The sequence below is a fragment of the Macaca fascicularis genome, chromosome 1 (genome assembly GCF_037993035.2).
Source record: "Macaca fascicularis isolate 582-1 chromosome 1, T2T-MFA8v1.1".
NCBI classification, from domain to species: domain Eukaryota; kingdom Metazoa; phylum Chordata; class Mammalia; order Primates; family Cercopithecidae; genus Macaca; species Macaca fascicularis.
In genome coordinates, this window is record NC_088375.1 from 228,350,944 (window position 1) to 228,480,297 (window position 129,354).

A 129,354-nucleotide genomic window follows, 5' to 3' on the forward strand; every position below is an offset into this window, starting at 1 on the left:
TCCCAAGTAGCTGGGACTACAGGCACCTGCCACCTCGCCCGGCTAATTTTTTCTATTTTCAGTTGAGACAAGGTGGGCGGATCACAAGGTCAGGAGATCAAGACCATCCTGGCTAACATGGTGAAATCCCATCTCTACTAAAAATACAAAAAATTAGCCAGGCGTGGTGGTGGGCACCTGTAGTCCCAGCTACTCAGGAGGCTGAGGCAGGAGAATGCCGTGAACCCAGAAGGTGGAGTTGGCAGTGAGCCAAGATCACGCTACTGCACTCCAGCCTGGGTGACAGAGCAAGACTCCATCTCAAAAAAAATTAAAAAGAGGCCGGGCGCGGTGGCTCACGCCTGTAATACCTGCACTTTGGGAGGCCAAGGCGGGTGGATCACGAGGTCAGGAGATCGAGACCATCCTGGCTAACAGTGAAACCCCGTCTCTACTAAAAATACAAAAATTAGCCGGGCGTGGTGGCAGCGCCTGTAGTCCCAGCTACTTGGGAGGCTGAGGCAGGAGAATGGCGTGAGCCTGGGAGGCGGAGCTTGCAGTGAGCCCAGATTGTGCCACTGAACTCCAGCCTGGGCGCAGAGTGAGACTCTGTCTCAAAAAAAGAAAAAAGAAAATCTGGAAAACCTCTTCTGGGGGCTCTTAAGTAGATTTGTCCAAATTGACTTCTGGTCTGAGGCCGGAGACAACCACAGGGCACAACTGGAGACTGGGCTGTTTGGAAGGAAGAAGGACTGGCAGACCAGCTCTTGGGAAAGCTCCATTTTTGCCTGTGGGAGGCTGGACCTGAACTTGCACCTATGAACAACCCTGTCATTTAGAGCTTTTTCGTTGGGGGTTTTCCTCGTGTTAGCCAGGATGGTCTCGATCTCCTGACCTCATGATCCACCTGCCTCGGCCTCCCAAAGTGCTGGGGTCATAGGCATGAGCCACCGTGCCCAGCCAATTTTTTTGTATTTTTAGTGGAGATGTGGTTTTACTATGTTGGCCAGGCTGGTCTTGAGCTCCTGACCTTGTGATCCGTCCGCCTCGGCCTCCCAAAGTGCTGGGATTACAGGCATGAGCCACCGTGCCTGGCCTAGGTCATTTGTTTTTAGATTTGGATGACAAGATCGTGGATAAGACAGCAGGCTTTGATTATAGAGTGCTGAGTTCAAATCCTGGCTCTGCCACTTGTCAGTGGTGTAACTTGGAGGAAGATACTTAGCCTGAGCCTGTTTTGTGTTTGAAGATGGGGTAATTGTCCTTCCCTCAGTGTTCCTTGGTGAGGAGTAAGTGAAGTCATGTCTATAAGAGATTTAGCACAGTCTCCGGCATGTAGAAAACGGTCAGTAACTCCTGGTGTGTGACTAGCCTCTGATTAGATGGTAAACTCAGGAGGCTGGCACCAGGACGGTGTTCCTCATGGTCATGCTGGAGGGACACGGAAACTGAGTTCGTAGCTACTTACTCATCTTTCCTCCGGCAGATTTACCTTAAAATTGTTGCTGCCAAGCTTCCTGTGGTCAGAGCCCTTGAGGAAGCAAGCTCCGTGGCCACCATAGATAACCCATTCCTGAAAGTTTTTCATAAACCCCCATTTGTTGCTTTTAAAATTTTATAAGCAGCTTACACATGTAGAAAGTGATCCTCCAGTCCACCATCACATAGGTAATCACTGACCTGTGAGGTGTCTCAGCTGGGGCTTGGCTGTGTGTGTGTGTGTATTTTACAAAATATGTATGGTTTCTGTTCAGCTCTTTTCAGTTAACAGATGAACTTTTGTATCATTAAATATTTTGAGAACATGAATTTAATTGTTGTATAATTTTTTGTAGATAGGTCATTTTATTCCAGGCAATCACTTTTCAATGCTTAGAAGAAACCATAGTGGGCTGGGCGCGGTGGCTCACGCCTGTAATCCCAGCACTTTGGGAGGCCGAGGCGGGCGGATCACGAGGTTAGGAGATCGAGACCATCCTGGCTAACACGGTGAAACCCTGTCTCTACTAAAAATACAAAATTTAGCTGGGCGTGGTGGCGGGCACCTGTGGTCCCAGCTACTCGGGAGGCTGAGGCAGGAGAATGGCGTGAACCTGGGAGGCGGAGCTTGCAGTGAGCCAAGATTGCGCCACTGCACTCCAGCCTGGGCGACAGAGCAAGACTCCTTCTCAAAAAAAAAAAAAAAAAAAAAAAGTGAAATGAGTCATGCGTAATGCCAGCACCTTGGAAGGCTGAGGCAGGAGGATCACTTGAGGCCAAAAGTTTGATATCAGCCTGGTCAACATAGTGAGACACCATCTACTTAAAAGAAAAAAACAAAACAAAACCTGAAACAAACCCCTACCTAGTGCTGCGCTGATAAAACTGCCTCTTGGCAGCAAGGACTCAGCCCTTGTCTTCCCGCACCTCATAGGGTTGGGCCTAGCAGAGAGACGGAGATTTGGCTGACAAGCCCAGCCTCAACAGTGGCTAAAATAAATACGGGGGCCATCTGCACAGTAAGGGGGGAAGACCACGTGATGTTCAGGGCCTCTTCAGAAAGACCTTGCTAAGTTAAGTATTCCCAAGGCTTTGCCAGGAAGAGCGGACTGTGGGTGGAAACCCCCCAAGTCAGGGGGCAGCAGGTCCAGTCTGCAGTGCCAGGAGCTGAGCAAGCAAAGTCTTGCGAATCAGCAGAGCTGAGCTGGGCAGACATGTGCTGGGCTGGGAAGCCAAGGGTAGCTATGGTAACTGGCCCTAAGGCGGCTGTGGTGCTCTGCAGACTGGCTTGGGTTTTTCTAATGTTTTGAGGCTCACTTGATCTCCTGCTGTGACCAGCCCCTCTCTGCCTGGCAGGGGAAAGCCACCGAACTCTCAGGCCTTCCTGGTAGCCGAGGAGCCCAGTGGAGGGGCTGCTGCTGGCTGCTGGGATTGCAGAGGCTGGGGTCTCTGTGGCATTGCTTTCCTGGAAAGGAGGGACGGCACCTCCGGGGCAGCCAGCATGTGGGAGCCCATTCCAGGGCATGAATGGGCATTCAGGAATGGAAAATCCAAGAGGGAACAAACCACCGACAAAGAAATGCAGTGTGAGCGGCAGCTGCGAAGTCTGTGCCTTCAAATATACAGCGCCCAGGGGACCCGTGGTAGAGGGGGAGCAAACTGGCAGGGCTGAGAGCGCCTTGGTTTTCTGTGCAGACAGGTCCAGCTGCAGAAATTAAGACTGGGGCTGAGTCGGGGAGAAGCATTCCACGTTGAGACGGCAACTGGGCAAAGCAGGACGGAGACCTGTGTGTCTGACTGGAGAGGCCTGCGGCATTGGCATGTGGCTGGAAGTCCAGGCAGGGTGCCACCACCACAGAGGTCAAGCATGAATTCAGTCCTGACAAAACATGGGTCTCCACCTCCAAGCTGGCTCAAACTTTGTTCGGGAACCGGTGAGTATGTTTTCTGTCTCTTTTGTCTAGAAAGGAGGTTTGAGGACACAGAGTGAAAGGAGGAACTTTGCAGGTCTTGGAGGGCTCCAAGGACTCGCACTCACTGAACTAGTCCAGACCGTCTAAGAGCCACTTGCGGGCTGGATCCATTTTGTCTCATTCATCCATTAATCAGTGAGTGAAGCCCTCCCAGCCCTGCAGTTTTAGCCATCAGCTCTGATTTGAGGGCAGAGGAGGGGGCTTTGCTGCTCAGCCATCCAGCTCCTGAAAGAAGAAAGACGAGACTCCACGCCGAAGGGTGGCTCTGGTGGCAGGATGGTTTTGCTGCTGTGACTCTCGTGTTAGAGGAAGGTTACCTGTTTCCCCCTCTGTGACATAGAAAGTGGGGTAAGAAAGATGGCCCAAGACCCTTCAAACTGTCCCATTTTGTGCATCCAAGTTGCATGCCCCCGGCGAGGATGATCTGGAACCATTCCCAACCTTGTCTTTGTAGCTTTCGGGAAGGGCCAGGAAATTCCTCCTGCACATCCATATTTTCAAGTTTACTTTTAATATCTGCCGTGACGCATTTTGGGAGTCGGGGGTCAGGAATAGTGTTCATGAAATCCAGTAACATTCTCCCACCGGACTTGGAGCCTGGTCTGGGAAACATCCCGGCCCCAGCAGGATAGCCTGGCCTGGCCTGGCCTTGGGGCATTTGGGCCACAGACCCCTCTGGTTGTGCTCAGATCTGAGCCCGTTCCAACCTTTATCTCTGTCTCCCCGATGGCTGGCCCAAAAGATTTATGAAGCTGACAGCGGGTCATGGAGAATTCCTCCCAAGGCCACGCAGGCCCCTCAGCCCAGGGCCATCCCCTCCCCAGCAAGGAATCTGAGCTGCTGACTTTTTCTTCCTTTGCTCACCCCCACAAGCTCATCCCCTGCTAGTATTCAGGGAATATAGAGTTGTGTGAACCACAGTGGCAGTGACAGCATGTGATATGTGAGCCCCCAGCACTCACATAGTAACATGGCCGTGTAATTCTTATTTCCTAAAGGGAGATTGTGTCCAGGTGTGGGTGACACTGGGGGTTACAGACCTTTAGGAGTGTCCGCTGTATCATACCTACCCCATGAACAGCAGAGAATGGTCACCTATTCTCAGCATATGCTTGATTGTATCTTTAAGCCCTTTAAATATAAATACACATGTGCACTTTGCTTTTTTTGAGACGGAGTCTCACTCTGTCGCCCAGGCTGGAGTGCAGTGGAACAATCTCTGCTCACTACAACCTCCACCTCCTGGGTTCAAACGATTCTCCTGCCTCAGCTCCCAAGTAGCTGGGACTACAGGCACGTACCATCATGCTCAGCTAATTTTTTGTATTTTTAGTAGAGACGGGGTTTCACCATGTTAGCCAGGATGGTCTCAAACTCCTGACTTCATGATCCATCCACCTCAGCCTCCCAAAGTACTGGGATTACAGGCGTGAGCCACCGTGCCCGGCCTTTCTTTTTTTGAGATGGACTTTTGTTCTTGTTGCCCAGGCTGGAGTGCAATGGCACGGTCTCGGCTCACTGGAACCTCCACCTCCTAGGTTCAAGCGATTCTCCTGCCTCAGCCTCTCTAGTAGCTGGGATTACAGGCGCCTGCCACCATAGCCAGCTAATTTTTTTTTTTTTTTTGGTATTTTTAGTGGAGACGGAGTTTCACCATGTTGGCCAGGCTGGTTTCAAACTCCTGACCTCAAGTGATCCACCTGCCTCAGCTTCCCAGAGTGCTGAGATTACAGGTGTGAGTCACCTTGCCTGCCCACATGTGCACTTTTGTTCTGCTTATAAAAGTAATACATTTGTGGCTGGGAAAGGTGGCTCACACCTGTAATCCCAGCACTCTGGGAAGCTGAGGCGGATGGATCACTTGAGGTTAGGAGTTTGAGGACAGCCTGGCCAACATGGTGAAACCCCATCTCTACTAAAAATACAAAAATTTAAACATAAATAAATAAAAATACAAAATTAGCCAGGTGTGGTGGCAGGGCACCTATAATCCCAATTACTCGGGAGTCTCAAACAGAAGAATTGCTTGAACCTGGGAGGCAGGGGTGGCAGTGAACAAGATCGTGCCACTGCACTCCAGCCTGGGCAACAGAGTGAGACTCTATCTCAAAAAAAAAAAAAAAAAAAAAAAAAAAATATATATATATATATATATATATATATATATATATATATATGCCAGTACAAAAAACTTGCCAACACATAAAAACATTCCTCATCTTTTATTTTATTTTTTTCTTTTTTTGAGACAGAGTCTCACTCTGTTGCCCAGGCGTGAGTGCAGTGGTGCAGTCTTGGCTCACTGCAACCCCCACCTCCTGGGTTCAAGCCATTCTCCTGCCTCAGCCTCCCCAGTAGCTGGGATTACAGATGCCCACCACCACGCCTGGCTAATTTTTGTATTTTTAGTAGAGATGGGGTTTCACCATGTTGGCCAGGCTGATCTGGAACTCCTGACCTCAGGTGATCCGCCCGCCTCGGCCTCCCAAAGTGCTGGGATTGCAGGCGTGAGTCACTGCGCCTGGCCTCCTCATCCTTTTTAATGGCTTCACGATATATATGGATATGCCTGAACTTTTAAACTATGCCTCTAATAGTGAACTTTTGGGTTGTTTCCAATTTTTCACTTTTTTTTTTTTCTTTTTATACAAGGTCTTGCTATATTGCTTAGGCTGGTCTCTGAAAGTCCTGGGCTTGAGCAATCCTCCTGCCTCAGCCTCCTGAGTAGCTGGGTGTGTGCCACGAAGCCCAGCCCAGTTTTTCATTCTTGCAAATGGTGCCATAGTGGACATTCTTGTGTCTGTGTCTCTGTGCACTTGTGAAAGAGCATCTGTAGAGGGAATTCCTAGGACAGTGGAATTGCTGTGTGGAAGGCTGTGAGCAATTACATTCTGACATTTCCAGATTGTCATCCAGACAGCCACTTATTCTCCCCCCAGCAAAGTAAGTGGTCACTGTCCTATGTGGGAATGTCCCTGAGATATGAGGGGCGTGGTAGACAGGTGTCCCCTTACATAGTCACCAGGCATTTCCCTCTTGTCCACTTGCATTGCTGAAATGCCATGGCTCTTGGCAGAGGAGCAGGGGCAGCGGTAGGGGACTCTGATGTCACGCCTCCAGAACTTCCGAGGGTGGTGTCCAGAGGGCACACTACATTAAATTTGCTTATCTTTCTGGTTAGATTTCCTACTTCTTTTTTTTTTTTTTTTTTTTGAGACAGAGTCTCGCTCTGCCGCCCAGGCTGGAGTGCAGTGGCGTGATCTCGGCTCACTGCAAGCTCCGCCTCCCGGGTTCACGCCATTCTCCTGCCTCAGCCTCCCGAGTAGCTGGGACTACAGGCGCCCGCCACCCCACCCGGCTAGTTTTTTTGTATTTTTTTAGTAGAGACGGGGTTTTTCACTGTGTCAGCCAGGATGGTCTCGATCTCCTGACCTCGTGATCCGCCCGTCTCGGCCTCCCAAAGTGCTGGGATTACAGGCTTGAGCCACCGCGCCCGGCCGAGATTTCCTACTTCTAAAGACCCTCTTATATAGTCCTTTTTTAAAATTTAATTTTTTGCTGAGACAGGGTCTTGCTCTGTTGTCCAGGCTGGTTTCAACTCCTGGCCTCAAATGATTCTTCCACCTCAGCCTTCCCAAGCGCTGGGATTACAGGTGTCAACAACCATGTCCGACCTCATACTTTTTTTTTTTTTTTTTGAGACAGTGTCTCACTCTGTTATCCAGGCTGGAGTGCAATGGCAAAATCTTGGCTCACTACAACCCCCACCTGCTGGGTTCGAGTGATTCTCCTGTCTCAGCCTCTCCAGTAGCTGGGACTACAGGTGCCCACCACCATGCCCAGCTAATTTTTGTATTTTTAATAGAGACGGGGTTTCACCATATTGGTCATGGCTGGTCTCAAACTCCACCCGCCTCTGCCTCCCAAAGTGCTGGGATTACAGGCGTGAGCCACTGCGCTGGGCCCTGGTTTGTTGTTTTTATAATTTAATACAAATGTTTTCAGGCTGGGCGGGGTGGCTCACGCCTGTAACCCCAGCACTTTGGGAGGCCGAGGTGGGCATATCACTTGAGGTCAGGAGTTCAAGACCAGCCTGGCCAATATGGTGAAACCCCATCTCTACTAAAAATACAAAAATTAGTCGGCTATGGTGGCACATGCCTATAATCCCAGCTACTTAGGAGGCTGAGGCAGGAGAATCGCTTGAACCTTCTAGGTGGAGGTTGCAGCGAGCCCAGATCACGCCACCACACTCCAGCGTGGGCAATAGAGCGAGACTGCCTCAAAAAAAAAAATTATTTTTTCATCCAACTTTTTTGGTTGTCACAAATGGGAAGGTGGGTCTCATTTATTGAATCCATCACTGTAGGAAGCAGAGTCCCTACTGAAGGCTGTAAATGTTCAAAGCATTTAGCACATCGTCTATTTGTAGCTGTTGTTATATCCAAAATTCGGTATGATTTTCTTTCTTCCTTTTTTTTTTCTTTTTTTTGGAAGGAGTCTTGCTCTCTTGCTAGGCTGGAGTACAGTGGCACCATCTCGGCTCACTGCAACCTCCACCTCCCGGGTTCAAGCAGTTCCCCTGTCTCAGCCTCCTGAATAACTGGGATTAATGCTTTCCTAATTTTTGTATTTTTAGTAGAGTTGGGGTTTCACCATGTTGGCCAGGCTGGTCTTGAACTCCTGACCTAAAGTGATCTTCCTGCCTCAGCCTTTCCAAGTGCTGGGATTGCAAGCTTGAGCCACTGCACCCAGCCAGTTTTCTTTCTTTCTTTTTTTTTTTTTCCCCAAGATGGAGTCTTGCTCTGTCACCCAGGCTGGAGTACAGTGGCGTGATCTCGGCTCACTGTAACCTCCACCTCCCGGGTTCAAGCAATTCTCCTGCCTCAGCCTCCCGAGTAGCTGGGATTACAGGCACCTGCCACTATGCCCAGCTCATTTTTGTATTTTTAGTAGAGACAAGGTTTCACCATGTTGGCCAGGCTGATCTCTAACTCCTGACCTCGTGATCTGCCTGCCTCAGCCTCCCAAAGTGCTGGGATTATAGGCATGAGCCACCATACCCAACCATTTTCTTTTCTTTTCTTTCTTTCTTTTTCTTTTTTTTTTTTTTTTTTTTTTTTTTGAGACAGTCTTGTTCTATCGCTAAGGCTGGAGTGCAGTGGCGCCTCACAACTCACACAGCCTTGACCTTCTGGGCTCAAGTCATCTCCTCCGTAGTCTCCTGAGTAGCTGGGACCACAGGTGCATACCACCATGCCCAGCTAATTTTTAAACTTTTTGTAGAGACAGGGTCTCACTATGTTGCCCAGCCTGCTCTCAACCTCCCAGGCTCCAGAGACCCACCCCAGCCTCCTGAGTACCTGGGACCACAGGTGGGCCACCATGCCTGGCTAATTTTTAATTTTTTTGTAGAGACAAGGTCTTGGCCATGTTGTCCAGGCTGGTCTTGAACTCCAGGGTCAAGGAGTCCTCCTGCCTCAGCTTCCCAAAGTGCTGGGACGGTAGACTTGGGCCTCCATACCTGTCCCTGCTTTACACTTCTCGAGATGTAAATGAACAGGATCCAGGCAGAACCCCTCCAGGCCCATATGGGAGGCTCTCAGGAAACAGCCTCCTCCGTAATGCCAAGATGGGTTGAGACCTCAGAGCTGCCCTGCACAGAAACTGCCTCTGGAGGTTGGGCCTGTGTCCTGGGCTTAGGGGGAAGGGCCCTTGGCTTGTGTGGGCCAACAGTCAGACAAGGCCCATCCGAGGCAGCCTGGGTCTCTGCTGGGCATGTCCACAGAGACAGTAGTGACAGTTTCCAACCAACAGGACCAGTGTTTCAACAATAGGGTAGATGGTTTGAAATCCTAGCTGTCCTGGAAGTCCAGCCTGTCTTTTCTGTGGTTGGGAGCCGGGCCCAGGAGCCTTTGTTCCTTGGACAGACTTGGCCCTCGAGAGGGCCCCAGTCTCTCAGTTTGTCTGGCCAGGTTTAAAAGTCTGCAGCGGCCAGCAGCCGGCAGCGAGGCTGGAATGTAGCTTTGCTGGCTTGGCCACAGACAGCCCTGAGGAACAGCCTTCATTTCCGCCTCTTCCCCTCACCTCGGGCTGAAAAATCCCCGGCAGGTGGCAGCTGCTGGGTCTTAGCCTGAGTCTCAGCTCCTCCAAGGGGACCAGCTTTGACCCCAGCGGGGGCGTCCAAGCATGTGGGCTGCCTTCTGGGCACGGTCCTCCTTGGATGCCAGGGAGCTCTGCCACCTTGACACACAGGGTGAGGCGGAGCCCAGCTGGACCAAGCCTTGAGGTATTTGGAAGTCAGCCCTGGTGAGAGACGGTTGATTGCAAATTGATTCTAGTTCAAATCAACAAGCATTTCCCTGGCACCTGCTCTGGGCCAGGCTGGGCCTGGGCCCTGCATCCCCCATAGAGTCTGGATTCTAAGGGCTCCCAGGCTAGATGGAGCGAGGGGAGCTCTGCAGTAGGATCCAGGCATCGGTGGGAGGAACTACCAATTCCACCAGGAACAGTGGGTGGGCGGAGCCCCGGGGTCTAAGTGGCCGTGCTAGGGGCAGGCTTTTAATCAAGGCAGTGACATTTGCAGACTTACATTCTGTGCTTCTGCTGTGATTGTTGGCCATTGTCCCCGAGTTTGGAGGGCACTCTCCTGGATTAATTCATTCACCCCCCATGGCCACCCTGGGAGGCCTATGCTGTATAAATGAGGAAACTGAGGCCCAACTTGTTTGAGATGGTACAGCCAGCTGGAGCTGGGATTTGAACCTGGGGAGCCCGGCTGGTTCTGGAGGCTGGCTTGGAGGGGGTAAGAGTGAGACAGGGAGGGGCTGAGGCAGGGCGGTGGTGGCCTGAGGCTGTGCCAGCGCAGGGCAGGGCTGATGGCACTGAAAGACATCCTGGAGGCAGAGCTTAGAATGGCGTGGGAGCTGGTTTGTGGTCAGCCTGCCCCAGGCTGCAGTTGTCCCCAGGCTGCGGCTGGTGGTTGGGTGGGTGATGATGGTCTGGTCAGATGCTGGGCAGTGACTGCGCCTCCCACCCCGCTGGCGAGCCGGGTGGGCCTGAGGGCCCTACTCTCTGGCTTTGCTACCCCCCACACACTCAGGGTGGCCCGGGGAGGGACCCATGCCAGTGGGCTCGAAGGCCAGGGAGGTTTGTCCAGGCCTGAAGCCTCCCAGGGTCCAAGTCAGGGGGCACATCTGGGGCTGGGAGAAGCCCACCTGAGCTCACGTGGCCTCAGGGCTTGCGGCACTGAACGGCGCTGAGCAGGAAGGGTCACTCGTCCAGCTTGGGATAACCCCAGAGCATGTGGAGCTCGAATATCTCGGCTGTGAAGGAGTAGCCAGTGGTGTGGAGGGTGGTGGAGAGACCCTGAGGCAGCGCCCAGTCCCTTCTGGGCGACACGGGCAGGTCTCCAGGCACCCCGGGCTTCCGCTTCCTCCTCTGTAAAATAGGGTCACGGTGATCCAATCACAGGGCCACTGGGCAGATTAAAGGAGATGTCACCTTGAAGGCTGTTAATCCAGAGTCCTGGTATAATACATGGGGCACCAGCAGATGCTAGCGTCTCTGCTGTAAGGACAGCCAGGGAAAGGGGGCTGAGAGGGTCCCTGGCCCAGCAGGAGTCTGTTTCTGAGCACAGGGAAGAGAGCAGCACGGGCTCCCCGGCGTCCGAGGGCCTGGCCTCTCCCCTGTCCAGCCCTGGGCTTCCTGCCAGCAGAACCCTCTCCTGCTCCCTCTGTCCAGGCCATGGTGGCAATCACACAGTCACTCTCTGGTGCTGGGGGCAGCCTGGCTTGGGGGAGCTGCAGTCGGGCAGCCTGCAGTGCTCACTCCACGGCTGGAGGTGAAGCCACTGCATGGCTCTGCTGGCCCGGTCCTCACTCTGTGAGCCCTGTCGTGGCCCTGCTGCCTCAGTCCTCCATCTCACATGCCTCTGTCCCAGCCCCTAGGGGCCCTGAGGGTTGGAGAAAAACCTGTCTGGGCAGCGCAGGACTGTGTGGGACCCCTCTCAGATCCCTCCTGTCCTGGGGGCAGTGGTCATTGGCAGCTGCTGGGTGACTGCCAGTCCCCTTCAGACGTTTCTCTCAGACTTTCCAGGCTCCAAGCGGGGTCCTTTCATACAGGCAGCCTCATTTAATCACCCTAGTCAAGGGTTTAGGATTGTCTCCATTTTACAGAGGAGGAAACCGAGGCTGGAGGAGTCAGTGACCGTCCTCAGTTGTGGCGCCTGTCCTCTTTGGTCCATCCCCCACCCCAGCAGCACCCAGGGCTGGCACAGGGCCCATCAGAGACCGTGGGGAGGGGAGGGGAGGGTATTGGGGGCTAAGGCTGAGGCCTGGTTGAAGCTCGAGGATGGGCTGGCCAGGGGCCAGGTGGTTGTGGCCCAGGTTTCTACCAGCATCTTCCAAACAAATGGACCGGCAGATGGGCTGGGGCACTGGACCCATGCATCTGGCCTTCAGAATTGTTTAACTTTTTTTTTTTTAAGACACAGTTTCACTCGGTCACCAAGGCTAGAGTGCAGTGGCACGATCTCGGCACACTACAACCTCCGCCTCCCGGGTTCAAGTGATTCTCCTGCCTCAGCCTCCTGAGTAGCTGGGATTGCAGGCACCTGCCACCACACTTAGCTAATTTTTGTATTTTTAGTAGAGATGGGGTGTCATCATGTTGGCCAGGCTAGTCTCGAACTCCTGACCTCAAGTGATCCCCGCCTGCGTTGTCCTCCCAAAGTGCTGGGATTGTAGGCATGAGCCACTGTGCCCAGCCCAGAATTGTTTAATTTGGAGGAAGGGTCTGTGCTGCCTGCACCAGGCCCTGTTCACCCCTCCCACTGGTGCTGACACTGGGCCCACTGCTTGCTGGCTGGTGGGTTGGCCTCCACCCCACCTGGCCCCCACCCCCAAGTCACCATCAGGTATTGGCCCTGGAGGGTCCTCAGCCCGTGCCTCCGGAGGGCAGGGCAGATTCTTTTTTCTTTCTTTCTTTTTTTTTTTTTTTTTGGAGACAGAGTCTCATCCTGTTGCCCAGGCTGGAGTACAGTGGTGCAATCTCAGCTCACTAAGCAATTCTCTGCCTCAGCCCCCCAAGTAGCTGGGATTACAGGCACCTGCCACCACTCCCAGCTAATTTTTGTATTTTTAGTAGAGACGGGGTTTCATCATCTTGGCCAGGCTGTTCCTGAACCCCTGACCTCGTGATCCACCTGCCTCGGCCTCCCAAAGTGCTGGGATTACAGGCATGAGCCACTGTGCCTGGCTGGGCAGAGGCAGATTTTTCTTTTTACTTGGCCTGGTGGAGCGTTTGGGGAGGGCCTGGCCAGAAGAACAGAGACAGGAGAGCCAGAGGGCACGGGGAGTGGCTAGTGCCCATTCTCTCCAGATTACATAAAGGGGCTCTGCAGCCCAGCCTGTACACACAGCATGGCTGCCTGGGTGCTTCTCACGAGAGCTGGGTAGCTAGCACTGGGCATAGCGGCCCCGCATGCACGCAGCTGGCTCTCCCCGGCTGCCCTGGGGGTCCAGACAGGCCTCCTCAGACACCGGGAGAGGAAGGGAGGAATGTGGTTACCTGCCCCTGGAGCCTTGGGTTCCACAAGGGGCCACAGTGGGCCTTGCCTGGGGACAGGGAGGAACAGGGCCTCTTGTTGGTTGCAGGGACCCCCCACCAAGTCTTTATCCCTTTGGGGTGAGCACTCACCCTGCGCCAGGCTCCCTGCGAAGCCCTGTGCGTGCAGGGTCTTGTGGAGATGACGCCCTGGGGGCTTCTCTCCTTAACCCATTTTACAGATGTGGAGTCCGGGGAAGTGTCATGGACGAGGCTGCCCAGCTTGGGAGGCAGAAGCCTAACCCTGAAACAAGCCCTCCCCTGCGGGGGGCTGCCCTCGGGAAAACCCTGCAGTGGGAAGGGGTCATCCAGGGTGGTTGAGGGGAGAAAGGATGTTCAGGGGCCCTTGGAGCCCCCAGCCTGTGAGCTTAGGCAGGAAAAGTGCCCCAGGGCCTACGTTTCCTGGGTGGCTGTGGCTTCCTGGCATGGGGGTCGATGGCTGGGTCCTGCCACCTGTTTCTCTTCCTCTTTTGGCCCCTTACTCAGCGAGACCTTGCAGGGGCAGCCCCTACTTGGGTCCTCCCTCACATGGCACTTCCGCTCTCAAGGAAACAGCTGTGGTTTGCAGAGAACTCGCCCCCTCCCCATGTCCAAGGCCATTGCCAGGAACCAGATGAAGCCGGCCCTTGTCTTTAGCCCCTGTCCCTCTGCCTGTCCTGGTTCCAGCCCCAGGCCAGGGGATGCTCACTGGAGCACAGAAGGAACAAGAGGTGGGATGAGAGGCAAACCTTGGGGTCTCCTTGCCCAGGGCCACAGCTCCCAGCCCCGGGGCGGCCCGTGTGAGGGCACACACCAATTGTCTCTGTTCCCCTGGGATCTTCCTGTCCAGAGGCCGTGAGGCTTCCAGGGGACCGAGTCCCTCGAGGTAGGTCTGGGGCTGTGGGAAAGCAGCCCTCCAGCTGAGGGCCCGCCTGCCTCTCTCGGGCCTCTAGCTCCCCATCTGTACCCAGCAGTGACTTCGAGAGGAGCTAGAGGTGGGTGAGGAGGGCCAGGTGTAGAGCGGCGAGGGCAGTGCGGCCAGCAGTATGAGTACCACTCTGGGGCTCAGCCCTGGCTCTCCCTCTTCCTAGCTCTGTGTGGCCCTGGGCAAGTTGCCTGTCCATGGCCTCAGCTTCTCCATCTCTGTGGTGGGGACAATAGCACCTGCTGTTGGGAATGAAATGCGGATTGGAGATGATGTATGAATAGTGCTTGCTCAGTATGGCATTGGGCCATGGTAAGTGGAGTGCCTGCCTGGGGCTGGGCACACAGCAGAATGCAAGACAGACAGCTGTTCCTGAAAGCACCAAGAGCGACCCCCGTGTTTGTCAGCAGCATCGCTAGTCAGTCTTGTTTCCCGGTTTCCCCCAGACCCTAGGAAAAGGCCCGGGTGTGTCTACCTGCCTTGGACAGCTGCAGCCTCAGAGAGAGGCTGGCGCTGCACCCTCGAGGACTGTGGGGGTCTGCTTCACTGACCTGGGGGGGCCTCCCCTGACCCACTGGGGCTGCCTCTGCCTTCCTGCATTGGGAGGCTGGGTGGGGGACCCTCTAGCCTTGTATGGAAGGAGTGTGGGAGACAGAGGAGGACAGCTGGGCAGCGGGACCAGCACAAGCGAAGGTGGGAGGTGGGAGGCAGGAGGCACATTTGGAGACAGAGGGAACACAGAGGATGATGCTCCCTGTGGTCAGGATGGAGGGTGGAGCCTGGCCTCCTCCTCTTGGCATCCAGGACTGCAGCCCCTCAGGAAGGTTCAGCCTCCGAGCCCCAAATGGATGCCTGGGAGTGGAGCCTCCCTAGGTGGCCGCTGCAGTGAAGGCATCCCCTTGTGCTCAGCCTACAGTTGAGGGTAGGAAGGAGTCTCTGCCGCGCCTGGGCGGGGATGCTCTGGGGTTGGCTGTCCTGAAATAATAACCAGGTGTGGCTCCCACCAAGCCCAGACAAAGAGGGGCCGGGGCTGGGTAAAGGCTCCAGGACCCACCCCACTGGCCCTGGCCTCTGCTGTGGTGGATCTGAGACAGAGATGGCTGGCCAGGCCATGGATGGTCCTATTCCCTAAGCCTCAGTCTGACACCCCCAGGCTGGCCACTTGCCACATGAACACAAGCCAGGGACACCCCCAGCTCCTGTGGCCTCAGGCCCAGGTCGTGTGGGTGCCAGCGATGAAGGCCAAGGGCCTGCGTTTGTCCTCCCTGGCCCCGTGCGGGTGGGGGAGGGGCCGGCCAGGCAGGCATACGGTTCGAATTATTCAAACCGCCTCTTGGCACCTTAGCCCTCAGCTGGGGGTGTGCAGGCTGCCTGGAAGGCCACCCCAGCACCCCCTGCCACAGCCCTGGGGTGACCCCTCCAACCCCCTGCCCTCCAGAAACAGAGCCTTCTTCTGCCAGCTCCCTCTGCCTGGGCCTTGGGTCTCTGTTGCCAGGCATCTGGTCTGGTAGGGAAGCCAGCTCCGCTCTGGCTCTGCCCACAGCTCTGCCTTGGCTCTGCTCCTTCAGACCTGGCAGGCTGTGGGGGGCACAGGTGGGGTAAGACAGAGGTGGCTCAGCAGAGCCTGGCTCAGGAGCCCAGTGCAAGCTGCCCTTGGCCCCGTTTAAGTCTGGATTTCCGAAGGACTGCCCCATGGCCCTCTGGTCGCCCCACCTTCTCCCCCAGCTGCTTGTTCAGGTCCCCACATTGGCTTTGAAGCTAGACAGTCTTGGGGTCAAATCCAAGTTCTATTCCTTGTGAGCTGAGCCTCGGCTTCCTCATCTGTGCCATGGAGGAAGTGCCCACCCACGCAGGGAAAGCCACAGTGACCCTGCTGGGGCACAGGTCACGTGGATACCATGGCAGAGGTCTCTCCACAGGAGGGCCGCCATAGGCTTTGAGTTGTTATTTGCTAGCTTGAACATTTTGCAATCTTCACAACACTCTGGAATCAACTGACAGTGGCTTTTCATTTCCCCGCCTGTCCGCCAGCTTTTCCTTCTTCTCATGGTTCTTTCTGTGAAAGGTCTGCAGCCCCAGCCCTCTGACTTCCTCCAACCCCACCCATCGCTTGGGAGCAACGAGGCTCCCCTAAGGATGCCAGAAGCTCAGCTGCCGAGGGCTCTATGCCTGGGCTGCCATTGGTGTAGGCGACATGATCTGAAGGAGGCAGCCTGGTGAAGTGTGGCCAGCCCCAAAAGGGAGCCCAGAGAGCAGAGCCTGGACCTCACAGGCAGGCTGAGGGTGAGGCCTGGCCCATAGCTCCTGCCCCTCTGGGGAGCCTCTGGGGGCGTCGGCTCAGTGGAGGTGGGGGACATGCCTTGAGCTTCCTGGGGAGGGTCCAGCCAGGAGCTGGAAACATCTCTAGGGGCAGCCCACGGCCTCCCTACAGGTGCTTCTATTCCTCACTGAGAAATCCTGCAGGGTCCTGCTGGGGCTGGGAGCGGGGTCATAGGTCAGGGGTGGGGAGCTGGAATTGCTCCCCGGGCAGCACATTTTTCTTCTCTGAAAACTTATCTTAGCAAAGAGACCACGAAACAATCGCACTCTTTTCCGGGCCTCTGTCGTCCCCAGACGGCCAGCCCGTCTCCTTGGCGGGGGCTCCGAGGGAGCCGGGAAGGCGAAATTTGTAAAATGTCTGTAGGAGGGGAAGAAAGGCGCTTTGTGTGGGGCCGGGTCCCTGGCCATTGGTCAGCTCCGAGGCCCCCAGCCGCTCCCAGAATGCTCCCCTTCCCGGGGAGGGCGCGCCTGCCAGCCGAGGCCAGCCCCAGTGGTCCCTGCAGCCCCCTGCGCCCCTGCACTCTCTGCGTCCCGTGTCCAGGCCACCCAGCCTCCGACGGCACAGGCCAGGCGGGGTGGCCTCCCCTGGCCTCAGCATGTTTCTCTACTGGAGGAAGCGGGGCACCTACGAGCTGGAGGCCCTGCCCAGCGACCTGGCCGAGCTGGAGCTGGGGACGGTGGAGCGTTTCTCGTGGAGCTCCACCCTGGACATCATCGAGGACCTCGGGGGTAGGTGCGAGCCCACCTCCCGGGAGGACTTTCAGCTCTGGCACTGGGCCTGCCCAGCCAGGGCCTGCGGCCCATTCACAGACATATGCTGCTGATGGTCACTCGCTCCACAGTGGTGTGGGGTCCAGAGCCACTCCCGAGAGCTGCTGCTGGTGCAGGAGAGGGGCCTGCAAATTGGGACCCTGGGGGCCAGAGGGCAGGCAAGCAGCCGAGGAGGCTGTCCTTCCTCCAGAGCTGGCCTGGCTGGGCTTCAGGCCTGGCCTCTGCCTCTGCTCTCCCCCCACCCCCAAGATCAGGCCATGACGTCTTCTCGGGGCTGGGTGGTGTAATGAGATGTTCTGGAACATTCATGTTCCAGGCCCCAGGACATGGGTCATTTCTCCTTTTGTCCCCATTTTACAGATGAGGAAACAGAGGTATAGGGAGATTAAACCCCTGAAGAGGCAGGACGAGCTCTCGGGGACGCTGAGCCCCGTGGCCGGTGTTTGAGGGGTGGGATGTTGGGCTGCTCCTGGGGGTGAGAGGCCAGGGAACTGTGAATGGGAATAATGATGCCTTGGGGGTCGTTGGGGGGCTGAGAGCACTAATGGGGATGACACACAGGGAGACTTCAAACAGTGGTGGCAGAGGCAGGGCACACCTCTGCTGGCTGTCGGGTGCCCATTCTGTCAGCTCAGCTCAGCTGCTCGGCACTGTGAGCTGGGGAACTGGCTCTGTCAGGGTGCTTCGGTGCAGTGACAGAAACTTGAGTCCTGTCTGCAGAAGCCACCAGAGTGCTGATCTCCAGCTCCCAGCACTGTGGAACTGTCTGGGGCCAGGGCCTGGGCCTGGGTTCTCTTCTCCATTAGCCTCATCCTCAGGCACAGGCGCTGGCCTCCCCCAGGCCACAAGCCCAAGGAGCAGGAGCCTGTCCTGGATGAGTCTCCCTAGCCTGGCATGGTCCTTCCCTGAGGCCAGAGGCAGGGAGAGTGACGGTTCAGTCTGGGGTTCACCTTGGGAGGCAGAAGGGAGCCCGCAGACCACACAGAGATGGGTTTTGAAAAGGAAGGTGCTTGGGAGGTGGAGGCAGGAGAATCCCTTGAACCAGGAAGTTGGAGGTTACAGTGAGCCGAGATTGCGCCATAGCACTCTAGCCTGGCGACAGAGCGAGACTCTGTCTCAAGAAAAAAAAAAAAAAAAGAGAGAGGTGCTGCTCCCAGGAGGGAGGATGACGCTGGGTGGGCATGAAGGCCAGGTGTCCCTACCTGTGACCAGCCCCCCACTGTGGAGGAGGAATGTGGCTGCTTGTCGGGAGAGACAGGTGCAGGGTCCCACAGGCCCCAGCAGCTCCAGGCACCATCGGGGTGTGCGCAGGAGGCAGGGAGGGCCTGAGGACGTGAGAGCAGCGGCCCAGCTGCCCAGCTAGTGGAGGCAGTGGGGATGCGGGAGGCAGCACGGGATGTGGGGGTGGGGTGGGGAGGAGCGTGGCAGCTGGTGTTGGGGTGCAAACTCCCCTCCACCCTCAGCTGGGCACTGTCCTGGAGTTGGAGGGTGGGATGGGGGGCAGGCTGCTCTATTTCTTCACCCGGCAGCTTCCTGCCTACCTGAGGCAGGTACGGAGCTACAGGACCCAACAGAGCCAGAGACTTGCCCCAGGTCGTGTAGTCACCCCAGCCCCAAGCCAGCAGGGCCAGCCAATGGGAGCTGTGTCCCACCCCTTGCCCCCACTCAGACTGCGCTCCCCTGGGCGGGGTGGAGCAAAGTGGGGCTGCTCGCTGTCTGCAGAGGCAGGCCCTCCCTGGGCTGTCTTAGTTGTTCTCTACATCTCAGTCATCCTGCTGGTCCCTCCCCCTGGGATGCCCTCACCGCTCAGATGCAGGAGTCACATCTGCAGCTGGGACTGCAGGCGCACACCACCCTGCCTTCCTAATTTTTAAACTTTTTTGTAGAAATGGGGTCTCTCTATGTTGCCCAGGCTGGTCTTGAAAATCTGGGCTCAAATGATCCTTCTGCCTTGACTTCCCAAAGTGTTGGGATTATGGATATGAGCCACCATGCCTGATCTCAAGAGCTCTTTAAACCTAGGCTCTTGGAATATCCATGCCTACTGTCTGAGTCAGGGCCATTCTTGGAATCCCCTTTATCCTAGTGAGGTGTGGCGAAGCCTTTGAGATCCCAAGTGGTGGCACCCAGATACACCATGCACACCCTCAGCCTGAGCACCAGAACTGAGACCTGCTCACCGACGTGTGCCTGCCCCAGCTCTCCTCGGAGCCGGCAGAGAGGCCCCAGGGAGCTGCACGCAGCGGCTGGCTCACAGCACGTGAACAGGTCTCATGCGTGAGCTGAGGCGGCTGGGTGGGTGAGCCTGGGCATGCGGCTGTCTGTGTGGGTTCTGTCCTCTGTGCCAGCCAGACCCTGGCTGGGGCCCATGCACAGTAGGCCGATGCCAGCCCAGCCTGTGATGGGGGTGGGACTGGTGCTTGGAGTGTGACTGTCGGGAATCGGGATCTCAGAGCCATTTCTGCAGCCCTGCTCCTGTTCTGCCCTTGGTCACTCTCAGTTCCTCTGAGGAACCTCTGGAGGAAGCCCACAGTGGGCAGATGGGCAGGCACCCACAGCAGCCTCAGCCAGAGGAAGTGGCCGGCTGGCCCCAGGCCTGTGTGCAGAGCTGTGTGGACAGTTTCTCGGGCCCCAGGAAGGAATCCTGAATGTGTCCTCCCACTTCTTCTTACTGAGCTCGAGCAGTGTGGGTGGCTGGGACGATGTTCAGCTCTCCGCTCCCTGGGGACTACGCCAGCAGCGGTTCTGGGCTGTAGGCAGAAGCAGTGTCCTGGCCATGGTCCATGCCCCTCCCTGCAGCTGAGTTGCCACTTCACTGTCCTGCCCCCAAGGTGCCCCATGTCGCTTTGGGAAGGGGATCAGAAACACATTTCCTTCCCAGACCTCCTGTGACGCTCCAATCAGTGTCCTGCATAGGGAGTGGCGGATGTCCTGGGACCAGCAGCCATTTACCCAGGACATGCCCCTCTGGCGTTTGGCCAGGTTGAGGACAAATCTTGCCCTTCCCCAGGTGCTGCGGACGAGAAGTGCAGCCCCAGCATGGCCTGCAGCAGCTGCCCAGGCATGGACGGGCGCCCAGGAGGGTGGGGCTCACGTGGGAGGGGACATTCAAGGCCACAGCTGCTTCCTGAGAGGGGCAGCCTTTGCGTGGCCAGGCCTGTGGTTGGGAGGTGGTGGGCAGGGAGGTCCTGTTTTCTTGAGACAGAAGTGTTCATTGGAGTGGAGGGTTCAAAGGTGAGGGGCTACCCTGGAGAAGATGAGAACGAGGTGGTTTTCTGTGCACTTGTGTCATCCTGGGGCCCGTGGGGAAAGGGGACACTCATGTCATGATGAGGGACCAATTCATGTTTTCCAGACAGCTGATTGTGTCAGGCTGCAGGAGAGCACTGTAACCTGGCGGTTAGGAATGCAGGCTTGGAGGCTTACACACTCACAGCCTCATTACTCTCATTACTTTTGTAACCTTGGGCTCTACCCTCCAAGCCTCAGTGTCCTCATCTGTGAAATGGGTACAACGATCATTCCTCTGCACAGAGTTAGATGGTGAAATGTCTATGTCTATGGACAGCAGAGTTCCCAGCAGGTGTTTGGCAAGTGAGAGCTGTGGTTACTGTGTGTCTTTCCTGAAGCCGTCTGATGGGGAAGACAGGTCAGTGTTGGTTCAAAGGCTCAAGACGGTGGGAGTCCAGCAGGGACACATTCACCTGGAACTGGATATCTGACAATAGGGAGGCCTTCCTGAAGGCAGCAGCCTTCAGCTTGGGCCTTCAAGAGTGGACAGGATGGCAGCAGATGGCGATGGGAGGATGCTGGGGGAGGGCAAAGGAATAGAACCAAGAAGGGCTGGGCTGGGATCAGATCAGTTGTGTCCGGCAAGTGGCGGAGTGAGGGGCCTGGGGTGAGGCGACAGGGAGTGGTGGGGACTGTGGAGGCTGGAAGCATTTGTGCTGATCTGAGGCAGACACAGCTTGGGAGCTGGAGCCGTCCAGAACATGGGTCCAGAGCTGCCAGGCTCTTCTGGTTTGTCAAGAGAAGCCAAAAATATGGATTTTTATGTGAAATCTCCGACTTTTCAAAGTTGGCAACCAATTTAAATTCTTTCGAAACCCTGTGCTCAGCCAAACAAAACATGTCTGCCGGCCGCTCTGCCCGCGTCCCGAGGCCCGGTTCTGGAAGAGATCAGGGTCAGGACAAAGCCAAAGTGGCCTCCTGTGACTGAGACAGGGTTGGGGGAGAATTGGCGAGTGGGCTCCTCTGCCTGGCTAAGGGTTCTGGCTCTCCCTGGGACAGTGCGTGGGGGAGCCAGGAGGGCAGCTGGGCTGTTGCAGACCTGGGGAGGCAGAGTCTGGCACACAGTGGCGGGAGTTCGGGGTTCCAGGTCTGCTTAGCGGAGGGGGGAGTCCAAGATTCCAGGTCTGCCTGGAGGGGAGGTTCACGGTTCCAGGTCTGCCTGGAGGGGAGGTTCACGGTTCCAGGTCTGCCTGGAGGGGAGGTTCATGGTTCCAGGTCTGCCTGGAGGGGAAGTTCATGGCTCCAGGTCTGCCTGGAGGGGAGGTTCAGGGTCCAGGTCTGCCTGGAGGGGAGGTTCAGGGTCCAGGTCTGCCTGGATGGGGAGGTTCAGGGTCCAGGTCTGCCTGGATGGGGAGGTTCAGGGTTCCAGGTCTGCCTGGATGGGGAGGTTCACGGTTCCAGGTCTGCCTGGATGGGGAGGTTCACGGTTCCAGGTCTGCCTGGATGGGGAGGTTCACGGTTCCAGGTCTGCCTGGATGGGGGAGGTTCAGGGTTCCAGGTCTGCCTGGATGGGGGAGGTTCAGGGTTCCAGGTCTGCCTGGATGGGGAGGTTCACGGTTCCAGGTTTGTCTAGGGGAGGGGGGAGTTCAGGGTTCCAGGTCTGCCTAGGGTCAGGCTGAGGTCGAGGAGCAGACACTGCTCAGGCTGTTCCACATAAGAGGGGTTGCTACAAAGAGGCAGAGCTCCCCAGGGAAGCCCAGGGCAGGCAGAGAAGGCTGCCCCCCCGGAGCTGCCCACTCTCACAAAGCTGCCTTCTCCTGCCCTGTCTGCTCTGGGGTGATCTCCACTGAGTGGCTGCTCCCCTTGTTCTAGCTCCCCAACGATATTGGGGCATCGTACCCATTTGGACTGACTCTCAATGGACTCAAGGCTCCAGGGCCCACTAGGAGTCCTACCTGTGAGTTCCTATCAGGAAGGGGATCGGAACCATGTTTCCTTCCCAGGCCTGCCTCAATTCATAGTCTCAGGAGAGCAAATCTGACTGGCTGAGCCAGGCTGTGTAGATGGCTCAACAACTCTAATCTCAGCACTTTAGGAGGCCAAGGCAGGAGGATCCCTTGAGGCCAGGAGTTCGAGACCAGCCTGGCAAACATAGTGAGACCTCCTTTGCTATAAAAAAATTAAAAAGTTAGCCAGGTATGGTGGTGTGCACCGGTCGTCCCAGCTACTCGGTTGGCTGATGTGGGAGGATCACTTGTGCCCAGGAGGTCGAGGCTGCAGTGAGCCATGATCACAACACTGCACTCTAGCCTAGGTAACTGAGCGAGACCCTGTCTCAAAAAATAAATTTTAAATTAAGTTAAATTAAGAAGGCCGGGCGCGGTGGCTCACACCTGTAATCCCAGCACTTTGGGAGGCCGAGGCGGGTGGATCATGAGTTCAGGAGATCGAGACCATCCTGGCTAACACGGTGAAACCCCATCTCTACTAAAAATGCAAAAAATTAGCCGGGCGTGGTGGCGGGCGCCTGTAGTCCCAGCTACTTGGGAGGCTGAGGCAGGAGAATGGCAGGAACCCGGGAGGCGGAGCTTGCAGTGAGCTGAGATCGCGCCACTGCACTCCAGCCTGGGCGACAGAGCAAGACTCTGTCTCAGGAAAAAAAAAAAAAAAAAAGAAAAAGAAAAACCCAACTATGTCCAGGGTATGATATCACCTGATACAGTATGTCCCCCTTACCAGGCCTACCCTTTCCTCAAAGGCTGTAGATGGGGATAGGTGACCTGCAGGAGAGCTCATGACAGGCCTATGGTGGAGACTACTTGTCCTGACCCCACCCCCAAGCCCCACAGGCCCCTCTCTGGGCCCTGAGAGCTACCAGGGTCCTGATGGACTTTTCTTCGCGTGTGCAGTCTCTAGGAGAGAGGAGCTCGCCTATGCAATGCAGGAAGTTGCAGCTTTAGAGCAGAGCACAGAGGGAATCACCTCCCAGGGGAGCCAGGACCAGGGGGTCAGGAATGTAGGGTCTAGAAGGCAGGGTGAGCACCTGGAGCCTGCTGAGACCTGGGGTCAGAGGCCGGAGACTTCAGGCAGGGAGACCCCAGTGCCAGGAAGTACCAGGCAAAGCACAAGGAATTCCAGAACCCAAGTGGCATAGAGGCCACAGGATAGTCAGGCCCGATGGTGGCTGTGACCTGAGCAGTCATGGGGGGATCTAGGAAGCTGGTGAGGCAGACCCAGTGGTAGAAGACATGGCCCGGAGCCTTCAGAATATGGGGCTACAATCCAGAGGCCCTGGGGCAAAGGGTGTGAGAATCTGACCCCAGGCCTAGAGTTTTGAGAACGCAGGGGCCGGGAAACTTTCCTGGTGGACAGCAGATGTTGTCCTGCTCAGCTGGAGAAGTCCCAGGCTGGGTGCATGGGAAACTCCCCCAAAGCTGGCTGAGGGCTCCAGGTCCCTGTGGAAACACAGATGGCAGAGGAGGACCTGCTGGAGTCATGGCAGACAAGAACCCCGAACCCCATTCCACCCTCAAGTCAGCTTCCTCCCAGCAGGCAGGGACCTGGCCACAGTCCTCACAGGGCCATCTCCTGCCTCGGTTGCCTCCACCTCCAGCCTAGAGGCAGGACAGGCTCACTGGCCCCTTGGATGGCTGAGAGCAGAGACTCGGAGAGGGAAATGAGCATGGTGTGGAGGTGAGGCTGGGCCGGGCCTGAGGGTCCTGAGAGTTCCTGTGGGCTGTGCACTGAGGAGGCCCAGGGCCCCGGGCAGCTGCTTCCCTCTCAGCCTGGAGGCCCCGGGATGCCTGTCGCAGCACCTCTTCGAGAGCCCCCTCCCCAGGGCCATGCAGATGTGCTGCTCCCCAAAGGGCCGCCCTGCCCACCAGGCCCCCTGTGAGCTCCCCAAGGCTTGTCAGGGTCACCAATGGGTCCCCAGCACCCAGCTTAGAGCTTGGCTCATGGGGACCTTCAGAGGATCTTTAGTGTGTTTACTGAATGATCATATCTAGAGAGCTCAGGAGACCTGGGATCCATGCTACTTCGCTGTGCCAGGAGTCCTTGGGGCAGGGACCAGTTTCTGGTTACCTGTGGGTCCCAGGGCCCAACCCATGTAAGGAGTCCATGCAGGGAGGCTCCAGCTGAGAGGCCCTCCAGGAAAGCAGTCAGGGAAACCCACCCTTAGCCTTTGGGAGAGGGGCCTGGCCCCGCTGGAAGCTGCATCTTCTATACCTAGGTCTTGTCGGCCCAATGCCTCCTGGCACCAGTGCGCAGGGTGGGATGGGGGTCCAGAGGCAGGCTCAGGAGCACTGAGCCCCCGCAGACTCTTGGTCACCTCTCCGAGGCTGTTTCTATAGCCCAAAGGGTTTGCTATCTCCTGATTCCATTTACATAAAGTACAGGACTGGGCAGACGAATCAGTGTGTTGGAAGTCACGGCGACGGTGCCCTTGGGGGAACCGGCTGGCACGAGGGAGGTGGCGGGGACTGGGGACTGGGTGGCGACGCTCTGCCGCTCGGTCTGGGCGCAGGTTATTTTGTGAAAGTTTACCGAAAATGTGTTGAGCTGTGCTCGCAGGACAGGTGCACTTCCCTGTCCGCGTTTGCACTTCAGTAAAGTTTAAAACTGTGAACCAGCAGAGGAGATGCAGCAAGAGCAGTAGCAGGCGAGTCTCTCCCAGTGACAGCCCCCACCCTGCGCGGGGCAGCCTCCGTGTTGCCATGGAAACTGACCTCGGAGACAACGATTCTGGGCTGGGGTGGGGGCTCTGCGGGGGTCCGGACCTGCATTCCTGTGGACGGGCACCCTCCGCGTGGATGGCACCCTCCAGGCCAGAGCCGTGCGCGCTTCCTGAGCCGCCCTGCGGGAGGTGGAGGCAGCCTCCGGACCGCAGCGCGCAGGGGCTGGGGAGCCGGGGAGGGAGGGGTGACACCATCGGCGCCGAGGCCCGGCAGCTCTCCCGTCCCCCGCCCCCCGAGGCGGGGCCGCCGCGGTTCCTCCCCGCCCACCTGCCCCGCCCGCCTCCTGTGCGAGGGTCCGGCGGCGGCGGCTCTGCGGCCTCCCAGTCCCCGGCGTCCCCGGCGCCCCCGCCCGCCGCCCGCCGCCCGCCCCCCGCGCGGCCCGGGGCCTGCTCCATGGGTGAGTGCGGGCAGGGGCCCCGGGGGCGCGGGGCGGGAGCCTGGGGGCCGGGTCGGCTCCTGACCTCCTCCGGGGAGGGCCCACTTCAGGCAAGGGGGTGGGCGCCGACCGGGCTTCGGGCCACTCGGACCCAAACTCGGCCCCCAAGTCGGGGCCTGCCTCGGCAGCACCCCGCTTCTCCTCCCTCCCCTCGCCTCTCTCTGGCTGGGCGGCTCTGCCCCCACCGCGGTGCACTCCAGCCCCCAGGAAGAGAGGCAGCTTGGAGGGGGCCAAATTCAGGGTCAAAGATGAGTCTCGAGGAACGGGGGTAGCCCCAGACCTTCGGGGGCTCCTCTGTCTCTAAAGGGAGCGATGCAGGGCCTAGAGTTCGCAGGGATCTGGGACCCTGGAGCCCCTTCCCCCCAGCAGCCCTGCCGGGACCCCCTGGGAAGTCTGGGGCCCCAAAAGGTCACTGAGCACTCCCCTACTTGTCCCCCAGACTAGAGGGACAGAGGGAGAGAGCAGCGTATTTCCAAAAATGTTTTCTCCCCGTGGAATCTGGATAATTTCCCTGGGGACTGCAGGAGAAAAGGGCTCTGCAAACAGATTCCCGTGCAGATAAGTTGGCATTTAAAAGAGAAAGGGACACTGACCTCCTTTGAAGGGAGGACTGAGGAGATCGCCCCACCCCTCTTCTGGTCGGGAGGCCACTGGGGCCTGGGGAGCCTGGTGCCCCGCCGACTGATGCCCTCTGCTCCTCCCCTGCAGACGACCAGAGCCCCGCGGAAAAGAAGGGACTGCGCTGTCAGAACCCCGCCTGCATGGACAAGGGGCGGGCGTCCAAGGTAGGGAGACTGGAGAGCCTGGGGACACTTGGGGGTAGAGGGACCAGGGGGCTCTAACTGCCCTCTCCATTCCAGCACCAGCTATCCACAGAGCCCTGGCACAGTTGCGGCTGGCTGGGCTGGGTTTGAGTGTAGGTGGGGCCCCAGTGTCTCTGGTTTAGGAGGCAGAGGGCCTGTCCCCGGCTCAGGAACAGTGGAGTCGGGGGAATTCTACAAGAGCAGGGGGGTGGGGTACCCCAAAGCCCTTTGCTGCACTGTGGTCCTAGCAGCCATTCGGAGGTGACAGGAGCTGTAGCCCTATGCCACGGATGAGGAAGCTGAGGCTTAGCCAGGGGAAGTGGTCTCCCACAGTGCTGGTCCAGTGCCCAGCTGGCACCCTTCCTGTTGTACTCAGCCACTCTTCAGGCCTGGGCATGGGTCTGAGATGCTTTCGGACTTGGTGAGTGTGACCATGGCCCTGGGGTTGACAAAAGGAGGAAGGGGCCAGATGATCCTGGAGTGCCAGGGCTCAGGAGCTGGGAATGGGATGAAGTATAAATCAGGGAGAAAAGGGGCAGGAAGAAAGATAATAGTACTGGCTGGGCGCTTCTGCCTGTGACGTGCTGGGCTCGGTGCCACCCGCTTTCTGTGCCATATGCACTGCTTGCCGCAGCTCTGCAGGGAAGGCATCGTCACCCTGTTTTCCAGATGAAGATACCAAGGTTCAGAGAGGTCCAGTGACTTGGCCAAGGCCCCACAGCTCATAAGAGATGGAGCCGGGGTTTGGAGCCAGGTTTTGTCCCTCCCAGCAGGCATTTACATGACAATAGTAGTAACTGTGCAACTTAGTGTCTGGCCCAGGCACCAGGACTCACTGACTCCTCCCTCTGGCCTTCTGAGATGGTCCTGTCCTTATTCCCACTTACAGATGGGGAAACTGAGGCTCAGAGAGGTGAAGTGGCTCACTCAGGGACAGACTGCTAGGAAGTGGGAGAGCTGGGATTTGAACCCAGTACCCAGGTCTGTGTCATACCAGGGCCCCTGTTCTCTTCCATCATGTGTCTCAGCACTGCCAGCTGCAGGAAATGTAAAATGCCACCCCCCACCCCCTGCTCCCCTCCCGCACCTCCACCCAGACACACACACACTCATTCTGCACAGGAGGACCGTGGTGAGGGAACATGGAGAACTGCTGTGGGGTGGGGCGAGGAGGGGGCGGCCTCCAGTTGCCGTGGTCACCAGGCAGAGGGGCGGTGTGATGTCAGATACAATCTGCTGGCACGGATGGTGCCTGGCATTGGACTCTGGTGTTGGCTGGTTGCCTCTTTCCCAGATGGGGGCTCCTGGCAACAAATTGGCCTCAGCTCCCCCCAATATACATCCTGCCACAGGCCTGCAGAGCCCCGAGGCTTTTCCCTGACCTGAAGGGGCAGCTAGGGCAACAAGGCACACTGTCCTAGCCCCTCCTCTGGGCAGCTGCTCCCAGGGTGGGCCCTCAAGCTGCTCAGGCAGGGGCAGGGGTGGTAGGGCCCAGCCTGCATAGAGGTGAGGCATGGGAGAAGAGAGCTGGTCTCAGAGTGGGTGTGGTCCTTCTGCAGCCTCCAAACCTCACCTCCAGCCCTGGCCTGCCTGGAACTCGGCACAGCTGACATTGGCATCAGCTGATGAGGGTCATCCAGCCTGCACAGGGAGAGTCTGGGCCCTGTCACCACTGGGACCCCCTTTGGGACAAATGGCACAGACTCACTGTAGGGGCAGAAATGCCTGAATTATCAGAGGCAGAGAGGGCCAGTCAGGGAGGGCATCCTGGAGGAGGGGGCATTTAATGGATGTGAAAACATGGATAGACAGAAGAGAGGCAAGGGCAGTCCAGGAAGGGAAAGGCAGTGGTGGAGAGGAGGTGAGGGGCACTCAGATTTGGTAAGAGGAACAAAGAATAACATTGTCGATGATGATAATAATAACCACTACTGGCTGGGCGTGGTTGCTCGTACCTGCGATCCCAGCACTGTGGGAGGCTGAGGCAGGAGTATTTCTTTAGCCCGGGAGTTTGAGGCCAACCTGGGCAACACAGGGAGACCTCTCTCTACTAAAATTTTTTAAAAGGCTTATCACGGTGGCTCACACCTGTAATCACAGCACTTTGGGAGGCCGAGGCAGGTGGATTGCTTGAGGTCAGGAGTTCAAGACCAGCCTGGCCAACATGGCAAAACCCCGTCTCTACTATAAACACAAAAATTAGCCGAGCGTGGTGGTGGGCACCTGTAATCCCAGCTACTCGGGAGGCTGAGGCAGGAGAATTGCCTGAATCTGGGAGGCAGAGGTTGCAGTGAACCGAGATCGTGCCATTGCACTCCAGCCTGGGCAATAAGAGCAAGACTCCGTCTAAAACAAAACAACAACAAAAATTAGTCAGGTGTGGTGGTGGACACCTGTAGTTCCAGCTACTGGGGAGGGTGAGGTGGGAGGATCATTTGAGCCTAGTACATCAAGGCTGCAGTGAACCGTGATTGTGCCACTGCACTCCAGCCTGGGCAACAGAGCGAGACCCTGTCTCAAAAATAATAACAGGCCAGGCACAGTGGCCCACACCTGTAATCCCAGCACTTTGGGAGGCTGAGGTGGGTGAATCACTTGAGGTCAGGAGTTGGAGACTGGTCTGGCCAACATGGTGAAATCCCATCTTTACCAAAAATATAAAAAATAATTAGCTGGACATGGTGGCACACGCCTGTAATCGCAGCTACTCAGGAGGCTGAGGCAAGAGAATTGCTTGAACCCTGGAGGCGGAGTTTCCAGTGAGCTGAGATCGCGCAATTGTACTCCAGCCTGGGCAACAAACACAGACTCTCTGTCCAAAAACACCCAATAATAATAATAACAATTATTGCTGACCAAACATGTTTACATGCCAGACGGGGTGTTAGGCCCTTCTGCTTGTCTCAGTGAAGCTTCTTGAGACCCTCAGAAGAGCATTATTCTTTTTTTTTTTTTTTTTTTTTTTTTTTTTTTTGAGACAGAGTCTCGCTCTGTCACCCAGGCTGGAGTACAGTGTCTTGATCTCGGCTCACTGCAAGCTCCGCCTCCCGGGTTCACGCCATTCTCCTGCCTCAGCCTCCCGAGTAGCTGGGACTACAGGCGCCCGCCACCGCGCCCGGCTAAGTTTTTTGTATTTTTAGTAGAGACCGGGTAAGAGCCCCATTCTTATTCTCCAGGATGTGACTAGCATTTTGAAGGAGATGCCTTCATTTATTCATTTACCAGACCAGCTTTGAGCATCTGTCGTTGCCAGGCCCAGTTCTAGGCCCAGGAGATCTCCAGGAAACAAAGGGGATGCCCTCCTAGAGATGACATTCTAGCTGTGCTGGGAGGAAGGAAGGGAAGTGACCCTGGCTGGCCAAACTTCCCCCCAGGCTGCCCTGGCAAAGGATCGATTTCAGGCAGGGTTGGACCCTTCAGCTTCTGGGCCCACCCTTGATGTTTTATTTGAGGCTCTCCTGGGTGCTGGAGCTTCTGAGATGAATTTGCCATCTGTCCCCTACCTCCTGTCTCTGGAGTTCCCACTGGGAGGAGGGCTAACCAGGATGGGCTTCCTGGAGGAGGCAGCTGGAGTCCTGAGGATTAAAGAGGTACTGAGATGGAGGAAAGCTGAGTGAGCAGGGGAGGGACACTGGGGGCTATAAGGGGCAAGCGAGGCCAGGGGACACAGCGAGAAGGGGACGGGAGGAGGGGGAGGCAGGTGGCACTGGGAGCACCTGCATGTCCAGGTGAGGGGTCTGGACTGTGTATCATGGAGACCCCAGGAGAGAAACCGCCCCTCCCCAAGATGAAGATATGTAGAGCAGTCCACACCTCTGAGCTCCAGGATCAAATCTACTTTTTTTCCAGCTGTGAGACCCTGGGGAAGTCACTACATTTCTCTGAACCCCAGGTTCCTCATCTGGAAAATAATCCTGCAGCGAGGATTAAAAGAGGCTCATATATAACATGCTTAGCATAGAGCCTAGCACAGCGTAGGCATGCAAGCTGTCCTGGGAGTGGGGGTAACAAAGTCACCTCTAGACTTTGGGTGTGCCCTCCGTACCCGCCCTGGGATCTGAGACCTCCCCAGGCTCCATCCCAGCTGCAGCTTCTTACACACAATTGGAGCTGTGAGTGTGGGGAGATGGAGAAAGGCGGGGAGATCAAGGCAGGTGGAGCTGTGAGTGTGGGGAGATGGAGAAAGGCGGGGAGATCGAGGCAGGTGGAGCTGTGATGTGGGGAGACGGAGAAAGGCGGGGAGATCGAGGCAGACTGATGATATTGTGGGCTCCCCCTGCCCTCCTGCGAGGTGGCCACGGGACAGTGTGTGGACTTCCCAGCTCCCTGCTGGGCTCCACTGGGCACTGCTCGAGGTCTAGTCAGGGTGCTCCAGGTCACAAGGGGGTATTGAGGACACTTGTGGCCCTGGGCCACAGGGGACACTGGGGCATCACACGTGAGGGTGTTCATCATGGAGGAGATAGTGATTCCAGCAGCCACCATTGATCCAGCATGTACTGTGTGCCAGGCCCTGCCTGAGTGCCTGGCACAGGAACCTCATCTGGCTGTTTCCCCCGTTGCAGTGGGGCCTACCCCATCTCCATTTCCTAGAGAGGGCCCTGCAGAGTGGCAAGGTAAAATGACTTGGCAAGCAAGGCAAAACCAGGACTCAAACCAGGCCTGCCTGTCAGAGCCTCCCATTTCCTCAGAACTCTCAAGAGGAAAGAGAGGTGAATTTTTCTGCACAGCTCCTGAGGGCCTTGACAGGGAGGTGGGGTTCAGCACACTACAGGAAAGAGTTTCCAGCAGCTGGAGCTATCCCTGAAATAGAGGTAGTGAGCACCCCATCACTAGACATATGCAAGAAGAGACAGAAAGGGAAGCGTAGAGGGGATTGCAGTGTGGAGCGGCGGTTGGATGGGAGGACTTCAGAGTTCCCTTGCAGCTTAACAATGGCCTGTGAGGTGGCAGGGATGAGTCAGGGTGTGCGTGTGTGGAGGGAGGGTTGGTGAGACGTAGACCAAGGAGACGAAAGGGTGGGCCTGAGGCCCCCATGGAGAAGGGACGGGCAGGATGTGAATAATGGGAGAGGCAATCGCCTATTCTCCTGGGCAATGCTTTGGGGTTGAGCAGCCGCAGACCAGGATGCCCCAGGCAATGGCCAGGTTTGGGCCGTCTCTGGAGGTGACTCGTCACCGGAGAGAGGTGGTAGGGCTGTCTGCAGCTGAAGAAAGGGGCAGGGCCCAGAGAAACAATGCAAGGGGACTCCTGGGTTTTGGCTAAGTAGTTTTGGGGGAGCAGGTGAAGATGTGGGGATCCCTGGCCCTGGCTGGGAGCTGCCCTAGTATAGGCCCAGCCGCAAGGGTTGGGTGGAGGTTTTGGCCTGGGAAGGGATCGGGGGAAGGCAGTGTAGAAGGCTTGAAAGTGCGGAAAAGGCTGGTGGACCTGAACCCCGCCTCCTCGAGTGGGCCCCCTGTATCCACACCCTTCCCAGTCCTGAGCCCAGAGTTATTCTAAACTCCCGCTGCTGGGAGACGGGAACTGAGAACCACTAAATGTTAGAACGGCACCCTTTTCCAGCCATGCCACCTGGGCCAGAAAAAAAAAAAAGAGGGGACCCAGAGAAAAGCGGGCTGGTTCTGGGGCGCCGCGGAGGCCACAGATCAGAATCCAGCTTTTTACAATGGAGCGGAAGCAAGCCTGGCTCGGGGCGATTCCGGGACGAGCTAGGCCTGCGGGTCCCTTTGCCTGGTCCCCCAGGGCTTTTCTGTCTCGGGGAGGCTTCCTGTCGCGGGCCCTGGTCCCCCCCAGCTCCCTTCCGGGATGGGCGAGCTCCCGTCTTCAAGCCCAAGTTAATGACCAGGGACTGTGAACTTTTTGGAGATCTGAAAAGGGCTGGCCCCTCGGGGACAGTGACGCCCCCCACCCCCTCCCCTGAGCCCGGATCCTGGATTACCCCAAGCCACGGCCCGGCTTCCAGCTACCTCCCTGGGTCCGGCGCGGGGCCCTTCCTGGGACCCCTCCTCTCCCCGGTCCCAGCCAGACGGCGCCGTTGGTACATCCCGGCCCATCCAGGTGGTAGCGCCCGCGCGGCTACCGTAATTCCCCTACGTTCCGCGCCCCAGTTGGCGCGGAGTCGACTGAGCTCTTCCCGCGGCTCCCGTCCCCCTCTCCCCGCGCGCCCCATGAGGCTTTGGCAGTCTCGGCCCAAGCCTCAGACACTGGGGAGGAGACCCTGGTCCTGTCCCTAGGTAAGTCGCGGGGAAGTGGGAGCTGCGCTCCGGACGGGGGGTGGGACTGGGCGCCAGGACCCCCCTAAACCTATGGAGAGAACCCGGAGTCGAGAGTCCCACATAGTGCCAGGCCTCTGGGGTACGGGGTCCTCGCCCGCTGTATCTCCATTTACATGAGGGTGGAATGGGTTCAAGCGCCCGCCCCCATCACAGTGTCTCTAGGGCGGGTCGGCTCGGAGATATGGCCGTGAGGAGTCTATGGGACCCTGGCCCCGCTATGGGGGGTACTGGCGGGTTAGGGGGATCCTGGAGGGGCCTGGGCGCGCGGCATGGCTGGGAGGCTCGGGCGACCCTCCCCATTTGGCCAGTCCCGGAGTCGGTCCCAGGCGGAAAAGCCCACTGGAGGCCGGCAGGGGGCGCCAGAGGCTGCGCCTCGGGCAGTCTGAGCAGACCCAGGCACCCGCTCAGGGGTGGGGATGCGGGGGACCCGTGAATCCGGGGAGGCCCTGGTCTGCCTTGATGGAAGTCTGGGAAATGGAAGCCAAGGGGTCCCCTACAGATTCCTCAGTAACTCTTCAAGTTGAGGGAGCTTGGGGGTATTTTACCATTCTCCTGCCCCTTAGCCAGGGTCCAGACACAGGCTAGGACCTGGCAGCCATCCCCAGATACTGAATTCTAGAGAATAGCCAATGCCTTCTTAGCATAGGTGGGAGATTGAGGCCCAGTGGGGGAAGGGCGGGGGTACGTAGGCTCCAGACCAGGTCTTCTGAAGCCCAGGCAGGTGCCCTTTTTCCCCTGCTCCCTACCAAGGAGCCTTCTAAGTGGCACTGGGGCAGGGGTTGCCGAGTCCAGGTGCTCCAAAGACACACGCTGGGGTCTGGGGCTGGGAACTGCAGGGGCTGGGCAGGAGGGGATGTTCACAGACTGCAGCCCCTCCCTCTCTCTCTAGCACTGGGTCCCAGCCTTGGGCATCCCAGCCAGGACTGCTCCCTGGGGAGGAAGGGGCCTTCCTGGCTTCCAGGGCCTGTGCAGCAGGCATAGCCTAGGGAGAGGTTTTCTGTGTCCCTGCCATCTGCCCAGCACAGGCAGGGCCTTAGGTCGGGCTCTGACTCCAGGTGAGCCTCAGAACCCAAGGGGTGATGGGTGAGGCCTGGGCCTAGAGGAAAGGAGGATGGGTGGGCCGGGTGGAGTGTAGAGAGCCGCCTGGCAAAGCCACCCCGCCCTGGCTGGCCTGCCCATGCATGCAGTCTCCACCCCTGGATTTCCAAGGTGTTGGGTGGGGCCTTGGGACTAGCAGGCTCCCAGGGGAGCTTAGCCCTGGTGGGAACTCCTGGCAAGGACATCCCTCCAGCCAGAGAGCTCGGACTCCTGGTTCCAGGCCTGTCTGCTGTCGGCAGAGCCTGGAGCTGGCCCCAGACCTGCGTCCTTTCCTGGACAGGGAGGTCCCTCTCCCACTCAGACCAGGCTGGGGCCCCAACTTGCTGTGGGGCAGGGATGCCCGGGGGATCCCTGGTTTCCCATCTTCTTGTCTGGGGCTGGGGGAGGTGGTACTGAGGGAGAACAGCCGGGTTGGGGGGGGGTGGTCCTGCCTTGGAGACTCCATTATTCATCAGCCTCCGCATCTGGTTTCTGGGTATCAGTTTCAACAAGCCGGCCCTGACTCACAAGCCTGGAGCTGGGGCTAGGCTGGGGAGGGGCTCCCTCCTCAGAGAGTTGGGGGCCAGGACTTCTTGGGCCTGCCCCTGAGTTTCAGCTCCCTGCTGTGGTGAGGAGGTGGGAATGCAGGAGCCTGCCCAGGCCCACCCCCCTGCCCTGGTACAGGGGCTGGGGGCTCCTTTCTGCTCTGCACTCTTGCCCTTAAGGGGCAGTCCCCCACCATCACCGAGTACCCAGGCAGCAGCCTCACTCAGGGATGGCCAGGGCCCAGGCACTCAGGTGACCTCTGGTGATCCGCCCTGACCCAGCCCTGGCGGTCTCCACTTGATGCAACCCCACACCGGTGGGCTCCCCGCAAGCTGGCTTTGGGATCTGCCGTGTCTTCAGGAAGGCAGTCTCCAAGGCCCTGTAGCCCTAACCAACATTCAGCCGTCTTCAGGCCCCACCCCTGCCCTGTGCCTGAGGCATCCATTTCCCTTCGTAGCAGCAGCTGGAGACTTTGGGGCAAGTCAGTTGACACAGGCCTTAGTTTCTCTATCTGTTAAATGGGGATCGTAGCAGTATCTCCTCCTAAGAGTCTTTGAGAAGAGTGAATGGGATTCACTGCCCAGAACTCCCGGGACAGGGGTAGCACGTGGGAACGCTCAGTGAAATGCAGTTATCTGCCTATGGGACAGCCAGGGGGTGGAGGTCTGGGGCAAGACCATCCAGCTTGAAGTAGGAACTCACCTGTCCAGGGCCAGTAGGCCCAAGGTCATGGATACTAGGAGGAGGAAGAGACCTTTGGTCTGGCAGTGGGGAAGGTTCTGTTGACCATCGGCCACAGGAAGGAATATCCTGGCCGAGCCCTTTCCTGTCCCCATGTCCTTCTATGGCATGAGGGCCCTTCTGCCTTCATCCGTTCACTGATCTCATCCCCACCAGCGCACCTACTGTGCACCAGGACTGTTCTAAGTGCCGAGGACACAGTGAGATCCAGACAGCCAAGGCTCTGGCCTCTGGAGTGGACGGTCTAGTAGGGAAGAATGATAATAAGAAAGTGAACAAAGAAATGAATTACAGGTAGTAAGAAACGTTAAGAAGGAAATAATTGAACTTAAAGGAATTGAGAGTGAGAGGGTAAGGGTGGTTTATTTTGAGAGGAGGGAAAGGGATGTCTCGGAGGTAGCATTTAAGGTGGGGCCTGGTGCCAGCTGTTTGAAGAGGGGGGCATGTGGAATTCCAGACAGAAAATACAGAGGAGAAGGCCCTGAGCTTGGTGAGCTGTAGGGAGAGAAGGGAGACCAGCAGGTGGACCGCTGTGTGAACCAGCTGGGAGCGAGGCAGGAGCCCAGCCATGGTGGGATTTCACTCTAAGCAAGATGGAAAGTTTTAGTTTTCAAAACTCTGCCTGTTGGCTGGGTGCGATGGCTCTTGCCTGAATCGCAGCACTTTGGGAGGCCAGGGTGGGGGTGGATCGCTTGAGATCAGGAGTTAGTGATCAGCCTGGTCAACATGGCGAAACCCCATCTCTACTGAAATACAAAAATCAGCTGGATGTAGCGGCAGGTGCCTGTAATCCCAGCTACTCCGGAGGCTGAGGCAGGAGAATTGCTTGAACCTGGGAGGTGGAGGTTGTAGTGAGCTGGGATCATGCCACTGCACTCTAGCCTGGGCAACAGAGCAAGATTCTGTCTCAAAAAAACAAAAAACAAAAAACCCACAACTGTGCCTGTGGTGTAGACAGTGGATGACCTGGGCTTTGGGAGCGGAGACAGCCCTGGAAGTCTCCCAGCCTCTAATAAACTGCTGCTGCCCTCCCAAAGCCATCTTATGGACCCTGGCCCTTCCTGCCCTCTTTCCCCATGGAACCAGGTGGAGGAGGAGCTATTAGGGGTAAGTGGGCTGATGACAGACAGCACGGCCACCTCACCCCCATGGGTTCTGAGGAGTGCCTCAAGGCGGCCATTCCAGAATCCCTGAGCCACAGTCTGGGTTTCAGTCTTGCCCGTGGACTTTTATGTCTCTTTATGTCACTTTATTTCCCACCCTGTGAGTGGGGATAATAGTGCGTGCCCTGCCTTCCTGGGAATCAGTGTAAAAGCACTTTGACAGCTGTGTAGTGATGACTCCAGCACCAAAGTCCAGGGGTTTGCATCCTCTCAGGCTTTGCTGAGTGCCCCCTGGCGGTGGGGACCTGGCCTAGAGCCGCAGGGACCTGGGCTGCTGTGCCATGTGGGTCGCCAGGGTTTCCTGATGCCTCCACCTCACCCAACTCCCAGGGACTGCCAAGGACAGCCTCTCGGAGCAGTCCGCCTTCTGCCCACTGCACTTTCCAGAGGACACCAGCCTTTGGCACTTGGCCTCTGCCATACCTGGGCAGTGAGCAGTCAGTGTGGGAGGGGGTACCGGGGCTCAGGCTCTCAGGAAGGGGTCTCCAGGATGATGGGAGGGACTGAGACGAGCTCCTGTTGTGACGTTGGGGTGTGTGACTGGGGCTCAAAACTGGTGTTGGAGCAGAGAGAGGTGTCCCTGGGGCTAGATGGAGAGCCGGACCAAGGACCCCGAGGGGAATGTCACCCATCCTGGCCTACCCCTTCTTGTGCCTGTATCCTAAGAGCTCCCTTGCTGGGAGGAAGAAGGGGTCCCCTGGGCTGAGGCTCTGAGGTGGGGGTGGGGTCTCCAGGAGGAAGGGAGGAGGGAAGGTACCCTTCTGGCTGGAAGGGACCGTTGGTGTTGGCGCTGAGGGTGAGGTGGGGACCACAGCAGGGTGGGCGCCCCAGGGCTGGGCAGGGGTCGGGTCGCCCAGGGGAGGGGCTCCACAGTCTCCACGGTTGTGGGGGCTGTCACCAGCGCCCCCTGCCTCCAGCATTCAAGGAGCTCCCCAGGGGAAAGAGCAAGTTCTGAGGAGCCCTCTGTGCCCCGCACTGGCATTGAGGAGGGAGTCAGAGAAGAGAAGAGGCGCAGAGGTGGGGGTCCCCCAGGCCAGGCAGAGGTGGGAACGTGGGGGTCCCGGAGGCTGGGCAGAGGCGGGGATGTGGGGGTCCCCGGGCCGGGCGGAAGTGGGGGTGTGGGGTCCCCGGGTCTGGGCAGAGGCGGGAGGCGGGGGTACCCCAGGTCGGGCGGAGGCGCGGGTGTGTGGGTCGCCGGGGCGGGCGGAGGCGGGGGTGTGGGGGTTCCCGGGCAGGGAGGCGGGGATCCCCGGGGCTGGGTGGCGAGGGCCCGGGCGGGAGGGAGGTGTCCGCCTTCCTGGGGGGCTGGGGGCTGTTCCGGGCCCGGCCCTCCCCGGGGTCCCCGCGCTCAGCGGGGGCGGGCGCGGCCGCACAATGGCAGGAAGCGGGGCTCCGCGCTTTGTCCGGCGGGCGGCGCAGACCGCGGCTTCCTCCGGCCGCCATGGGGACAGGACCCGGTGTCTCCGGACGCCTAGCGGCCTGCAGGCCGGGCCCGGGGTTGCTCTCCCGGGACTCGGAGCCCTCCTGGGCCGGGGGTCGTGCCCGCGACAGTGAAGGCCAGGTACGGGGCCGGGACGGGGAGGGAACGGGGCTGGGTGCCGGGTTCTCGCCTGCAGCCGCCCAGCCCTGCGCAGGAGGCCAGGGCGGGGGTGCCCGTGACCGTGGGGCCCTCGACCCCCAGGGGAAGGATGTGGCCCATGGCAGCCAAGCCCCCTACCTGGGCAGCTGCACCCTGGGGACGGGGACCTCGGACTCCGGGGTGTGTCCCCGCCGGCTGAGATGTACCCGCCAATCCTTGGCCCTTTGTGTCTGGGGCCAGCTCCGGACACACCTGTGGGTCCCGGGCCCTGTGCTGGGCCGCCCCTCTCCCTTCCTTCCTCTGCCCTGGCCCTGCCCACAGCCTCCTCCTACCGCCGATGCCTCTGTTTCTCCTTTTGCCTCTCGCCCCAGCCCCAGTGTGAGGGTGGACGCCTGGCTCTCTGTCCCCATCCTCACACGTGTGTGTTCCCCAAAGCGCCCCCCTCTGTTATTCTGGCTGCCTGGAGTTAGAAGGGGGTGGGAGCTGGCTGTTCCCATGGGTGGGCTCTCTCCTCCCTTGGGTTGAGACCTGGGAACATTCCTCCCGGACCCTGGCGTCCCTCCTGCAGGACAGAGGCAGGACATGGTGGGCAGGCAGGTTAGGGAGGGGCAGTTGGGTCTGAGAGAAGGGGCTGGAGTCTGGCTTCAAGAAGGGGCCGTTCTGCCCTAGTGCTGGGGAAGTCCTGCCCCTGGAGGGAGCTGGGGAGACTCTGGGGTTTGGGAGTGGGGCGTGAGGCAGGATGGGTAGCAGAAACTGCACCAGGGGTCTCTGCCCACCCCAGCTTCTCAATTGGGCTCATGGTTCTCCGGGGGGGCTTCCAGAACTTCATCCTCAATCAGATCTGCTCGATGAAGTCAGAAACCACCTGGTTCAGATCCTGGGGCTGAGCCTCACTGTGCCCCTAGTGCCCCTGAGCCTGGGGACTGCTGAGAGGAGGGAAGCAGATGAGGTCCGCCGGGCCTGGGCACCAGCTCCTGGCAGCAGCCGGAGGAGTCAAGCAGCCTCAGTGATGGTAGTGGACATCCAGACCATCACAGCAGCGAAACTGATCTCGAGTCTTTCAAGGGATCCAGGGTGGGGTGCATCATAGGGCTCAGTCCATATTTGTTGAATACTGACTCTTCTATAAGGAGTGAATCAGGGTATAAAATCTGCTGTCTGTGTATTGGACTGATTTAAAAACAAGATTGTGGCACAGAATCAGAGTTGGACTGGAAGGGTCCCAGAGGCCCTCCCAGAACGCCTTCACCCTAGCACAGCTCCTGCCATGTCACCCCCTACCTGCGGTGGGGCCAGGGCTTGGGTCACGGGCAGGTCTGCAGCCCCAGCTGGCACTAGGAAATCTCAGGAGGCCCGGAAGGGATTAGAGTCAGGAGCCTCTGCCAGGCAGGCTGGGCACAGAGGGCCAGAGGGCTGTGGCTCCCAGGACGAGGGGACAAGGTGGGGCAGATCATTCTCATGAGGAGACACCCAAAGCTTGGGCTCCCAGAAGCTGCAAAGCCTGATGTTTGTTTCAGCAGTGCTCTGTGGATTCAGGGTGAGGGCATACGAGGAGCCCTGGCTCAGGGTAGCTTAATGGTTTCTGTAGTTTTTAATATTTTTTCTGAGACAGGGTCTCACTCTGTCGCCCAGACTGGAGTGCAGCAATGTGATCATGGCTCACTGCAGCCTCCATCTCCTGGGCTCAAGCAATCTTCCCGCCTCAGCCTCCCAAGTAGCTGGGACTACAGGAGAGTATTACCACAGCCAGCTAATTTTGTTTGTTTTTTGTAGAGACAGGATCTCACTGGGTTGCCCGGGCTGGAGTCTTTCTTTTACAGTGATTAATACAGAAACCAGAAAGAGCTGCAGGGGTTGAGGGATCAATCCCGTGACCCTCACTTCAAGCCCCAGCAGCACAGCTGAAGATCACTCCTAAAGGGTGTGGAAGTGGGGGCACCTGGTGCTCAAGGCTGCCTTCAGGAATCTGGGTCATCCTGTCCCCAGCCACCTGCCCGGGGCCCAGCTCCATGCAGATCAGCCCCTCTCTGAGCATGCGGGCGTGCTTGGAGTGCCACCTGCTGACTGCCAGTCCTGTGCCCTGTTCCCTTTCTTGTCAGATGGAGACACAGAGGGACACAAGAACCGATAGGGCTTGCATCAAACTGAGATTGATTTTCTCCTGTCCCTGTAATCCCAGCCGGCCTGAGGCCAGCGTCTCCCTCCTAAGACACCCACGAGAGGGTGCGAATGTGGTTAAAATCTGGAATCCAGGCTGGGTGCAGTGGCTCACACCTGTAATCCCAGCACTTTGGGAGACCGAGGTGGGTGGATCACCTGAGGTCGGGAGTTCAAGACCAGCCTGACCAACATGGTGAAGCACCGTCTCTACTAAAAATCCAAAAATTAGGTGGGTGTGGTGACGGTGCCTGTAGTCCCAGTTACTTGGGAGGCTGAGGCAGGAGAATTGTTTGAACCCGGGAGGCGGAGGTTGCAATGAGCCAAGATTGTGCCACTGCTCTCCAGCCTGGGCGACAGAGCGAGACTCTATCTCAAAAAACATAAATAAATAAATAAATAAATAATCTGGGATCCAGAGCCCCACACACACTGGCTTCAAGTCCTAGCTCCACTGGCTGTGTGACCTTAGACAAGTCATTTCACCTCTCTGAGTTTTACTTTCCTCTTGTGTGAAATAGGGACAATAACAGCCCCTATCTTATGGGATGAGATACACCTGTAACGCCCCCAGTGCAGCTCCAGACACATGATGACCACATTAAAAACACGCTCAGACTCTTCCCGGCCTTCTCCTCCCTCCTGCTGTCTCATTTTCTCTGCTGTCCTCACCATGCCTATCTCGGAAACCTCTCATTGGGCTTTCACCAGCCAGAAACTCTTCAGCGCCTCTCTCCTGCCTGAATTCATAAATTAAACAAGTGTTTATGGAGCAGCTGGGACTGGAGGTCAGGCGCTGAATCAGAGAGTAACATTTCTGTCCTTGCGGATGTGACCAGGTGTGGAGGCAGCAGGGTGGAAGATGTGACCTGTCAGGTGCTGGAAAGCGCTGAGGACAGGAAAGGAGCGTGAAGGGTGAATGAGGAGGATGAGAAGGTGACTTGGGGGGAATCTCGCAGGATGGGAGGGAAGGCAGGGAGCCGTGCATTTCAATATCTGGGGAAAAGCATCTCAGGCCAGGGACTGGCAGATGTCACAACTCAGAGGTGGGAACTGCCCTGAAGGAGTGTGTCCTGGAATGACCAGGAGGCCAGCGGGTAAGGGGAGTGAGCCAGGATGGAAGAGCAGGACAGGAGGTCCCTGAATGGGGTGGCCTTAACCCTAAAAAAAAAGTCAATGTCATAAAAGACTGAAAACCCTAACCTTAACCCTTTTGGCTTTTTTGTTTGTTTGTTTGTTTTTATAAGATGGTGTCTTTCTCTGTAGCCCAGGCTGGAGTGCAATGGTGCAATCTCAGCTCACTGCAACCTCTGTCTCCCCGGTTCAAGCCATTCTCCTGCCTCAGCCTCCTGAGTAACTGGGACTACAGGCGTGTGTCACCACGCCCGGCTAAGTTTTTGTATTTTTAGTAGAGATGGGGTTTCACTGTGTTACCCAGGATGGTCTTGGATCTCCTGACCTTGTGATCCACCTGCCTTGGCCTTCCAAAGTGCTGGGATTACAGGCATGAGCCACTGCGCCCGGCCTTTTTTTTTTGAGACGGAGTTTCACCGCAGTCTGGAGTGCGACGGCACAGTCTCGGCTCACTGCAATCTCTGCCTCCCATATTCAAGCAATTCTCCTGCCTTAGCCTCCCAAGTAACTGGGATTACAGGCATGCACCACCATGCCCAGCTAATTTTGTATTTTTAGTAGAGACGGGGTTTCTTCCATGTTTGTCAGGTTGGTCTCGAGCTCCTGACCTCAGGTAATCCGCCTGCCTCGGCCTCCCAAAGTGCTGGGATTACAGGCATAGCCACTGCGCCTGGCCCCTTTCAGCTTTTATTCAGAGTGAGATGGGAACCCCTGGAGGGTTTTGAGTAGATACAGTGGGACTCCTCTTTGAACAGGGCCCACTCTAGCTGCCCATGGATGACATATTGTGGGGGATGGGTGTAGCAGTGAGGCTAGTTTTGAGGCCATTGTTGTCATCCAGCTAAGAGGTGGCTGGGCAGTGGCATGCTTATGAGCTGTGGCTGGGTTGAGGCCACAGATACTAAAGGTGGAGCCAGCGGAATTTTTGGGCTGACCAGATGGAGGTGTAACAGAGAGTGTCAAGAGTGACCCCAAGCCAGCATGGTGGCTCACACCTGTAATCCCAACACTAATTCCAGCCCTTTGGGAGGCTGAGGCGGGTGGATCAGTCGAGCCCAGGAGTTCGAGACCAACCTGGGCAACATGGCAAAACCCTGTCTCTACTAAAAATTAGCTGGGTGTGGTGGTGCATGCCTGTAGTCCCAGTTACGTGGAAGGGTAAGGCAGGAGAATCACTTGAACCCAGGAGGTGGAGGTTGCAGTGAGGCAAGATTGTGGCACTGCACTCCAGACTGGGTGACAGAGGGAGACCCTGTCTCAAAAAAAAAAAAAAAAAAAAAAAGGAAATCCCCCACATTGCAGCCATCAGAAGAATCAAATATCATCCATGTATGCTAAAGCTCTTAGGACTACAGGCTCGCATCACCATGCCTGGCTAATTTTTTGTATTTTTTTTTTTGGAGACGGAGTCTCGTTTTGTCACTCAGGCTGGAGTGCAGTGGTGTGATCTCGGCTCACTGCAACCTCTGCCCCCGGGTTCAAGCAACTCTCCTGCCTCAGTCTCCCGAGTAGCTGGGACTATAGGCGCATGCTGCCATGGCCAACTTATTTGTATTTTAGTAGAGACGGGGTTTCACCGTGTTGCCCAGGCTGCTATCAAACCCCCTGAGTGCAGGCAATCTGCCTGCCTCAGCCTCCCAAAGCGCTAGGATTACAGGCATGAGCCACCGTGCCTGGCAATTTTTTATATTTTTAGTAGAGATGGGGTTTTGTCATGTTAGCCAGGCTGGTCTTGAACTCCTGACCTCAAGCAATTGAGTGAGATTACTGGGGAACAAGACATCTCAAAGTGCCACGCCACAGATTACTTATTAATTACAGTTGAAAAAGGGACTCTACAAGGTATAGAGGTCCCCAGAGGATCCAGCGTTACAGGCGAATAGCAAGAACACACAGTCAGCTCTGTGGTGTCCCTGCCTGAACGCTCAGTTTGAAACTTTCTGAGGACCACCAGACGGATCCACATTGAGGAGCTCTGTGCAAGGCTCCTGCCTCAAAGGCTTAAAAAATGTCACGGTCGGCCAGGCATGTTGGCTCATGCCTATAATCCCAGCTCTTTGGGAGGTCAAGGCAGGCAGATTGCTTGAGCCCAGGAGTTCAAGACTAGCCTGGGCAACATAGTGAGACCCTGTCTCTACTGAAAATAAAAAATTAGTTGGGCGTAGTGGCATGCACCTAGGAGTCCCAGCTACTAAAGAGGCTGAGGCAGGACGATTACTTGAGTCCAGGAGGTTGAGGTTGCAGTGAGCTGTGATCATGCCACTGTACCCCAGCCTGGGCTACAGATTGAGACCCTGTCTTGAAGAAAAAAAAAAAAGGCAATGTAATAAAAGACCACAAAAAACAAGGGCGGGTGCGGTGGCTCATGTCTGTAATCCCAGCACTTTGGGAGGCCAAGGCGGGCAGATCACGAGGTCAGGAGATCGAGACCATCCTGGCTAACACGGTGAAATTCCGTCTCTACTGAAAATACAAAAAATTAGCCGGGTGTGGTGGCGGGCACCTGTAGTCCCAGCTACTCGGGAGGCTGAGGCAGGAGAATGGCATGAATCCAGGAGGAGGAGCTTGCAGTGAGCCAAGATCGTGCCACTGCACTCCAGCCTGGGTGACAGAGTGAAAAAAAAAAAACAGAAGACCACAAAAAACAAGTAAGGAGTCTGGAGTATGGTGGTCCGATCTTGGTTCACTGCAACCTCCGTCTTTCGGGTTCAAGTGATTCTCCTGCCTCAGGCTCCCAAGCAGCTGGGACTATGGGCACGCACCACCATGCTTGGCTAATTTTTTGTATTTTTGGTAGAGACGGGGTTTCGCTATGTTGGCCAGGCTGGTCTTGAACTCCTGACCTCAAGCGATCCGCCCACCTCGGCCTCCTCAAGTGCTGGGATTACAGGCATAAGCCACCTCATCTGGCCAGAATTCATTCTTAAAGGATAAACAGACATAACCAAATGCCACGTGTGAACCTTGATTAGTTCCTATATGAGGAAGTATATCTGTAAGAACATTGTTTAGATACTTGGGAAAATGTCAATATAGACTCTATATCAAGGTTCAGTTTCTCAAATGCGACAATTCTATGGGGTTTTGTAGGAAGAGTGTCTTTGTTCTTAGGCAGCACCATGGTTTCTGCCCCAGGGGAGGGGGTTGCTGAGAAGAGAATGGGAGAGAAAGTGGATGTGGCAGATACCAACAACTGGGGAGTCCAGAGGGCGTGTGCTATTCTTACAGTTTTTGGTAGGTTTGAAATATTTTAAAACAAGTCTGGGCGCGGTGGCTCATGCTTGTAATCCCAGCACTTTGGGAGGCTGAGGCAGGCGGATCACCTGAGACCAGGAGTTCGATACCAGCCCGGCCAACATGGTGAAACTCTGTCTCTACTAAAAATACAAAAATTAGTCTGGTGTGGTGGTGCGCGCCTGTAATCCCAGCTACTCAGGAGGCTGAGGCAGGAGAATCGCTTGAACCTGGGAGGCGGAGGTTGCAGTGAGCCGAGATCGTGCCATTGCACTCCAGCCTGGGCAACAGAGCAAGATCCCTTCTCAAAAAAAATTTAAAAAAATAAAAAGAAAAGAAATATTTTAAAATAAAACTTGGGAAAAATAAAGAGAGTGGGAGGAGAGAACTAGGAAGTCGTGAATACTGATACCTGTTTACAGAGTTTAGCTGTGAAGGGAAAGAAAGAAAGTCAGCCTAAGCTGGAGGGTGAGGTGAGGCCTCTGTAAAACGAAGAAATAAGGCTGGGCGTGGCAGCTCATGCCTGTAATGCCAGCATTTTGGGAGGCCAAGGTGGGTGGATCACTTGAGGCCAGGAGTTTGAGACCAGCATGGGCAACATAGTGAAACCTTGTCTCTACAAAAAATACAAAAACTAGCCTGTGGTGGTGCGTGCTTCTAGTCCAAGCTACTCAGGAGGCTGAGGCTAGAGGATCATGTGAGTCTGGGAAGTCAAGGCTGCAGTGAGCCATGATTGTGCCACTGCACTCCCTGTCTCAAAGAAAGGAAAAAAAAGATGGAGAAGCCGGGCGCGGTGGCTCACGCCTGTAATCCCAGCACTTTGGGAGGCCGAGGCAGGCAGATCACGAGGTCAGGAGTTCAAGACCACTCTGGCCAACATAGTGAAACCCCGTCTCTACTAAAAATACAAAAAAATGGCCGGGCACGGTGGCTCACACCTGTAATCCCAGCACTTTGGGAGGCTGAGGCGGGCGGATCATGAGGTCAGGAGATCGAGACTATACTGGCGAACACAGTGAAACCCTGTCTCTACTAGAAATACAAAAAAATTAGGCTGGGCGCGGTGGCTCAAGCCTGTAATCCCAGCACTTTGGGAGGCCGAGACGCGCGGATCACGAGGTCAGGAGATCGAGACCATCCTGGCTAACATGGTGAAACCCCATCTCTACTAAAAAAAAAAAAAAAAAAAAAATACAAAAAACTAGCCAGGCGAGGTGGCGGGCGCCTATAGTCCCAGCTACTCTGGAGGCTGAGGCAGGAGAATGGCGTAAACCCGGAGGCGGAGCTTGCAGTGAGCTGAGATCCGGCCACTGCACTCCAGCCTGGGTGATAGAGCGAGACTCCGTCTCAAAAAAAAAAAAAAATTAGCTGGGCGTGGTGGCGGGCGCCTATAGTCCCAGCTGCTCGGGAGGCTGAGGCAGGAGAATGGCGTTTTTGAGACTCCGTCTCAAAAAAAAAAAAAAAAAAAAAAATTTAGACGGGCGTGGTGGTATGTGCCTGTAATCCCAGCTACTGGGGAGGCTGAGGCAGGAGAATTGCGTGAACCCGGGAGGCAGAGGTTGCAGTGAGCCGAGATCAAGCCACTGCACTCCAGTCTGGGTGACAGAACGAGACTCTGTCTCAAAAAAAAAAAGGTGGAGACAAAATAACCACGTGTTGGTGTGCCCATGGGGGAATGATCCAGCAGAGGGGAAACTTGATGATGTGGGAGACAGGGGACTGCTGGGGGGTGTCCCCTCACCCTGGATCGAGGGATGGATCCATTAGGGAGAGCTGGCCCAGGTTGGAGCAGGGCGGTTCATTCTAAGTCCCTGCAGCCCTGAGCCGGGGTCAGGGGATGTGGTGGAGCTCGTGGACCTCCTGAAGTCTTCTGTCCCCACCCCAGGTATGTCACCACGCCGACTGCCAGCAGCTGCACCGCCGGGGACCCCTCAACCTCTGCGAGGCCTGTGACAGCAAGTTCCACAGCGCCATGCATTATGATGGGCATGTCCGCTTTGACCTTCCCCCACAAGGTGAGCACAGGCGGGAGCCACAGCTCGGGCCCCCAGAGCTCCTGTGGCAGTGTTTCAGTAACCGTTGGAACCATGCTAGGGCATCATAAGGACAAGTCGACTGTACATAATGAAACCCGAGTATGTCATGGTTCCTTTTGTTCCAAATGTTTTTTAGCAAGAGAAAAAGTCCATGACCCTTCCAGAGGCAGGCCTTTCTCTATCTGGTGCTGTGTTCTCACTGGCTCTCACCTCCCGCAGCTGCTCCTGCCCCTGGCCTGTGGCCCACACAGAGAAGGCCCCTTTCTTTCTAGTTCTGCCTGTCCTCAGGGCAGGGGACTTCTGGACAAGTCCTCCAAGCCAGGCTGTGGGCCTAGCAGAGGCAGTGTGGAGTGGGGTGGTCAGATCAGGAGGCACTTGTAGCAGGAAATAAGAAATTCCTCTTGCTGAGCAGGGACCCAGCTCAGGCCCACCGTCAACTGCCTCTGGAGGGCTGGCTTGCAGGCACCCAGGTCTGGTGAGAAATGCCAACCCCTGTGTCCTTTCCCAGCTGATCAGAGGAACAAAAGGATTCTTCTGGTTGGGCACCGTGGCTCATGCCTGGAATACAAAAAATACAAAAATTAGCCAGGTGTGGTGGCACCCGCTTGTGGTCCCAGCTACTTGGAGGCTGAGGCGGAAGGATTGCTTGAACCCAGACAATGGAGGCTCCAGTGAGCCATGATCGTGCCACTGCACTCCAGCCTGAGCGATGGAGGGAGACCCTGTCTTAAAAAACAATAAACAAACAAAAGGATTCTCTCCCTCTGCCAGGGCCCCCTTGGGAATTCAGGTGTGGTCACAGCATGGGGGAGGGGAGGCCTGGAAGAAAGACCCATGGACTTTGGTCCCTTCCCTAACAACCCCAGAGGCACGACTTCCTTATCTTTATTTTATAGAAGGGTAAATTGAGGCCACAGGTGGGTTTGCTTTTGGGGTGGAGCTTTACCATGGGTGTTATCCCAGGGCCTTTGTGTCCTTTTGGGTCTGTGGGGATAGATAGCAGTGACTGAGGCCACGTGAGGGGGCTCACACCTGTAACCCCAGCGCTTTGGGAGGCTGAGGTGGGTGGATCACTTCAGGTCAGGAGTTTGAGGTCAGTCTGGCCAACATGTTGAAACCCTGTCACTACCAAAAATACAAAAAAATGAGCTGGGCATGGTGGTGCACGCCTGTAATCCCAGCTACTTGGGAGGCTGAAGCACGAGAATCGCTTGAACTCAGGAGGCGGGGATTGCAGTGAGCTGAGATCACGCCACTGCACTCCAGCCTGGGTGACAGAGTGAGACTCTGTCTCAAAACAAAAAACATTGGCTGAGCCCCTCTCCTCACAGAACTGAAGGGCCCTCGCTACCTGTCATCTGGGGTTTCCAGGGTAACACTGTGGTCCCTCTGGAGGCGGCCATGCTGCAGGCTAAGGAGGGGCGGGGAGGCACAACCCCCTCCCGCTTTCTCCCAAGGCTCTGTCCTTGCCCGGAACGTGTCCACCCGGTCATGCCCGCCACGCACCAGCCCCGCGGTGGACTTGGAGGAGGAGGATGAAGAGAGCTCTGTGGATGGCAAAGGGTAGGTGAGGGGTGAGTGGGCAGAGAGATACCTGGGGGGCCCCAAGGCTGGGTCTCAGATCAGACATTCAGGACCAGATGCTTTGGTGCCCTCTCCGAGTAAGGCTGACGGGCAGACCTCTCCCCACCCCTGTGGCTGTCCTGACTACGGGAAGAGGCCACCCAGCCTGGGCCAGCGTCCAGGGCGCTTGGGATCCTGGCCCACACCAGACCAGGTACCGTTCGGTGTGACTCCCATGTTGGCCACCAGAGGGCGCACAGCCCCATTCGGGCCTGGCAGGGTTGAATCCACGCGGGTTACCTGTCACCTGGGGTGAGCGAGGGGTGGGGAAGCCACAGGCCCACTCGCTGCCCACGCTGGTGAGGGCCACCCACACCTCCAGCCTCTGCCCTCCCTGCTTCCCTGCAGGGACCGGAAGAGCACAGGCCTGAAACTCTCCAAGAAGAAAGCAAGGAGGAGACACACGGATGTGAGGAGCATCCCCGGGACGGCACATGGGGGCTCCCGACAGCCTGCGCCCTTCCCTGAGCCTGGGCCTCTCTCCGGGACTGGGGTGGGGAGGTCTGCATCCCAGGCTGCAGAGGCCTGGGAGATCGCTGGGGTTCCCTTTCTTGCTGGGGTTCCCATCCCAGACCGGAGGGTGGGGAGGAGGATGGAGAGGAGAAGCTCACAGCTCCCCCCCCCGCCCCCATTCTCTCAGGACCCGAGCAAGGAGTGCTTCACCCTGAAATTTGACCTGAATGTGGATATAGAGACGGAGATCGTCCCAGCCATGAAGAAGAAGTCGCTGGGGTAGGGCTTGGGGGCGCTCAGGATGGAAGTGGGACTGGGAGCAGGGGTGGCCCCATGTCGCAGGTTCCGGGTCTCTGCAGGTGTGACCTGTGTGTCTGTGTGGTGGCCCATAAGCGAGCACATCCCTGCGTGGGCAGACCCGTGTGGGTGTGCACGCCACTGTGAGGGAGTGTGGCGGGGTCTGTGTACTTGTGCGTTTTAATCATGTATGTAGGAGCCAGGCCTGCGTGTGGGTAGGCGTGTGACAGGTCTGCCATGGTGTGCAGATGCGCCTGTGTGAGGACCTCTGCGGGCAGGTGTCTGTGGACCTGCGTGTGATCCCACACGGGCTTCCCTTTTCTGTTGGGAAGGTGGGGGAAGGTGGGGGCAGCTAGGGCTGTGGGTGGGGCAGGGGCTCGTGGGGGCAGGGCCCAAGCTGAAGCGACTGGCTGCCTTGTTCTAACACACACGCCTCCTGTCCTGGGGGCAGGGAGGTGCTGCTGCCTGTATTTGAAAGGAAGGGCATCGCGCTGGGCAAAGTGGACATCTACCTGGACCAGTCCAACACACCCCTGTCCCTCTCCTTCGAGGCCTACAGGTTCGGGGGACACTATCTTCGTGTCAAAGGTGAGCAGCAGCCTGGGCCAAAAGGGGCCGCTGGGGCTGGCGGAGCCTCCTGGAGATGGGCACCTTCCCAGGCTCAGGTTCCCATTGGCTGTGGGCCTGAGCAGCCTCATTACCATACAGGTGTCTCTGCGGGTGCTGCTTGCTGGGGGGAGAGGCGGGGTGGGGGGAGGGCTGGCAGGGCACGGCTGTAGGGGGAGGGCAGGCAGGCCTTGGTGTGGATCCTTCAGGGAGAGAGGACTGGGGCCCCCTCCTCCACCAGACCTGGGTACTGAGGATCTCTCATGGCCCCCACACGCGACCCCAGCCAAGCCTGGAGATGAGGGCAAGGTGGAGCAGGGCGTGAAGGACTCCAAGTCCCTGAGTCTGCCGATCCTGCGGCCAGCTGGGACTGCGCCCCCCGCCCTGGAGCGTGTGGACCCCCAGAGCCGCCGGGAGAGCCTGGACATCTTAGTGAGGAGGGGGGGGGTGTGTCAGGGGAGGAGGTGGGAAGGGCCCCAGGCTGGACCCACAGCCCCTCCTCAGAGGCAGTCACCCTGGGTCTCTCACTGCCCCCTCTTGGGGATTTAATTGCTCCTTCTGGAAAGTGGGGCTGGCTGTGAGAGTAAGGGACCCTCTCTCTCTGGACCTAGCGCAAGGTGAGGGCTTGTATCTGAGACTCTTCTAGTGCCAGCGGGTCAGGGAACCTGTGTGTGCATGTGTGCGTGAGAGAAGTGCCCCGGGCTACAGACCGCCCAGAGCTGTGTTCCAGAGTGCATCTGAGTGTGTGTAACTCTGCGCTTCATGCTTGAAGCTGGGGGACTTGGGGCTGATAGTCTGGGCGTATCTGTGTCTGGACCTTCCAGTCTCCAGACATGTCTGGGTCCCAGGAGAGGGGACACCCCAGGGTAGAGATGCAGAGACCCTCCTCCATCCCAGGCTGGCCTAAGGCCCTGGAAACCCACCTTGGGGTGGGGCCATGGGGGCTGGCAGGGGGTCCCGGCCCTGACCACCCCTCCCTGGTCAGGCCCCTGGCCGCCGCCGTAAGAACATGTCGGAGTTCCTGGGGGAGGCGAGCATCCCTGGGCAGGAGCCCCCCACGCCCTCTAGCTGCTCTTTGCCCAGTGGCAGTAGTGGCAGCACCAGCAGCGGCGACAGCTGGAAGAACCGGGCGGCCAGTCGCTTCAGCGGCTTTTTCAGCTCAGGCCCCAGCACCAGCGCCTTTGGCCGGGTATGTGGCCCCATCTGCCCAGGGTCAGGCAGCTGGCTGGCCGTGACCTCTGACCCTGACCAGGGTATCCTCCCAGGAGGTAGACAAGATGGAGCAGCTGGAGGGCAAGCTGCACACCTACAGCCTCTTCGGGCTGCCTAGGCTGCCCCGGAGGCTGCGCTTCGACCATGACTCCTGGGAGGAGGATGATGAGGACGAGGATGAGGACAATGCCTGCCTGAGGCTGGAGGACAGCTGGCGGGAGCTCATTGATGGGCATGAGGTGAGTGCGGGCCACAGTGCTGCTCCCTCCTTGTCCCAAAAGGAGGACAGCCCTTGGGAGGAGGATCTAGTGATGAGATGTTCTATGGGATGCCCCAAAGAGGCCACTGTTATTATGAGCCCACTTTGGAGACAGAGGCTGGATGAAAATGGTGTGCTGCTTGGCTGTTTCAATGGCAGAGGAGGGCCCAGATCTTGGGTGTCTTGACTGTGATTATTCACGTGGTATCAAGGGTGACCCTGCTCCTCTTGGGACCTCCGTGTCCCCGTTGGGAAGATGAGAAAGCTGCGTGCAGTTTGCTTATCCTCCCTGGCCACCCGAAGGTGCTCCAGGCCTCCTTGTTGACCCGTCCTGCCCTCCCTGTAGAAGCTGACTCGGCGGCAGTGCCACCAGCAAGAGGCAGTGTGGGAGCTGCTGCACACGGAGGCCTCCTACATCAGGAAACTGCGGGTGATCACCAATGTGAGTAGGGGCTGCGCTGGTCCCCGTGGTCACCCTGCCCCCCTCTTTCTGGTCTCTTTCTGACAGCCCTCAGCTGAGTGGGAGCCTTTGCAGAAGGAGCAGGTGCCTGGCAATGAGGTGGGGGCAGGAAAGTCAGACAAGGGCTGTGCCCAGGGAGGAGGTGGCTCCTAGAGGAACCTGGGAGGGGGCTTCAGGCAGGTTTGCCAGGTTCAACTGAATTAGCACAGGTGCGGCTTCATTCTTTCACTTTCGTTCAGTGGCTGTTTCCCAACACTTGCTGTGTGCTGGGTGCCCAGCAGCCCACACCCTGGACAGGCCAGAGTGAGCCGGCAGTGTAGGGATTTCGGCTTAGGAATGGGAGCACCTGCCCTGGGCTTGGAGCTTCCTGGAGGGAGGAAGCACCCTCAGAGGTGAAATATGGAGGCTGAGCCAGGGCAGAGGTGGAGAAGGGAATTCCAGGCGTGGCTGCAAGGCCAGTCTCCCTGGAGCTTCCCTCCAGGAGGGACCAGGGCAGCGTGACCCCGGGAGGGCTGTTGAAGGCTGGGTCTTTCCTCAGGGTCTGGACTTCCCAGGTACGAAGGCCAAAGGGTACAGCCTCCGTATCCCTGGCTGCTGTGGGGCCTCCTGGAAAGGGGAAGGGGAAGGAGTGGCTGGGGAGCCTGAGGCCGGGTGGGGCCTTAGGGCTGAGACAACCTCCCGACCCCAGCCACACCATCCCCTGACCCCACAGCTGTTCCTGTGCTGCCTCCTGAACCTGCAAGAATCAGGGCTGCTGTGTGAGGTGCGCTGGGGTCCGGGGGCGGCGGCGGGTGAGGTACCGGGAAGGAGGGCGGGACCTGGACGTGGGGCAGGGCTAACCTGGCGGAGGGGCGTGGCCAACCGCACCTCCCGCGGCGCCCAGGTGGAGGCGGAGCGTCTGTTCAGCAACATCCCGGAGATCGCGCAGCTGCACCGCAGGCTGTGGGCCGGCGTGATGGCGCCGGTGCTGGAGAAGGCGCGGCTTACACGGGCGCTGCTGCAGCCCGGGGACTTCCTCAAAGGCTTCAAGATGGTACGGGCGGGGCCCGGCGCAGGCAGGGGCACTAAGGTAGGGCTGGGGCGCTGAAAAGGCTCCACGGCCCGATCCGGTCTGCCCAGCATCCCCAACCTCCCCCGGGCCCGTGACCGCACTTGACCACCTGTGGCCAAGGGTGAGGAATTACGAGGCGGTCGCCCGAGTTTGAGCACCCACCTGGCCATCTACCCCTGCTCCCTGGCCGCGAGTGATCTCTTTGGCTGAGGCTCAGTTTCCTCATCTGGAAACAGGGATCATAAGCTTGCCGCCCCCTTGGGGTGGTCGCCCAAGTGCCCTAAGGAAGCGCTTGCGCAGCGCCTGGTGTGGGCCGGCCCGCAGGGAGCGCGCGGTAACCGGCGCCGTGGTTGTTCTGCCCCGGGCCAGTTCGGCTCGCTCTTCAAGCCCTACATCCGCTACTGCATGGAGGAGGAGGGCTGCATGGAGTACATGCGCGGTCTGCTGCGCGACAACGACCTCTTCCGGGCCTACATCACGGTGAGAGCGTGCGCGCCGTGGGCGGGGGCGCAGGAGGACGGGACCCTGGGCGGGGCCAGGTGGGGCGGGGCCTGCCCTGAGCCCAGTCCCCACTCCCCCACCGCAGTGGGCCGAGAAGCACCCACAGTGCCAGCGGCTGAAGCTGAGCGACATGCTGGCCAAACCCCACCAGCGGCTCACCAAGTACCCGCTGCTGCTCAAGTCGGTGCTGAGGAAGACCGAGGAGCCGCGCGCCAAGGAGGCCGTCGTCACCATGGTAACCCTGATGGCCGACAGGGGTGGCCTCCCCTGCACGGCTGTCTGCCCTGTCATGAGCCTGGGCCTGAAGCCCCCTCGCCTGCCCCTAGATCGGTTCCGTGGAGCGCTTCATCCACCACGTGAATGCATGCATGCGGCAGCGGCAGGAGCGGCAGCGGCTGGCGGCCGTGGTGAGCCGCATCGACGCCTACGAGGTGGTGGAAAGCAGCAGCGACGAAGTGGACAAGGTGGGCGTGTGTCTGCGGGGGTTGCCAGCTGGGAGAGAGGAAGGCCAAGCTGGCAGGCAGGGTCTTTGCTGGGCATCTCACTGAGGATGCCTAGCTGAGATGGGAGTCAGGCTCGGCCTCCCCTACACTCACGCCCTCTGTCCCCAGCTCCTGAAGGAATTTCTGCACCTGGACTTGACAGCGCCCATCCCCGGCGCCTCCCCGGAGGAGACGCGGCAGCTGCTGCTGGAGGGGAGCCTGAAGATGAAGGAGGGGAAGGACAGCAAGGTAATTCCAGGGCCACCCCACCCCCATGCCCTGTCCTTCCTGGGGACCTTCTGGGCCCCAGTCACTGGTTCTCAGCTCCCCAGTCACTTGGATGGTGACTCAAGAACCGGTGACCTTGTCATAGTGAAAGACAGTTCTCTGTCTGCCATTCACAAATCCAGCAGCAGGGTCCTAGCCCTTGAAGGCACCAGTGGACCCATTTGTGGGTGCCACGTGGGTTCCTGGTGGGAGGGCAGCCACATTCCACAAGTGGGCCAGGAACCCCAGAGGCTGGCTACAGTGCCGTGGCCCCTTCAGGCATGGGGCAGGCTGAGAGATTGCACATGGTGACTTCAAAGTCACCACTCTTCTTTTTAATGTAAACTTGTATTAAGTCATCGACGTACATCTCAGTGAAAGAGAATCATCTTCCTCTTCATTTTAATTTTACTTGAAGGTTCACGCTGGGAGGAGTGTTTGACAAAAACCGAATGCTCCCAGGGGAGGCTGGGGCCACAGTCCCCGGCCCTGACCCTGCTGGCCTCTCTGCACTGCCCCCCCCCCCCCACTGCAGATGGATGTGTACTGCTTCCTGTTCACGGATCTGCTGTTGGTGACCAAGGCAGTGAAGAAGGCAGAGAGGACCAGGGTCATCAGGCCACCCCTGCTAGTGGACAAGATTGTGTGCCGGGAGCTACGGGACCCTGGTAAGGGGCCCTGGTCCCCCGTTCCTGGTCAGGGACTGTGATAGGTGGGGGCCATCGTCTCTGCTGACACTGACTTGGGCCTTCCCCAACCAGGGTCCTTCCTCCTCATCTACCTGAATGAGTTTCACAGCGCTGTAGGGGCCTACACGTTCCAGGCCAGCGGCCAGGCCTTGTGCCGTGGCTGGGTGGACACCATTTATAACGCCCAGGTGAGCGCAGAGTAGTGAGTGGGTGGGCAGGGCAGATTAGGGAGCTGCTGGTCACAATCCATTCTGCCCCATGTACCCCAACACTGCCTGCAGAACCAGCTGCAACAGCTGCGTGCACAGGAGCCCCCAGGCAGCCAGCAGCCCCTGCAGAGCCTGGAAGAGGAGGAGGATGAGCAGGAGGAGGAAGAGGAGGAGGAGGAGGAGGAAGGCGAGGAGAGTGGCAATTCAGCTGCCAGCTCCCCCACCATCATGCGGAAAAGCAGCGGCAGCCCCGACTCTCAGCACTGGTATGTCTGCTCATGACCACCCAGCACGTCAAACCAGGACAAGTACTCCAGCCCAGGACTCCTAAAGGCCCAGCCACGCTCCCTTCCTCCCAATGGCCTCTTGTCATGAACACTGTGGGAGCGGGGCTCTATCTCCCCCAGAGTCCAGATGGGGTGGGCAGACACCTTTCCACGTGCTGCCAGCTCTGATCCGTTCGTGGCAGCTGCCTGGGGTGCTGTGCTGAGGATCCTTAGGGCAGATCCAGCCTTGGCAGGGAAGAGTACTGGGCTTGCTACTGAGGTCTGTTGTGGGCACTGGAGCTGGAAGATCTGCCACGCCTGCCACAGGCTGCCATCTCTGAGCCTCTAGCCCCAGGAGGACAGACAGGAGGGCGGAGGGTATAAACCACTGTGCACTGCCCAGCCTGGGGCTGCTTCAGGCCATCTAGGTTTCATGGCCTGGGCTGACTCTGCTCCTGGCCCCACAGTGCCTCAGATGGCTCCACGGAGACCCTGGCCATGGTTGTCGTGGAGCCTGGGGAGACGCTGTCCTCCCCCGAGTTCGACGGCGGTCCTTTCAGCTCCCAGTCCGATGAGACCTCTCTCAGCACCATTGCCTCATCTGCCACGCCCACCAGTGAGCTGCTGCCCCTGGGTCCAGTGGACGGCCGATCCTGCTCCATGGACTCTGCCTACGGCACCCTCTCCCCAACCTCCTTACAAGACTTTGTGGCCCCAGGCCCTGTGGCAGAACTAGTGCCTCGGCCCCCAGATTCCCCACAAGCTCCTTCCCCTCCACCCTCGCCCCGTCTCCGCCGCCGCACCCCTGTCCAGCTGTTAACCTGCCCGCCCCAACTGTTCAAGTCTAAGTCCGAGGCCAGCCTCCTCCAGCTGCTGGTAGGGACTGGCACTCATGGAACATCCTCTGCCCCCAGCCGCAGCCTGTCAGAGCTCTGCCTGGCTGTCCCAGCCCCAGGTATTAGGACTCAGGGCTCCCCTCAGGAAGCTGGGCCCAGCTGGAATTGCCGGGGGAACCCTAGCCCTGGCGGTGGTCCTAGGCTAGCTAGCTGCCTGGCCGGGGAACCTGCAGGCTCCCACAGGAAGAGGTGTGGAGACCTGCCCTCGGGGGCCTCTCCCAGGGTCCAGCCTGAGCCCCCACCAGGAGTCTCCACCCAGCACAGGAAGCTGACCCTGGCCCAGCTCTACCGAATCAGGACCACCCTGCTGCTTAACTCCACGCTCACTGCCTCGTGAGTGGCCTGGCCTGGGGTAGGGCAAGTGGCTCAGGGCACTGGCATGGGGGCCCAGTCATGCCTGGGAGCATCGCATTTGGGGAGGGTGATGGCGGAGGGAGCCTGAACCCTGCCCAGTGTCTGGGTGCGGGGGGCTGTGGTGGGCAGTAGTGAAGGGGCCTGAGGAGTGCCGTGGGGAAGAGAGGGTGACCAGAGCCACTCTGAATGGTGTCAGCCAAAGGAAGACTCCCTTCCCCACCCTGTAGGGAGGTCTGAGCAGAGTGCCATTGACCAAGAGACAGTAGACAGCCTGCCTCATGGGGTGTGCCGGCACCTGCTTCAGTGGCTGCCTCCTGTGTGCATGAGCCGGATGCTGGGAAGGATCCCTGCCTACACCCGGGCCCGATTCGTGCTTTGCCAGACTGGATGGAGTGGAGGAGGCCCAGGCCACAGTACCACCTGACCTGCCCAGGCAGCCCCTCGTCACCTACTCCCCGAAGTTAACAGCTCAACTCGAATCCAGGGCTGGGCTCCCAGGCTGCCCATCCCACTTCTACCCTCACTGGCCTCCAGTGGGACTCGCTCCTGCCTTGCCCCCACCTTCCCAGTCCCACAGGCCACCCCTGGCTTGGGCTAGGTTCTGTAAAGTTACGTATTTATTGAGCTTTTGGTTCTTTTATAAAGACTTGTCTAGACTCCACTGGGAAGAGTCCTTTGCTTTGGGGTCCAGTGACTCGGGGCACTTGAATTCAGGGTGGCCTCTTTGCGTTCCTGTGCCCCTCCACATGCCACGGATGGGCCATGGATAGAGCTTCCCGTGGGAAGCACCTGGGAAGTAATGGGGGGTGGGGTGCCACCAGACCAACATCCCCAGACTTCCCCACCTTCAGCCACCATCAGAACCTCTCCCCAGGTGCCCTCCTGGGATTCAGGGCTGAATCTGCCCAGTTCCCACACTGTTAGGAAGGTGGGTCCCCCATGGGGATCCCTTCAGGTACTTTTTTTTTTTTTTAAGACAAAGTCTCACTCTGTTGCCCAGGTTGGAGTGCAGTGGTGTGATCTCGGCTCACTGCAACCTCTGCCTCCCGGGTTCAAACGATTCTCCTGCTCCAGCCACTTCAGTAGCTGGAACTGCACGTATGCACCACCACGCTGGGCTAATTTTTGTATTTTAAGTAGAGATGGGGTTTCACCATATTGGTCAGGCTGGTCTCGAACTCCTGACCTCAAGTGATCCTCCCGCCTCAGCCTCCCGAAGTGCTAGAACTACAGGCCTGAGCTACTGCGCTTGGCCCCTTCCGGTACTTTTGGCCCAACCCCCTCCATGGCTGGGGGCGCGGAGGCGGAGAAAGAAGTCGCTTGCCCTGGTTCTACTTTGAAGTGTTTCTCAGGGTTGGGGCGAGAGTTGGGGTAGGGACCGGGATGCAGCTCCATTCTGTGTCAGCGCTTCGCGTGTTCTCCTTGGCCTTTCCGCTGCTGCCAAATGAGTTCAGGTCTAGGCCGAGCAGAGGGGGCACCCGGTCGGGCTCGGTTGGCCTCGGGCGGCCCCGCCTCCCCCCGCCCGCCAGGCGGGCCCTTCTCGACGGCGCGGGGCGGGCCCTGCGGGCGCGGGAGTGAAGGCGGAACCACGACGGGCAGAGCGCACGGAGCTGGGAAGCCCCTGGGCGCCCGTCGGAGGGCCGAGCGCGGCGCCGAGGGCCATGGAGCAGCGGTCGCGGGGCTCCGCGGCGGTGGCAGCGGTGTCTACGGTGAGTTGAGAGGCAGGAGGCGAGGGGCAGCTTTGAGCCTTGTCCCAAGAGCCTCCGTGAAGGAAGGGGCCCCGGGCGCAGTCTCCACTCCAAGCCTCCCTGTGGCTCGGCTGGCCACCCCTTCCAACCTCGTTAGAGGCTCCATCAGGGCGTAGCCCTTCCACTGAGAGGAAACTCCTTCCAGGAGGGTCTGGGGGCCCCAGGTAGAGAATGATCAGTGTCCCTCCCCCAACAGAAAGCATAGGTGGGGATGTGGGTGCTGCCGTGTCCCTGCCCTGGTGGACGGGAAGCTTGTGAGAGGCTGGAAGAGCCCCTTCCTCTGGCTCTCTGAAGCCTGGTGTGTGCACAGGGGGAAGGAAGTTAGTCTCGTCTCCACCCATGGGCACCCCTTCTGCGGGGGGCCTGGGAAGTGGGCTGTTCTGTGGGCAAATGCTGGGGCCTCTGAAATGGCGGAGACCCGGCAGGGAGAGGCCCCACGTGGGCAGCTGCACTGAGAGTCAGCAGCACCTGTCCCCCAGGCGCTCCTCCTGGTGCTGCTGGGGGCCCGGGCCCAGGGCGGCACACAAAGCCCCAGGTGTGACTGTGCCGGTGACTTCCACAAGAAGAATGGTGTGTTTTGTTGCAGGGGCTGCCCAGCAGGTAAGTGGCCACAGGGGTGGGAGAGGCATGGGACAGGCAGGGCTGGAGAGGTGGCGGGCAGGCCAGGGAGGTAAGAGGAGGCTGGCAGGGGAGGTAGGGATAGGCTGACAGAGAAGTAGGGAGCTGGAGAGAAAGAGGGAGGGAGGGCAGGGTGGGAAGCAGGTTGAGGGTTGCTGGGCAGCCCCTCTGCCTGCCTGACCCCTGCCTGGTTCCACAGGGCACTACCTGAAGGCCCCTTGCACGGAGCCCTGTGGCAACTCCACCTGCCTTCTGTGTCCCCAAGACACCTTCTTGGCCTGGGAGAACCACCATAATTCTGAATGTGCCCGCTGCCAAGCCTGTGATGAGCAGGGTGAGGGGCTTCTCAGTGCTTGGCAGGGGGTTCCTAAGGACAGGCCTTTCTGAAGGAAGTGGCTGGCTTGGGCCCAACCTTGGGGTGTGAGGGTCCTGCACCCACCCTTGCCAGAACCCTCCACCCTGATCCTCCTTCAGGGTGCCCTTGCCCCTTCTCTCTTCCTGGTGACCTTTCCATCTCTCCATGTGCCTTGGCCTCTGGTCGGCCTCAGTCTCTGAGCTTCTCTCTTTTTTAGGGTAGCCCTGCACCTGTCTCTCTTTCACCTATTCCTGTCTCCATTATCTTGGGGGCGGGGGTCTGCCTCTGCCTCTCTATGGGAGCCTTTGGCCCTAACTCTCCACTCTCCATCTCCCTGCACCCCCACCAGCCTCCCAGGTGGCACTGGAGAACTGTTCAGCTGTGGCCGACACCCGCTGTGGCTGTAAGCCAGGCTGGTTTGTGGAGTGCCAGGTCAGCCAATGTGTCAGCAGTTCACCCTTCTACTGCCAACCATGCCTAGACTGCAGGGCCCTGCACCGCCACACACGGCTACTCTGTGAGTACCCCCACCCAGGGCTATCTACTCCCTGACCCACTTCTCTGCCTGCTCTACTCCTGTTCCATGCTGACGCATGCCTCTCCTGGACTGCAGGTTCTCGCAGAGATACTGACTGTGGGACCTGCCTGCCTGGCTTCTATGAACATGACGATGGCTGCGTGTCCTGCCCCACGTAATACCTAGCTGTCTTGGGATGGAAGGAAGGGCAGCTGGGAGCAGGGCAAGGGCCTGGGGTGGGGCAGGTGCTGCTGGTTCAGGAATAGGAAGAGGGGACAGGGAGGAGGGAACTTGGCCCTGTGTTGGATGGGCCCCACTTCAGGCAAACTTAGATGGTAAAAGAGAAATCTGCATCCTCCTTAGCCAGATAAATAAGGGTATATGCCTTCCCTTTCAGCCAGCATTCCCCCCAGTGATCCTTCTAGCCAGGTATTACAGATGATTTGTCACTTTTACAGACAGTCACACTGATACAGCTTTAAAACTTGGGCTGAAGGAGGTTGATGCTGCAGTGAGCTATGATCGTGCCACTGCACTTCAGCCTGGACAACAGAGCAAGATCTATTAAATAAATAAATATTAAATCTATTAAATATTAAATAAATATTAAATATATTAAAATAAATAGATAAATACAAAGGGCTGAGAGTCAGGATTGTGCTGCTAGTTCTCTAGGGGATCTTGGGCAAGTTTAGAGAATTCACATCTCTGATATGTGGTGTCCCTTTCTTAACATGGGATGTTAGCAGCTTCTTCACAGGCCTTTGATCAGAGGTAAGGGACTTTCTGTATCTGTTCAAGTCTTTTTTTTTTTAGATGGAGACTTGCTCTGTCACCCAGACTGGAGTGCAGTGGCACGATCTTGGCTCACTGCAACCTCTACCGCCTGGGTTCAAGTGATTCTCCTGCCTCAGCCTCCCAAGTAGCTAGGACTTCAGGCGCCCACCACCATGCTGGCTAATTCTTTGTATTTTTAGTAGAGACAGGGTTTCACCGTGTTAGCCAGGATGGTCTCGATCTCCTGACCTCATGATCTGCCCGCCTCGGCCTCCCAAAGTGCTGGGATTACAGGTGTGAGCCACCGCACCCGGCCTTCATTCAAGTCTTTATTGAATATCTCCTATGTTCTACACACTGTTCTAAGTGCTGGGGATGCAACAGGGAACAAAATAGGCAAAATCCCTGTCCTTTGGGGGTTGACATTCTAGTGACTCTTCATATAGTCTAGAAGCTGCTCAATGAATAGTGTCTGTGGTTGTTATCGGGGGCACAATGACAGGAACATTCTTGGGTAGAGTGAGGCTCACGAGAGAGAGGCCTGGGGAGGGAAGAGTCTCCAGGATGGAGCAGTCTTGGGGAGCCCCTCCTGGCATGCACCCCCTCATCCCTCAGGCCACCCCCGTCCCTTTCAGGAGCACCCTGGGGAGCTGTCCAGAGCGCTGTGCCGCTGTCTGTGGCTGGAGGCAGAGTAGGTGGTGTGCTGGGAATGCAAGTGGGAGAACTGGGATGGGCCGAGGGGAGGCGGGTGAGGGGGGCTACCACCCAACACCCACCAGCTGCTTTCAGTGTTCTGGGTCCAGGTGCTCCTGGCTGGCCTTGTGGTTCCCCTCCTGCTTGGGGCCACCCTGACCTACACATACCGCCACTGCTGGCCTCACAAGCCCATGGTTACTGGTAAGTACACAGACCCACACACACACACACACGCACGCAGAAGCCTGGGGTCAGGATGGGTAGCCCAGAGTCTACTCAACCCTGATACAGAAGGGGAAACTGAGGCAGGGGGTGCGGGGTGCAGAGGAACCCTAGAGGAGCTGTACCAGCACCCAGGTCCAGGAGGCTTGCCTGGTCGCTGACCGTACTGTCTGTGTCTGTCAGCAGATGAAGCTGGGATGGAGGCTCTGACCCCACCACCGGTAAGAACCTCACTGTGTGATTCTGGGCTGCCCTCTGGAGCTGGAAGATCAAGCCTTATTGTGATCCCCAGAGCTTGGCACGTGGCTAGCACAGGGTAGACCTAGTAGACAGAGGTGTTGCGAACTGAGTCCTGCCCTCAAGGGGTGTCAGTCAGCTGGGGTTCAGACTTGTACACAGGAGCTAACAGTTCAATGGAAGGAGAGCCCCATGGTGCTGGGGGACAAGAGGAAGGAGGCGGGGGCAGGGGACTCGAGGCAGAAGCAAGAGTTCTGCTGGGCCACAGTGAGAGCTGGGCCAACTGTGGGAGGTATCACTGCGGGAGTGTCTGCTGACTGAACCAGGGACTGTTCCCTCCTGGAGAGGCACTGCAGGTAAGGGGCCTTACTTGACAAGCAGGGCTGACCTGGGGCCCCTCTTGGCTTCCAGGCCACCCATCTGTCACCCTCCGACAAAGCCCACACCCTTCTAGTACCTCCTGACAGCAGTGAGAAGATCTGCACCGTCCAGTTGGTGGACAACAGCTGGACCCCTGGCTACCCCCACACCCAGGAGGCGCTCTGCCCGCAGATGACATGGTCCTGGGACCAGTTGCCCAACAGAGCTCTTGGTAAGGGACATCAGTGGCCTGAGGCCTTGACCCCATTCTCCTGTCTGCGGTGAGAAGTTGTGGTTTCACAACGTGTTCCCTTTCTGCCCCCTAACTGACTGGGTCCGCCCCCTGTGCCCTGACCCACGGGATCCAACCGGCTTCAGGCTTGGGGTACCCGCACGAACGCCCCTGACTCCACCTCCCGACCGCGGCCCACGTACCGCATTGGCTCTCTCTGGCCCTGCCCCAGGCCCGGTTCCTGCGTCCACACTCTTGCCAGAGTCCCCAGTCGGCTCGCCCACCATGATGCTGCAGCCGGGCCCGCAGCTCTACGACGTGATGGACGCTGTGCCAGCACGGCGCTGGAAGGAGTTCGTGCGCACCCTGGGGCTGCGCGAGGCGGAGATCGAAGCCGTGGAGGTGGAGATCGGCCGCTTCCGAGACCAGCAGTACGAGATGCTCAAGCGCTGGCGCCAGCAGCAGCCCGCGGGCCTGGGCGCCGTCTACGCGGCCCTGGAGCGCATGGGGCTGGACGGCTGCGCGGAGGACTTGCGCAGCCGCCTGCAGCGCGGCCCGTGACACGGCGCCCACTGGCCACCTAGGCCTCTGGTGGCCCTTGCAGAAGCCCTAAGTACAGTTACTTATGCGTGTAGACATTTTATGTCACTTATTAAGCCGCTGGCACGGTCCTGCGTAGCCGCACCAGCCGGCCCCACCCCTGCTCGCCCCTATCACTCCAGCCAAAGCGAAGAAGCACGAAGGAATGTCGGGAGGGGGTCAAGACATTTCTCAGTTTCTCGGCCGGAGTTTGGCTGAGATCGTGGTATTAAATCTGTGGGAAAAAAAAAAAAATGGCTTCTTGGCGTTTCTGCGGGGCTGGGGTGTTAAGTGGCCTGGACTTTTCTCGAGGGAGTCGAAGGGGACGGGAATCTTGTCACCCCGGGGTCTGGCACCCATGGTGGAGTCCAGTGTGGCCTTAGCTCCCAAGCCTGCCCCTCCCGAGTCCACTCTGGTCCAATTACTCCCAGAAGAGAGCAAGTCGCGGCCACAGCGAGTGATGAGAGCGCTTTAATGGGGCTGCGAGGAGGCGGGGACAGGGTCGGGATGGGGTGCAGCAGTTACAGACACAGGGTCAGGGCCCCTCATCCTCCACTGACTCCACCGGGGCAGTGAAAGGGTCCTGGCAGCGAGTGGGTCTGGCTGGGGACGGGGCGTAGACTTGAGGGAGGTGGGGTCCCAGGGGCCCCAACTGAGGCCCGACAGGCAGTTTTCATCTTTCTGGTAAACAAATGACTGAGAGGAAACCCTCGGCGGGGATAAGAAATGAGGCCCGGGCTAGGCCGGGCACAGATCTGGGTCAGGGACGGAGGGAAAACCCCTTCCCCGAGCTCAGGGCCTGCCTCCACCCAGGATGCGCCAGCGACGCCGGTTCCGGGGTGCGGGGGAGGGGACTGCATCCTGGAGGGGGCTGAGCCCCGCAGGAAAACAAAGTCACCACCCACAGGGCTGGGGAGAGCTCTTCACTCTTTGATATTCAACGAACATGCAAATATATGTAAGTCGGCATGCAAATAAGCAGCATTTTTTGTTGTTTGCATCAGCAGCTTGGGCACTTATTCTGGGCAACTGGGGCGGCGTGTGCACTCCAGTGTTGCCAAGGGCTGGGGATGCGGGGCCAGGATGGGGGGTCGGGGGGGTTCCAGCGCAGGAGGGGTGGGCTGTGCAGCTCCCAGCCCTTCCGCCGGGGCCTGGCTGGCTGGGGCTGGGGCGGGGGGCCCCTCCGAGCTGCAAGGCTGCGGGCAGGAGGCCACGGCCTCTAGTACTTAGCGATGTCCCCCTTCTTCAGGATAACCTGTCGCTGCCAGGGTGCCAGCTTGCTCTCATCATAGCCCAGCGTCCGCAGCTTCTCTGACTGCTCCTTCTCCCGCCGCAGCTCCTCCTGCTTCTGTCGCTCCTCCTCTTTCCTGAGGCGGTGGGGGAGGGGGGGCAGACCCGGTGAAGTCTGGGGCCAGATACCCAGGCTGGCAGAAAGGGTGGGGCCAGGCACCAGGCAGAGGCCAGGTCACCCATGCAAGGGGAGGGTTACTGAGGGCGTGGGCTGGGTTGCTGAAGACAGAGGGGCTAGATTGGGGGCAGAATGGGGTTACTGGAGCACAGGGGAGCTATGTGAGTGGGAGGCTGAGGCTGGATTATTGTGGGCTGGGGTGTTACTGGAAACAGAGGTGCTGGGTCACTGTGTGGCACCGTGTGAGGAGGTGGTGTTGCTGGGGTGCAGCAGCAAGATTACTGGGATCAGGACTTCAGTTGTTGGGGAGCTGTCAATATGAAGTATTGAGGACTGGGGTGGGGCTGCTGGGGACCAGAGAGACTACATAATTGAGAGACAGGGACTGAGAATTAGAGACAGGTTATTAGAACGTAGAGGGTAGATCTGCCCTGTTGACAGAATAGTCACTAAGCACATGTGGCTGCTGAGAATTTGAAATGTGGCTGGTCTAAACTGTGATGGATTGCAGGTGTAAAATGTGCATGATATTTCAAAGACTAAGTTTTATTATTATTATTATTATTTGAGACAGGGTCTCGCTCTGTTGCCAGGGTGGAGCACAGTGGTCAGATCATGGCTCACTGCAGCCTCGACCTCCTGGGTTCAAGTCATCCTCCCACCTCAGCCTCCCAAGTAGCTGGGACCACAGGTGTGTGCCACTACGCCCAGCTAATTTTTTTTTTCTTTTAATTGAGTCGGAGTCTCGCTCTGTCACCTAGGCTGGAGTGCAGTGGCACAATCTCAGCTCACTGCAACCTCCACCTCTGAGGTTCAAGCGATTTTCCTGCCTCCGCCTTCTGAGTAGCTGGGATTACAGGTGCGCGCCACCATGCCCAGCTAATTTTTGTATTTCTAGTAGAGACAGGGTTTCACCATGTTGGTCAGGCTGGTCTCGAACTCCTGACTTCAAGTAATCTGCCTGCCTTGGCCTCCCAAAGTGCTGGGATTACAGGTGTGAGCCACTGAGCCCGGCCTGCCCAGCTAATTTTTTAATTATTTTTTTGAGATGGAGTCTCCCTCCATTGTCTAGGCTGGAGCACGAAATGGTGCTATCCCAGCTCACTGCAACCTCCGCCTCCCGGTTTCGAGTGATTCTCCTGCCTCAGCCTCCTGAGTAGCTGGGATTACAGGCATGCGCCACCACACCCACCTAATTTTTGTATTTTTAGTAGAGACGGGGTTTTACCATGTTGCCCAGGCTGGTCTTGAACTCCTGACCTCAGGATCTGCCCGCTTCAGCCTCCCAAAGTGCTGGGATTACAGGTATGAGTCACTGCGCCTGGCCCCACGAAGCTAATTAAAACAAAATTTTTTTTGCATGCCTGGTGTGGTGGCTCGTGCCTGTAATCCCAGTACTTTGGGAGGCTGAGGTGGGTAGATAACCTGAGGTCAGGAGTTGGAGATCAGACTGACCAACATGGCAAAACCTGGCCTCTCCTAAAAATACAAAAATTAGCCGGGCATGGTGGTAGGTGCCTATAATCCCAACTACCTGGGAAGCTGAGGCAGAAGAATTGCTTGAATCCAGGAGGTAGAGGTTGCAGTGAGCCAAGATCATGCCATTGCACTCCAGCCTGGGCAACAAGAGCGAAACTCTCTCTCAAAGAAAAAAAAAGAAAGGCCAGGCGCGGTGGCTCATATCTGTAATCCCAGCACTTTGGGAGGCCGAGGCAGGCGGACCACAAGGTCAGGAGATCGAGACCATCCTGGCTAACATGGTGAAACCCTGTCTCTACTAAAAAAAAATGCAAACAAATTAGCTGGGCATGGTGGCCAGCGTCTGTAGTCCTAGCTACTTGGGAGGCTGAGGCAGGAGAATGGCCTGAACCCGGGAGGCAGAGCTTGCAGTGAGTCGAGATGGAGCCACTGCATTACAGCCTGGGCGACAGAGTGAGACTCCATCTCAAAAAAAAAAAAAAAAAAAGAAAAAAGAAAAAAGAAAAAAAGACCAGGCTTGGTGGCTCACGCCTATAATCCCAGAACTTTGGGAGGCTGAGGTGGGTGGATCACTTCAGGTCAGGAGTTTGAGACCAGCTTGGCCAACATGGTGAAACCCCGACTCTACTAAAAATACAAAAATTAGCTGGGTGTGGTGGCACATGCTTGTAATCCCAGCTACTCAGGAGGCTGAGGTAGGAGAATCGCTTGAACCCAGGAGGTGGAGGTTGCATGAGCCCCGATCACCACGGCACTCCAGATTGGGTGACAAGAGTGAAACTCCGTCCCAAAAAAAATTTTTTTTTTTTTTTCCAGAATGAGGTCTCACTGCATCGCCCAGGCTGGTCTCAAACTTTGGGGCTCAAGTGGTCCCCCGCCTTGGCCTCTCAAAGTGCTAGGATTACATGTGTAAACCACCATGCCTGGCCAAAGACTTATTTTACAAGAGGAATATAAAACATCTCACTAATTTTCATATTGATTATGTGTCAAAATAATATTTTTGATATTTTGTGTCAAATAAAACAGTACTAAAATTAAGCTCACCTATATCCTTCTACATTTTCACTGTGGCTACTAGAAAATTTTAAATTGCATCTGTGGCTCACATTATATTTCTACTGGACAGCACTGGGCTGGGTGAGATTACTAGGGGCAGAAAATACATTCTGAGGGCCAGTCAAGGTGATTGATACTGGGGTTAGGTTAATTGAAGGGTAGAAAAGGCCATGCTAATAGGAGGCAGGGACTGAATAACTGGGAGCAAAGTTATCAGAGCATGAGAGAGAGATTCTGGGGGACAGCGGGCTGGGGCATTATAAGGAGGAAAGAGGCTTTGTACAAGGACTAAGAGACAGGAGGATGCACTCAAGTTGGCCTGGATGAAGGGATGACCCTCTGCGACCTGGGTGGGGGTAAGGGTGGCAGGTTGGGGCCAGCCCTGCACTCACCGCTTCTGCTCCCTGGAAGGAAAAAGAGAGTGTCACTTGGTCCCTCCACCTCAGGGACGCAGTCAAGACACCCCGCCAGGCCAGCCTCTGCCTGACCCCCAGCTCACCTCTCTTCTTCCAGCTTCTTCCGCAGGAGGTCCCGCCTCCAGGCGGGCATGCTGGCCAGCCGGGCCTCCTCCTCCTCCTCCTGAAACACAACCACAAAGCTTCAGGGCCTGCAGGGGCTGGGAGATAGGGGGTACCCTCAACCTGGGGACCTGAAGGAGTCAGGGTCACAGGAAGATACCCTTTTGATGAACTTCTGTGGGACAAGTGGATGAAGTGCCTGGTCACAGCCCCTCAGAGCTGGCCTCCTTTCCCCTAGTAACCCAGACCCTTGTGTCCTACAGGAGGCACTAGAGAGATCAGAGCTGAGTGGGACAGAAGCAGAGAATAAGTAGCTGGGACCCAGATGTCCTGAGCGTGATTCCCCACAGGGGCAGGTGGCCAATGGCCACAGGCCCAAGACCTCTGGGCAGATGCAGATGCGGGCCCCCGCCCAGCCTCTTGGCTCAGGGAGACTCCGGCTGCCCCTGGCTCCCCTGCGAAGGACCTTCAGCCCATGGTTGCCCTCTTCCCACAAGAGTGGACATGGGCCGTACATTTGTGGGGCTGCAATGACATCGGGGGCAGGTGTGGTGGCCAATGTAGGCAGTTTACAGCAAAGAGTTTTATTTATCGAATGTTACAGAGGAGAAAGGGTCTGTACACGGCACACTTCACACGGAACACTGCACACGAGGCTCCCTTGACCTCAGCCAAGGAGGTAGCTGTGAACTCCAGTGGAAAACCGGAGAGCAGGCCACACTGCCACAAGGGGGAGCCGCAGCCCCTCACTCAGAGGGGCTTCTGCTGCCTGGCTCCACACAGAGCCCAGCAATGCCACGGGGCCAGAGGGGGACAGCTGGTTTGTTCTGTGCGTGCCCTGCCTATGCGACCAACGCCCCACAGCCTGCCACGATGGGACCTCAGAGGCTGAGGCAGCCTGGTCCTGGGCCCTCCGGGCTGCTCAAGGCCACAGTCCTGGGTTCTTCCTGCTGCTTCCGGCCTCTGGAGGGCGTCAGACAGGCGTCCAGACCCACGTTAAGACGCTGGAGGGTGAACTGCGAATTCCGAATTCCGCTGCTCAGATGTCAAACAGCTCTGCCTCCTTCTCCTTCCAGAAGGAGAAGCTGCGGTCGATGTAGCGGCAGATGTCCTCGTTGCTGAACTCGCCCATCTCAGACACCAGTTCCAAGGGGTCTTCGGCGGGGGCTCCGGAACCAGGAGAGTCTGAGGTCGGGGGAGGCGCAGCAGGCGGGGGCGGCGGCTGCGGCGCAGGGGCCAGGGCCTCGGGCTGCCCCTCGGGCAGGACCCCTGTCTGAACTGGAGCGGCCTCTTCGGTTAGCTCTCGTTCTTTCTCTTCCTTTTTCTTCTCCTGTTCTTCTGGGGCTGGCTCAGCCTCCAGGCCATTCCCGAAGAACCGGTGCCTGAGGTCCTCGAAGCCGTCGCTCCAGCCGCGCCGTCCGGCCTCCACCTCCTCCAGCACCACGCGGTGGAAGAGGCGGATGCGCTCCCACGGGTGGCTGCCCAGCCGGTCGAACATCTCGTAGCACAGTAGGTGGCGGAACTTGCGCTCCTCGCGGCTCAGGCCCATCTCGAGTAGCTGGAAGTAGCCGAGCATGAAGAGGTCCAGCGTGAGGCTGTCGTAGCGCGGGGGTGCGCCGCCGTCCAGGGGCGGCAGGAAGTGCTGGGGCCAGTACAGGCCGTGCGCCAGGCCCGGGCTTGCCGGCACGCGCCGCAGCAGGCTCCGCCAGTGGCCCAGCAGCTTGCCTACCGCCTGCCGCTGCCTCAGCAGCTGCCGCAGTCGTTCGTCGGGACCGTGGGCTGCGCCGTCGCTCGCTGGCAGCCGGGGGGCGTCCGTGGCCTCCAGCTCCGGGCCGGCACCGGCGGCCGCCACACGGGGCAGCAGTCTGCGTAGGCGCGCCTGGGCGCGGCGGCCCGGGCCGCGGAAAGCCCAGCGGCGCCAGTGCTCCAGGAAGAGGTAGACGATGCGCTCTTTGCGCAGGTCGAGGTAGTCCTGGACGCCACGCAGCTCCGTGCAGAGGGGCGGCCGGCGCGCCAGCTGCTCGGGCTCAGGCAGCGCCGCCTGGCGATCCTTTGCCTCGGGCGGGCCCAGGGTGCCCAGGGGCTCCCAGTCGGCCAGCGGGCCGTGGGCGGCGCCGGCCGCCACGTAGTCCTCCTCCAGGATGGGCTCGCGGCCCGGGGCGCCAGAGGACTGCGGGGGCTTGCGGCGCGGACAGCGCGCGGGCTCCGCGCCCCGTGCGCGCAGCTCGTAGGTGGCGCGCAGATGCTGCACTGAGACGCCGCACTCGAGGATCTCGCGCGCCACGGCCTCGCGGCACCAGCTGAGCGAGTGCGAGCGGCCCAGGCACAGCGGTCCGGGCCGCCAGGGTGCGTCGGGCAGCGGCGCTAGCGGCTGGCCGGTGTCAGCGGTCAGCAGTTCCGCCAGGTGCGCAGGCCGGCCGCCCAGCGCGGCCAGCAGCGTGGCCATGCTCTTGAGCAGCGTGGAGATCTTGCTGCACCAGGCGGGCAGGCTGACGGCGCGGCCATGCATGCGGCGCGGGTCGACGGTGAAGCGCGGCGCCGACAGGGCGGCCGAGATGGGCAGCAGCTGCTCCAGCTCCAGCTCCAGTTGCTCCAGGCGCGCCTCCAGCTTCTGCGCCTTGTGCAGCACCTGCAGGTTCTCGATTTGCTGCTCGATGCGGAGGATGTCCGCCTCGGTCATGAGCTCGCCGAAGGGCCCAAGGATGGCGTTGTGCTCGCGGGAGTACCTCCAGCCCTCGCGGGGGTAGCAGCACGAGCTGGTGGCCGTCAGCTAAGGCGGGGAAGACAAGAGAGGGGAGGGAGGCGCGTCTCCCTCTGGCCCAGCTCCCGCAGTGGTGCCGGGAACCTTTTGCATGTCCTGGGTGGTGTAATGGCTCCGCGGGGCTGCATCTGCAGGGAGGGACCGCGCCTGGCCGGCGGGGGGTGACGCTGGGGCGTGGCTTCGGCCGAGCCGCCGCTCCGGGCTCTGCGCAGTGTCCACTTTGGTCGCTGGCGGGGGGCACGGCCGGTCGCTGGTCGCTGCTGCGGCGGCAAGGAGAACAGGCCGGCAGACGGGGTCTCCATGCCTGGCTTGTTGGCTCATTACACCACCCAAGGAACTTGCGAAAGGCGTTGAAACTGAGAGGCGCGGTGGCCCTCCCCAACCAATTCGAGGGTGGCTATTGTGAGGCCTCTCGTCTCAGACTCATGACCCCTTCTCGAGCTCCCCTGTGGCCCAAGCTTTCCCGCTCCCTGTGGTCAGTGTTTTATGTGCAGAATGAGAGGCCACTATGCTCTTAAAGAGGCTACAGCTGCAGCTTCCACTGAGCTGCCCACCCACCACCCCCATCCTGCTGGACAGCTGGGCACCGTAATATTCTCATTTGCTCACTTTTCTCCACCTCTGATGTCCAGTTTTCCCCCCTGGGCCTGCCATCACCTCCCCAGAGGTCCCTGATTCATCTTGACCCTATGCGATCCACTCCCCACATACAAAATAGGAAGCAGCCTCTTCCCTGCTTAACACTCCCCCCACCCGGCTCCCCAATGCTCCGGGAGAAAGTTCGTTCTCTTCTGGGCCGCTGGCCAGATCTTGGTAACCTGGCCCCCACTGAGGTCTCTCCAGCTTAGTGACCCCCTTCCTCCAGGACAGTCAGGGCCACATCCACTGTCACTTCCAGACTGCCCTGTCCCACCTGTGGCTCTTCAGTCCACTCTCCTCCTGGCCACCCCTCACTCATCTTCTAAGTCTCACCTTAGACATCACCTCTTCCTTCCCTAACACACCCCCCAGCCCACATATAAGGTGGTCATTTAGGGTTGCCCCAGTCCCTTCCGTTCCCCATTGCAGCTGGCTGTGTTGCATCAGCCCAGGTACTTCTCTCCACTGCCACCCACTCTCACACTGCCCCATTTTTTGTGCTCGGTGACTCGCACACATGTCCGCAGCCACCTTGGAGCAGGCCTTGATATGTTCACCATGAATCCCCAGAGGCTACAACAGTGTGTGGGGCACATAAATGGCACTCGGGGGCCAGGCGTGGTGGCTCACGCCTGTAATCCCAGCACTTTGGGAGGCCAAGGCAGGTGGATCACTTGAGGCCAGGAGTTCGAGACCAGCCTGGCCAATCTCTACTAAGAATACAAAAATTAGCCGGGCATGGTTGGTGGGCATCTGTAGTCCCAGCTACTCGGGAGGCTGAAGCGGGAGGATCGCTTGAACCCAGGAGGCGGAGGTTGCAGTGAGTCGAGATCACACCACTGTACTCCAGCCTCAATGACAGAGTGAGACCCTGTCTCAAAAAATAAAAATAAATGGCATTTGGGGAACAGTTGTTGGATGAATGAAAGGCAACTCATCCTGCCAGCGGGTGCTGATCAGCCCACCTTACAGAGAAGGAAACTGAGGCTGGATGAGGCTCAGTATTGGCAGCTGGAAGGTGGCAGTGCAGCAATAGAGCCCATGTCCCTAAGACTGAGACCAAAGCCCTCTTGGCTATGCAGTGTGGTCCTTGGACCAGCGTCATCAGCAGCCTCACCCAGGAGCTGGCTAAAATGTAGAGCCTCAGCACCGCCCAGACCTCCTGAATCTGAACAGGCCTTTTAACTAGATCCCAGGTGCTAGGCACGTGAGGGAGAGTCTGAGAAAGGCTGCTGTCTCACTTCCAAGGACAGGCTGCTGGGAGTGTGTGTGGAGACTGGGACAAGCCCCAAACGGGGGCCTGCTACCCTGCTTTCCACAAAGAAAATGGCCAGGCACAGTGGCTCATGCCTGTAATCCCAGCACTGGCCAACATGGTGAAACCCCATCTCTAATAAAAATACAAAAAAATTAGCTGGGCATGGTGGCACGCGCCTGTAATCCCAGCTACCTGGGAGGCTGAGGCAGGAGAATCACGAGCATGGGATTGAACCCGGGAGGCGAAGGTTGCAGTGAGCCGAGATCGTGCCACTGCACAACAGTCTGGGCGACAGAGCGACTCTGTCTCAAAAAAAGAAGAAAAGAAAAGGAAGAAAAGAAAGAAAAAGAAAAGAAAGAAAAGAAAGAGAGAAAGAAAAAGAAAGAGAAAGAAAGAAAGGAAAAAGAAAGGAAGAAAAAGAAAGGAAGAAAAAGAAAGAAAAAGAAAAACGGAAGGCCCCGAGGTTGGGGTTGGGAATGGCATGGGGGATGGGCTGTGCATCCAGATGCAGACCCCAGGGCTCCCTGGGCACCCCGCCCCACCCACCTTCCGCCTCTGCTCCTCCTCCTCCTGCATCTTCAGCTGCAGCTTGCGCACCATCACCTGGCGCTTCCACTCGGGGATGGGCCGGCCCTGCTCATCGTGCGTGGGGATGAGCGCCTCCACGTCCAGCTGCACGCCCGGCGCAGGAGTAGTGGGCGGCACCGGAACCAAGCTTCCATTGAGCAGCGGCTGAAACCCCGCAGCTGGCGGTGTGGGGCTCCGGACTGGTGACAGTGCAGGTGACACAGACGGCAGCGGTGAATCGGGCTGCAGGGAGAAGCGGTGGGGCTGAGCGCCCGGTGGCCTGGGGCCAGGGAAGCCGGGTCGCAGGCTCCTGCCAGGCCCGCCTACCTGGAAGGCCGGCTGCCCGCTGCCTGAGAACACTGTGGTCAGTCCCTTGCTTTGTGGCGTAGGCTTCAGGCTCTTGCCAGCCTTAATCTCAGCCAGTAGCTCCGAGTTGTCGCCCGTCGGGGACATCATGTTGAAAGACTTGGTGCCTATGCAGAGGCAGGAGATGAGGCACTGGCCAGGGTGGGGCTGCATCCCTGCCACCCCTCACCCGCCCCTCTGCAGCCCCCTTCCCAAGCCAAGATTGGCTGGGTGCCCATCCTCGGCCCCAGCAGGCAGCTCTCCAGATCCCAGGTCCCACAGGCTGCTTTCAGGGCCCCCAGAGGCGGGCCCTTGGTTCCCCGACTGTGACAACCCCACTATCCTCCCCACCCTACTCACGGGGTGGAGGGCCCCCGCCTGGAGGACCCTGGGAGTTCATGGTGGCTCTTGGGCATATGTCCCCGCCCAGCCACTGACTGCCCAGCTCCAAAACAATACCTGGAATCAGCCACCCGACCTTTGTCCCAGGTTCCCTGGCTCAGCCCGGCTGGGGTGGAGCCTCCCTCTGGCCCTCTCCCTACATCAGCAAAGCCTCAGTGACCCTTGAACTGAGTCAATTGGGGCCTCCATGGACATACAGAGTCCGGACCCTGGAGTGTCTGTACCCACCTGGTCCCCTCCCTCCCCACCACACCCACAGACAGACGCACAAGCAGACACATTGTTTGCAAGCCGGGAGCACATTTATGGCAAAGCGAGGCTCAGCTCTAGGGGCCCAGGAAAGCAGGGCCCTTACTGAGGCTACGGCAGGCACCCAGGAAGAAGGGCAGGTGGGTAATATGCAAATACACAGGGCAGAGGGTGCATTTTCCGGCTTAGCCGGAGGAGGCAAATGGAGATTTGGAGAGAGGTCTCTTGAGCCCCGATGAAGGGGTCAGGTCCGGGAGGGAGGAACAAAATGGGCTGATAGCTCTTGGATTCCCAGACTGGGGATCCCAGAGTACAGTCACAGGGAAGAAAAAGAGGAGAAAGGGAAAATCGGTGTGGCTGGCTCATTTATTTAGGCAAAACCACCAGCCAGGCGCAGAATGCTTAGGTGCGTATGTGGGTATGAGGTGCAAGGGCCCACCCATGCATCGAGTTTCTCTCGCCTGCCAGCCCCTGCCCTTTCCTCGAGTCTGGGCCCCTCCTGCCTTGCTTTTCCTGCCTCTTCCCCCCACCCCCCGCCTCAGCCTCAGCCAGGAGCCACGCGCGCAGCTACTCACTCTTCCTGTGCCTCAGGACTCTCACTTCTAGGGACCAAGAGGAGAGAAGTGACAGTGGAGTTAGGAGGGAGAGGGGACCAGGATGAGACTGGGACAGCAGGGGACAGGGAGCGGGCCAGGGAGAGCGGGGGGAGGGGGAGTGGAGAAGAGAGGAGGAGCTTTTCTGCCCGTCTGGCTCTGGCCCCAGCTGCTCTGGGGCCTCATGAGGGTGGTCCATCGAGTTCCCGGCTTGGCTGGTGCCCCTGAGGGCTGGACAGGGCCACCACTGGCTCTAGCCCCTAGCAAGGGCCTCCACCTTGGCACTGGGTTGTGGTAGGGCACCCAGCCCTGGCTGTGCTGGGTGGGGGTGTCTGGGGAAGTCCAGAGTATTTTTCTCTGCCCTTAGCTTCAGCCCTGCTGCAGGCTGTGGAGGGAAGGAGGAGGAGGCTTGGCAGGTGCTGGACATGCTTCCATGGGCTCTGGTCTGCAGGGGCTGGGGCTCCACAGGAACCATAGGGGGACAAGCTCTGCTCTGCACTCCTAATCAGGGAGACAAAGCTTTGGAGGGTGCCACTAAGCATGATCTCTGCCCTGAGTGGCTGGGTGAGGAAGGCATCCCAGCCAGGCTGAGATGGGAGCACCACATCTAGACACCCTGTCCTGGGCCTTCTAGGTATCCTGGCAGGGGGACACTGTCCCACCCTACAGAAAAGCAGCCCAGGAATCCTGCACCAGTCTAGCTCTTAAAAAAGGATGCCTAGGGAAGTCACCGGGGAGGGAGGGGAAAACATTGCCCCCATAGCCAGGCCCCAGGTGGCCCAGGGCCCCTGGCAGGAACTGGCTAGGAAGAGTTGCTGGCATATCTAAGAAGGCTTCAGGTCTGTGCTGCTTGGAAGGACAAGAGAAAGACATGGAGAGAGGAAGAGAGGCTCAGGATAGAGGGGGGCAGGGGGAAGAGTGGCCAGCTGCGGGGCCTCTCTGAAGCTGGTTCTACTTCAAGTGTTCCTCCAGCACCAGCTCATTGGAAACGCCAGCGCCAGAGCTGGGAGACCCTTTCTAGCCGGTGGGAGGCAGGCCCAGAGAGGGGAGGGGACTTGCCCAGGCCACACAGCTAGGGGGTGGGAGGCAGGCCCAGACTGGGGAGGGGACTTGCCCCAGGAGCACAGCCCGGTCCTGCTTTGGCAGGACCTCCAGCAACCCAGAGCCCTCTCTTAGGGTCAAGTACTCAATGGGGTAGGGGTGGCCGGAAGAGCATGTAGAAGAGGAAGGACCCGGGCAGTGACAGCTGGGGAGGGGGTGGTGTCTAGATTTCCCTCCCCTTTCAGGGCTAGCGCCGCCCCCCACCCCTCAACCTGCTCCTACTCACTGCCGGTGGATGAAGAGGAGCGGCGCTGCCCGCAGCCAGGGCCAGCGCCCTCAAGGGGCAGAGGCGGGGCCGGTGGCAGCGAACTCGCGGCCTCGGGCAGGGGCGGCGGTGGCGGCGGGGGCGGCGGTGGCAGCTCCCTGGACGCCTTGGGGTCCGCGGCACAGCCGTTAGGCACGTGGTTCCCTGGGAGCAGCGCCGCCTGCGGGGGAGCAGAGGGGCCTTCGAGTGAGCCGCGGACGGCAGGGCCAAGGCGCGGGCAGCCGGCGGGCGCGGGCTGGCAGGCACGCACCTCCTCGCTGTGCGCCATGCCTGGACGTGCGGCCAGCGTCTCGCCCGGGCAGCGGCCCAGCTGCCGGTAGTAGTCCCCCGTGCTGGGCTGCTTGCTGAAGGCGCGGGGCTTGCGGCCGGAGTCCTGCCTCCGCAGCCGGTCGTGGCCGTCGCAGGAGCTTGGCTGCAGGAAGACAGTGACCGGTGGGGCTCGGGCACCTGCCGGGTAGGCGCCCCCCACGCCTCCCCACCCAGCCGTTCACCTCCTGGGGGGACTCGCGGCCAGCGGCCGTCGAGGGGTGCAGCAGCCGTCTTCCTACATCCCCTGTTCTCAGGGCGGGCACGGGGAGAGGGTCATGGGGGTGTCGGTGGAAGGGCAGGCTCCGCCCGCCTTACAGGGAGGGGTTCTGGGCACCGGCCAAGGGGCACAGGGGCCCCCACTGAGGCCAGAAGGGGCGGGCCCAGGGGCGGGGTGGCCCAGCCCCGACGCCAGGGGGAGCTGGAGAAGGGGCACCTCCCGGTTTAGCCCTCACTAGGCCCTTGGCCGCACCCCGCTCTCGGCTGTCAGACGGACTGCGGGTCCCCAGGGCTCCGCGGAGCCCAGTCTTTCGGGGTCCCGGCCGGAGGGAGCCCCCTCCAGAGCCTGTGCTCTCCGAGGCTCCGGCTTGTCCCGGACCCCGGTTGCCCATCCGGGGGCTGCTCCTACCTGCCACGGTGCTGGTGGCCCCCGCTGTGCACCTGGCGGCGGGGGTGGCAGGACCCGACACCTGCGTTACCTGATACTTCCTCTCAGGTTACAGCCGCCCGCACACGGCCAGCCTATGGGCTCCGACGGCCTGACATCACCCGGGGCCCGCCAATCCCAGGCCGAACCCCCCAGCCGTGGCGGATACCACGGGGGTGCCAACTACCTTGCCACACCTGGCCGCAGCTCTGCACCCGCCCCAGGCCAGATGTGACCCCGCCCCCTGCGCCTCTCCCTAAGCTGGGAGCTGAGCCCCCACCTTCATCCTGGGCAGAGGGGGCCTCTCATATTTGGCCCCCGGCTCCGGGTCGCGTCCCCCTGCTTCCCCTCCTGCATCTGGAAACCATCCCCATCCGAAAGCGACACCGACACCCGCGCTCAAGCCTCAGGTTTCAGGGGCCGTAAGGCGGGGTCGGGTGACAGCGTGGCTTCCCGCCCCGTCGCAGCTGCCCCCAAATAGGCCCAGCTCAGTGAGGGAGAGTGAGGCGGCCCGGCCAAACGCTGAGTGACGGAGTGGGGGCTGTCCCCTGCCCCACTCTCCAGCCCCTGCGTCCCTGAGGTGGCCTCAGACCCTTCACCCCGCCCGACCTGGCTCACGTTGCAGGAAACGCGACACCGCAGGATTTGTTTTCTGGGCCAGCCCGCCCGCTCCGCGCCCCCTGCAGCCCAGAGGCTCGGACGCCACGACCCTGCTCCCGCCCTCGGTCAGGCACCCGCGCGGGGGGCGCCGCGGCCACACAAAGAGCCCTTTGTGGAGTGTCCGGGTCCCGGCCCTGGAGCCTGCGGCCCAGCACGCACACAGCCGGGAGGGACACACACAGCCGGGAGGGGCGCACCAGCCGGGAGGGGGCTCACAGCCGGGAGGGGCACACACAGCCGGGAGGGGCGCACTGAGCCGGGAGGGAGGCACACACCCGGGACGGGCTCACACGGCCAGGAGGGGACCACGCAGACCTGGCACTTGGGCTCACCGGTGGAGAGGGGACACTGGCTGGGCCACCTGTCCTGTGGCTTTGGGCGGGGCCCACAGGCTGGGCTGGGAGCTCAGCGATTCCAGGGCCCCTGCAGCCCTAGCTGGCCGGCCCCCTCTGCCTCCCAGAGATGAAAGGGGAAGCTACTGTGGGAGCTTGGTCTAAGGTAGCATGAAGAGGGCAGCCACTGGAACTGGCCTGCAGGTTTGGTGTCCCTCCCATGCCTCCCTTGCCCAGTGGCCTTGTGACCTGGGTCACCTTGTATAAACTGGCCCTGGGATGGCTTGCCTTGGGCTTAAGAGAGAAATGCAAGGTCCCAGGCTCCAGCAGGACCCCAGAGCGCTGCCACACCACATCTGGCCACCTGTGACCTCAGGCTGTCCCCTCACCTCTCAGGCCATCCTTGCTCTATTCCTGTGGCCAGAATGCCAGTGTTCCCCAGGTCACCCTGCCCAAGATTCCCAGAATTGCTCAGACCAGACCTCTGCCCCCACTCCTGCTCCAGAGCCTCAGCCAGGGGCCTGCAGCCCCCAGACATCCCTAGGTGCCTCACACTCCACCTGCCTGCCCTGGCCTCATCCTCTCCACACAGGCTCTGCTTCCCTCCAGGGCTCCCAGCTCAGGCCTGGCCCTTTCCCCCAGGATCTCGAGCCCTAAACTGGAACTAGCCACAGCTTCACTTCCTCCCAGCCCCCACTGCCGGTGGGCACCCAGCCCTGCTAGTGCCTGCTCACCTTCCCCCCACACTCCTTCCAGCCCTCACCTCCACAGCCATGCCACTGGCACCTTCCACCTGGCAGCCACCTCCCTTGGGTAACACTCTCTGACAGCCTGGGGCTGTGGGGGTGGTGGGGGCATGCTTGGGGAGGGGCAGTCTCCATGAATTCTCTGTCAACTTCATGACAACCCAGCCACTCTGTGCAAGAGGTGGCACAGGCCCAGTTCCTGGTGAGGCACAGCTGTCTGGACCTGCGTCCTTCACTCCCCGGCTCCCATGGAGGGCGGTGACCTGCTCTTACTCTCCTCCCAGTCCAGTGTCCACCCCTGACCCCTCATGGGACTCGCCAGGAGCTTTGACTCTTGAACATGCCATGGACCTAGGGCCCCCCACCCTATGCCCACTAGTGAGGCCAGGCCTTTGGCCTCACTGGCCCCCATCGGCCTAGTCCCCCTGCCGGGAGGCAGGCAGGGGGTGAGGGCTCACTACCTCCTTCTTGAGGGCCTCCGTCTGCACGTGGCGGAGTTTGTTCTTCGTCTGCATGTAGATGTCAGCTGCCTGTGGTCCCACAGGAGGCTTGGGAGCTGGGTAGCCAGGTGGGGGTGGGGGCAGTTGGGTGCCTGGGGGCGGGGGTGGCGGGGGAAAGCTGGGTGGGGGTGGTGGGGGTGTGGGCTTCCCAATCATGCCCTGAGGCAGGCCCAGCTCCGGGTTCAGCATGTCCATGTAGCTCTGTATGTCTGCAGCTCTAGCGCTGGAAAGCTCTGGGGAGGCAGAAGAAAGGGCCAGATTTGGGAGCTTGCGGACAGGCTGTTCCCCAAGACAGACTCTCCGCCACCTGGAAACAACTTGCCGAGGGCCACAGTGGGCTCCAGGGCACCACTTGGTACACTTGCTGTGGCCCCTGGCGGTGCTGGGCCTCCTCTCCCTGGCCCTGCCCTGCCCCAGTCCAGCACTTATTGGGGGAAGATCAGGCACCCTGGTTTGGAGGGGAAGCACCGAGGCTTTGGTGTGTCTAGAGGGCAGGGTCACCTGGAAGGGAAGGGTCTACTCCTTGGGAGTACGGATGGCCACATCTAGTCTTTGCAGGGCACCCCTCCCGGGGCTGGAGGCCACCATCTGGCGGCGTAAACCAGGCATTGCAAGTGGACAGACGCCCATGCTCAGGGCATGGTCAGGGTGTGTGTATACACATGCCTGCAGTCTGCTGAGGCGACTGTGCATTTGTGTGTGTTTGAGTGTGTATGCATTTGTGCACGTGCTTCTTTGTACTGATGAATTTGTGTGCATTGCCCTATGGACATGGTTGTGTGTGTGTGTGCATATCTGTAGTATGGAAATAGAGCATTGTGTGCTTGTGTATAAGATGGGTGTGTGCAGATATTAGCATGGCTCTGTGTGTGTGTTCATATTTGTAGGCTGTATGTACACATGTACAAGCGTGTGCTTTTGTGTGTGAGTAGCTGAGAATAATGAATGGTGGGCGGCACATGTGGATTTTGTGTGTGGGGAGAGTACATGTGGATGTACACCTGTGTTTGTGATGAGCACACACACACATGAGTGACATCTGTTTCTCAGCAGAAGGGGTGTCTCCTCCCCATGTTTAAGAGCAAGCGATGAGGGTAGTCTCTGACATTGGCTATGGCAGGGTGGCCCAAGGCCAACCCTCACAGCCCAGTGGTCTGGCTTCAGTCTGCTCTCCCTCCCCCTCTTCCTCCTTGGGCACACTCACCGCGTGGAGGGTGCTGGCCCTTGATGCTGGAGTGGCTGGAGGAGCAGGAGTCATAGTTGGAGAGGGTGCTGGTGGGCGAGCTGAGGTCAAAGTTCAGTGGCTGGACTGACACCGTGGTGTTGGGTGAGGACATGCCTGAATCCAGCTGCTTCGCCTCCAGCTCTGCGGATGGATCCCGGGAGAGCACGCGGTGCTCCACACTCTGAAGGGGAGGCAGAGAAGCCATGAAGGCAAGTGCTCCCCAAGATGTGTTGCTCTCCAGGCTAGGGTCCCACTCAGCCACGCCTTCACTGTGGGATCTCGGTCAAGCCACACCCCTCTCCGGGGTCTCTTCTGCATCACTGGAGGGTCTCTCAGGTTCCTCCAAGTTAAGATTCAAGCCCAGCCCCGCCAGGCAGCAGGACCCAGGTTCCTGGGAAACTCCCTCGCCTGGCTCCTCCCTGATTAGGAGGGTGGAGAGATCGACGAGGAAGGGGCCTTGAGCTGCACCCCAAGGGGAGAACTGCCAGGAGATCGGCCTTCTCCCTTAAGGATCAGAGGCTCCATGGGGAGGCGCACAGCACAGGCCCATCCCTAGTTATCCGGCTGACAAGCTAGCGCTCCTTGCCGGACCTGGGACTTGGGGCAGACTCCCAACACCAGCCCGGCCTATCTCCTGATGGGGCCCTTGGGGTAAGAGTGGGGCCTGGGTAGCCAGCTGAGCAGTGATGGGCAGCCAGAGCTCAGGCTGCCAGGCCTGCCATTCCCCCGCCCTGCTGGGTCTGTGCCTCTGACCACAGGCCTGTCCCCTCCCGGTGCAGAGGGGGATGGGGTGGGGGCCCTGCTTACATTGCCCATGCTGCCCCTGCTGCCGGCAAGCCCGCTTGCTCCGCTGCCTCCTACCCAGGCGTACTCCTCCTTGCTCCGTGCCCCCTCCCTGCCTAAGAAGTGTCACAGGCCCCCTGGGAGAGAGAGGCAGGCCTGGCACCAGGTAACGGCTCGGCGGCTGCGCTCATTGGCCCCGTAATTAGGGGCTCTGTGGGAGTGTTTGCCTTTTCTGGGCCAGCATCTTCTGTGGCTTGGATCTGTCACTGCCGAAGCTGGGCCTGCTTGGGTGAGAGAACCAGGGCACACCCCCCCCACCCATTCCAGGGGACCAGGCCCAGCTGCCTACCCCAGGAGTCAGGGGAGCTATAGGAGGTGGCTTGGGCAGCACCCAAAGGCGCTCTTTACCTGGCCAACAGCAGTGGGTGCTGAGGGCACCAAGCCCTGACCCCTGTGGGCAGCAGATAAGAGGCTGAGCCACAGCAGGTGTACTGCATCTGCCCTGAGTCACCCAGCTCTGCAGTCTGGGACAGTGGCTTCAAACTTCCCCTCCCCTACTTACTAGCTGTGTCATTTTGGGTGAGTCACCTATGCTTTTTGTGCCTAAGTTTCTTCATCTGCAAATGGTGATAACAGCACTACTTGCCCTGCTGAGCTCCAGGACATGGCACCCAGTAAATGACATATAGTCAACTATTTTTTTAGATGGAGTTTCATTCTTGTTGCCCAGGCTGGAGTGTGGTGGTGCGGTCTCGGCTCACTGCAACCTCCACCTCCCAGGTTCAAGCAATTCTCCTGCCTCAGCCTCCTAAGTAGTTGGAATTACAGGTGCCCACCACCACACCCAGCTAATTTTTGTATTTTTAGTAGAGATGGGGTTTCATCATGTTGACCAGGCTGGCCTCGAACCCTGACCTCAGGTGATCCACCCACCTCAGCTTCCTAAAGTGCAGGCATGAGCCACCATGCCTGGCCTGTCAACTTTTTTTTTGAGATGGAATCTTGCTCTGTCACCAGGCTGGAGTGCAGTGGCGCAATCCCAAAGTGCTGGGATTACAGGCGTGAGCCGCCGTGCCTGGCCTAAGCCACCGCACCCAACCAACTATATATATATATATATATATATATATATATATATATATATATATATATATATTTTTTTTTTTTTTTGAGATGGAGTCTTGCTCTGTGGCCCAGGCTGAAGTGCAGTGGCGCGATCTTGGCTCACTGCAAGCTCCGCCTCCCAGGTTCACGCTGTTCTCCTGCCTCAGCCTCCTGAGTAGCTGGTACTACAGGCGCCTGCCGCCTCGCCCGGCTACTTTTTTGTATTTTTTAGTAGAGACGGGGTTTCACTGTGTTAGCCAGGATGGTCTCGATCTCCTGACCTCGTGATCCACCCGTTTCGGCCTCCCAAAGTGCTGGGATTACAGGCTTGAGCCACCGCGCCCGGCCTATATTTTTTAATGTACTGTGAAGAGTAACTGAGATTACACCTTTAAGGCACTCGGCAGGGTACCTGCCTAAGTCAGAATCCAATGAGTGGTGTTTGCTGTCCTATGACCACTAGCAGTTGCATCCAGAGAGGCCCTCAGGTGCCCTGGGCCCTAGTGCCACCCCACGGTCCCTCAACAGAGTCACAGACTCTCTTAGCTAAGGGATACCCACCATTGATGCAGCAAAGCCCTTCCCAGTGTCCATCCTGGCTTATATACCCTAGTGACAGGGTGCTCACTACCTGCTGGGCCACTCATTCTCTTCCGGAGACTCTTTCTGGGGCGGAATTTCATTCTCAGGCCCGCCTGCAGCCTCTGGCCTTTGGGCCTTGCTATGTTCTGCAGCCCCCAGAGCCAGGACCATCCCCCTGTGCTGGCAGGGAGGGCAGATGCACCGACGGTGCTCAGGGCACAGACCACTGCCTTCTTCCCTCCGGGCCTCATTTCACAGACCCTCCATGGCCAGGCTGCCCCATGGAGTTAGTTCACATCCTTTTGGGGTTGGCTGCGAGGCCCACTCTCCTCCCTGCCTGTTGCCTCAAAGCAGGCATTGTACCAGCTGGTGCAGAGCCCTGCACTTGGAGACATCCACAGCTGAGTTCAAGTCCCAGCCGGTCACTTCATGGCTGTCTCACCATAATAACATAATTTAAAAAGAGTAGCATGGGTTTCCAGCTATGAACCAGCCGTGAAGTCAGCAAATGTACAGTGCAGGGGCTGAGAGGTGGCTCCTGGCCAGGCCATCAAGGCAGGTTCTCCACTCTACCGCTTACTGGTAATGTGATCTTGGTGCCCTGCAGACTCAGTTTATCCATATGTGGAACGGGACACTTACACTGTCTTCTGCAGAGGTGGCTGTGAGTTATACCCAAGCTAATGTCTATGGGTGGGTGAATGAGCCTAACTGTTCCCAATGGGGCCTGTCTTGTGATTTCTCCAGCCTTACCCCTTGGGGTGACCCTGTTCTTCCCTGTCCTCTTTCTGTTAACCTTTGTGCCTCTAATCCCTCAGTCCCCAGTAGGCAGTGGTTCTGGGCTGAGAGGTCGTGTGGGGTAGTGGGCTTCCCGTCCCTGAACCGCAGCTTCCTCCTTGGTAAAAAGGGGTGACGACACCCACCACTGGGGTGGAGGGGCGAGAAGAGAGAATGCTACAGGAGCAGCGCAGGGATCGTACCAGGTTCTCCACAGTGCGCAGGTAGCGGGTGCAGTGGCTGTGGCCGTTGAAGTCCGACAGGTCGGCGGCCGTGTACCCGTCGCGGTCGCGGACGTCCAGCTCTGCGCCATTTACTACCAGGATCTGGCAGCACTGCGGGGGCACGCATTGAGGACCCGGCCCCGGCCAGGAGCTGGGACCCCCACACCCGGGCAGGGCCATGCCGAGAGCGCGGTGCCAGCAGAGGGCGCGCGCCCCAATCCCGGGCCCGCGCTGACCTCTAGCTCCCCGTTCTCGGCGGCGTCGTGCAGTGGGGTCCCGCCCCACAGGTCAGCCGAGATCTCCCCGCCGTGCAGCAGCAGCCAGCTGAGCACCTTGGTGTGGCCGCGGCTCGCCGCGAAGTGCATGGCGGTGGCGCCGTCTTTGTCCTGCTCCGACAGGCTCACGTCGGTGCAGCTCACCTGGGCAGGAAGGGCGGGGAGAGAGGGGCGGGGGCTGGGCGCCAGGCCCCTGCGGGCCCCGCCCCCTACCCCTCCCGGTCCCGTCCCCGTTCCCCCGCCCCACCCTGATGGCCCCACCCCCTCCACGCCCCGCCCTGCCGGCTCCGTCCCGCCTCCCCTCTCCCACCGCCCGGGCCCAGAGCTCACCAACCACACGATGACCGGGCTGTGGCCCATCTGCGCCGCGGCGTGCAGCGGGGTCATGCCGTCGAGGGCGCGCGCGTGCGGGTCTGCGCCGCATTCCTGCACCAGGTACTGCGTCACCTCCAGGTGGCCCTCCTGGCACGCCAGGTACAGGGGCGTGGCACCGTTCTTGGTTTGGGCATTCACTCCCCTGAGGAGACACAGTGCCCACGTTGGGCCTTCAGCGCCTCACCTCTTCGAGGCCTCCTTACGCCCCCCGCCCCCTCCCGGGGAGCCCTGAACGTCAGGGAGAGTGGGTGGGAGAGGGCCCTGTCACCGGCCCGCTGCCGCCCCTGGGGCTTCCCCTGGACTTAGTCCTGAGCCACCCTCCCTCAGAGGGGCCTGAGAGCGTCCGACCCAGCACTGCCCTGCCCTCAGTCCCACTTTTTTTTTTTTTTTTTTTTTTTGAGACGGAGTCTCGCTCTGTCGCCCAGGCTGGAGTGCAGTGGCCGGGTCTCAGCTCACTGCAAGCTCCGCCTCCCAGGTTCACGCCATTCTCCTGCCTCAGCCTCCGGAGTAGCTGGGACTACAGGCGCCCGCCACCTCGCCCGGCTAGTTTTTTGTATTTTTAGTAGAGACGGGGTTTCACCATGTTAGCCAGGATGGTCTCGATCTCCTGACCTTGTGATCCGCCCGTCTCGGCCTCCCAAAGTGCTGGGATTACAGGCTTGAGCCACCGCGCCCGGCCTTTTTTTTTTTTTTTGAGATGAAATCTAGCTCTGTTGCCCAGGCTGGAGTGCAGTGGCTTGATCTTGGCTCACTGCAACCTCTGCCTCCCGAGTTCAAGCAATTCTTCTGCCTCAGCCTCCTAAGTAGCGGGGATTACAGGCATGCGCCACCACGCCTGGCTAATTTTTTGTATTTTTAGTAGAGAGGGGGTTTCACCATGTTGACCAGGCTGATCTCGAACTCCTGGCCTCGTGATCCACCCACCTCAGCCTCCCAAAGTGCTGGGATTACAGGCGTGAGCCACTACACCCAGCCTCAGTCCCACTTTTTAACCGATGTCTACAAAGATGTGGTGAGCTGTCCTCTCCACCCCTCTCACCCACTGTCACCATGAGTCCCCACACCTGCTGTGTCTGACCTCTATCCCTTTCACCGTGTGCCCCCTCCATCTGGAATGCCCTTCCATCCTCCTCCCTCTTGAAGACTCAGTCCCCATCCCTCCTCCATGAGGGCCACCCTGATTTATTTCCCCTTTGCTGGCCTCCGCCCCACACTGCCCAGGGCTGCTATGAGCATGACCTGTCATGCTTGGTTGACCATAACTGATTTTGACCTTTGCCTCCCCCAGAAGACTGAGTTCCCAGAGGGCAGGGTGGTAAGGGTTACCAGAAGAAATGCAGTTCATCCAGTTTCAATCTGAATTTCAGATAAACAGATAATGCTTTAGTATTCTATATCCCAAATATTGCATGGGACATACTTGTACTGAAATACAGCTTGTTTATCTAAGATTCAAAGCTAGTCAAATGTCCTGGGTTTTGTTATTGCTGTTTTTGTTAATCTGGCAGCCCGCGAGATGTCCACTATGTACTGAATGTTTCCGCTGTGCTAGCTCTGGGCTGTGCTAGCTCTGGGCTGTGCTAGCTCTGGGCTCTGCTAGCTCTGGGCTGTGCTAGCTCTGGGCTGTGCTAGCTCTGGGCTCTGCTAGCTCTGGGCTCTGCTAGCTCTGGGCTGTGCTAGCTCTGGGCTCTGCTAGCTCTGGGCTCTGCTAGCTCTGGGCTATGGCACTAGCAGGCAGGTTCTTCTTTTTTTATTTTTATTTTTGAGACTGAGTCTTGCTCTGTCATCCAGGCTGGAATGCAATGGCTCAATCTCAGCTCACTGCAACCTCTGCCTCCCAGGTTCAAGCCATTATTCTGCCTCAGACTCCCAAGCATCTGGGACTACAGGCATGTGCCACCACGCCTGGCTAATTTTTGTATTTTTAGTAGAAACCCAGTTTCGCCATCTTGGCCAGGCTGGACTCAAACTCCTGACCTCAAGTGAACCACCTGCCTTGGCCTCCCAAAGTGCTGGGATTGCAGGTGGGAGCCACCGCACCCGGCCCAGGTTATTCTTAAGTCCTATTGTCATTCTTATTTCGTGGGGGGTAGTTGAGGCTAGGGCCATGTCTTGCCATGGTTAGTAAAGTACCCAGTGAATGCCATATTGTTATTTATTTATTTATTTATTTATTTTGAGACAGGGTCTTGCTCTGTTGCCCAGGCTAGAGTGCAGTGGCACAATCTTGGCTCACTGCAGCCTCCATCTCCTGGGTTCAAGTTATTCTTCTGCCTCAGCCTCCTGAGTAGCTGGGACTACAGGCATGTGCCACCAAGCCCAGTTAATTTTTGTATTTTTAGTAGAGATGAGGTCTTTCCCAGGCTGGTCTCGAACTCCTGAGCTCAAGTGATTCGCCTGTCTCGGCCTCCCAAAGTGCTGGGATTACAGGCATGAGCCACCGCGTCCAGCCATCAACTATTTTTATTAATTTACTGTGACCATCAACTGAGATTACACCGGTAAGGCACCTAGCAGGGGACCTGCCAGAATCAGAATTCAATCAATGGTACAGCTGCAGCTGGGGAGGCTCACAGGTGGGGCTGGAGGGCCCCGGACTCTGTGCCATCACCCATAGTCCCACAACAGAGGCACAGACTCAGCTGTCTCCTCGGCCACACAGCTGGTAAGTGGCATTTGAACACCCATCTGTCTGTGTGATGCAGAGCCTGGCTGGCAATATGGGCATGCAGGGAGTGAAGAGATGGAACGTGTCTCAGGGGCTTCTCCTGGGGCCTAGCTTTCGGCTGTCACTGTCCTTGTTCTCCCAGCCTAGAGGGGGCCTAACGGGACCAGGAAAGCTGTCCTGGCCGCTGGGCTGCTGGATGTGAACAGCCCAGGGTGCAGTTACCACCAAAAGACACTAGGTGGAGCCACAACCTACCCCCAGACCCAGGAGAAGTTCCAGGTTGGGGGCCTCTTGGGTTCCAATTCACCTTTTGTGCCCAGCAGGCCAATTCTTCACAGGACTTCACATCCTGCCCATCTACCTCCCCCAGTCTATCACCGCCCAGATCAACCACATGCTCCACCCCGCATCCATCCCTTGCTCAACCATCCAACTACCCATCCACTTGTTGCCTGCCCATCAACGTGTACCAGGCCACCCCCCTTTGCCCTCCACCCTCTTGTTCCCAACACGACTTAGCCCCTCTTCTGACCCCTGTCACGTGTGCCCTTTCCCTCCCTCTCACACACATCCTGAGACCCTCCCAGCTGGCATCTCCCTGTCCCTAAAGCCCTGGTTCTCTGTCCACTTCCCTGACTCCTGAGACCCCCAAGGCTGTCTGCAGCCCCCATGGACCCTCACTCACTGATTTCTCCCCCGTCCCTACTCCCTAGACACAGGGCTGCCATTTGCTGGGGCTGATGCTGGGCCTGGCACTTCATGATGGTGCGGGGAGCAGGTAGCATGCCTGGTGATCCAGAGAGGGTCCCGTCGACACAGATGAGGCAGACAGAAGACCCAGCTACGTATCTATGTTCAGAAACATGCTGGCTCGTGGCTGCCGGCCTCCACACCCCAGTGCCAGCATCACCCCCACGCACACTCACATGCTGGTGCATCAGGACAGGCTGATTAATATTTCATGACCAACACTCAGCGGCCTAAATTATTCACCCCGTAACCAAGGCACAGTGAGTACCGGGGTCTTGGGGATTGGGGGCCGGTGGGGGCCCACTGGGTTCTTTCTGTAGAGGCCCACAGTGGTGTGCACAGCTGCGGGGGGCCAGACCTGCAGTGAGCTCTGCTCTCCCAGCACCCCCGACTTGGCAGAGATCCATGACCCAGGGGTGCCCAGCCAGCCGGAGAAGGTCTGAGAAGCTGGCACCAAGCAGGATCTGAGCAGCAGGGGGCAGTGGTACCCACAGCCTCCTGCAGGGCTGCTGGCTGGCAATCCCAGCCCAAGTTCCTGGCACAGAATGAGCCCTCAGTAAGTGCTGGAGCTCATCACCATTCTTATTAGTATTTGCATCTGCACTCATGCGCCCCATTATGGAGTCAGAGCCTCCAGCTTGGAATACCCCAGAACCTGGGGCAGATGTGCTGATGGGCTGGGTGGGAGGGGGTCCTGGCTCAACATCCCCTTCCACCTTGGCCTGAGGGCAAGAAGAACAATGGGCATTCTCACAGTCACTGGGGAGTATTACAAAGATATGGATGAGCATAAGGACCCAAATGAAATTCCCATCACACACCTGGAATCCAAGCACCTTGGGAGGCCAAAGCAGGAGGACTGCCTGAGCCTAGGAGTTCGAGACCAGCCTGGGCAACATAGAGAGACCTCCATCTCTACAAACAAAACAAAAATTAGCCAGGTGTGTTGGTGAACAGCTGTAGTCCCAGCCGCTCAGGAGGCTGAAGAGGGAGGATGACTTGAGTCCAGGAAGTTGAGGCTGCAGTGAACTATGATCACACCACTGCACTCCAGCCTGGGTGTCAGAGCATGACCCTGTCTCTAAAATAAATAAATAAATAAGAACAGAAACAAAATTCCCATCACTGGAGAGAGGAATTAATAAAAGTAATAATAGTAAATAATAATAATAATAGTGATAGCAGCCACCATTTACTGAATGATTACTCTATCTCAAGCACTGTGATGAGTACAACACACACATTCTCTCAGCTGGTCCTTGTAACAACCCTACAGGACAGGTGTTAGCATTGTTCTCCTGGTACAGATGAAGAAACTGAGGCACAGAGAGCTAAGATCACTCTATGAGAAAGAGGCAGAGCCCCGATTTGAGGCTGTGTCTGATGCAGAGCCTGCTTCCGACTCCAAATGTGCCACGTCTGCACTCCTTCTGCTCTTGGTAGGTCTGTCCCGCTGCCTCCCTCCCTTCCACCGCACAGACCACTGCCTTTCCCCGCAGACCTCACTGCTGGGAACTCAGGAACACTCTGCCAGCTACTGGGGCACAGTCCTACAGGAGGACCTGCAGGGAGGGCCCTGGCTTCGCTAAAGGAGGACCTGGCTCGAGTCCTGTGCCTTTGAGCTGTGCGACAATCTTGCTTCTTGTCTCTTTGTGTTCCCAAACCCATCCATGAAATGGGGGCAAAAGTCGTCATCCTGACCTTGTGCGGAGCGCCTGAGAAGTGCTTGCAGAGCCCTGAGCACGGGCCTGGTGCCTGGCGCACAGCCATTGCTGAACTTTATGATCCTTCCCTGTGCCTGGGAGGACCAGCCACCAGGAGGGCCCATGACTAGCCTCGCGTGTCCAGGTCCTGCCAAGTACGGGCCAGGCTGGGCATCATTTCTGCTGTGGGGAACACTACCTAGAGGGGAGCGGAGGGTCTTGGGGGAGACCTCTGCCTCCCAGACCCCTGCCAGCTCTAGCCCCGACCACGGTGACAGCTGCAGAAAAGTGCTCCCAGACCAAGCGCTTGCTCTTTGCCCTGGCTTTGACCCAAACACTCTTTGTAGGTCAGAGGCTCCCTGGTGATGATCATATAAATCATGATTTGTTTTCTTTCTCCTGGGAACAAAGATGCTATGGATGAACTGTAACTATTCATCAAGTCACCTCTGATTACACAAAAGAAACATGGGTCGCCCGCGCGGGCTGTGGGAATCTCCGGCAGAGACTGGTGCCAGCTGACTGCCAACGCCGCCACACGGAGTGAGCTGCCCATGGAGCCAGACTCAGACTGAAGAATGATTCCTGCGTCCCTCCCCACTGCCAGTAATGCCTCCCCAGAGGGAGGCCAGGAAGACGCTGTCCCTCCGAGATCGGTCCAGTTGCGGCCTATGACTGCTTTGAATTGAAATTCACCGAGCCTTTGGTGGCTCTACGGCTCTTGGCGTCCTCCAGTCACACTTCCTGGCCTATGTTAAAAGATTCCCGGCCGTGCCGGGCCCGGTGGCTCAAGCCTGTAATCCCAGCACTTTGGGAGGCCGAGACGGGCGGATCACGAGGTCGGGAGATCGAGACCATCCTGGCTAACACGGTGAAACCCCGTCTCTACTAAAAAAATACAAAAAACTAGCCGGGCGAGGTGGTGGGCGCCTGTAGTCCCAGCTACTCAGGAGGCTGAGGCAGGAGAATGGCGTGAACCCGGGAGGCGGAGCTTGCAGTGAGCTGAGATCCGGCCACTGCACTCCAGCCTGGGCGACAGGTGGCTCACGCCTGTAATCCCAGCACTTTGGGAGGCCGAGGCGGGCGGATCACAAGGTCAGGAGATCGAGACCACAGTGAAACCCCGTCTCTACTAAAAATACAAAAAATTAGCCGGGCGCGGTGGCGGGCGCCTGTAGTCCCAGCTATTCAGGAGGCTGAGGCAGGAGAACGGCGTGAACCCAGGAGGCGGAGCTTGCAGTGAGCCGAGATCGCGTCACTGCACTCCAACCTGGGCGACAGCGTGAGACTCCGTCTCAAAAAAAAAAAAAAAAAAAGATTCCCGGCGGGGCCCGGTGGCTCACGCCTGTAATCTCAGCACCTTGGGAGGCCAAGGCAGGTGGGTCACAAGGTCAGGAGATCGAGACCATCCTGGCTAACACAGTGAAACCCCGTCTCTACTAAAAAATACAAAAAATTAGCCAGGCGTGGTGGCGGGCGCCTGTAGTCCCAGCTGCTTGGGAGGCTGAGGCAGGAGAATGGTGTGAACCCGGGAAGCAGAGCTTGCAGTGAGCCAGGATCATACCACTGCACTCCAGCCTGGGTGACAGAGTGAGACTCCGTCTCAAAAAAAAAAAAAAAAAAAAGAGTCCCAAGTCGGCCTGGTCCAGGGAGGAAATGCAGCCCTGATTTGAGTAGGGTTCTACGCCCCAGCCTATCAGCTAGCATGGAAGAGTTCCAGAAGCCTAAAGTTACCTGCAACTCTCCCAGCCTCCCAGCTCTTCCTCCTGGCCCATAATTAGGCCAAATTTGATCCCACCGGAGGCCTCTACACGTCCCTACATCACTGCCAGTTCCGTCATGGCAGGGCTGCGAGGCCGACCCTCTTTTCATTAGGGTCTCAGCTCTCCTCTCCTCAAAGACACCTGGCTTCCCTGACCCCTCAACTTAAAGAACCATCCCCTTCACTTCCTACCAAACTGCCCATCTCCCTATATAGCACTTGTCACTCCTGAATTATCTTGTTCTCCTATTCCTCAGACCCATACACACGTGGACAGTAGAATGTGTGGCTGACGTGATGACGGGCCGGGCAGTTGGGTGCACCCAGTTGCTGTTTGTTGAATGAATAAATGTGAGAAGGGACATCCAGGCCAGGAGTAGGGGATGTGTCTTCACTCATGGCCTCAGCCTGGTAGGGCAGGTTAGGTCCACTTGCCAGACAGGCTCGGGAATGGCCAGAGGGGAGTTTTGTCTAGGGTCACATGCAATGAGCTGTAGGCAGAGCGGACAAGTCCCTGGGATTCCACACCCCACTCATTCAGCAGACGTTTACTGGAGTCAGGCTCTGGGCATACAGAGCCGGGAAGACAAAGCCCCTGGCCTCATCAGTCAGGGAGAGATGGGATGAAAACACACATCTGTCTGTGTGATGCAGGGCCTGGCCGGAAATCCGGGCATGCAGGGAGTGAAGAGACGGAATGTGGCTCAGGGGCTTCCCTAGGGACTAGCTTTCGGCTGTCACACAGGATGCACACAGAATGCAAAGCCAAGCAACCACAGGGCGGCCGGGAGGCCGGGTGCAGTGGCTCACACCTGTAATCCCAACACTTTGGGAGGCCGAGGCAGGCGGATCACCTGAGTTCAGGAGTTCGAGACCAGCCTGGTCAACGTGGTGAAACCCCATCTCTACTAACAATACAAAAATTAGCTGGGCATGGTGCCACACACCTATAATCCTGGCTACTTGGGAGGCTAAGGCAGGAGAATCACTTGAACCTGGGAGGTGGAGGTTGCAGTGAACCACGCCACTGCACTCCAGCCTGGGCGACAGAGTGAGGCTCAAGTCTCAAAAAAAAGGGCAGCAGGGAACAAGGCCAGCGGAAGAGTGAGTGGGCATCGTGGGCATGGGTGATAATTTCAGCGAGGCTCAAGGTTGGCCTTGCTGAGGTGGGGTCTGAGCAAAGACTTGGAGGAGGGCAGGGAGCAGGCGGGGATCAGCCTCTGTGAAGGCAGGGGCGCTGGCCTGTTGGAGGGGACCACAGCCCGGAGGAGGGATGGCCTCTGGGCCATTATAAGGAAGTGAGCAGCCTTCCCTGTCAGTGGCCAGAAGCCTGTGATGGGACTTACTCTTTTTTTTTTTTTTGAAACAGAGTCTTGCTCTGTTGCTCAGGCTGAAATGCAGTGGCGCAATTTCGGCTCACTGCAACCTCTACCTCCCAGGTTCAAGTGATTCTCATGCCTCAGCCTTCCAAGTAGCTGGGACTACAGGTGGGAGCCACCACACCCGGCCAACTTTTTTCCCCACTGAGATGGAGTCTTGCTCCGTCGCCCAGGCTGAGTGCAGTGGCGCGATCTTGGTTCACTGCAACCTCCACCTTCTGGGTTCAAGCAATTCTCCTGCCTCAGCCTCCCAAGTAGCTGGGATTACAGACGCCTACCACCATGCCCAGCTAATTTTTGTATTTTTTGGTAGATAGGGGGTTTCACCATATTGGCTAGGCCGGTCAAATTCCTGACCTCGGGATCCACCCGCCTCAGCTTCCCAAAGTGCTAGGATTACAGGCATGGGCCACCACACCCGGCTGGGACTTGCATTGTCTTTTCTTTTCTTTCTTTCTTTTTTTTTTTTTTTTTAATTTTCTTTTTTTTTTTTTTTTTTTTTGAGACGGAGTCTCGCTCTGTCACCCAGGCTGGAGTGCAGTGGCCGGATCTCAGCTCACTGCAAGCTCTGCCTCCCGGGTTCACGCCATTCTCCTGCCTCAGCCTCCCGAGTAGCTGGGACTACAGGCGCCTGCCACCTCGCCCGGCTAAGTTTTTGTATTTTTAGTAGAGACGGGGTTTCACTGTGTTACCCAGGATGGTCTCGATCTCCTGACCTCGGGATCCGCCCGTCTCGGCCTCCCAAAGTGCTGGGATTACAGGCTTGAGCCACCGCGCCCGGCCTCTTTTTTTTTTTTTTTGAGATGGAGTCTCGCTCTGTTGCCCAGGCTGTGCAGTGGTGCGATCTCGGCTCACTGCAAGCTCTGCCTCCCAGGTTCACGCCATTCTCCTGCCTCAGCCTCTTGAGCAGCTGGGACTACAGGCACCCACCACCACGCCTGGCTAATTTTTTGTATTTTTTAGTAGAGACGGGTTTTCACCATGTTAGCCAGGATGGTCTCGATCCGCCTTCCAGGTTCCAGCGATTCCCCTGCTTCAGCCTCCGGAGTAGCTGGGACTATAGGCACGTGCCACCACACCCAGCTAATTTTTGTATTTTTTTTTTTTTTTTTGAGACGGAGTCTTGCTCTGTCGCCCGGGCTGGGGTGCAGTGGCCGGATCTCAGCTCACTGCAAGCTCCACCTCCCGGGTTTATGCCATTCTCCTGCCTCAGCCTCCCGAGTAGCTGGGACTACAGGCGCCCGCTACCTCGCCTGGCTAGTTTTTTGTATTTTTTAGTAGAGATGGGGTTTCACCGTGTTAGCCAGGATAGTCTCGATCTCCTGACCTCATGATCCACCCATCTCGGCTTCCCAAAGTGCTGGGATTACAGGCTTGAGCCACCGCGCCCGGCCTAATTTTTGTATTTTTTAGTAGAGACGGGGTTTCTCCATATTGGCCAGGCTGGTCTTGAACTCCTGACCTCGTGTTCTGTCTGTTTCAGCCTCCCAAAGTGCTGGGATTACAGGTGTGAGCCACCGCACCCAGCAGGACTTGTGTTTTCAAAGGCTGCGGGTGGAGATGGACGGGCGAAAGCCCGGGCCTTTTAGGCTTACTGGCTCCCCTTTTAGGCTCCCCTTTTCCCTTCCTTAGTGCACAGCCTCACAGAGCCTGGCTGCTCCCATGGCCCATCTGAACCCAAGAGATTCAGGTAGCCCCCACGTGGGGCAGAAAGGGAGTTTCTCAGAAGCCCTGGAACGCCCCAGCAGTGCGCTGCTTACAGAGCCCCAGGGCCCAAGGCTCAGCTCTCCCCCTTGGAAGGGTAGGGCAGGCACACTAGCCCTGGTTAGACAACAGCTGGGACCAGGAGCTGCTGGTGGAGACATGAGATGGTCTCCTGCTGTGAGGGGCTTCTCCGGACTCCACCAGGTCCTTCCTTTCTCAGAGCCTCCACCTGGGTCAGGAGGTCAAGGACGGCAGCCACCTCCTCAGTGTGGACACAGGCCCCGCCCCCACACCCTGCTACCGGCTGAACTGACAGACACCGTGGGTAGAGCTGGGGCTGGTGATTAAAAAGGAACGAGCCCTCACGGCCTGTGCCAGAGTCAGGGGCCTAGTGCAGAAAAGGACCACCCCAGGCAGAGCCTCCAGCCTTCTAAGGGGGAGAGTTGAGCCCTGGGCCCTGGGGCTGTCTAAGCTGAGAGCTGCTGGGGCTTCCTAAGAAACCCCCTTTCTGTCCCAGGTCGGGGCTTCCTGAACCCCTGGGCCGTGGGAGCAGCTAGGCTCTGTGAAGCTTTGCACAAAGGAAGGGAAAAGGGGAAGTCTCCAGTGGACTTGAAAGGCCCTGAGTGATTAGGACCTGGACCAGGAGTGGGAGAGAGACCCAGAGAGGAGGTACAGCCAGCTCAAGGCCACACAGCAAGCCAGGGGTGACCACAGCTGGTGGATCAGCCTCTCTAAAACACCATTTCTGTACCTGTCAGCTCCACGAGGTAGGGACACTTGTCTGGTTCACCAGCATATCACTGGCATTTCGAATATTGCCTGGCACATAGAAGATGCTCAATAAGCCTTAGTTGAATGAGTCCATCTGTAAAATGGGCTGACTGCAGAGCTACTGCTAGGGGTGGTTGTGTGGCTCAGATGACACGGGGTGTTGCCAGACTCCTAGAAGATACTCAGCACCAGGTTCTTTTTCTTTTCTTTCCTTCCTTTCTTCCTTTCTTTCGTTCATTCCTTTTTTTTTTTTTTTAACCAGAGTCTTGCTCTGTTGCCCAGGCTGGAGTGCAATAGCATGATCTGGGCTCATTGCAACCTCCGCCTCCCTGGTTCAAGCGATCCTCCTGCCTCAGCCTTCCAAGTAGCTGGGATTACAGGCATGTGCCACCTATACAGGCATAGTCTGGCCACACGCCCAGCTGATTTTTGTATTTTTGGTAGAGACGGGGTTTCACCATGTTGGTCAGGCTGGTCTTGAACTCTTGACCTCAGGTGATCCACCCGCCTCAGCCTCCCAATGTGCTGGGCTTACAGGCGTAAGCCACCGTACCCAGCCCCAGGTACTTTCCAATCCCACTCCAGTCTAGTCTGGTTGGGGTAGGGGAGGCTTTGGGGGAAGGAGACACCTGCTGAAGTTGATAAAATCTCTGGGCTAACTGGTTTTCCCGCTTGCTGTGACTGGCAGCACCCAGGAGCCCAGGGGAAGATCCTGGAGCCTCCTCACTGCCCAGCCTGGAAGCTCAAGCCTCAGGGTCCCAGCTGAGCCCAGGCTCCCCGACACCCACAGCCCCGCCCAGCTGCTCAGGCCCTGGGGCAGCCAGAAGCAGGTGTGAGGGGGTCAGAGTAAGCTCCTGGGCTCCAGGACCCTCCTGGGAGGGTGGCCACCAGCCTTGGGGACACCTGCTCTTCGCCCCTCCTCACTCTGCCCTGATTGGGGGTCTGGACCCTCAATCCGCCCCTTCATCAGCCACTGGAGCTCCTGCCAGGAGGGTCAACCCTCCCAACTCAATCTCCCCGAGACCCAGGGCCTGGGACTTGCCCAGCCCAGCTCCTGCCAGCCCCATGTCTCCCAACTGAGAGATCCCTTTTCTTTTTCTTTTTTTTTTTCCCTCGAGATGGAGTTTCACTCTTGTTGCCCGGGCTGGAGTGCAATGGCACGATCTTGGCTCACTGCAACCTCCATCTGCCAGGTTCAAGCGATTCTCCTGCCTCAGCCTCCTGAGTAGCTGGGATTACAGGCATGTGCCACCACGCCCGGCTAATTTTGTATGAGAGATCCCTTTTCTACAAGGGCCCAGAGGGAGGGTCCCATGTGGCAGCAGCCCCTGAGGTCACTGGGACAAGTCCTCTGCTTCTGGGAAGACTTGGCCCCATGAACGGGATAGACAGGGAGGTGTGGGGGATGTGCAGGGCATTCCTTCTATTATAACACCCCAAGGTGTAGCCCTGGAATTAGCTGAGCTTTCCCGAGGCTGTCCAGCCTTCCAGCCCCTCTGCAGTGTGTCACTTCCATTTCCCATGGTCACCCACAGCCTCCCTGGGCAGGATCGAGTTTCCCACCAGCAGGTCCGGGAGCCCTTCCTCCCTCAGCACTCACCTACACGCCATCGAGAGAGCTGAGCCTTGTGAATAATTCACAGCCATTCACAGCAGGCCGCAGAGGCTCGCAAGAGCATGAAGCTGGGCCACCTGGGTCCCTTGATTGCGCCCTGTGGCCTGGGGCAGCTCAAGCCTCTGCCCTCCCCAGCTCCCAGCCCTCATATCCACAGCCTTCGTGAGCAGGAATCCCTACTCCCAAGGTAGGAGGTTAAGTGGGTACACCAGCCCCCAACCCCAGTTCCCAGCTGCCCCTCCTGCATGAGCCCAGCCTGGCAACCACACAAAGACACCTTCTTATCAGCCGAGTCACACGCCGCTGTGGGAAATGGAGCCCAAGCCCTCTGTCCACCTCCCTGAGATTCATGGTGACTCCTGGGGGGCTGGCGGCTCATCAGTCCAGGCCATCTGGCCACTGGGTCAGCACCAGCGCCCAATCACACGCAGCAGCTGGCATGGTCTGGAAGGGGATCAGGGTACCCCAGCCCCGGAGCCCTGGAGGGCGTTCCACAGCATAGCCAGTCTTCCTAACACCTGGGATCCCAGCCCACGGAGGGATCGTGGCTCATCCTAGACCTGGCTTCTCAGTGAGGAAGGCTCGGACTGGCGGTCCTCACCAGCGCTTGCAGAAGGCGGGCTCAGCGTCTTCCAGTTCACACTTGGGCCTTATTGGTCCCGCCATCAGGGGTACCTGCTGCTCTCAAGACCTGTCCTTCTCCTCTGCTTGAAGTGAGGGGGTGGGACAGGTGCATCAGAATCACCGCTGTGAGGATGGGGACATGTCCCAGGTGTGGCTCCTAGGCCCCAACCTGGAGAGTCTAACTCAGGAATCTGGGACAGCCTCCAAGAGGTGCTGACAGGAGCCAGTTGGAACCCTCTACTCAAGGGTCCCTGGGGCCCTCCTGCTCTAAATCCCACTGACTTTGACATGATCCAAACCCTAGTTTGTTTGGAAGCAGTGAATTCATACCAAAGCGGCCACCAAGAAGGCCTGGCAGGGCTGGTTGTGAAGTGCCCCCTCCCCGGGGCAGCACCTGTTGGGTCTCCCACTGACCAAACCATGGAGCCCCTTCTTAGTAAGGATGGAACCAGGCCCAGCTCCCCTGTCCTGGGCCAAGGGGACCACTGGAGCCCGGCCTGGTGGGTGCTAGGGCTACCCTACATCCACGCCAGTGTGCCTGGGCCCAAGAGGCTGCAGCTGCTGTAGCCACCTTGCCACATGGTCATATGGCCAGAACTGGCCTTCAGCCTGCTCCCTGGTGGCCAGGGGCCCTGCAGGTACACCCAGAAACTGACCAGTGGTGGGGACAGGCCAGACCCTCTCACCTCGTAGCTGCTGTCGTCCTGAGGCTGGGTCCACATTCACATTTACATCTCAGGCTCCCACTTAGACTAACGAGGGTTAACCGTCATAGCACCCCATTCCCCATTCAGACCCCTGTGGCATCGGGCACCCTACCCTCTCAGACAGGGCCTGTGCAGCTTTCCCCAGGATGCCTGCCTCTCCAGGTGCACCTAAGACCTGAGTCCCTCCCTCCCTCCCCCAGACTCACACGTGTCCCCTGCTCTGTACGACCCCCCACCCCACCCGGGGGAGCTCCCAGCCCACTCCCCAGGAGGTTTAGGAGCCCCATGCTTCCCTTGATAGTGGGAATGGGCTGAGGGGCCACAGGAGATAACAAGTTGCTCTCTGGATGGCCTCCAGCCAGGGGTTCTGGGGCCAGGAGGTGGGGTGGGGGTCTGGGAGGGGCCTTTCTCCTTTAACTGCTTGAGTAACTGATGGGGTTCCCTTTCCGCCTGTTTGACTAGGGCCTAGGAGGCGCTCCTGCCCTTGCTGCTCCCCACTCCGTCCTGAACAGTCTTGCAAATGAACACAGCCTAAGCTAGAGAGAGCCTCTGCTGCAGAAGCAGCCCAAGGGGAACAGGTGACCTTGGCCTGCGTGCCCAGCCTCCCAGGCCCAGCTGCGTGCGGCTGGGCAGCTGAGGATGCTGGGAGCACCTGCTTGCAGGGCTCTGGGGACAGCCCCAAAAGGGGTTTTCCAGGAGGGGAAAATTTCATGTTGAGTGGAAGCCATTTCTCTGGCCTGGCCCTCTGGCCCCAGGATGGCCACTGGAGGGATCCTTGTCCTGGAGTGTCAGAGAGGCGTGGAAAATCCCAGGCATCCCCCAAAGCCCTGGCCCAGCCCACCCAGAGTACCCCTTAAGAGGGGTGATCTTACTCAGGGTAGTGCCCGACGAGAAGCCTCAGGGAGGGGAAGTCTCCTTTGGCGGCAGCGTAGTGGATAGGCAGGGCACCCATGTCTGTGGCCGCGGTGGGGTCCCCACCGCCATGATGCAAGAGCCAGTTTACCACCTCGGGGTGGCCGAAGCGGGCAGCCAGATGCAAGACTGTGGCACCAGAATTGTCTTTGTCCTGTGGGAGGAGAGCCAGTTCAATTCCTAAAGCCTGTTGCTGCCCCGCCCCTGGCTTGGGCCACTCCCAGACTCCCACAGGCCTGGAAGGTGGTTCTGTTCTTTCTCTCTGTCTTCCCTGGAGGGATTGGCCAGGCCTCACTCAGCAATGTTTTTTTTTTTGTTTTTTAGGTCATGTGGATCCTGGGTTTGAGTTCTGCTTCTGTCCTTGGGCAACTAATTGGCCCTCTCTGAACCATAGCCAATAGGCAGCAGCACCATGCAGGGCTTTCAGAGGCCTGCAGGTCCTGACTGCGAGCTGCCTACACAACAAGTACCTGGTTGTCACGGTAGGAGACTGGCTCCAGGCCCAGAACCACAGCCCTGACTCCCAGGCGCTCAGGGAGTGCCTGAAGGAGTGACAGAGGGTTACTGGGCGGAGCAGGGCCAGGAAGGGGGGCTGTGGGGCTGTACCAAGCTAGCACCAGGACTGGGGGGCACCCCCTGCATCCAACACTTGCCCCTTCTCTCTCCACCCTTCCTAGGTGTCACGTGGGAACAGAGACCTCCGCCTTAGTGCGCCTCGCCTCCGGCAACCCAACTTCGGTGCAGAAACCTGCGCCCCTCCCCCAGCAGACTCGCCAGCGCCAGCCATAGGAGTAGCCTGTGTTCTTGCCCCTGTGGAGGTGGAAGTTGCTGGGTACTGGTGGGTGGGTCCGGGGCAGTCAGCCAGGGGTGCTAGGTGCAGGCTAGTGGTGGCCCCTGGGAGGGCTTGGACCAAACTCCCCCCAGGGGCCTCAGAGCGGGTGCGGCCAGGGGTCTGGGCCCAGAACTGCTGAATGTGTCATCAGTGGACACCCCACTGTGTGTGTCTGCTGAGAAAGGGGCTGGAGGGGAGTGCTTATGGGACCTGTGCTGGGAGGAGAATCCCCAGGAACATCTAGACACAGAGGCTGCTGCACTTGGCAGAGTGGGCACTGGTTTGGGAACAGAACAACCTCCCAGCACCAAGCACATAGGACGACAGAGGGGTAGGCAAGGCCGCGGCTGCAGGAGGCAGTGCGCGAACTTCACTAGGATCAGGAAGCAAAGCCTCTCTGCCCCGCCTTGCCCAGAGACAGGGCACTGTGGTTACAGACTGGCAGAGGCAGCAGGAGCTGGCGAGAGACCCCAGGCCTCAGGAAGCCGAATCACAGTGGGAAGAGAAGCTCTGAGGCTCCTGCGAGAAATGCAAGGAAAAGAGGTCACGGAGGGAGCTGGGGTCCCTGGGGCCACTGGTAGGGTCTTCAGGCAGCCTGCAGGGTGGGGGCAATGGCCTGGCGGTCCTGCTAAGGAGGCAGGAAGACGGGGCAGAGAATGTCATGGCCCACAGGAAGCTGAGGGCAACACCGAGGCCCCTCCTGTGTGCTAGAAAGCTGAGAGTGGGGGGGACCAGAGAGTGGTTCAGTCTGTCCCCTCTGAGCCCAAAGGTCGGGGCTGGCTAGCGGGCACCCGGGCAGAACCATGGTGAAATGTGACCTGAGCCCCAGCTCCTGAGAAAGGCGCTCCCTTCCTACTGGCCTTGGGGACTGTGGGTCTGAGGCTCCAGGGGTCCCACTGGCTCTGGGCCTGTCAGTGGTGAAAACTGTAAGGAGAGGGCCACAGACCTCTGGGCTCTGGCCTGTGCCTGTCCAGGCTGTCCAGCTGTCCAGGCCCCAGGAGCCTCATGTGCGGTGGACCACACCCTAAAGCAGCTTATCTCTCTGGGCTGGGCGAGCCCAAGGATCCAGGTCATCCCCCCGCACACTTTCTCCCCCCGCACCCAAGCCTGCCCGGCCCAGAGGGCAGGAGACCTGATAAGCTGGGCCCAAGGCCACCTGCTCCTCCCAGTTCCTCTGCACTGGCCAGGGAGGCTTCTGGCCAGGGCTGGACACTGGATCAGGGAGGCATGCCACCGCGCAAAAGAGTGGCCATGGGCCACGTGACCAGGAAGCCCTGGTAATGGGGCCCACTGAGAGATACCAGGTGGGCCATCTCCCAAGAAGGGTGGGAAGGGGGGCCTGCTATCTGAGGGCAGAAGGTGGGGGTGGCCTGGCCATCTTTGGGGCATAGTAAGCCGGTTTAGAGTTACCCTGACTCCTCTCCTTCCATCTCCAGGTCACCTGGTGGTCTAAGTGGAAAATTAGTTCTGGTTCCTCCCTCCTGTGGCTACCCCCTCAACCAGAATTTCATCCAAATCCCTAACCTTGGCTAGGATACTGTCTGGCCTGGCCCTGGCAGCTTTTCCCCTCCTCACCCACTCTGAACACGCTGCCTGCGGCTGGCCCTCCAACAGGACAGGAGCATGCACGCCTCAGGGATCTGCACTTCTTGTTCCCTGTGCCTGGAACTGTCCCACCGCTGCCTGGCTGGCTACCTGCTTCTCAGCAGCCAGGACTGCCCTTGGAGGTCACTGCTCAGAGTGACCAGGTGGGGTCTGGAGGCAGCAAGAATCAGGCTGGGTTGGAGAAGCAGCTGACAACTGGGAGCCTTGACAGCACTGATGTCCTGGGGTCAGCCTGGGTTATGGGCAGACCACCATTTACCACGGCCCATCACCCTTCCCCCACATCCTGGCTGGGACTCCTGTATCTCAGCCTGGGGTGGGCTGTGGGACTTTGCCCAGCCTCCTTTCAGATCCGGTCCTGGAGGGCACGGGCGTCTGACTCTGCTGCCCAGGCCTCATGTCCCCACCCACTCCCAGGACTACAGAATCAGTGCTTTGTTTCTCCCGGTACATACTAGTAAGCACCAGCCCCACGGAGACCCCTCCCTTCTGGCTCCCATCACCCAGGTGCGCTTCCAGGGAGGCCCCAGGCTCGCCAGGGCATCTGCCCGCGTACTGGCAAGCCAGGGAGCCCACTCACCTGAGGGCCTCTGGAAGGAGCTCCGTGCAGGGCTCAGCTGGGCCAGGAGGTGCCAAACCCCACCCATTCTTGAGCCCCGGGGGACTCTGGGCCAGGACCCTCTCCGTAGGAGGAAGCCGCAGCGCCCCTGGCGAACCGCGCGGACCCACCTGCACTCTGCAGCCGCCCTGCGACAGCAGCCACTGCAGGCAGGCGAGCTGGCCGGTGGCGGCGGCGTCATGGGCCGGTGTGGCGCCGTTGCGGGCGCGGGCCGCGGCGGGGAAGGCGGCTTCCTCCACCAGGAAGCGCAGACAGTGCAGCTTCCCCGCGCGGGCCGCGTGGTGCACGGGCAGCGCGTCCAGCGGGTCGCGCAGCGAGGGCCCCAGCAGGCCTGCGGCATGCAGCGACCTCAGCACGTCCAGCTCGCCCTGCCGCGCCGCCTGCAGCGCCTTCTCCAGGGCCATGGTGCCGCCTGCGGCGCCGCGACTCCGAACTCAGCGCCTTCCCCAGGACGCCATGCGTGTGTCCTCGCGAGCCGGAGGAGACCGCGGTGCGGCCGTCGGGGATCTGCGGGCCCGGAGGCGGAGCGGCTGTGGGCCCGGCCTCTGCTCCGCGCTGCCTGGCGCTCCGCTCCGCCGAGCTCTGGGGCCGGAGCCCGCCGACGCCGGCTTAAGCCTCGGGCCCGCCCTCACCCCTCCCCGCCCCGCCCCGCAGTCTCTGCCCGAGTCCCCCGCCCGCCCCCGCCGCGCCGCAGGGACACTCGTGCGACTGGAGCAGGACGCCCAGAGGTTTCTCTCTTAATTTGCCTCAAGTAACAGTGGAGACCCCAGAGCGCAGCAAAACTGGGTTCGAATTGGAGAGCCGTCCAGGCACAGACAAATTCATTCATCTGCCCAGTGCCCGCTAACTGCGATTCTAGGCGCTGGCAACGCAATTTCAGAGGTGATGGGGAATGACTGTCGGGACAGCGTGGGCGGACAGGGAAAAGTATCTGAGGAGGTGCAGTGGGGCTGGGTTTCAGTGGAGAGAAGGGTATTCCAGGTGGGGAGCGCGAGGACAAGGGCCCTGAGGCAGGAGCAGCCCTACCACGTCCCTGAGGGGCTCTAGGTCGAAATCCCCAGAAAGTGCAAAGAGCCCTGCCTTCCAGGGTCCCTCCAGATCCGAGAACTGCCTCCAGAGCTTCCAGCAGGGAGGGCAGGAGGGCAGGACAGGAACCACTGGTGCGCTGGGAACTCGATCTAGACGCTATGGCCTCAGGCCGCCCACAGCCGCTGTCGGGGTGGAGGGGCTTCCAGCCACACAGAAGGCAGGGATGGGAGGGATAGGGCTTGTGGGGAGACGCGGGAGCGCCAGCATCCAGAGAGAGAGGGCTGAGACCCCTGCAGGGGCGCAGGAAAGCGCCAGAGGGCGCGGGCAGGACAGCGAATGTGTGCCAAGCCACCCTGTGGGCTCCACTGAACACCAGCCGTGGGAGCGGCTAGTGCCCAAAGGCCCCGAGGAAAAGCTGACAGAAGGTGGGGGCTACATGGCTGTGGGAGTACAGGCCGCCTATCAGCGATCTTGAAGCACCCTGTGCCCTTCCTGTCCCAACACCCACCCCCTCTGGAATCCCGTGGGGGCTTGGCCCCACCCGGGCTGAAGGTTTCACTCCGCGCCAGCTCTGGCCTGGCACAGTCAGCGCTGGAAATGCTGTAGAATGAAGGAAGCCCCTTCCAGGAACAGTGGGAGTCATAGTGCTAAACTCACAGTGCTAAACTCACAGTGCTAAACTCGGGGGCTGCCTCCGGTCCCTTCCCTGGGGCTGCCACCTAGTGGCGACCTGCGTGGTGGCCTCCCGCGATCCCAGGTGCCCAGGTAACTGGAGCTGCTGGGCCGTGCCTAGCCTGGTGGGTTTCCAACGACTTCCACCTGGCCAGATCACCCTCACTCTCTCCATGAGAGCTGTGGCCACTGGGATCTGGGACCCTTGCCCAGTGGTTTGCAACAAAGGGAGGGAGGAGTCATTTCCTGGCAGCCTCGCTGCTGGAGCTGGCGGTGGCCAGAGCAACAGGCTCACTGCGGCCAGCGCTGTCCTCCTCTAGGTGTCCAGAGGCGGGTGTACCGTGAGGCCAGCAAGCGGCAGGGGTACTGTCAGGAAGAGGTGCTAAAATGGCTTGTCTTGGGCACCCCTCCCCTGCACCTCCTCCATTCCAAAAGGCCTTGCAATTTGTGTTCTCCACTCCTAAGGTGGCCACCTTGGTCATGGACAAGCTCATCTAGCACATGGTTTTGTGATTTTGTGGGCCAGGTCCAGGTGATGCTTTATTGCTATTCCAGTGGGATGGGCAGATGCCCCTGAGCCCCTGCCACTGTTGCTAATGACATCTCCATTAGTGCCACATGTGAGCACCCACCCCTGCTGACCAACCTCTCAGACTCCTTTCAGGACATGACTCAAACTCACGCTGCGAGCCAGGCCCTTCCTGCCAGGCTTCTGCCAGGCTTCTGTCCTTTCCAGGCTCTCCCATGTCCACCAGGTCAACTGGGTCCTCCCCAGCAGCCCTAGGGAGCTCACGCCAGCAGTAGCACTTTTATTTTATCTGTGCTACCCACCAAGTGCCCACCACGCTTCACATGGATATTTAATCCAGAGGTGCTGTGAGAGAGGTACAGCTATTGTTTCCAGTTTATAGCTGGGGATAATGAGGCATGGAGAGATGGGGAGGTGGTGTTTTTTTGTTTTTTTTTTTGTTTTTTTTTTTTTGAGACGGAGTCTCGCTCTGTCACCCAGGCTGGAGTGCAGTGGCCGGATCTCAGCTCACTGCAAGCTCCGCCTCCCAGGTTCACGCCATTCTCCGGCCTCAGCCTCCCGAGTAGCTGGGACTACAGGCGCCCGCCACCTCGCCCGGCTAGTTTTTTTTTGTATTTCTTAATAGAGACGGGGTTTCACCGTGTTAGCCAGGATGGTCTCGATCTCCTGACCTCGTGATCCGCCCGTCTCGGCCTCCCAAAGTGCTGGGATTACAGGCTTGAGCCACCGCGCCCGGCGGTTTTTTTTTTTTTGAAATGAGTATTGCTTAGTTGCCCAGGCTGGAGTGCAGTGGCGCAATCTCAGCTCACTGCAAGCTCCGCCTCCCAGGTTCACACCATTCTTCTGCCTCAGCCTCCAGAGTAGCTGGGACTGCAGGCGCCCGCCACCATGCCTTGCTAATTTTTTGTATTTTTAGTAGAGACAGGGTTTCATAGTGTTAGCCAGGATGGTCTCGATCTCATGACCTCGTGATCCGCCCACCTCGGCCTCCCAAAGTGGTGGGATTACAGGCGTGAGCCACCGCGCCTGGCCTGTTTGTTTTTTGAGATGTAGTTTCACTCTTGTTGCCCAGGCTGGACTGCAATGGCACAATCTAGGCTCGCTGCAACTTCTGCCTCCCAGGTTCAAGTGATTCTCTTTCCTCAACCTCCCAAGTAGCTGGGATTACAGGTGTCTGCCACCATGCCTAGCTAATTTTTTTATTTTTTATATTTTTAGTAGAGATGGGGTTTCATCAGGTTGGCCAGGCTGGTCTCGAACTCCTGACCTCAAGTGATCTGCCCACATTGGCCTCTCAAAGTGCTGAGATTATAGGCATGAGCCACCACGCCCAGCCTTGTTTTGTTTTTTAAAGCATTTTGCCTGAGATGACACAGACGGAAGTGGCAAACCTCACTCCCTGGCTGATCCTGCTAGGCTCTTCTTTCCTCTTCACCCAAGGTTCCCTCTGCTCACAGAACCCCCATAATCTCCCACCCTCCAGATACCAGCTTAGAGATTCTCTCCCCAGGAGGCCTTCTCTCACCCCTCTGCTGGGCTCACCCCAGCCCACCCCAGGTTTCTCCTCAACCCAAGGGCCAGTGCACTTCCCAAGAGTAGGGACCGGGGTGGAGTGTATCCTTACTGTATCCTAGGTGGCCAGAGCTCCCCTAAAGCCTGCACCCGACACTTGCCCACCTAGCTGTCTTTAATGCTCCTCTGATTCCAGACCACTCTTTCCAAGTAACCAGTAAAACCTGAAAATCCTTGAGTTGAAGATAACTGTGGGTTACTTGGTTAAAGTCCTTTATGCAATGGGAGAGTGGAGGAAGAAATATTTTTAACTGGGGGTAACTGGCAATGGAAACGATGTTTGCTCCCCTGCCGTTCAGTCTTCAAATGGTGGTCCACAAGCCTGGAGGGGGATATTCTAAGGGGAGCCTCCTCCTTCAGCCTTTTTCTCCCAGGAGCTAGAATCAGTCCCTTCCCAAGATGCAGATGCTGCAGGTGGACTTGTGGGTGCAGAACTGAGTCAGTCAAGCTAAGTGGCTTGGGCTGGGGATGAGAGGGAAAAGATCCACAGAGTTTTTTAGGCTCTCAAAGAACAATTCACTGTCTTGGGGGAGGCCTATGGAGGCAAATTGGCCTCAACCATGGAGAACAAGGTCTCAGGTTCCTCCAAGCCCTGCTGGGCCAAATATCTTGAATGATTTATTCTCACTTGTTACAACTTTTTTTTTTTTTTTTTGAGACGGAGTCTCGCTCTGTCACCCAGGCTGGAGTGCAGTGGCGGGATCTCGGCTCACTACAAGCTCCGCCTCCTGGGTTCATGCCATTCTCCTGCCTCAGCCTCCCGAGTAGCTGGAACTACAGGCACCCGCCACCACGGCCAGCTATTTTTTTGTATTTTTAGTAGAGACGGGGTTTCACCGTGTTAGCCAGGATGGTCTCTATCTCCTGACCTCGTGATTCGCCCACTTCGGCCTACCAAAGTGCTGGGATTACAGGCGTGAGCCACTGCGCCCGGCCTTGTTAGCACTTTTTATGAGGGTTAATGCAGGCGCGAGCCTTAAAGCATTAAGCCCTGAGCTTGGCACACAGTAAATGTCCATGAACGGTGGCCTACCGTCCTTCCCATGCCACAGATAGGTATGGGTTGCCTGGGCTCCCCTGGCCCAGGCTTCTCCGGGCCCCTTAGTGTGTTCGTTGGTCTTCTTCCACCCTGCGGGGAGAACCCTGAAGGAGGGGGATGTGGGGCTAGCGGCAGGGGTGGAGCTTGGAAGTGGGGTTCAGGAGACAGGGGGTTCATCCAGCACCCTGGACAGAGCCCTCCTTGGCTCCGCCCCATGTGGCCTCCTCCCGGCTGGCTCTGTGGATCCCTCCAGTTATCTCTCTGCCCAGTAGTTCGCAGTATGGTTCGCGGGCGTGGCCGTTGCCCCGCCAGCCGGTCGGGGGAGGGGAGCCTGGAGCAGATGGGCGGGGGACGCCAGCCAGTTTGCCGCAGCAACGGCCACGCGGCGCGAAGGCGGTCCTGGGCGGGCCACTGGGGCCCGGGCTGGCAGCCCGGGGCCCGCACCCAGGACTGTCCCGCCCGCGCGTCACGTGAGCCCTGACTGTCCTGCGGGGCAGAACCCGGACCCCTAGCCGGTGGGAATGAAAACGAGCTCCCAGGGCTCCCGGGCTGCTCCTGCTTCTCTAGGATTCCGTTTCCCCACCCAAAGCCTGGAGTGGGGTAACCAGAAGGCTCTTAACTAGGCAAGCCGCTGAAGGATTCTGCGGGGTCCTTAGAGCCGGGCGTCCAGCGACTGAGGCCGTTGTCCAGGCTTGGCCTGTTCCCAGCGTCGAGGGCTGGAGCAAGTCACGACCTCTCTCCGGACCTCGGATTCCCCGTCCAGCTCAGCCCTTCACCCGATAAAGCAGCTGGGGGTGTGAGTCCCTCCTGCTGCTGTCCCTCGTGGGAGCCCCCATAACCGCTGGGTTCCCTGCTCTGGCCCAGGGCGGGGCTCAGAGGAGACGCTGAACCCGAGCCTGGGGAATGAATGAAGGGCAGCATTGGAGAGGAGGGGCAGTAGCTTGAGCCAGGCAAGGCCTGGCCCCACCTGGCCCTCCTGCCCTCGGGGTCACGCAGCGAAGGCCCCCAATGGCGCCCTCACAACTGCCCCGCAGGTGCTCGTGGACAACTGGGGGCCGCCACCTCGCGGTAGATAGGACATGAAGGCAGGGAGCGGGATCCCCGGGGGCGTCGCGGTCTCCCCTCCCGTCTCTACCCTGCGCAGGAACAAAGGCGGGAGGTGGGACCAGCGGACGGCCGGACTCCGCGGGGCGGGGCGGGGCGGGGAGGGGCGGGGCAGGCGAGCCACTCCCTTAAAGCTCCGCCGCCGGCGCGGCGCGCACTCGTCTGGCACCAGCCCGGGCCGCGCCCGGGACCTCATTCCGGACCTCGGTTTCCTTTTGCGTGGGGCTCGCAGCTGCCACCGCTTTCCAGCGGAGCATGGGGCTGCCTCGCCGGGCAGGGGACGCGGCGGAGCTGCGCAAGGTGGGAACCGGGGACTGGGGGCGGGGCGGGGGACTCCGGGGACCCGTCTAACCACCGCGCCGCCGGTCCGCAGAGCCTGAAGCCGCTGCTGGAGAAGCGCCGGCGCGCGCGCATCAACCAGAGCCTGAGCCAGCTTAAGGGGCTCATCCTGCCGCTGCTGGGCCGGGAGGTGAGCGCGCCCGGGCGGAGGGCGGAGGGTCCTGGGGCGCGGAGCGGGGGCAGGGGGACGGGGTGTTCCTGCAGGAGGAACCCGCCAGGGGGTTCCGCGCGGCGCCCGAGGCGGAGCCTCGGTGGGGTGGGCGCGTCGGAGCTGACCCCACGCAGGCCACGGCGCTCCCCACACCCAGCTCCCAACTAGAGCGCGGGTGCGCCTGGTAGCCGGTCAGAGGTCTGTCTTGGTGGTTCTCTGTCCCTCTTCCTTGTGGCCGGGCGCAGAACTCCAACTGCTCGAAGCTGGAGAAGGCAGACGTCCTGGAAATGACCGTGCGCTTCCTGCAGGAGCTGCCTGCGTTGTCATGGCCCACGGCAGCGCCCGGTGAGTGAGCCCGCCCTCCCCTGCCCCGCGCCCTGCACCCCGCACCCCACCCCGTGCCTCACGCGGCTCTCTGCCCGCAGTGCCTTGCGACAGCTACCGCGAGGGCTACAGTGCCTGTGTGGCGCGCCTGGCCCGCGTGCTGCCCGCCTGCCGAGTCCTGGAGCCCGCAGTGAGCGCCCGCCTGCTGGAGCACCTGTGGCGGAGAGCGGCCAGCGCCACCCTCGACGGCGGGCGCGCTGGGGATTCCGGTGGCCCATCTGCCCCCGCCCCAACGCCCGCGTCTGCCCCGCAGCCCGCATCCGTGCCCGTGCCCTCGCCGCCCTCGCCTCCCTGCGGCCCTGGCCTCTGGCGGCCGTGGTAGCACCTCGGTCGGTCCACGGATCCTGCCGACTGCTTGGGACCTTGGGGCACTGGACAGGTTGAAGCTCTTGGTGGCGGCTGCTGTTCCCATCATGAGGGGCCAGCCCAGTACCCACACCCAGGCCGGAAGCCGGATGTTTGTGACTGGTGTGGCAGACTGAAAGTCCTGCGGCTGGGGCTTGGCTCAGGGAATAAAAGGAGCGTCCCTGCTTCAGCCCCCAACTTGGCGGGAGAAGAAAGGACAAGAGGCAGCAGGGTGAAGAAGAAGCCCCCATCCCAGCTGGTGGAGAGAGTTCTGGAACTGGACCCTGTAGCTGCGTGGGCAGCCGACACACCCACCCCAGCACTGGCACCAGACCAGAGCCAGAGCCAAGAACTGGGCAAAGTGCAGCTGTGCACCCTGCCTGCTCACTGCTCTCCCAGCCCTACCTGGGTCTACCTCCTGCCCAGCTCTGCTTGGGACTCTCTGGGCACACAGCAGCAATGGCCTAAGGGCTCTGGTCACTTCCAGGGCCCTACAGGGCAGCAGAGCAGAGCAAAAGGGTGCATAGGCCGGGAGCCGTCACCTCCACTCCTAGGCTTTTCTGCCCAGAGCCCCCAATTATAGGGGCAGTATACATCCAGGGGTCTGTGCGGTGGGGCTGGGGGATTCCTTAAGTGACTTTGAGAAGGATTTGTTTTCCCAAGCATCAGTTTCACACCTGGGCACTGCCCCCCAGGCTATGCAGTCTTTCATTGTGAGGAAGGGGCAGAACAAGAATGAGGCTGCCCTGTGGCCTCAAGGAAACTTGTGGCTTTGGAGGGTCTGACTCCAGCACAGAGTCTGTGCCAATGTGGGGTGAGCAGGACCCCTGCCATGGAGCAGCAGGAATTAGAGGGATGGAGCAGGTTAAAGAATGGGAAACACCTTCTCTTGTTTTTTTTCCTTGCAAACTACTCCCTGCTACTCATTGAGACTGGTTACCGGAAGCAACTTGTTAAGATTTTTCTTTCTGGGTGGGTGCGGTGGCTCATGCCTGTAATCCCAGCACTTTGGGAGGCCAAGGCGGGTGGATCACCTGAGGTCAGGAGTTCGAGACCAGCTTAGCCAATATGGTGAAACCCCGTCTCTACTAAAAATACAAAAATTAGCCGGGTATAGTGGCATGTGCCAGCTACTCGGGAGGCTGAGGCAGGAGAATCGTTTGAACCTGGGAGGCAGAGGTTGCAGTGAGCCAAGATTGAGCCATTGTACTCCAGCCTGGGCAACAGAGCAAGACTCCGTCTCAAAAAAATTATTTTTTCTTTCTTTTCCATGGAGGCCTGGAGTCTCTGCGAAGGCTAGGGAGGGGCTGCTGATCCCACGAGTGCCCACGAGGAGGCGGGGAGGCACTGGTGGCCCATAATCAGGCAAACACCCATCATTTCATGCGGGATTCATGAAATCATAGTCAGGCAAACACCTGTCATTTCATGGCTGAGCATTTGCAGAAGGTGGAGGATTCTCCCCCGAATCCCCAAATCAGCAGCCTGTGCTAGGGACCAGAGCACCAGGGGCAAGAAGACAGAACCGATGTGGGGGTGAGGATGGTCACTAAATCCGACTGTGCCACACAAGCCCATGATGACCTTGGCACTGGTTTTGGGTGGCAGGATATGAAGGAAGCTGTGAGCATTATTGAAAAAATCATTGTTAAGCCAACAGGGTGATGCTCCCAGCAAGGCTGTGCTGTCTTCTCACCTCCCTGGGCCCAGAAGGTTAGACTGTAAGCTCCTGGAGGGAAAGGCTGGGGCTGAGTGCACCTCCATGTCCCCAAGGCACAGGCTGCACAGTGGGTGCTCCCTGAACATAGTGGACTAGTGAGCAGGGGACGAGAGGACGACCCTGTAAAGAGCCTTGGACAGTTCGGCATTTCTCTTAACTCCCACTCCCATGCCCTGGGATCACTGTTGGATATTTACTCCGTGAGGACAAATACTGGGGAGGTGTGGAGAGAAGGGAGGGCAGGTTCCTCTTACTTTCACCCATTTCTGAGAACGAGTGCCTGTTGGCACTGTCTTCGTGAGCCTCCGGGAGCAGGTAACCTGTGGCCCAAGCCCACCTAGGACTCCACATCAGGTAGGCACAGGACTGGCCCCTTGTCACCATAAAAACTCTCAGTACAGGTTTAAACTCCGTGAGAACTAACCAGCCAGGGGGACCCTTGCTTCATCTCAGCCATGCTTGCCACCTCTAGCTTCTGAGAGTCCATCTCAGTTCGCAGTTCTGTGACTTGCATTGACCTGGCTCCAATCAAGCTACAACGCAAGCAGTCGGCGGGAGGGGGATTGTAGATGGGCCAGTGACTCACAGGGTCAGGCGCTTGGGGGAGCCTGAGTCAGGAGGCCAGTGGACCCTGGAAGGGAGGGGGCAAGTCCGGGTGGGTGAGGTTCTGGGCCCCAGGCAAGAAGGCAGAATTTTTCAGCAAGGGTGTGTGCAAGAGCTGCCCAGAAGGTCTCTGCTGGCTCTCCAAGTCAGGCTTGTGAAATAGGAACGCCAACATCCTCCTCCACAGGCAGTGGCAGGTACCTCCTGCCAGCTCCTCAGGTGCCCCCCAAGCTCTGTCTAATGGCCAAAGGTGAGCGCAGGGTGGTGGGCTTTTCCTGTGCAGAGGGAGACTGATTCAAAGGGTCATTTATGACCCTTCACGTGTCCCACATCCTGCCCAATGGCCAGGTCTCGGGATGCCTGTTCCAAGATGGTTCTGTGACTGTGTGTGACTGTCTGATGATCGCCCCAGCTGGGGAAAAGGCTTCCATGTCTCTTCCTCATAAAACTAGTGGGCGAGGCCGGCGCGGTGGCTCACGCCTGTAATGCCAGCACTTTGGGAGACCAAGGTGGGCAGATCACCTGAGGTCAGGAGTTCAAGACCAGCCTGGCCAACATGGTGAAACCCTGTCTCTACAAAAATACAAAAATTAGCTGGGCATGATGGCGGGTGCCTGTAACCCCAGCTACTTGGGAGGCTGAGGCGGGAGAATCACTTGAACCCAGGAGCTGAAGGTTGCAGTGAGTCGAGATTGCACCACTGCACTCCAGCCTGGGTGACGGAGTGAGGCTCCATCTCAAAAGCAAAAAAACAAACAAACAAACTAGCGGGTGAAATGATTCAGTGACCCAAGGACAGCCAGAGCACTAAGCTGCTGGGAAGCCGTCTGTGCTGAAATGGAGATTTCCCAGGAAACTCAGGCTTGGGACAGGCCCCTGCCTGTTCCTCGGGCACCAGGTGATTAGGAGAGGTCGAATCTCATTTCCACGAGAGTGAGGATAAAGAGTGGGCTGCCAAAGAGGACTCCTCTCATAAACATTGACAAATTGCTCTGCCCCGCCTGTGATACCAAACTCCTCCTGCGGTCTGGGATCCTGAGTGTCCTGCGGGTTCATCTCGGACGGGTGGTGCATGAACAGACTGCAGGGAACGTCTGGGAGAACCAGCTTCACAACAGATATAATAAGGAAGAAGTTTGAAATATTGCAAGAATTGCGAAAGTGTGACACACAGATACAAAGTGGGCACATGCTCGTGGGAAAATGGTGCCAACAGACTTGCTTGACTCTGGAGTTACCACGAACCTTCAATTTGTTTAAAAAAAAAGCAATATCTGTGAAGTGCAATAAAGTGAACTGCAATAAAATGGGGTGTGCCTGTACTTGTGTTGAGACAGGGTCTTGCTCTGTCTGGAGTGTAGTGGTGCAATCACGGCTCACTACAGCCTTGAATTCCTGGGCTCAAGCCATCCTCCCACTTCAGCCTCCTGACTAGCTGGGACTACAGGCGCATGCTGCCGCGCCCAGCTAATTTTTTGTTTGTTTGTAGAGATGAGGTCTTGCTGCATTGCCCATGCTGGTCTTGAACTCCTGGGCTCAAGCGATCCTCCCCCACTTCACCCTCCTAAAGTGCTGGAATTACAGGATGAGCCACCTCGCCCAGACTGCCTGTACTTTTAAGAAAACATTCCAGGTTTCTAAAGCCATTGTAGAGAGGAGCTAACCCAGCCAATGATGCTGCTTCTGCTAGCTTTACTTCTTGTTTGAGCTCCCTTCAAGTGTGGACGGATCTCTGGGGGCTGTGTGAGTGCCTGCGTGTGTGTAGGTGTGCATGTGTGTGCGTTTGTGTGTCCCTGTGTAACTGTGTTGCTGTGGCTGCCCTTCAGAGAGCTGCCTGGGCATGCAGTGTCAGGGAGAAGGCAGCCACCCACCGAGGCTTCCCAGTGAGTAACTAGTTTCACTTGGGGTTTTCAAAGGCTCTGATGAAGCCCCAGGCACTTAAAGCAGCTCTAAGGCTCAATAATGGTTTCAGGAGCGTGAGAATGGATCTAGAGAACACGCCCCACACATGTGGTGTCTTGTCACCCGAGGTCCACTGGGGGGCAGCAGGGAGCAGGGGCCAGGCAGCTGGTCCAGGACCAGGCTCAGGAATGAGGGGTTCCCTGGCCTGGGGGTGAGGCCTGAAGGAAGAAGATTCCAGGCTGAATATGTGTCCACCGCTGGTTCTGTCGTGGAGGGGGAACCAGACAGCCTTGCATCTTGGTGTTCGTTATGTTAGGATTTTTCACAAATTTCAGGCAGCACAGGACAATCTTAAAGAAGAATAAACCAGGCTGGGCATGGTGGCTCACGCCTGTAATCCCAGCACTTTGGGAGATCGAGGCGGGTGGATCACGAGGTTAGGAGTTCGAGACCAGCCTGGCCAATATGGTGAAACCCAATCTCTACTAAAAATACAAAAATTAGCTGGGCGTGGTGGTGCGCGCCTGTAGTCCCAGCTGCTCGGGAGGCTGAGGCAGGAGAATTGCTTGAACCCACCCAGGAGGTAGAGGTTGCAGTGAGCCGAGATTATGCCACTGCACTCCAGCCTGGGTGACAGCGCAAGACTCCGTCTCAAAAAAAAAAAAAAAAGAACCTTTGTAGACCTCAAAAATCAGAGGCAGGCTGGGCACGGTGGCTCATGCCTGTAATCCCAGAACTTTGGGAGGCTGAGATAGGTGGATCACTTGAGGTCAGGAATTTGAGACCAGCCTGGTCAACATGGTGAAATCCCTTCTCTACTAAAAATACAAAAATTAGCTGGGCAATGTGGAGTGGGGCGGGGGCTTGGGGGGGTGGGGGCAAGGCGGCTCACACCTGTAATCCCAGCACTTTGGGAGGCCGAGACAGCCAGATCACTTGAGGCCAGGAGTTTGAGGCCAGCCTGGTCAACATGGCGAAATCCGAGCTGTACCAAAAATACAAAAATTAGTCGGACATGGTGGTGGGTGTCTGTAGTCCCAGCTATTTGGGAGGCTGAGGCAGGAGAATCGCTTGAACCCAGAGGTAGAGGTTACAGTGAGCCAAGTTCACGTCACTACACTCCAGCCTGGGCAACAGAGTGAGACTCTATCTCACACACAAAAAAAATCAGAGGCAGATCCAGGTTTTGTAGGAACTAAACTTTGAGGCCCTTTGTAGTTGAACTAATCTAAAATTATGAACATAGATTTCTAAGTATGAAAATGAATATTTATTCAGAATGAAAAATAAGTCATATTAACTAGTGGTGCTTGGAGATTCACATCTCATCCTTTTGGCTTCTCTTTTCATAGGATGCTTCCAGCTGGCACACCTGGCCTCCCCTCCATGCTCAGAACTGCCTCCTACTCTACATCCAGGCTCCTGAGCAGCCCCCAGCTTAAGCCTCAGCAGCTCGAGGGTAAATCCACCTCTGCCCAGAACTGACTCTGGATCTGCCCCAGTGACAATAACAAGATAAATGCCTTCCATTCTCTTCATACTTTCAGGATGTAATCCACATATTTACACAGTGTTTCATCAGTTGCGGTAATGTTTGTTTTGTTTCTTGTTCCTTTGTACCTATCTGGGAAGCCTGTGCAATTCAGATGTCCAGGCCCACTTCCAGAAGTTCTCATTCCCTGTGCTTGAGTCAATGGCTGCAGACCATACATCTGAGGGCAAGTTAATCTGCTCTAACAAAGATACCACATCTGAGAATGGTGGTTGGCAGGGGCTAGGGGGTGGGAAGAATGGGGAGTTGGTGCTTAATGGTTACAGAGATTCAGTTTTGCAAGAGGAAAAGAGCTCTGGAGATGGATGGTGCTGATGGCTGCACAACAATGTGAATGTGCATGATGCTTAAAAATGGTTAAGATGGGCTGGGCGCGGTGGCTCACGCCTGTAATCCCAGCACTTTAGGAGGACAAGGTGCGTGGATCACAAGGTCAGGAGATCGAGACCATCCTGGCTAACACGGTGAAACCCCCATCTCTACTAAAAATACAAAAAATTAGCTGGGCGCAGTGACGGGCGTCTGTAGTCCCAGCTACTCGGGAGGCTGAGGCAGGAGAATGGCATGAACCCGGGGGGCAGAGCTTGCAGTGAGCCAAGATCATGCCACTGCACTCCAGGCTGGGCGACAGAGCGAGACTCCGTCTCAAAAAAAAAAAAAGGTTAAGATGTGCCGGGCACAGTATCTCACGTCTGTAATCCCAGCACTTTGGGAGGGCAAGATGAGAGGATTGCTTGAGCCCAGGAGTTTGAGACCAGCCTGGGCAACACAGTGAGACCTCATCTTTACTAAAAATCAAAAGAAATAGCCAGGCGTGGTGGCGTGTGCCTACAATCCCAGCTACTTAGGAGGCTGAGGTGGGAGGATTGCTTGAGCCTGGTAAATCAAGGCTGCAGTGAGCCAAAATGACACCACTGCATTCCAGCGTAGACCACAGAGCAAGACCCTGTCTCAAAAAAATAAATAAAGGTTAAGATGGTTAATTTTTATTTTTTATCTTTTGAGATGGAATTTTGCTCTTCTCACCCAGGCTGGAGTACAGTGGCATGATCTCCGCTCACTGCAACCTCCACCTCCTGGGTTCAAGAGATTCTCCTGCCTCAGCCTCCTGAGTAGCTGGGACAACAGGCACCCACCACCATGCCCGGCTAATTTTTGTATTTTTATTAGAGATGGGGTTTCACCATATTGGCCAGGCTGGTCTCGAACTCCTGACCTCAGGTGATCCACCCACCTCAGCCTCCCAAAGTGCTGGGATTATAGGCGTTGAGCTACCATGCCTGACCAAGATGGTTAATTTTATGTTATGTGTATTTTACTATCAAAATAAAAAGCCAAACCCCCAAAAGACACTATATCTGCAATGGGGGCTGCTACTTGGCTGAGTTTGCTCTAGTTCTTTAGGGTCCATCTGGTTTTTGTAGGATCTAAACTAACTAATGCAATGAGGATATGATGGAACCTTTTCGTCTTTAGGAGTGACATCCGTTTTTGGCATCCTCTGGGATTCCAGATTGCTCTGAATCTCTTGGGGGCAGGGAGCAGTGTTGAATTTATACGTGACCTTCCCCTACTGTGATAGCTCTCACCACAGGCCAAAGAATTAATGTGGGGGCTGTGCCAAGTATCAAGTCTTTATATTCCAATTATACATTCGAGGACCAGAGAAATGGCCACAGTGGCCACTCACCCAGTGGACCCATTGCAAGCCACACAAGGCCAGGATTCCTTTCAATCTGGCCACCACCATGTCATCACTCTGAGAGGGACAGATGATGACCTTGGATCTCAGGATCAATGTGAGCTTCAACACTATGTCCAATGGTCTTAGAAATGTGTGTGTATTCCGCCCTTCCTATGGCACAATAACCCAATAAATGCTGTAAGTTTCTTTGGGGAAAGCCAGGTAAGTCATTCCCGTGTACTTTTGCTGCCAGTTGCAAGGTCCTTCTCCTGGGGACCCAGCCTTCCTTCCTGGTCTGAAAACTGTTTCAGGTATGGGAGGATCCTTACTTTTTATTCGGGCCATTGCCACAGTCTCCTGACCATCCTTTGTTTCCTTTAATTGTCCAGTCCATATAGTGCCCTTGCTGGCCGCTCCAGCCTGGGACTTCAAAGCCACAGGGGGCCGTGCGTGGTGACTCACACCTGCAATCCCAGAACTTTGGGCAGCCGAGGCAGGCAGATCACTTGAGGTCAGGAGTTTGAGACCCACCTGACTAACATGGTGAAACCCTGTCTCTACTAAAAATACAAAAAAAAAAAAAAAAAAAAAAAAAAAAAAAATTAACCGGGTATAGTGGCTTGCGCCTGTAATCCCAGCTACTTGGGACACTGAGGCAGGAGAATTGTTTGTACCCATGAGGCACAGGTTGCAGTGAGCCAAGATTGCGCCACTGCATTCCAGCCTGGGTGACGGAGCGAGACTCCATCTCAAAAACAAAACACAAACAAGCATGATGATAAAAGGGTCATTTCATCAAGAAGATAAAGACATTTCTATTTTGAAATGTATATATTTTTTGCTTTGTTTTTTTGAGACGGAGTCCCCCTCTGTCACCCATGCTGGAATGCAGTGGTGTGATCTCAGCTCACTACAAACTCTGCCTCCCGGGTTCACGCCATTCTCCTGCCTCAGCCTCCTGAGTAGCTGGAACTACAGGTGCCCACCACCATGCCTGGCTAATTTTTTTGTATTTTTAGTAGAGAGGGGGTTTCACCATGTTAGCCAGGATGGTCTCGATCTCCTGACCTTGTGATCCACCCACCTTGGCCTCCCAAAGTGCTGGAATTACAGGCGTGAGCCACCGCACCTGGCCTGAAATATATTTTTATTGATATTTTGATACCTGCCATTTCTTTTTTTTCTTTTTTTTTTTTTTTTTTGAGACAGAGTCTCTCTCTGTAGCCCAGGCTGGAGTGCAGTGGTGTGATCTCAGCTCATTGCAAGCTCTGCCTCCTGGGTTCACGCCATTCTTCTGCCTCAGCCTCCCGAGTAGCTGGGACTACAGGTGCCTGCCACCTCGCCTGGCTAGTTTTTTGTATTTTTTAGTAGAGACGAGGTTTCACCGTGTTAGCCAGGATGGTCTCGATCTCCTGACCTCGTGATCCGCCCGTCTCGGCCTCCCAAAGCGCTGGGATTACAGGCTTGAGCCACCGCGCCCAGCCTGAAACCTGCCATTTCTTTGTGTTGGGAACATTACAATTCTTCTCTTCCGGCTATTTGGAAATGTGTGTGTGTGTGTATCTGTGTGTTTACTTATTTACTTATTTTAGAAACAGGATCTTGTTGTGTTGCCCAGGCTGGAGTGCAGTGGTGCAATCACAGCTCACTGTAATCTCCAATTCCTGGGCTCAAAGGACTCTCCTGCCTCTGCCTCCCAAATAGCTAGGACGACAGGTTCATGCCACCATGCTGGGATAACTTTTTAAAAACATTTTGGCCGGGCGCAGTGGCTCACGCCTGTAATTCCAGCACTTTGGGAGGCCGAGGTGGGCGGATTGTGAGGTCAGGAGATCAAGACCATCCTGGCTAACACGGTGAAACCCCATCTCTACTAAAAATACAAAAAAATTAGCCAGGCGTGGTGGCGGGCGCCTGTAGTCCCAGCTACTCAGGAGGCTGAGGCAGGAGAATGGCGTGAACCCGGGAGGCAGAGCTTGTAGTGAGCTGAGATTGCGCCACTGCACTCCAACCTGGGCGACAAAATAAAAAAAAAGGTTAAGATAGGCCAGGCATGTAGCTCACGCCTGTAATCCGAGAACTTTGGGAAGCCGAGGCAGGCAGATCACTTGAGGTCAGGAGTTTGAGACCAGCCTGGCTAACATGGTGAAACCCTGTCTCTACTAAAAATACAAAAAAAAAAAAAAAAAATTAACCGGGTATAGTGGCTTGCGCCTGTAATCCCAGCTACTTGGGACACTGAGGCAGGAGAATTGCTTGTACCCATGAGGCACAGGTTGCAGTGAGCCAAGATTGCGCCACTGCATTCCAGCCTGGGTGACGGAGCGAGACTCCATCTCAAAAACAAAACACAAGCATGATGATGAAAGGGTCATTTCGTCAAGAAGATAAATACATTTCTATTTTGAAATATATTTTTATTGATATTTTGATACCTGGCATTTCTTTGTGTTGGGAACATTACAATTCTTCTCTTCTGGCTATTTGGAAATGTGTGTGTGTGTTTCTGTGTGTGTGTGTGTGTGTGTGTGTGTGTGTGTGTGTGTTTACTTATTTACTTATTTTAGACACAGGGTCTCGTGTCAGCCAGGCTGGAGTGCAGTGGTGCAATCACAGCTCACTGTAATCTCCAATTCCTGGGCTCAAAGGACTCTCCTGCCTCTGCCTCCCAAATAGCTAGGACGACAGGTTCATGCCACCATGCTGGGATAACTTTTTAAAAACATTTTGGCTGGGCGCGGTGGCTCACGCCTGTAATTCCAGCACTTTGTGGGGGGCTGAGGTGGGTGGATCGCGAGGTCAGGAGATCGAGACCATCTTGGCTAACACGGTGAAACCCCGTCTCTACTAAAAATACAAAAAATTAGCTGGGCGCGGTGGCGGGCGCCTGTAGTCCCAGCTACTCGGGAGGCTGAGGCAGGAGAATGGCATGAACCCGGGAGGCGGAGCTTGCAGTGAACCTAGATCGCACCACTGCACTCCAGCCTGGGCAACAGAGCGAGACTCTGTCTCAAAAAAAAAAAAAATTTGTGGAGACACGGTCTCACTATGTTGCCCAGGCGGGCCTTGAACATCTGGCCTCAAAGAATCCTCAGCCTCACAAAGTGTTGGGATTACAGGAATGAACATATTTTTTATTGATATTTGGCGCCTGTCCTTTCTTTGTGTTGGATACATTACAATTTTAAAAATTCCAAATGTGGGCCAAGCAGGTGGTACTTGCCTGTAATCCCAGCACTTTGAGAGGCTGAGCCAAGAGGATCACTTCAGCCCAAGAGTTTGAGACCAGCCTGGGCAACATGGCAAAACCCTATCTCTACAAAAAAATAAAGAAGTTAACTGGGCGTGGTGGCACACACCTACGGTCCCAGTTACTCAGACGGCTGAGGTGACAGGATCGCTTGAGCCCAGGAGTTGGGGCTGCAGTGAGCACGATCAAGCCACTGCCCTCCAGCCTGGGCAACAGAGCAAGGTCCCGTCTAAAAAAAAAGAAAATCCAAATGTGTATGCACTTAGTAACAGGGCTTCAAAATATAAGAAGTAAAAACTGGTACCTGAAAGAAATACTCAAATTCACAATTATAGTTGGGGATTTCAACACTCCTCTCAGAGTAAGTGATAAAACAAGTAGACAGAAAGCCAGAAAAGGTATAGAAGGCTTGAACAACCTTATCAATAAACTCAGACTAATTGACCATTCTTGAATGTTACACCCAACATCAGCTACTCTATTCACATTCTGAAGGGCTTGTAGAACAGTCACCAAAGACAGGCCATCTGCTGGGCCATAAAACAAGTCTCAATAGACTTACAGGAACTGAAATTATACAGTGTAGGTTCTTTGACCACACAGAATTAAATTAAAAATCAACAACAGAAAGATAGCCAGAAACTGGCAGGGCATGGTCCTAATCCCAGCACTTTGGGAGGCCTCGGCGGGTGGATCACTTGAGGTCAGGAGTTTGAGACCGGGCGAAACTGGGTTTCTACTAAAAATACAAAAATTTCAACATGGTGAAACTGGGTTTTTACTAAAAAATATAGAAATTAGCTGGGCATGGTGGCGGGCGCCTGGAATCCCAGCTACTCGGGAGGTTGAGGCAGGAGAATTGCTTGAACCCAGGAGGCAGAGGTTGCAGTGAGCCAAGATCAGACCACTGCACTCCAGCCTGGGTGACAAAAGTGAAACTCTGTCTCAAAATAAATAAATAAATAAATACATAAATTTAAAAATAAATACATAAAAAATTTAAAAAAATAGCCGGGCATGGTGGCACTTGCCTGCTATCCCAGCTATTCTGGAGGCTGAGGCAAAAGAATTGCTTTAACCCAGGAGGCGGAGGTTGCAGTGAGCCAAGATTGTACCCTGCACTCCAGCCTGGGCAACAAGAACAAAACTCCATAAAAATAATAATAATAATAATTATAAAGAAAGATAAAAGACAGCGAGAGCTAGAAAATCCTCAGATTCCTGGAAATTAAACACATTTTTTCTTTTTTTTTTTGAGACGGAGTCTCGCTCTGTCACACAGGCTGGAATGCAGTGGCTTGATCTCGGCTTACTGCAATCTCTGCCTCCCAGGTTCAAGTGATTCTCATGCCTCAGCCTCCCGAGTAGCTGGGAACTACAGGTGTGTGCCATCACTCCCAGCTAAGTTTTTGTATTTTTAATAGAGATGGTTTTTAATTTTGTTGGCCAGGATGGTCTTGATCTCCTGACCTCGTAATCAGCCTGCCTCGGCCTCCCAAAGTGCTGGGCTGGGATTACAGGTGTGAGCCACTGCACCTGGCCCTTTTTTTTTTTTTTTTTTTGAGACGGAGTTTTGCTCTTGTTGCCCAGGCTGGAGTGCAATGGCACCATCTCAGCTCACTGCAACCTCTGCCTCCTGGGTTCAAGTGATTCTCCTGCCTCAGCCTCCAGAGTATCTAGGATTACGGGCATGCACCACCATGCCTGGCTAATTTTGTATTTTCAGTAGAGATGTTGTTTCACCATGTTGGTCTGGCTGGTCTCGAACTCATGACCTCAAGCAATCTGCCCTCCTCGGCCTCCCAGAGTGCTGGGATTACAGGCATGAGCCGCCCTGTCTGGCCTGAAATTAAACAAATTAAACAATGACTTATAAATAACTAATGAGTCAAAGACACAAGGAAAACTTGAGAATGTTATGAACTAAATGGAAATGAAAATACAAGATAGCAAGATTTATGGGATACAGCTAAAGCAAGCGGGTACATTTAGAGTTTTTTCTTTTTTTTTGGAGATGGAATCTTGCTCTGTCACCCAGGCTGGAGTGCAGTGGCACGATCTTGGCTCACTGCAACTTCTGCCTTCCAGGTCCAAGCGATTCTCCTGTCTCAGCCTCTAGAGTAGCTGAGACTACAGGTGCATGCCACCACGCCAGGCTAATTTTTTGTATTTTAGTAGAGACAGGGTTTCACCATATTGCCCAGGCTGGTCTCGAACTCCTGACCTCAGGCAATCACCCTGCCTTGGCCCCCCAAAATGCTAGGATTATAGGCGTGAGCCACAGCGCCCGGCCTGTGGGTACATTCAGAGTTGTAAAAGATTATGCTAGAAAAGTAACATCTAGGGTGCGGTGGCTCATGCCTGTAATCCCAACACTTTGGGAGGCCCAGACGGGTGGATCACCTGAGGTTGGGAGTTCCAGACCAGCCCGATCAACATGGAGAAATCCCGTCTTCACTAAAAATACAAAATTAGCCAGGCATGGTGGCACATGCCTGTACTCCCAGCCACTTGGGAGGCTGAGGCAGGAGACTTACTTGAACCTGGGAGGCAGATGTTGTGGTAAGTCAAGATCGCGTCATTGCACTCCAGCTTGGGCAACAAGAGAGAAACTCCATCTCAAAAAAAAAGAAAAAAAGTAACATCTAAAAGCAATTATCAGCCAGGTGTGGTGGTTCACACCTGTAATTCCAGCACTTTGGGAGGCCAAGGCAGGTGGATCACCTGAGGTCAGGAGTTTGAGACCAGCCTGGCCAACATGGTGAAACCCTGTCTTTACTGAAAATACAAAAATTAGCTGGGCATGGTGGTGGGTGCCTGTAATCCCAGCTACTCAGGAGGCTAAGGCAGGAAAATCGCTTGAACCTGGGAGGCAGAGGTTGCAGTGAGCCAAGATTGCACCAATGCACTCCAGCCTGGGTGACAGAGCGAGACTCTGTCTCAAAACAAACAAATAAAGCAAAGCAAAGCAAAGCAATGATCTGGTCGGTCATAGTGGCTCATATCTGTAATCTCAGCACTTTGGGAGGCCAAGGTGAGTGGATTACTTGAGGTCAGGAGTTCGAGACCAACTTGGACAACATGATGAAACCGCTGTAATCCAAGTTACTCAGGAGGCTGAGGCAGGAGAATCACTTGAATTCAGGAAGCAGAGGTTGCGGTGAGCTGAGATCACCCCATTGCACTGCAGCCTGTGTGACAGAGTGAGACTCTGTCGCAAAAAAATAAAAATAAAAAAAAGCAATTATCTAAACTTCCAGCTTAAGGAGCTAGAAAAAGGTGAGCCAATTAAATCCAAAATATGTCAAAGGAAGGGAATAAAAAGAACAGAAATCTAGAAAACAGAAAATAGACAAAATACTTGAAACCAAAAGCTGATTTCTTTAAATCATCAATAAAATTGATACACTAAGCTTGATTACTAAAGAAAAAAGAAATGTTAGCCGGGCGCGGTGGCTCACGCCTGTAATCCCAGCACTTTGGGAGGCTGAGGCGGGCGGATCACAAGGTCAGGAGATCGAGACCACGGTGAAACCCCGTCTCTACTAAAAATACAAAAAATTAGCCGGGCGCGGTTGTGGGCGCCTGTAGTCCCAGCTACTCGGGAGGCTGAGGCAGGAGAATGGCGTGAACCCGGGAGGCGGAGCTTGCAGTGAGCCGAGATCGCGCCACTGCACTCCAGCCTGGGCGACAGAGCGAGACTCCGTCTCAAAAAAAAAAAAAAAAAAAAAAAAAAAAAAAAAAAGAAATGTTGCAAGTTATTAATATTGGGGATGAAGAAGGGGAGTCACTATAGATGCCACAGACATTAAATGAATCATAATTTGGCAGGGTATGGTGGCTCATGCCTGTAATCCCAGCACTTTGGGAGGTTGAGGCAAGCAGATCACTTGAGGTCAGGCGTTCGAGACCAGCCTGGCCAACATGGTGAAACCTCATAGTGAAACCCCATGTTCAACAAAAAAAATACAAAAAATACAAAAATTAGCCAGGCACAATTGCAGGGGCCTGTAATCCCAGCTACTCAGGAGGCTGAGGCAGGAGAATCATTTGAACCTGGGAGGCAGAGGTTGCAGTGAGCCAAGATTGTGCCACTGCACTCCAGCCTGGGCCACTGAGTGAGACTCTGTCTCCAAAAAAGAAATGAGAGAAATGCAGCCCAGGCGCAATGGCTCACGCCTGTAAGCTCAGCACTTTGGGAGGCTGAGGAGGGCAGATCACGAGGTCAGGAGATCGAGACCATCCTGGCTAACATGGTGAAACCCCATCTCTACTAAAAGGTACAAAAAATTAGCTGGGCGTGGTGGCGGGTGCCTGTAGTCCCAGCTACTCAGGAGGCTAAGGCAGGAGAATGGCGTGAACCCGGGAGGCAGAGTTTGCAGTGAGCCGAGATCACGCCACTGTACTCCAGCCTGGGCGACATAGCGAGATTCCATCTCAAAAAAAAAAAAAAAAAAAGAAATGAAAAGATCCTTATATTCATTATTCACGCAATGCAACATTGTACAGCAACAAGCATGCACAAATTCCTACTACACGCTACAGCACTGACGTAGTGGATGCTTATTCCCTTTAGGGAGAAGAGGTCCCCATATGTGGGAGAAAGCAAGTTCGAAGCACTTCTGGGGTGCTGGTGATGTCTTCCTTGATCTGGGGACGGGTTAATGGGTACTTTCCTTTTATGATCATGCATTAGGCCGTACAATTACGATTTGTGCATTTTTTCTGCATGTGCACTTTATGAATACCCAGATGGTTTCTGTACTGTGTGGTATCATAGGTGAAGATACTAGTGCCCAGCACAGGGCCTGGTGTATGTAAGATGCTCAATAAATGCCTGTTTGGCCCTTGAGAATGCTAATTATGAATTAGGTGTAATAGTGCTACTATCTACCAGGCTTTCCCTATGCACCAGGCCCTGCTCTGATGTGTACCTGGTAACTTGTCTAATCCTTACACAAACTTGACAAGGTAGACTGCCCCATTTTCAGATTAGAAAACTGAAGGGCAGAGGGGTCAAGGAACTTACCTAAGGCCACACAGCCAGGAGGTGCCTAGAGGTGGGTTTGGGCTGTAGGACTCCGGACCCCTTGGTTTATAATTTATAACATTTTTACTCAACTAGTTAGCCACCTCATCACCAGTTAGGAACTCCCTCCAGGTCATTCCCGCTGATACTGAATCTAACTTGAGTTATTGTCCTGCTGAGGGTAAAAGGTAGTTCTGCTCTCTGAGTGATCCTAGGTGTCAAGATGAATGTGTGCCCATTTCACCCAAATCTCCCTTGCCTGGTGGGCGTTTGGTTGGAAGGCAGTTCTTTCTCTGGGAGCCTGCTCACCAACAGTGAGGAAGCGACTTGGGCACCGTCCTGGGCTCCGGCCTCTGCTGGGTGGGGCTGCGGGCTGGGAGCAGTCACCTCCAGTGTGTTGGCCACAGTCACACTGGTGCAGAGCTCACGTTGACTCTCTCCAAGACATGAGGACCCTTTAGCTCTTCAAGCAGCAATTACTTGATGCATAAAATCAACATCATTTTTCTTCAAGGCCCTTGAGAAACATATAATTATACCTCAGCTTTTTATTATCATAAGGAAAAATACAGTTACCCTTGGCTGTGTGGTTTTTGTCTTAATCACGGAGTTCTTGTTAAAAATTTGAGAGAGGGAACGTTTACTGTGATTTGTAGCAAGACCGCCCTGCGAGATGATGCCCAGGTGGGAGCCCGGGTCGGGCGCTGGATCCAGCGCTTGGGAATTTGCTCGGCCCCTAGATGGAGCCAGAGGGCCACAGACCGCGAGACCCAGCGCCTTGCGGCTTACGGGAAGCAACGCGGAGAATTTCACAGGTCATGTCACTTTATTTTTTCGAGACGGAGCCTCGCTCTGTCGCTCAGGCTGGAGTGCAGTGGCGCCGTCTCTACTCACTGCAAGCTCCGCCTCCCGGGTTCACGACATTCTCATGCCTCAGCCTCCCGAATAGCTGGGACTACAGGCGCCCGCCACCACACCTGGCTAATTTTTTTGTATTATTAGTAGAGACGGGTTTTCACCGTTTTAGCCAGGATGGTCTTGATCTCCTGGCCTCGTGATCCACCCACCTCAGCCTCCAAAAGTGCTGGGATTACAGGTGTGAGCCACCGTGCCCGGCCAGGTCATGTCACTTAGAAGATCTCCTCCCATTAACCCCATTAATTTTCAGGCACCAGGGCATGGCTATAATTCTAGATATAAAGTTTGACCTACTTAAAGCCAAAGAGATGAGTTCCAAATGCTGCTTTTGGGAAATGAATGTATGTCTAAACATAGAGATGTTTTTCTTCTCCGGGAAATGACCCATTTATTTTTGACTTTCCCTCTTGGATTATGGGTCCTGCTTTCAAATGGGTCGTTTATGAGTTTTAGGTTTCTTTGGAGTGGTTCATTCTGGGGTCAGAGCACTTGACTTTAAAGGTTAGGTTAGGTCAGGCACAGTGACTCATGCCTATAATCTCAGCACTTTGGGAGGCCAAAGCAGGAGGATCACTTGAGTCCAGGACTTTGAGACCAGTCTGGATGACATACTGAGACCTCTGTCTCCATAAAAATCAAAAGAATTAGCTGGCCATGGTTGGTGGTGCACACCTGTAGTCCCAGCTACTCAGGAGGCTCAGGTGGGAGAACCTCTTTAGTCCAGGAGGTTGAGGCTGCAGTGAGCTGTGATCATGCCACTGCACTCTAGCCTGGGTGAAATTAAATATTTTCAGGTGCCCACCACCATACCCGGCTAATTTTTTTTTTTTGTATTTTTAGTAGAGACAGGGTTTCACTGTGTTAGCCAGGATGGTTGCAATCTCTTGACCTCGTGATCCGCCTGCCTTGGCCTCCCAAAGTGCTGGGATTACAGGCGTGAGCCACCACACACCCGGCTAATTTTTTAATTTTTTGTGGAGATGGGGTCTCTCTATGTTGCCCAGGCTGGTCTTGAATCCCTGGCCTCAAGTGATCCTCCTGCCTTGGCCTCCCAAAGTGCTGGGATTCCAGGAGTCAGCCACCGAGCCTGGTCCTCCTCTGTTTTAGAGCTCTGAGTTGTAGACTCAAGGTTACACAAGAAGCAAATCTTTAGTTCGAAAACTGACATTTATTATGTTTAATGGAGTCATATACACTAATAGTTAATATTTTAGAATGCTTAATTGCATGTCTTCCCTTGCTTGTTCAGTTCTCACAGCACTATGATCACATTACTGATGAAGCAACCTGCCCAGTGAGTGGGTAGGTAACCTGCCCGGGTAGGAAGTAAAGCTATGATACAGAATTTTGACTGGATGGTCCACACCTTTAACCACCAGGCAGGCTCAATACTTCCTTAAAAATATAAAGAAAGAGGCTGGCCTCGGTGGCTCACGCATATAATCCCAGAACTTTGGGAGGCCAAGGCGGGCGGAACACGAGGTCAGGAGATGGAGACAATCCTGGCTCACACGGTGAAACCCTGTCTTTACTAAAAATACAAAAATTTAGCCGGGAGTAATGGCACGTGCCTGTAGTCCCAGCTACTCAGAATGCTGAGGCAGGAGAATCTCCTGAACCCAGGAGGTGGAGGTTGCAGTGAGCTGAGATCGTGCCAGCGACAGCCTAGGCAACAGAGTGAGACTCTGTCTTAAAAAAAAAAAAATAAAGAAAGAAAGAAAATGGACCATAACCTCACATCCCAGATATCCCCATTAATTTAAAAAATTTGGAACATAAACATAAAAATGCATAAAACATATGTACAATGTAAAAAATTTATTGTAAGCATGTACACTATTCCCCAGGTCAAGAAAACATGAACACTCTCGACCCCCAGGTGATCCCCCAGCACAATCCTCTTGCTCCCATTAAAAGGTACCTACTATCCTGACTTTTGTGATAATCATTTCCTTGTTTTCTTTATAGAACTTATGTTCTCCTAACAGAGTTTTAGACCATTGCGTGCATGGCACGATACTATAGGTATTCTTTTTTTTTTTTTTTGAGACGGAGTCTTGCACTATCGCCCGGAATGGAGTGCAAAGGTGTGATCTCGGCTCACTGCAACCTCTGCCTCCTGGGTTCCAGCGATTCTCCTGCCTCAGCCTCCCGAGTAGCTGGGACTACAGGCATGTGCCACCATGCCCAATTACTTTTTTTGTATTTTTAGTAGAGAAGGGGTTTCACCATGTTGGCCAGACCGGTCTTTTTTTTTTTTTTTTTTTTTTGAGATGGAGTCTCGTTCTGTCGTCCAGGCTGGAGTTCAGTGGCGGGATCTCGGCTCACTGCAAGCTCTACTCTGGGGTTCACGCCATTCTCCTGCCTCAGTCTCCCCAGTAGCTGGGACTATAGGCACCCGCCACCATGCCCGGCTAATTTTTTGTGTTTTTAGTAGAGACGGGGTTTCACAGTGTTAGCCAGGATGGTCTCGATCTCCCGACTTCGTGATCCACCTGCCTCAGCCTCCCAAAGTGCTGGGATTACAGGCATGAGCCACCGTGCCCCGCCAGGGATTCTTTTATATCTTCCTCCCTTTCCTCAATATTATGATTCCTGGCCAGGCACAGTGGCTCACACCTGAAATCCCAGCATTTTGGGAGGCCAAGGTGGGAAGACTGCTTGAGCCCAGGAGTTCAAGACCAGCCTGGGCAACATAGTGAGACCCCGATTTCTACAAAAAATAGAAAAACAGCCAGTGGCATGTGCCTGTGGTTTCAGCTACTTGAGAGGCTGAGGTGGGAGACTGCTTGAGCCAGGAAGGTAGAGGCTGCAGTGAGTCTTTTTTTTTTTTTTTTTGAGATGAGGTCTTGCTCTGTTGCCCAGGCTGGAGTGCAATGGTGTGATCTTGTCTCACTGCAGCCTCCGCCCCCTGGGTTCAAGCAAGTCTCCTACCTCAGCCTCCCGAGTAGCTGGGACTACAGGTGCGCACTGCCGCACCCAGCTAATTTTTGTATTTTTAGTAGAGATGGGGTTTCACCATCTTGGCCAGGATGGTCTTGAACTCCTGACCTTGTGATCTGCCTGCCTTGGCCTCTCAAAGTGCTGGGATTACAGGCGTGAGCCACCACACCCAGCCCTATTTAAACCATATATTTAAAGATTGTTTAAAATATTTAAAGATTGTTTAAAGTGACAGTTTGTGAATATTTCTAATTAGTATAAATATTATGAATTAATATCTGCTGTTGGTATAATAATTATCTCTATGAAGTCATTCATAAAGTATTTATTGAGTATCTACTATGTGCCAGGCACTCTTCTTGGAGCTTGGGATACAGCAGTGAATAAAACAGTAAAAAATTCCTGCCCTACACCTTCTAGTTGGGGGAGAGGTGATAAACAGATGGGTGCAGTATGTATTAAATGGTGTTAGGTGCTAAGGAAAACTGGGAGTACTGGAGAAAAGTGGGGAGACTGCAACGGGCCTAATAGAGAATGGCCGGGGAAGGCCTTATTTAGAAGGTGATGTTGGCCGGGCGCGGTGGCTCAAGCGTGTAATCCCAGCACTTTGGGAGGCCGAGATGGGCAGATCACAAGGTCAGGAGATCAAGACCATCCTGGCTAACACGGTGAAACCCTGTCTCTACTAAAAAACACAAAAAACTAGCCGGGCGAGGTGGCGGGTGCCTGTAGTCCCAGCTACTCTTGAGGCTGAGGCAGGAGAATGGCGTAAACCTGGAAGGCGGAGCTTGCAGTGAGCTGAGATCCGGCCGCTGCACTCCAGCCTGGGCCACAGAGCGAGACTCCGTCTCAAAAAAAAAAAAAAAAGGTGATGTTTGCCTGAGGAAAGGGTGGTCCAGGCAGAGGGAGGAGCAAGTGTGAAGCCTGTTGAGGTATGTCTGGCGCATTCGAGGACTGTTGGGAGCTCAGGGTGGCTGAAGCTATGTGAGCCAGGGGAGAGGGCTCACGAGGTCAGAAGCATGGATGTGGCTGTGGGGCAGATCTCTGAATGCCACAGTGAGGACTGGTCAGATCCCAGATTCATTGTGAAAGCAGAACTTGCAGGGTGTGCTGATGGTTTGGATGAGAGGTGTGAGGGAGAGAGGGAGTCACGGGTGACTCCTTGAGTCTTAGCTTGAGCAACTGGAGGGAAGTGACTGCAATTACCTGGGATGGCCAGTTCTGAGGGGCATCAGGACAACATGAGTGTCAGGTGCCTGCCATGCAACCAAAGTGAGATTTGGTGCAGACAAGGGGATACATGGATCTGGAATTTAGGGGAGAGCTCTGAGCTGGCCAGAGATATGTATTATACAGATGGGACTTAAAGTGATGAGATAGGCTGGGTGTGGTGGCTCACACTTGTAATCCCAGCACTTTGGGAGGCCAAGCGGGGCAGATCATCTGAGATCGTGAGTTCAAGACCAGCCTGGCCAACATGCTGAAACCCTATCTCTACTAAAAATACAAAAATTAACATGGGCACCTGTAATCCCAGCTACAATGGAGGCTGGAGCATGACAATCTCTTGAACCCAGGTGGCGGAGGTTGCAGTGAGCTGAGATCACGCCACTG

General features: G+C 57.1%; 4 protein-coding genes and 1 long non-coding RNA gene across 53 annotated transcripts; 4 read left to right on the plus strand and 1 right to left on the minus strand.

Moving 5' to 3' along the window:
• Nucleotides 1-2,668: 2,668 nt before the first annotated feature.
• Nucleotides 2,669-56,465, plus strand: PLEKHG5 (pleckstrin homology and RhoGEF domain containing G5). 20 transcript variants are annotated; one of them, XM_074021756.1, is made up of 23 exons: nt 2,669-3,044; nt 3,154-3,392; nt 26,143-26,219; nt 46,029-46,158; nt 47,637-47,742; nt 48,151-48,211; nt 48,443-48,534; nt 49,004-49,140; nt 49,445-49,590; nt 50,144-50,347; nt 50,424-50,609; nt 50,976-51,071; nt 51,802-51,852; nt 51,973-52,122; nt 52,510-52,620; nt 52,727-52,876; nt 52,968-53,105; nt 53,253-53,372; nt 53,926-54,058; nt 54,152-54,267; nt 54,361-54,554; nt 55,022-55,783; nt 56,032-56,465. In XM_074021756.1, the coding sequence occupies exons 1-23, from the start codon at nt 2,986-2,988 to the stop codon at nt 56,039-56,041; spliced, it is 3,468 nt and encodes a 1,155-aa protein (XP_073877857.1). In that variant the 5' UTR covers nt 2,669-2,985; the 3' UTR covers nt 56,042-56,465. The 20 variants fall into 20 exon arrangements, with proteins under 20 accessions (XP_073877857.1, XP_045237520.2, XP_045237537.1 ...); XM_045381585.3 differs by having other exon boundaries at nt 2,737-3,044; nt 49,400-49,590; XM_045381602.2 differs by lacking the exons at nt 2,669-3,044; nt 3,154-3,392 and adding an exon at nt 13,666-13,902 and having other exon boundaries at nt 49,400-49,590.
• Nucleotides 56,466-57,142: 677 nt separating this feature from the next.
• On the plus strand, nt 57,143-62,400 carry TNFRSF25 (TNF receptor superfamily member 25). 8 transcript variants are annotated; one of them, XM_015443331.3, is made up of 10 exons: nt 57,402-57,513; nt 58,032-58,152; nt 58,370-58,504; nt 58,875-59,042; nt 59,139-59,217; nt 60,455-60,510; nt 60,609-60,716; nt 60,921-60,958; nt 61,386-61,566; nt 61,799-62,400. In XM_015443331.3, exons 1-10 carry the CDS (start codon nt 57,466-57,468, stop codon nt 62,125-62,127), a joined length of 1,263 nt encoding a protein of 420 aa, XP_015298817.2. In that variant the 5' UTR covers nt 57,402-57,465; the 3' UTR covers nt 62,128-62,400. The 8 variants fall into 8 exon arrangements, with proteins under 8 accessions (XP_015298813.2, XP_015298816.2, XP_015298817.2 ...); XM_074021896.1 differs by having other exon boundaries at nt 60,924-60,958; XM_015443327.3 differs by lacking the exon at nt 58,032-58,152 and having other exon boundaries at nt 57,143-57,513.
• Nucleotides 62,401-62,600: 200 nt separating this feature from the next.
• On the minus strand, nt 62,601-101,559 carry ESPN (espin). 23 transcript variants are annotated; one of them, XM_045381541.2, is made up of 15 exons: nt 101,086-101,559; nt 97,880-98,073; nt 83,280-83,466; nt 82,911-83,093; nt 82,654-82,785; nt 79,184-79,385; nt 77,941-78,212; nt 75,040-75,201; nt 74,751-74,949; nt 73,406-73,432; nt 72,162-72,307; nt 71,814-72,077; nt 66,591-66,670; nt 66,484-66,495; nt 62,601-63,512 (listed from the first exon to the last, which is right to left on the minus strand). In XM_045381541.2, exons 1-15 carry the CDS (start codon nt 101,377-101,379, stop codon nt 63,365-63,367), a joined length of 2,502 nt encoding a protein of 833 aa, XP_045237476.2. In that variant the 5' UTR covers nt 101,380-101,559; the 3' UTR covers nt 62,601-63,364. The 23 variants fall into 23 exon arrangements, with proteins under 23 accessions (XP_045237476.2, XP_065386465.1, XP_045237480.2 ...); XM_065530393.1 differs by lacking the exon at nt 73,406-73,432 and having other exon boundaries at nt 66,591-66,667; XM_045381545.2 differs by lacking the exon at nt 73,406-73,432.
• LOC135968835 (uncharacterized) lies at nt 88,019-89,395 on the plus strand. The gene is made up of 2 exons (XR_010583809.2): nt 88,019-88,181; nt 88,857-89,395. It is a non-coding gene; the product is annotated as an uncharacterized lncRNA (long non-coding RNA).
• Nucleotides 101,560-107,080: 5,521 nt separating the features above from the next.
• Nucleotides 107,081-111,769, plus strand: HES2 (hes family bHLH transcription factor 2). The gene is made up of 4 exons (XM_005544924.4): nt 107,081-107,220; nt 107,294-107,389; nt 107,656-107,755; nt 107,836-111,769. Exons 1-4 carry the CDS (start codon nt 107,176-107,178, stop codon nt 108,114-108,116), a joined length of 522 nt encoding a protein of 173 aa, XP_005544981.3. The 5' UTR covers nt 107,081-107,175; the 3' UTR covers nt 108,117-111,769.
• The last annotated feature ends 17,585 nt before the right edge of the window (nt 111,770-129,354 follow it).

What these genes read in the sequence shown, in the direction of transcription:
- PLEKHG5 (XM_045381585.3), top strand. Translation starts at nt 2,986, where the DNA reads ATGGGCATTCAGGAATGGAAAATCCAAGAGGGAACAAACCACCGACAA. An exon ending in TCTTCCGGGCCTACATCACG is followed by an intron (nt 52,621 to 52,726) that starts GTGAGAGCGTGC and finishes CCCCCACCGCAG; the next exon opens with TGGGCCGAGAAGCACCCACA. An exon ending in GCAGCGACGAAGTGGACAAG is followed by an intron (nt 53,106 to 53,252) that starts GTGGGCGTGTGT and finishes CTCTGTCCCCAG; the next exon opens with CTCCTGAAGGAATTTCTGCA.
- TNFRSF25 (XM_015443327.3), top strand. Translation starts at nt 57,249, where the DNA reads ATGAGTTCAGGTCTAGGCCGAGCAGAGGGGGCACCCGGTCGGGCTCGG. An exon ending in TGTCTGTGGCTGGAGGCAGA is followed by an intron (nt 60,511 to 60,608) that starts GTAGGTGGTGTG and finishes AGCTGCTTTCAG; the next exon opens with TGTTCTGGGTCCAGGTGCTC. An exon ending in AGGCTCTGACCCCACCACCG is followed by an intron (nt 60,959 to 61,385) that starts GTAAGAACCTCA and finishes CTTGGCTTCCAG; the next exon opens with GCCACCCATCTGTCACCCTC.
- ESPN (XM_065530370.2), bottom strand. Translation starts at nt 101,379, where the DNA reads ATGGCCCTGGAGAAGGCGCTGCAGGCGGCGCGGCAGGGCGAGCTGGAC. An exon ending in CTCCTCTTCATCCACCGGCA is followed by an intron (nt 73,433 to 74,750) that starts GTGAGTAGGAGC and finishes CTTGGTCCCTAG; the next exon opens with AAGTGAGAGTCCTGAGGCAC. An exon ending in AGTCCTGAGGCACAGGAAGA is followed by an intron (nt 72,308 to 73,405) that starts GTGAGTAGCTGC and finishes GCCTCTGCATAG; the next exon opens with GCACCAAGTCTTTCAACATG.
- HES2 (XM_005544924.4), top strand. Translation starts at nt 107,176, where the DNA reads ATGGGGCTGCCTCGCCGGGCAGGGGACGCGGCGGAGCTGCGCAAG. An exon ending in ACGCGGCGGAGCTGCGCAAG is followed by an intron (nt 107,221 to 107,293) that starts GTGGGAACCGGG and finishes GCCGGTCCGCAG; the next exon opens with AGCCTGAAGCCGCTGCTGGA. An exon ending in TGCCGCTGCTGGGCCGGGAG is followed by an intron (nt 107,390 to 107,655) that starts GTGAGCGCGCCC and finishes GGCCGGGCGCAG; the next exon opens with AACTCCAACTGCTCGAAGCT.